This window comes from Neolamprologus brichardi, chromosome 7, assembly GCF_056152115.1.
Source record: "Neolamprologus brichardi isolate AB-2024 chromosome 7, ASM5615211v1, whole genome shotgun sequence".
NCBI lineage: Eukaryota > Metazoa > Chordata > Actinopteri > Cichliformes > Cichlidae > Neolamprologus > Neolamprologus brichardi.
In genome coordinates this window covers 64,135,743-64,278,204 of record NC_142110.1, presented here as the reverse complement: position 1 = coordinate 64,278,204, position 142,462 = coordinate 64,135,743, and the positions used below count along the sequence as shown (strand labels likewise).

The 142,462-nt window shown below is 41.2% G+C and overlaps 7 protein-coding genes across 12 annotated transcripts in view; 4 read left to right on the top strand and 3 right to left on the bottom strand.

Moving 5' to 3' along the window:
* The window catches only part of LOC148102296 (C-C motif chemokine 13-like), a 2,460-nt gene extending 295 nt beyond the window's left edge, over nucleotides 1-2,165 (top strand). Inside the window, exons 2-4 of one of the 2 annotated variants that reach the window (XM_087844537.1) lie at nucleotides 217-318; nucleotides 1,478-1,601; nucleotides 1,710-2,165. In XM_087844537.1, the coding sequence (XP_087700663.1) occupies nucleotides 258-318; nucleotides 1,478-1,601; nucleotides 1,710-1,812 (288 nt within the window). In that variant the 5' untranslated portion in view covers nucleotides 217-257 and the 3' untranslated portion in view covers nucleotides 1,813-2,165. Of the gene's footprint in view, nucleotides 1-128; nucleotides 319-1,477; nucleotides 1,602-1,709 lie in introns of both variants that reach the window. The other variant, XM_087844536.1, reaches the window with a different exon arrangement.
* Nucleotides 2,166-5,062: 2,897 nt separating this feature from the next.
* Nucleotides 5,063-13,418, bottom strand: LOC118455306 (uncharacterized). 2 transcript variants are annotated; one of them, XM_087844534.1, is made up of 4 exons: nucleotides 13,379-13,418; nucleotides 13,162-13,208; nucleotides 7,812-9,183; nucleotides 5,063-5,562 (listed from the first exon to the last, which is right to left on the bottom strand). In XM_087844534.1, the coding sequence occupies exons 3-4, from the start codon at nucleotides 9,177-9,179 to the stop codon at nucleotides 5,428-5,430; spliced, it is 1,503 nt and encodes a 500-aa protein (XP_087700660.1). In that variant the 5' UTR covers nucleotides 9,180-9,183; nucleotides 13,162-13,208; nucleotides 13,379-13,418; the 3' UTR covers nucleotides 5,063-5,427. The 2 variants fall into 2 exon arrangements, with proteins under 2 accessions (XP_087700660.1, XP_087700661.1); XM_087844535.1 differs by lacking the exon at nucleotides 13,162-13,208 and having other exon boundaries at nucleotides 13,379-13,386.
* A 9,896-nt stretch (nucleotides 13,419-23,314) lies between these two features.
* LOC148102295 (parathyroid hormone-like) lies at nucleotides 23,315-24,065 on the top strand. The gene is made up of 3 exons (XM_087844533.1): nucleotides 23,315-23,344; nucleotides 23,624-23,715; nucleotides 23,807-24,065. Exons 2-3 carry the CDS (start codon nucleotides 23,633-23,635, stop codon nucleotides 24,063-24,065), a joined length of 342 nt encoding a protein of 113 aa, XP_087700659.1. The 5' UTR covers nucleotides 23,315-23,344; nucleotides 23,624-23,632.
* A 625-nt stretch (nucleotides 24,066-24,690) lies between these two features.
* Nucleotides 24,691-51,184, top strand: LOC102776573 (BTB/POZ domain-containing protein 10-like). 2 transcript variants are annotated; one of them, XM_087844118.1, is made up of 8 exons: nucleotides 24,691-24,855; nucleotides 36,320-36,561; nucleotides 36,648-36,951; nucleotides 38,365-38,467; nucleotides 42,427-42,547; nucleotides 45,676-45,873; nucleotides 46,201-46,311; nucleotides 49,387-51,184. In XM_087844118.1, the coding sequence occupies exons 2-8, from the start codon at nucleotides 36,381-36,383 to the stop codon at nucleotides 49,839-49,841; spliced, it is 1,473 nt and encodes a 490-aa protein (XP_087700244.1). In that variant the 5' UTR covers nucleotides 24,691-24,855; nucleotides 36,320-36,380; the 3' UTR covers nucleotides 49,842-51,184. The 2 variants fall into 2 exon arrangements, with proteins under 2 accessions (XP_087700244.1, XP_087700243.1); XM_087844117.1 differs by lacking the exon at nucleotides 24,691-24,855 and adding an exon at nucleotides 28,898-29,215.
* A 5,357-nt stretch (nucleotides 51,185-56,541) lies between these two features.
* On the bottom strand, nucleotides 56,542-88,520 carry bmal1a (basic helix-loop-helix ARNT like 1a). 2 transcript variants are annotated; one of them, XM_087844115.1, is made up of 20 exons: nucleotides 88,381-88,520; nucleotides 80,008-80,186; nucleotides 76,353-76,416; nucleotides 72,780-72,927; nucleotides 72,403-72,423; nucleotides 72,148-72,180; nucleotides 70,911-70,940; nucleotides 70,184-70,341; nucleotides 69,662-69,741; nucleotides 69,449-69,541; nucleotides 69,059-69,176; nucleotides 68,530-68,679; nucleotides 62,894-63,140; nucleotides 60,940-61,046; nucleotides 60,680-60,830; nucleotides 60,479-60,558; nucleotides 60,251-60,359; nucleotides 58,898-58,991; nucleotides 57,660-57,753; nucleotides 56,542-57,578 (listed from the first exon to the last, which is right to left on the bottom strand). In XM_087844115.1, the coding sequence occupies exons 3-20, from the start codon at nucleotides 76,396-76,398 to the stop codon at nucleotides 57,421-57,423; spliced, it is 1,917 nt and encodes a 638-aa protein (XP_087700241.1). In that variant the 5' UTR covers nucleotides 76,399-76,416; nucleotides 80,008-80,186; nucleotides 88,381-88,520; the 3' UTR covers nucleotides 56,542-57,420. The 2 variants fall into 2 exon arrangements, with proteins under 2 accessions (XP_087700241.1, XP_087700242.1); XM_087844116.1 differs by lacking the exon at nucleotides 88,381-88,520 and adding an exon at nucleotides 88,059-88,314.
* Nucleotides 88,521-94,716: 6,196 nt separating this feature from the next.
* On the bottom strand, nucleotides 94,717-103,406 carry dkk3b (dickkopf WNT signaling pathway inhibitor 3b). The gene is made up of 7 exons (XM_087844532.1): nucleotides 103,130-103,406; nucleotides 102,402-102,527; nucleotides 102,166-102,246; nucleotides 97,970-98,062; nucleotides 95,464-95,608; nucleotides 95,026-95,176; nucleotides 94,717-94,931 (listed from the first exon to the last, which is right to left on the bottom strand). The coding sequence occupies exons 1-7, from the start codon at nucleotides 103,313-103,315 to the stop codon at nucleotides 94,910-94,912; spliced, it is 804 nt and encodes a 267-aa protein (XP_087700658.1). The 5' UTR covers nucleotides 103,316-103,406; the 3' UTR covers nucleotides 94,717-94,909.
* A 7,388-nt stretch (nucleotides 103,407-110,794) lies between these two features.
* Nucleotides 110,795-142,154, top strand: far1 (fatty acyl CoA reductase 1). Of its 2 annotated transcripts, none has more exons than XM_087844114.1 (13): nucleotides 110,795-110,902; nucleotides 123,050-123,151; nucleotides 125,269-125,385; nucleotides 126,044-126,219; nucleotides 127,881-128,060; nucleotides 129,653-129,830; nucleotides 130,133-130,177; nucleotides 130,457-130,584; nucleotides 130,675-130,742; nucleotides 133,832-134,003; nucleotides 136,216-136,345; nucleotides 137,534-137,661; nucleotides 138,365-142,154. In XM_087844114.1, the coding sequence occupies exons 2-13, from the start codon at nucleotides 123,080-123,082 to the stop codon at nucleotides 138,522-138,524; spliced, it is 1,554 nt and encodes a 517-aa protein (XP_087700240.1). In that variant the 5' UTR covers nucleotides 110,795-110,902; nucleotides 123,050-123,079; the 3' UTR covers nucleotides 138,525-142,154. The 2 variants fall into 2 exon arrangements, with proteins under 2 accessions (XP_087700240.1, XP_087700239.1); XM_087844113.1 differs by lacking the exon at nucleotides 133,832-134,003 and adding an exon at nucleotides 133,159-133,330.
* The last annotated feature ends 308 nt before the right edge of the window (nucleotides 142,155-142,462 follow it).

Sequence of the window (142,462 nt, the reverse complement as noted above, 5' to 3'; positions counted from 1 at the left end):
TATTTTAAATGTGACTACTTAGTTGAATCGAATACATTTATATCTCTTGATGTTATCTGTCTCTGTATGCAGTGTGGAGTAGCTGCAGAGATGTCGCTTGGTTGGTGATTTCTAATCTTTGTGTTTAGGTGACAGGAAAAACTCACCGTGACAAACAAATTATAATGGCCCTTTATGTGAGCGTGAGACTGCATTAAACATTCAGATCACTTACAGCAACAGCCGAAGGACATCATCACATCCAGAGAGGAGTAAACATGAAGGCCACAGTGGGACTGCTGCTTCTGCTGCTCACGGTTTATTACTGCGCTGCTGTGCGTAAGTCTGTCAGTCTGCTTTACAGTCTGAAGATAAATGTAATCTGAGGCCCTTTAATGTTTTTATTTGATTGGTCGTAACCTTTACAAGTTACACTGAGAAAACGAGTGAACATTATACTTCAGATAAATTAACTGGGACCACATCCGCATAAAGGTTTGACAGCATTTCTAGTAGATAATGGCAGATGGTTTGAGCATGAATTGAGGCTGGGGTTTGAGGAAGGCCTCAGAGGGGACTGGTGGCGGCTCCTGGGCCAGTCAGATAGTAGTGCAGGGGAGTGTATGGAGAAATGCTCCTGCTCCTGAAATTTAGACCAATTATACCTGTTTTTATCTGGTTTTAAATAAAATTATTGTCGTTAATCAGTTCTATCTGCTGCATTTTAATCTGTTATGAAACTTTTTGGAGGGATTTATTATGATTTTTTCTATTTTGTGCAACTGCATTTTAGAAATGTCATTTTCAAGATTCTGAATCACCTTTTTCTCTTAGTTTACAAAACATGTTGAAAATAATATCATCCTCACAGCTGCATTACCAGCTGGTTAAATGAGCCCCAAATGGATATTTGCATCACTAAAGAACAATTCTGCAGTATTAGCTAGTTATCTTGCCACGAGTCGTTTAGGACCATTATAATGAGTATGATCACAACTAAGGTTGTGTTTATTCTAATCGATACAGATTACTGTCACTTGAGTTCTGGTTGAAGGGTTTAATGGGAGCTGATAGTTCATGTTCAGTGAGTGTTAGTAGAGTCAGAAGGGAACAAAAGTTCTGCTGGCTTTAAGAAATCCCTAAATAACTGTGGTGTTTAAAAATCTTTTTTATTGTCTTTCAGTTCAATCAATGTTCAGATCAGTTGAACCTCAGATTATATTTGGTTAACTTTAACTTATTATTGTTAATGCATTTTACATTTTACAAAACTTCGAAAGCAACTCCACTCTGTTTAAAATGTAATCTTGGGCTGATAAGTTATTTTAAAACATCATCAGTGTATATTATAAAGGACCTGAGCTCTCTGACAGTGTTAATGTCACTGCCTTTCTATTTAAAGACTGTCAGTTTCAGCAACAATGCTCAACACCTTTCACACATGCTGCTATGAAACTGAATTTTTTACTGTCTTTTTATTATTATTTTTTCCTTTTAGCTCAACATTTGCTTCAAATGTCTCCTGGACAATGCTGTCTCAAATTCTTTACTGGAAGGATACCACAGAAGAAAATAGTCTCTGTCATCAAGACTCACAGCGCCTGTCTGGAAAAAGCATTTGTGTATGTCACCACAATGACTAATTACAGTAAAACACAAAACAGAATGCATGAAAACACAAGGCACAGCGTGGTATCTTCTGTCCTAACTCTCTTGTAATCTTCCTGCAGGATCGGTACAGCCACCGGGAAGCGCATCTGTGTGAGCCAGAGCGTCACCTGGGCTCAAAAAGCTTTTGCATCAATGACCAATCTGCAGAACGATGATAAATAAAGCTCTTCAGAGTTCATGATCAAGCATAATAAAGCTTTGTGTTATGTTAACCCATGCTAGCAATTTTATAAGACAGCTGCAGCCTGGGTTTTGTACCGGGCATTTTGTTTTGGACCCAGTTTCCCGTTTGATATTCTCCTTTTTATATTTTTGGAGTTTTCAGTTTGGATGTTACCTTTGCCTAGGTTATGTTTTTATTCTGATATTGTTAGGTGTTAAGTTTTTCCTGTCCTCCTATGTTCCCCTAGTTCTGTTTTGCTGTAGTACTTCCTTGATTTAGTTCATCTCTGTCTTCATTTGTACTATGGGTTTGCAGCTGCCAACTAAATAAAGGTCAGTCTTTGGTTATTCAAGGTTGCCTCTAAGTCTGCATCTTTGGGTCCATTTCCTGCCTCATCATTAAAGAACGACACGGCCGCAGAATGGAACCAGCAGACCACGCCATGCTTTTGGATGGGAGCTTACTGGAGAGTTTTCATGGCTTCTCAGGATTTAGGCCCAGATATCTGATTCCAAAGATATCAAGGTACTAACAATTGCACTATCAGATATGAAAAGCATAATCAACTAGCATGCTCAGCTGCTTCCATTCCCAACTATTTTGAACATGCACTCCACAAACACCCACAACCGAGAACAAAAATTAAAATCATTCACACCCAGTGTTGGGAAGGTTACTTTTAAAATGTATTCCATTACAGAATACAGAATACATGCCCCAAAATGTATTCTGTAACGTATTCCGTTACGTTACTCAATGAGAGTAACGTATTCTGAATACTTTGGATTACTTAATATATTATCATGCTGTTTACAACTACATGAATGTACTATTGCTGTGATTTATTACTGTTACTGAAGGTTAAGTAAAGGGACCTCTGGCTAATACGGTGGGTTCTGTGTCGGGCTCGTAGCTGAAAACTAGCTTTACTTTGTTGTCTGGGTCAACTTTGCTTGTGAGAGACAGAGAGAGGCGTTGAAAGGCTGCTCCAACGGAACTTATTGTTTTTGGAGGAAAACACGAACACAGCGTACAGTCGAGTCTTAATAGCTTACTTACAACTGGGCTCGTCAGGCACTCTTCTTGGCTGCAGTGGTTATTATTATATTTACATGCTTCCAGCTCCCGTTTTTGCTCGATGACAGCTCATACTTTTCCTTTACCTCCCTCCTCACGCCCACAGACACATAACGTGTATGGCAGTCCATTCTCCCTGCAGCACGGACTACACTGCCCATGATGCTACATTCTTTAGAGCTATGCCTGTAGCATTCTGCCTATTAGCTTAGCACAACAACAACAAAAGGCGCTCTCTCACCCAGGAAACACGCAGAGAGAGCGTCACCCTGTAACCATGGCAACCGTAACACTGCCGCCTGGAACAACAGAACGTAGCTGTCAAACAAAACCCAAACAGGCCTGACCCGCCACAATATGAAACAGGGAAGTACCGCCGTGTAATCCATTTATTTCAACAAAGTAACTGTATTCTAAATACCACCTTTTTAAACGGTAACTGTAACGGAATACAGTTACTCATATTTTGTATTTTAAATACGTAACGGCGGTACATGTATTCCGTTACTCCCCAACACTGTTCACACCTCACTCCTCCATATTCCCCGGTTCCTAGTTGCAGCAACGGCAGCAAACCTGCGCCAAAGCCCTGTCGCATCAGCTGCAGTTAGGGAAGCGAGCGGGAAGCTGGCTATCACAAAAAAAGGGAGCAATGTTTTGCAGCAATAAGGTTGTGAAGGTCTTGAGACAACTTATTGGTTTTACACATCGTGAAATGTTTCTTGTGTGACACCTTGGTAAAACACCTTTTTATAGGCCATCAGTTGGGACGGGACCATTTAAAGTGACAATAGTTGTGTTGTTTTCATGCTGTTAAGCCCATCTTGTATTGCAACAGCTGACCCCTGGTGGCCACTTTATGACTTGGACTGAATTACACTGATTTTGGAGGATTTTAGGGAAACGTGAAAACACAAGCGGAGAAGAAAGAGGTGTGTTTCAACAAAGTAACTTTTTATCTGTTTTATCTTGTTTCCAGAATGATTAAAAGTAAGAATTGAAATAAAATTGGTTTCAGAAGAATAATTAGGAAAAAGAGAGCTCTGAATTCAATCTTCCATATCTGATTGCTGTGAGATGTGAGGCTGAGACCAGTGAGGAGTGAAGCTTTCCCAGGATCAGACTCTGGGATGCTTTAGAGACATTTAAGCAATAACAGCAACCGACTGGACTCTGACAAAAAGCTTTTTGTCCAATGAGACGGAGGTGCTGGATTACCTCTGCACCACTGCTGTTCAAAGAGTATGTTTCATTTGTGCAAGCAAAACACATGTAATACATCACCTGACATTTATTCAGTAGTTTGTGCATCAGAACGTATCTGCAAGCATGTTCTCCTTGTCTGCGATGGTGGGTCTGGCCCACCTCTGGATCTGTACTCTCACTAATCCATCTGAAAACACTGAGATCATTTTAAAACATCTGTTGCTCATGTAGCTTGCCTTTTGTAGCACTTGGTTGAATATAAGGTCTTAATTCATCTTCACATATTCTCCATGTTTCATAGCAGAACACACAAACTCTGCTGGCAGACAGGCTTAAATAATAAAGATCTTTATTTAACACCATTTAAGAACTTGGTAAATACTGCATCAACACTCAACGGAAAGTGAACTTCTACTACGTCACAATAAATAAACTTTAACAACAGATTATTTGTTATGATGTTATGAACTACGACATGCTGTCATAGCGACATGACAAAAAACTGCCACTGCCGGACAAACTTACAGAGCAATTAAAAAAAACATGACAGAATACTAAAAACTTTAGAACAACAGGTCAAAAGACAGTAATCAGTAATTTCTAACCCAGAAGTTTATTTTAATTTTAATGGAAGCATGTTTCTTCTGTTCATGTTCCTAACATATAGTATTTGGATAAACGTACAGCTACACGTTACACGTACAGGAGCTGCTCAGCCATGAAGCTCCCAGCACACAGTGTTTGTGCTGATGTTACAAGACCATGTTCATATTTGTAAAGGCAGACTGCACATCTGGGTGTATGATGTTTTAACCTTATGATAATGGGACTGAAAACACCTGAACTGAATACTGTTGTCCATATAATGTATATCAGAACTTTACAGCATATAGAATAAAATACCTGAGCTCACTGATAGTGTTAATGTCACTGTCCTTCTACTTAAAGACCCTCAGGCACAGGCTCGACACTTGACACACGCCGCTTCTCAGCTGAAGCTCATAAAATTGAACAGTTTTCCAGACGTTAGATGGTGTCTGCTAGGAAAGTTTAAGCGTGCTCCAATTGTGAAGTTCTAGGTCCATATTAATGTGTCTTCTTTGTTTGTTCGTGTTGCAGTAACGATTTCATTTAATTGTTCCAGGGAAGCAAAAAATCTTATATAAAAGTTTTTAAAGGCTTTCAGATGAAATTCTGAACATTTAGTCAGCACGAAATTGATACGACTGAACAGATAAATATTGGCCACTAACGTCAACACAAACGTCACATCTTATTTGTTGACGTCAGCCAACAGGGCTAATAGCAGCCTATATTAAAACCTTGTGACCTCAGCGACTCTTCCTCCTTTTAGTGTCTCTGCCCTGAGAGAGTTTCATCAGCGGTGACTCAGGCCTGGGTGACCGTCCCTCTCCTTTGGGTTTGAAAAAGAAGGATTCGTTGAGTTTCATCTGGACCGCTCTGACCTGAGGACCAAAAAAAGTCACAGTGTTACTGAACAGTGGAAGAAACTTCAGTTACTCCTTTTCAGATCATTCTACAAAGTTCTCCTGATAAATATTTCTTACTGCTCAGCAAAAACAGAAATTTCTAAGTGTTTATAATGTCAAAATAGGCTGAGGGGTAGCACTGCTGGTCACCAGTATTTTTAAGGGTGATAAGAGAAATGTGACAGATTGAGAGATGTTTAAAAAAGTGAATGAATCTTCATGCATTGTCCGGGATTGTAACATCTAGTCCTTACTGAATTAATAACCTCTGTCAGTGCGCCCCAGGGTGGCTGTGGTTACATTGTAGCTTACCATCACCAGTGTGTGAACGTGTGCGTGAATGGGTGGATGACTGGATATGTAAAGCGCTTTGGGGTCCTTAGGGACTAGTAAGGCGCTATATAAATACAGGCCATTTACCATTTAATACTTTTTATCGGCCCTGCCAACAACTCGGACATCTACGTGACACAAATTTTTGCAACTTGTCAAAAGAGTCATACTCAGGGTAGCCGTTCAGTGGACTCGAACCCCCGACCTTCCGATCATGGGGCCACCACGCTACCTACTGAGCTATCCCTGCTCCTAAAGCTTTGAACAACACAACGGTCGCTACTAGGGCTGGGTATCGTCACTGATTTCTAGAATCGATTCGATTCTGATCCACAAGGTCCCGAATCGATTCGATCCACGATTCGATTCAATTTTAATCGGGGAAATTTTGCCTCAGTCAGAAATACTATAATTCTGATCACGTATCAGTACATTTCCATATTTTTATATCTATAAAAAGAAAGCTGACACTTGCGAGACTTTATCAAAGGTGTGAGCATCACAGCAGATGCCTTTGTGTCAAAGTAACACAGAAAAACATGAAGGAGATTTTCCTGGCCTGGGATTTTATAGCAGATGACCTTAAAAATATTCTGCAGTAGATCAAAACGAAAGAAAACCATTAATCAACACATGAACATTACCTGATGCTGCTGAAGTGAAGCAGAGCAAGGTTACAGAATTGCAACACAGCTAAGCGTTTTGCAATTTTGCATAATTTTAAAAAGTTTAAATTTGTTCATAATTGAACAGCAGAAATTAGGCTTTCTTTTCAGAAGTGAGTAAAAGGGGGGGAAAAACAGCGTCCGACAGCCTGTAAACAACGGTAGACTTGTGTGTAATAAGCAAGCGAGAGAGAGAGAGAGAGAGAGAGAGAGACAGCGAGCTCTGCATGAAGTGTGATTTTATTGTGGTGGAAGCAAAACAGCAAAACTGGGAGGGAATTCATGACGATGTTTAGTGTGAAGTACAGTTTGGATCTTCTTTTGCTGCTGGTTCAGTCAATATTGTTTGGAGAGAGATAAAAACCTACAGCTTCTGAATCTAGCACAAAAAGGGCGTGAACACAAAGCGCGGACTCGCCGAAACATCAGAATCAGCGAGCTGTCGGCTTCCATGTCCGTGCCGTCGGGTGAGAAAGCCACATCTCCGCGCTTTGTGTTTACGTCTTTGTGCAGAATCCGTGTACCTGCTCTCATTTACTGTTTTAGCTGTTTGGTGGTTGCTGAAATTTTGTAAGGTTCAACCTGAGATTCAAAATAAATTTAGATTTAAAAATCGATTCAGGATTTTAATGAATCGATATCACGTTATCCAAGCTAGAATCGATTTTAATCGATAAATCGATAATCAAAACCCACCTGTAGTCGCTACTAGCGTGAGAGTGTCCTTAGAGCTGGTTAACTGATCCTGCCGCCACTCTGCTGGTGAGTGTGTGTTTATATTGAATGCTTTTAGTAAAAAATAGGATACAGGATAGGCTTTGAGTGGCATAGAATGGGAAAATAAATATCAATAATTTGTAACTGTTAAATCTGTTTTTCATATTTTATCATGGTTCTTACACTTAAACCTTCCACAAACTAATCTTTACAGTCATACTTTTATTTTTTAAAATCTCCCAGTAATCTCCTAAAAGAGCTGTACATTACATTTTTTTCACAAACAGGATAAAACAGCAGAATTCCCATCAGTGGGACACCTTACGTCAGTATTTTCAGTATTTTTGTGAAAAAAAAGAGAGAACTGCAATTTCAAGAGGCTTGAAGCTGAAAAACACATAAAAAGATATCTGGTGTTAGCTCTGAATTTTGTAATATAAAGTTCAATATGTAAGATGAATTTATCATCTGTTGCTCTGTAACTACACAAATAGGATCACGTGGTATCACCTGAATCGGGTCCAGCTTGCCAGCGCGGCACGGCTGCTCGCTGTCCTCGCTGGATGTCGTTGTATCAGCAGACTTTTGATCAGATTCGGACAACTGTGGACTGGGAGTTGTTTCTCCTCGACCCAAAAGCACCTGATTTTCTTTCACAAGTGAAGACCCAGATGGACCCATGCCTCCTTCTCCTTCACGGTTGACCTCCATTACTGACAAACAGCTCCCGCGGTCTTTTCTCACCCTGTGTGGAAGGCTCAGGTCTAAAGGTTTCACGTCATCGAAACAAACAGCTGGTCTACTTTTCTGGCAGAAGCTGAGGTAGGAGGAGAGCTCAGTGGTGAAGAAGTTTTCTGTCTGTGTGGAAGAGCTCACTGTGGACCTGGCAGGAAGTAATGACTTATTAATATGTGGCAGGCATGAAGGGGAACGCTCTCCAAGATCCAGGGAGGAGTCGACAATGATTGGCTCCTCCAGGAAAGGATGCCCCTCACTGAGCTTTAAACGCACTGAACGTGAGACTCTTTGCTCTCCAGATAAGTTTGTGTTTTCTTGTTTCAGAAGGGACTTTTTTCTCTGCTCATGTATCTTATGATGTCCTTTACCTTCTTCAGGTTCTTCTGGGTTTGTCTGCACAAAGAGCTGATGAGGCTGTGAGTCATGTGGCCATTTTTCTGATTCTTCATGAAATTGTTTAAGCTGTTGACACTCGCCTTGCTGTGTTCGCAACTGAGGAGATAGCATAAGGGCTCCGTCATTGACTTCCCCGCTGGAGGGTTCGGAGAGCGATGTTCTGAAAGTCTTCTGGGTAATAAACAAGTCCTGGCTGTTGATGTTATCACTGGTGCTCTGAGACTCCTGATCGCAACTCTGGCTGTTCCCCGTCGCTGCGTCCTGTGAACAGCTCTCAGCGTCTTTCACAGCTGCCTCCTCTTTGGTGGACGATGACGCAAATTTAGGCCGTTTGACACGGATGTAACGGGGTGACACATCAAACGCCACTTTTTTTTTTCTTTTGCGTTTCTTTTTGGAGTCTTGAGTCAGACGATCAGGCTTCAGCTTTTCATTTTGTTGCGGCTTTGATGCTTCGGGCTTCTCAAAAGGTTTTTCCTGGGCACTACCGCACTGTTTAAACACAACACTGCTGTCTAGCTCTAAGGCCAATCTCCTTCTTTGCCTTTCTTTCTTCTTTTCCTTTTTCTTTTGTTTCCTTTCCTTCTTTTCTTCTTTGAGCTGCGAGTTTTTCTTTTTCTTCTGGATGCTCTCTTGTGGTTTCGCAGTCATGTTGGTTTTGTGTTTTTTGTCTTTTTTGAGATCTTTTTTTCTTTTTCTTTTCTGATTTTCCAAAATGAAGTCTGCCTCCTCAAAGTCAATCATGATTCTGTTTAACAGGAAAAGGAAAGTAGATTACTCTCAAATACATCAAGTTTACGGTTCATTTTTGTATAACTAATTAATTTTATTACAGCAAAGACAAACATACCATTCAATAATATTGATGTCATATCACTAAGTGTGCTATGTTTTTGTTTAGAGCCTTACCAAGAGCCTAAAGCATTACACAAACTCTCCCACACTTTACATTATATCAGAAAGAGACACAACACTCAAAGAATCCTGAATACTTTGCATTACATAATTTGATGAGAAGATTAATAGGTAACAACAGTCATTGGAAACCAAAATCAGCAATGCTTTCGGGACTGTTTTCAAAATCATACCAACAACATTAAAAATTGAAATCCTGATCAAACTTGTGGATAATGTGGATGAGTCATGTTTATGGACCCCATGTCCATAAGACCCTCTGGGACACTGTCGAAAGATCAGGCTCATCTCAGAGCTAAATCAGGTCACCGATGAGCTCCTGAAACTCTGTGGTGCTTTTTGGCAGCTTTGGATGCTCGTAACATCCCAGATTCTTAATTTGATTCAAATCTGGGGAACATGAGGGCCATCAGTGAAATGAATACCTTCATTATACAAGAACTGCCTTTACCCTTTCGCCACATGAGGCTGGGAATTGTCCTGTTTTGGTCCTTTTCTAGGCCTCCAGCAGTGCTCCTTGGGCAGATACTGGTCCTGCTGCTAGTTTGATGTCATTTTATAGCCCTGACCAGCTCCTCTCACGTAACACCACTTCTCCTGGTATCTCTTGAGATTGTAGTGGGAGACACAGCAAACCTTCTTGCAACAACATGTGTGGATGTGGTATCAGGGAGGAGCGGGACTACTTGTGCAACGTGAATGGCTGCAGGCGCAGTCTCATTGTGCCAGCAGTGATAAAAACACACAAAAAACTAAACTAAACTAAAAAAATATCTCAGAAGGGATAAGAAGCCACCATCTCATGTTCTACTAGTGACTAGGAATGGGTATCGTTTAGGTTTTATCCGATACCAGTACCAAACCGGTACTTTTGAAATGGTGCCGGTGCTTAAACGGTGCTCGAACCGGTGCTTAAAGAATGGAGAACACAAAATTTGTCCAAAAACCTCTCATGTTCAGCTGTTTTTTGTGAAAAGATAACAATGTTAGCCTTTTCTGCAGCTATGGGGCATTTATGGTATCACTCTTGGCTGGAAGCAGTGCTTAAACAATGGAAAAAACACAAACTCTGTCCAAAAACCTCTCATGTTTAGCTGTTTTCCACTTTTTCTTTGGTCATTTTAGCCTTTTTGGCCAGGGTGAAGGGAGCATCTGCCATCAAACAAGAAGACAGCCGCATGTAACTACGACGGTGTTTGCTAGTTCACCTTACTGCATTAATGTAATAACGTGGTTAGCCTACTCAATGTAAATTACACATGAACAAGATTAAGCGACTCACTCAGAGAAGAACGGCTGCTGCTGCCATCATCATCCTCATCATTTCTGCTACACTGGCAGGGCTAGGGGCCAGGACTCTCCTCTTCGGGTTTTTGGGGGATGTTGCTAACTCCGGGTCTGATAACAGGCAACCCACCCGCAGTAGATGTGCACGGTGTGAGGTCTCGCACCAAGATATCAAATACATTTCTTGGCTTTTAACAAAATGCTATACGTCGCCAGGTGTTTCATCAGATTCGAGGAGTTACCTCCTTTGCACAGTATCACCTTAAAGCACTTGTTGCAGGCTTCTGAGTTTGCAGCCAGACTTTTGACCGCTTTGCCTTGGGCGTTTTTAATCTGTAGCTCTGCTCTAAAAGAACGTACGTACCTGGACCCGCCTACTATCCTTGGAAAGGTAAAATGATTGGCTAGAATCCAAAGTGTATGACATCTCAGGAAAAAAAAGCACAGAAATAAAGCACCGAAATGTGCGCTGCTTTTCGGTCTGGTTACTACCGTTTATGTCAGAACCGATACCGGTACCCATCCCTACTAGTGACTCATGCAGAAGACATTTATGAGATTAAAAATTTAGACTGAAATGAAGTTTTTCTTTTACTTTTACAACACCGGTGAACATCCAAGGGAAAGACATTGAGATAGTGGACTCTTATAAGTACCTGGGTGTTCACCTCAACAATAAACTGGACTGGACTACAAATACAGACGTCCTGTATTAGAAGGGCCAGAGTCGACTCCACCTGCTGAGGAGACTGAGGTCCTTCGGAGTCTGCAGGACTCTGTTAAGGACATTCTATGACACTGTGGTAGCATCTGCCCTTTTCTACGCAGTGGCCTGCTGGGGGAGTGGATGCACGGACAGGGACAGGAGCAGGATTGACAAACTGGTGCGGAGGTCTAGCTCCGTGCTGGGATGTCCCCTGGAGACTGTGGAGGTGGTTGGCGAGAGGAGGATGTTAGTAAAGCTGACATCCATCGTGAACAACCCACATCACCCACTGCATGAGTATGTGAGTGGGCTGAGCAGCTCCTTTAGTCAGAGACTGAAACACCCTCGCTGCAGGAAGGAGCGCTTTCGCAGATCATTCATCCCAACAGCAGTTAGACTCTATAACTCCTCAATCACGATGTCATAAGTCACTGGACACTGTGACCATCCACGGTCACCACTTCATGCATAATGGACCTTCCATGTGTACGGACATGTGCAGGTATGTGTATGTATATGTACACATATGTATATTTAGTGTGTACATGTCTATACATAGGAATAGTAATGGTACAATAGTTATGTCAAGCTATATAGTTTATGTCTTGCATATTTTCAACCATATCCATAATCACATACTGTGTATGCTACCATTGTATATAGTGTATTATCTTACTTTTTTTCATTGATTGTACTTATTTGTATTTTTGTATTTCCTTCTGATATCTGTACGTGAGCGGAGGTGACAATTGTGGGATCAATAAAGTCTCATCTTATCTTATCTCTTTCTTACTTTGAGTACATTTCAGAACCTGTACTTTTTCACTTTTACTTGAGTAAAGAATTTGAATCTGTACCTTTTTCAGCGCTTTTATTTAAGTACATAATGTGTACACTTTTGCCACCTCTTCCTATGTGAGTGAAGTTGCCCCCCCCCCCCCCCCCCCACCACCACCACCACCACCACCTTCTTCAAATCCAACAAAAGTGGTATCAAATGTTTGTGCTGCAAAAAGTTTCGTTTGTGCTGCTATCATTTTAAAGATATTATTAAAAATTTCTAGAGGTCATCAGAGGTCAACCAGCCCCCCCACATTAATTAAATCAAACAAAATTCATGTCAAACGTTTGTGCTGGTTTGTGCTTCAAAAATTTTCGTGTGTGCCGCTATCATTTTAAAAATAATAAAATAACGTCTTGATGCGTGCTTAATCATCCAGGTAAATAAATCCCAAAAGGTTGATTCTGTTCATCTGGACATTTTCAGTGGGAGAAACGTTTCGTCTCTCATCCAAGTGACTTCTTCTCTGAAAATGTCTAGATGAACATTACATTTGGGCTGGTTGACCTCTGATGACCTCTAGAATTTTTTATTAATATCTTTAAAATGATAGCAGCACAAACGAAAAATTTTGCAGCACAAACGTTTGATACCACTTTTGTTGGATTTGAAGAAGGTGGGGGGGCCAACTTCACTCACATCCTCTAGCCTGCCTTTAACACTTCACTCCATCCTAACAGGTGAGGGGAATGCTACGAATCAGCGACTGAAACCGTACTGAATGGAAGCATTTCGTGTGCTTCTCCACACGTTTCTTCCCCTTTCTGTACCTTATTATAAATTATGGTGCCTAAATCAGTATGCTCCTATATAAGGATGGTTGTAAGACCAAGCAAGGATATGCTATCTTTACTTTTATTTGAAGATTCTAAGTACAAGTGGAGTGTGTAACATTGTAGCGATCAGTGTAACTGAATCTGGGGATTAGCAACACGAGTTAAAATGACTATATTACAGGGTAATGGATGTTCACTCACCTTTTTTCCAGTTCAAGGTGGCGGCGGGTGGGGGTGGGAGCTTTAGCCTATCCCAGGTTAAGAAGTGGAAAAAACCCGTGGTGAATTATCAGAAGAACAGACTGAAAGTCGAGGTTTTAAAAGTCAATTTCGTAGGTAAACTATTAGGGAGGGCGCTACAGCCTGAAAATTATAATATCATTATACAGAAACATTTTTATCATAGGCTAATAGTTACCTCCGAGGGCAGCTTCAGCTCCAGCCACAAACTGCACTTCAAAGGGACCGCCGAGAGTTCATGCGGCGTTCACGGACTTCTGTTAAATCCCGACTCTTAAGAGTTAGTGGAACGCGTATTAAAAATTTAGACATAATGCAGTAGAAAAGCTAAGTGTATAAAATTGGGTTTGTTTGCTTTTAAATAGTTTACATTTCCCTGCTGTCACAGGTTACCAGTCCATCACAAAGAAAGACAGAGAGGTGTTTAGACTCATACCGAAGGCTGATTTATTTCCATCAGACTTTATGAACATGTTTCTGGACTGTGAGAGAACAACACAAACTCCGCAACAGGACCCAACAAGTAAGCAGTTTTCTTGTTTCCCACTAAGGGCAAGCACACTAACACTTTCACCTAGTGAAACACTGTCACCTAGTGGTAGACCAAATACTTTTACCAATAGTATTTTAAACTACACTTTAAGACATATACTCACAACAACGTATTAAAAAAATTAAGGGGCATGGCGTTGGTGGGTATAAAAAGTCCATGAAAAAATAACGGGTTTTTTTACATTAAAGTGGCAAATTTTGGAGAAAAAAAGCGTGAAAAATTGGTGAGAAAATGGCTAAATATATCTAAATTATATATTTAGATATATAATATATAAATCTCCCTCTACCATTGCTTTTTCCAAAGAAATTACTGAACTGTGGTTCTATTATAACTTATGGGCAGATTTGGGGCTCAACATAGCAATATACAACGCAGAAGTCTTGAGCCGCCAAACAACACAGCTTGAACTGTCTTAGCAAAGCGCTCCTGTAATTTCTTTCAATAGTCTTCAGGAATAGTTCTCCTGAAGACTATTACAGGTTTGCTTTTACTGCAGCTACTTATTTTTGACACTTCAGATACTGTTCATCTGCTGTAGCACCTCACAATAAGAGGCCCTTAACAACTTGTTACTGTGATCAGCTGAAACCTTTCACCCACATTTATAGGTAAGCATCAGCGTGAATCTTCTAGTAGCAGAAGTTAATTTGAATTTTTCCAGAGAGTTCGGAGCAAAGTCTTGGGAATTTTATATATATATATATATATATATATATATATATATATATATATATGTATAAAACCCTTTCCCTGGGAACTTTGCACATATACCAGAAGTATGTTTTGTGTTGCCATGCAGACTCCCAAAATTGTCAGCTATTTTTGGTCTGCCTGGGAGTTTGAAGGATGCTATGAGTAAGACTTTTGCTGCCCTTCAGCTCTAAATGACCGCAGTCTGTGGGGGCTGATGGGGGTGATTAACACGTATGACTCAGACGATACTTTGCCTCAGGGTGAGATTTCTACTCTTTTCACTCTGTTGTGGGTTTACAAAAGAATTTAGATACTAAAATAGCAACAATAAGCTCTGACACATGTGGAATAATCATTGTTTTTTGGTGGGGTCTAACATGTGGACTGATTTAAATCTCCTCATGTGAAGACTGACAATGAAGACCTATCAAAGGCATTAGCATGTTGGATGTTATTCCTATAATTCCTCATCTTAATGTTCCCATTGTGCTCCCACGTGAATCGTATTGGGGGCATCTCATTTTCATCTGGGGGGAGTTTTTCTGTTTCCATGCCAACCACATGGAGCTAGGCATCGAAGCTCAGAGAGAAGGGGTATGTGTGTATGTGCGAGTATGTGTGTGTCTACGTGTGTGTGTGGAGGTATATTTCCCTTCAGGTGTTTTGGTCTTAAATTGCTTCCCTCCCAATCTACCACTGTTGCACTCCAGATGACAGTTCACAGCATTACTGTGTGTGCGTGTCTCTGTGTCCTGAAAGAAGCTTTTAGATGTGAGGTCTATATTTAATGCCATGCTGCACAGTCCTTATATAAAAAAGTCTCCAACATCCACATTTACACATCACATATTTCTTCATTATTATTCATTCATTCCTTCAAACTGACTGAAAATCTGACTTTGAAGCCAGATATATTTTTTTCTTGTTTCCTTAAAGCTCAAGATGGACTACTTAAAAACTTTCACTCTTAAGTTAAATTTCTTTTTATCTTTCGCACTCATGGTGATGTGTTTGGTTTCACTGCTTTTTGAGAGCCTTAAGATTTTTATTATTGTTAGGTTGAGGTTTTGCATAAATTCAATTATAATTTGAGTAATTTTAAGCATTTATTCTTGTTGTAGTTAAGCTATAGTTATAGGTCTGTGAAGGTTCTCAGTCATCCAGGTCATCGTAGTCAAAGAAGCTTGCAAAGAAAAGCCGTCTGGACTTCTTTAAGTTACTTGAAGACGTTTCACCTCTCATCCGAGAAGCTTCTTCAGTTCTAAGGTCAAATGGTGGAGAGTCCCAGATATAAACCTAGTGGGAGTTTCCCCCCAAAGAGGGACAAAAGGACCCCCTGATGATCCTCTAATCGCCTGAGCCAAGGTGTGAAATCGGGTGTGGGTCCCAATCAGCCAGGGTTTCGGGTGAGCTCGTTGTGAAACCCAGCCCCACCTTATCATGCGAATTCCTGAGGTCAGATGGCCCAGGATGTGAGTGGGCGTTAAGGCGTCTGGGGAGGGAACTCAAAACTGGATTATAGATGGCAGACAGTTGGTGTCGTCCACATGTTGGTCGAAGTTATGTCTAGTTATAGGTTTGTTTGTTTGTTTTTTAGAGTTTTGGATGCGGATTTAGATGGTTTACAGTTCTGGTGCTGTCTTTGAATTAAGTCCCTGTGTTTTCCCTTCACTGTCTCGTCTTTCTGTATTTTTTCCCTTGTCCTCCCCCCAGAGTCTCTTTGTCTCGATCTTTTGTTCGACTTTGTATTCAGTAATATGTCTTTTGGATTGTTTCCTGTTTGCCTTGATAGTGTATTATGGGATTTACTTCCTATTTACTCTGTTCTCTTGATTACTTTCACATGTTTCTTGTCCCCTTCCTTATTGATATTTGTAGTTTTTTGTAATATCCCTGTATACTGTTGTGTACTCCGACTCCTACATGCAGCTACTAGGGTCAGGTTAACTGGCTATTTCAAATTGCCCATAGGTGTGAATGTGAGTATGAATCGTGCTCTCCATTAGTCTTATAACAGATTGCCAACCTGCCCAGTGTGTGTGCCCCACTTCTCACTCTATAGCAGCTGGGACAGGCTCCAGTTCCTCTGTGACCCTAAAGTGGATAAGCAGAAGACGATAGATGGACTTTATGTCTTTCATATGCATTCAAACTACCGTCACAGTGGTTTGAGTGTGTATGAAATATTTGCCAGATTTACTACTACTCATGTTTATAACATATTTTGCTGTCAGATTGGGCTCTTTTGCCATTAGTCAAGTTAATTTATTCATAAGCAAATTGAAAAACAACAGAGGAAGACCAAAGTATGGAACAAACTGAAAAAAAAAATAGATGACAAGACACAAAAACAAAGCAAAGAGGGGGGGAAAAGGATCAGAGTGTTAAAGTAACCAAAGAATTATTCCAGAGTGTTTCAGCGTAAAAGACAGGTCTTCCTGTCGTGTCCGATTTGGACTCAATGGAGAACTAATATATAGTTCACTGTGTTTATTTACAGTGAGGAAAAAAGAAGACAATTAAAGATCTCTAATGGGGACAAATCCACAACTCCTCTCCACGAGAATACCCTCTCTCAGAGCAACTCGCTTACATGGTCCAGGTTTCATGTACAGGAAGGAACAGGAGAACAAAAGCCAAATCAGACAAACATGAGAATTCATAAGAGACAATTCCACTAACTGTTTGCAATTCAACAATCAACAATCAAATCCTCCACCTTAGGTAGAGAGCAGCTGAGTCATCCCAGGTGTGGGAGCTGAAGAGCGGGAAAACGATGGACCCGCCCCTGAAACACAAGGCGTGGTTAACTTGCACACACTCAAACACCATAAACACACCGACAGGGAGAGGGGGATAGAAAGATAGTTTAATAATAAAATAAAATAACTGCCTTCTCATCCCAATCAGTACTCTAAGTGTTGACTTATTGGCATCACTACAGCACCAAAGTCAATATAATTTATTTACTCAGAGCATCCACATAAATCAATTTAACTCATTTCTGACAGATACCAACACTTTGTTTTGATTCAGTTAGCTACCTGTTCTAGTTTGAAAGCTCTCTACAGATGTCAGGTTCACATTGTGTGGTAGTCACTGCTGACCTTAACCGCCCAGTCCATGTTGGATTGATAACATTCAAAACTGGTGCCTTGACTTAGCTTTTAAAAATTGGTTTCAGGATTCCTTAGCAAGAGTAACAGCTTTCCCAAGATATTTTTTATCCATCAATTTGGCTGTTTTCACAATCCGAGAGCTGAGAGCAGCAGAATAAAGTGAATTTATTAAAAGCAAACTGTATGAAGCTGAAAGCCAGAATCTGATGAATCGTAATAACCTACTTTTCAGCAGTTAGACTGCTTCAAATTGCCAGACAAACACTTTCTCTTTCGGCATAAAATGATGTACTCTGGCAAAATCGCAGAGATTGGTGGAATGTGAAAATGCCTTATCAAAGCAATCAGTCCGGCTACGTGTAGGGAATTCTGACTGTAGTAACAGTGCCTCAGGTGGCAGTGTGCATCTCTGGGAGAAGAAGCGAGAGGCATGAACAGCTCGTAACCCCTACATCATAAATCCCACCTCCTCGCCATTCTGTGTGCATACATGGAAAGGAGAAGAGCAACAGCAAGACCCTCAGCCCCAAATAGAGCAGGCATCAGTGGCAGCAGGCAAAGTGGCCCACAGATGCACAGCAGTTTCAGCTTCAGATTAGACATTAGTCAGTGTGGGATAACATTTCACGTAACTAATGCAATCCTCTGTATTTTGTGAAAGCCTTACATTAGTGAAAACCTGTAACTGTCACAATCTTTTATACTAAACTGCATATTTCTAGCAGACTTGCTCACAGGACATCTAACCTTTTTGTTACTATTTTCATCTGCAGCAAAAGCCCTTATATATGTTTGCATCATTACAGTAAACTATTATAGATAGCATCATTTCATATTTCATGAGTTTTGCTCAAATCCCATCATATTTTTATTCTTGCACTCTTCTAATGTTGCATGATTTACAGTTGGAAGTAATTTTGATATTGGGCTTTGGTGCTGCCCTTCAGTTTACTGATGATCTGAAACAAGTGTTTACAGCTTCCTACGGGAAATATGTTGGTTGTCCCACGTCCCCGTAGACAGAAATATGATTGTAACCCACGTGTAGTCAGGAAAGTGTTTACTGAGATTACAGAGAAAGAAAACCATTTCTTCATAGACTTCTAAATAACTGCCCACGGCAACTGTTTTCAGTGTAAAACATCTGATGATATGAATTGACTGGACTGAGCCAGCTGGTGATGGTGTTTGCTAAGGTGATTATGTCAGACGCTGTGTTTTCACTGTATTCCATTTTCCACAAATGGTCAAAATGATCCATAACTCAAGATTTCAGTATTTAAATCACATGTGTGACAATCCACAGCCTTTAATCACACCCTACGTCTCAGTTGGAAAGAGCCACTCTTGCACTCTATCGTTTGTCAATGTCAGCCGTCATCTTGGGACCTTCTAAAAGCCAAAACATCAACTGAAATAGGAATCCCCTTATTTACACCCCTTTACCTAGTTTAATGCTTATATTATTTAGCATTAATGCCGTTCACTTCTTTGTTTACAGCCTCACTTGCCCTTCTGGTGATATAAATAAACCATCTTCTTACTTGGAGACAGAAATAAGGATTAAAAGAATACATCCGTCTCAGACAGTTTCTCCTGTCCAGTTTGAGAATATCAGGAGAAACACAGAAAAGCAGAAGGTAAAATACAACACTGTCAGTCTCCTTGTCTTTTTTGCTTTGCGTGCCATAAGAAAGTCTCTACACATTGAATGAGCATGAGGTAATAAGAATGACAAGGTCCTAAGCTAAGGTCAGAGGTCGCTGTAGTAGTGTCAAGGCGAGTGGAGGTCAGCCCGTCTGAGAAGACCCCATAAATCTTACAGGGCTGGTATGCAAACAGCTTTAATCACTGAACACGAGACCAGTTTGTTGGATGAACGGGTTCAACAGCAGACTTCAGAGTAAAGCTAATATTTCTGAATTAACATGTTTGCTTTGCATGATGGTTGAACACAAAAGGCTCTGCAGGTAAATCTAAAACCAATGATTTGTCTCTGTGTGGATTTATAAATAAGACACATTTACTTCTTCTCTCACGTTTTAGTTATGAATGCTTGAGCTGCTTGGCATAACTAGTGATGCCGTCATTCCCGTTTTTACTCGTTCAAAAAGAAGAGGTCAGTATATCACATTTCACGAGAGATAATTTTTTCTGCATTTTGTGAAGCGTTGCGATAAGACACTCGTTGTTTTTTGTTTAATTTACAGTAAGGAACAGCTCTCGGATTACAGTAGGTGTAGTGTGAAATATCAGTTTAATGCTGGCAAATTTAGCAGCCAGTGCTTTACTGTAATTCGACAGCGGGTCATGACATAGACATCCCCGGCTTCTCCACATTTAGAAAACTCATACCTTTGTGCTTACCTAATATGCAGCGTATGTGCCCGTAATAAGGCCTAGACTTCTTCTTTCAAGTATAAGCTATTTGGTCCCGTGGCTCAATTACCCTTGGGACACCTGTGACTGAAAACTAACCCAGACGTCTAAATGACAGAGCTGCACTGAGTGAGACAGGGAAGGGATGAATTAGGATTATTCAGATTTTGTAAAGATAAAAAAAACGATATTGCTTTTTGTCTAATATAGTTTAAAACATTTACCTTCTAAATGCTGCAAAACTGTTATCAAAGCTTATGGGAGGTATGCCTGAGAGCCAAGAGAAGCAATAAATAAGGTTAAGGAAATACATAGTACAGTTACATGTTCCAGTCAGAGTCTGATGCTTTACAAAGAGAGAAATGATCATTTTGATTGTGATAAGAGTATTTATTTATTTAAATGTCTTCGTACAGTACAAAGGGAACAACAAGCATCCAGCAAGTAATGCAACATTTAGACATCATTAAACAATGCAACAATAAATGAAACTGGGCTATTTGGTTTAAACTAACAGGACAACTCGAAAAAATATATATTATACATATTTATATATTATAATATAGTTTCAAAGATAAACTAATGTAAGAGAAGAGAAATGTGTAGTGTGTTCATTCTTGTATTAATAGACCTCTCTGCATTGAATCATATCTGTTATTAATCTCTGTCTCTCTTCCACAGCATGTCTTTATCCTGTCTTCCTTCTCTCACCCCAACCGGTCGCAGCAGATGGCCCCGCCCCTCCCTGAGCCTGGTTCTGCGGGAGGTTTCTTCCTGTTAAAAGGGAGTTTTTCATTCCCACTGTCGCCAAAGTGCTTGCTCATAGAGGGTCATATGATTGTTGGGCTTTTCTCTGTATCTATGAAGCGCCTTGAGGCGACTTTTGTTGTGATTTGGCGCTATATAAATAAAATTGAATTGAATTGAATTGTGTTACAGCAGTTGAAAAGCTCAAGAGAAATTTTTTTTAACTCAAAACAAAAGTGCATATTTAAGAAGTAAAAATACAATAAAGGAGCTCTTTAAAAGCCAAATATTCCAAGTAAAACAACTGTAAACAATACTAAAAAATTTTTTTAAATGTATTAAACAAAACAAGCACAGCAAATATCAGACAACATTATAGTGGTTCAGTATTAACACTGTAAAGTGGAAACAATGAAAAACTAATCAAGCTACAAATTGACCCGTTTACTTATAAGTGTCAAAAAGTATACCAGGGAATAAAAGATAAGATAAGATAAGATAAGATAAGATAACTCTTTATTGTCATACATAGTACAGTAGTACAATGAAATTGGAAAACTGTCCTACGTCGGCACTACATATAACACAACACGACACGATATGACACATCACAACGCAACACAAACAACACAACAGTATAATAACTTAGTAATAAAAAAGAAGAATAAGTGTATTTGTATTGCACACTGTTATTATTGCACCTTGTTATAAATATAAATATTATTATTGTTATTGTTTTAAACATTGTTACCTCCCCCCTAAAAAAACGTGCGTCTTTGAGGTGTTTGTCTTTTTCTTGCCACACTTCTGTTCAGTTTGTGAAAACAGCTCTATCGTGTGTTTCTTCATATTTCTTCATGTAAACCCTGAGTGTCTGGATGATACTGAGACCGTGAACTCTGTGAGGGACGAGGTGTCCGTTTCCTTTAATGGGGAATAAATAAATAAAATGATTTTTTATTCATGTTGGTATGCTGGATGATACAATAGTTCAACAACAGTGCAAAAATTCCGTTTTCATTCAGTGTTATTAATATTGCACCAACCTACTATGGCAGTCACCTCGAGGCACAGCTGACATCCCATCTTTTTCTGTGACACTTGATCTTGATTAAATGGTAAACGGTAAATGGCCTGTATTTATATAGCGCCTTACTAGTCCCTAAGGACCCCAAAGCGCTTTACATATCCAGTCATCCACCCATTCACACACTGGTGATGGTAAGCTACAATGTAACCACAGCCACCCTGGGGCGCACTGACAGAGGCGAGGCTGCCGGACACTGGCGCCGCCAGGCCCTCTGACCACCACCAGTAGGCAACAGGTGAAGCGTCTTGCCCAAGGACACAACGACTGAGACTGTCCAAGCCGGGGCTCGAACCGGCAACCTTCCGATTACAAGGCGAACTCCCAACTCTTGAGCCACGATCGCCTGCTGATATTAAGTCAACGAAAGGTAACAGGCTCATCTTTTAAGCACTGTAACTAAAGTAACATCTGCATTTAGATCAATGGGAAATACATCAGTTTTGGCTGATAGAGAAATTTAATGAGTGTGAAGCTCGTAGGATACAAGCAACTCCTTTGATACTGGGAAATCAAGCTCCTGAGATTTGCCATTGCAGAGCCACTTTTTAGTTGTTTTGTTTGTTTGTTTGTTTTTGTTTTTTTAAGAATGGTTAGGATTTGCTATGCTGTTGGGGGGGGGGGGGGGGGGGGGGGGGATTTTGCTGGCATGGTTCAGATGCACATGTCCCCTTAGAGGGAACACACACTGCAAACGGTGACGGCAGTGGCATCACCCAGCCACGCACCTCCTGAACTACTGCTTACTCTTTGATTCAGGATGTTTCCTCTGACGTCAACTTGGTGGAAAAGCTCTTTTTTTGGGAGACAAACTCATTAAGATAATGTTAATTCTTGGGTAAGAAGTCGGCGTAACCAGGGCGACTCACTATAAGTCAATGAGGGTCATAAACCCATCCAAATGTTGCTGCTATTGTTGTGAGGCGCACGGGAGTCAGACAAAAAAGGTCACTTCAGATGTGAACTAATAGATTTGGATGGCTCACAGAAATAGAGAAAAAACAAAAGAGAAGCATGCTAAATTGAGAATGTGGAGAGAAGTTTGAACTGAAAATGAAAAAGCTTGGGAATGTGTAATTTTGGACCCTGAAACAAGACCCTCTGTGTAGTCCCACTACCATCATCTTATTACAATGAGTAACTTTATAACACGATTCTGTGCCAGTTAGAAAAATTGCACTGTCACAGTCACATAGATAAAATGTGTCAGGCGCAAAATCCCTGTGCATAAAAGTAGTTAATGGATTTGCAATATACCAACAATGCAGGCATTCTGACAAATGTTTGTGCGTGTAAAATAAGTGTGTGTGGTCACACGCAAGTGTGGTCAAAAGCATTTATTTGCTCTCGTATGACAAAAGTGAAAGCCTGGAGTTCAGAGGAGGTGTTGTCATTCCTCTTCTGCCCCCTCCACGAGCTAGAGGTGTGACATCAACAGCAATAATGAAGGCAGCTCATCAATGGCAGGAGCCCAGGGATATAAAAAGGAACTTGGGGAGTCCTGTGCTAATCATAACTGATAGGAGCGACCACCAAAGCAGGCTGACTCACTTTACAACACAGGTAAGTTCATCTTGGGCTAAAACCAAGGCCCACTAAGGCTTGAACCTAGTTAAGGTTATTAGTTGTGTAAGCTTTATTGTAATATATTAGCATTTATACATTAATACATTAAGAAAATTAATATATGTTAAGTAGTGGTTGTGCAGTGGTTTCAAGGTAGATTAAATTTAAAAATAAATTGACACTTTTAAGACTAAAGGTCAGATATTTTTTTCATTTCAGGCGGTTTTAAAAAAAATATTGAAGTTTTGTTCTTTTTGTATTTTTTGTTTTTAACAGGTAATCAAAATGGGAAAAAGTGACTATAAGATTCTACTTATTTCACTCTGCCTTTTACACTTCTCTGTTCACTGTCAAGGACGACCACTAAGGTAATCCTCACAGATCATTTAAGATGATTTTTTTTCACCATAACAAGTTCATTACTATTAGATCCTAGCAATATCACATATCTGTGCACAGTAAAAGGACAGTGAGTGAGGTCCAGTTCATGCACAACCTCGGAGAGCACAAGCAGGTGCAGGAGCGCCGGGAGTGGCTGCAGATGAGACTCCGGGGTATCCACACGGCAGGGGCCCGGAACAGCAGTCGGGAGACGGCGGGCCGGAGGAGGAGAAGGTGGCCGCTGCGTCTGAAGGAGATGGACGAGCTGAGCGATCTGACTTCTGATGAGATCCAGCACGCTTTGAACGTTTTGGACGAGCTCCTCAAGTCAGAATGAGTTTAGATTTTTTTTTTTTTTTAATTGTTATTATTATATGACCGCAGCAACATTTCCAGAACCCTGTTCACGGTGCAAAACTTGAGGCTACTTTGTAGATTCTTGTTTCTTTTATAAGTGTGAGCCTGCCTTTACTGTCAGTGTGCATTTTTACTCTATTTATTTAGACTGATTTTATTTATTAAACTGATATTTGTGAATTTTTTTGGATTAGGCAGAGCTTCCGTGTTGTGCGTGCACTTTTATATGACAGGTGGTGTTGTAGGCCACTCATAAAAACGACTTCTACATCTTGAAGGAGATAAAACTTTGGACCAAATGTGTCGTGTTTTTAATTTCATATATTTTTACATGTATAAATTAATTTATATGATTGCATTGCAGGTTTGCGCGCTGTTTACTTTTGACAGCAAAGCCAACAGAAATAACTAGGCTGCAATGCACTTCAAAAATATAAAAAAATATAGTTTAAATGACTTTAGTCAGAAGTATGACACTAATGAAGTGGAATAAACGGAATAAAATATTTAAATGTCGTGTCATTGTTGTAATTCTTATTATGTGCACTGTGCGCCTGTGCCAGCAAGCTGAACTGTTTTCTCGCGATATTCCACGCGAACTCCGCTCACCCAAACCAAAACAAAGAGTCCTCAAGCTAACAGTAGTTTGTCTACAGGGGGTTTTCTTACAGAAACACTCGTCTTTTTCAGCCTCTCCAATCTTCGGTTAAGGGTGCAGCGGGCTGTTTAAGCAACTGTCACGACTACAAATCGGAATGTAACGCAAAAAGGTAACGGGGAGCTTTTTTAACTCTTTTTTTCTGCTAGCAGTTAGCTCCTAGCAGTCAGGAGATGCTGTAAGCGCTAACCTAATAGGCTAACCTGGTTTCTTATAATTTTATCAGGTTACGCAGCTCAACTAAAGTTAACCATCTTAATTTGATATTAACTCAACTCTTTGCTGAGCTGGAGCTACACTTTGTGTTTAGTGTAGTTCTGTTAAGTGTCAAAACTCTGTAGTGGGTGGTTGTTTGTAGTTGCTGTAAAATAAGAAGCTGATGTGATAATTCACCATTATGTGATATGAAAGCAGGGTACATTGCAATCCATATGGACAGACAGGTGATGTGATGGTTAATCCCAGCTTGAGTGAGTGAATATTTATGAAATAGTTTGATGGCTCCACTACTTCTGGATCCATAAATTTATTACTGAGCTGGGAGTTGACCTTTGCAAAAACAGCTAATTTTCCCGTAGATGAGGAGGCGGCAGTGCTGTTGTTAATGCAAGGAAGGCTGTCTGTATTGATTTTTGCTGTTGTCCAGATCTTTGTGGAATGGTCTTATCAGTGCATGATGGTGAGAGTTATTATAAGTGCGCTTTGAAGCTTATCCTGGAGGTTAATGAACTGTGTCTTGTTGCCATGACAGCAGAATAGGATGCTAAGGATAGGGGTGAGATCTTGTTGCAGGCTAAAACCTTTATGGATTAGCTGGATTAGCACTGCTCCAAAAAATTAAGGGAACACTGGATCATCACAGTATAACACAAAGTCAGCTCATGGATCACATAAATCATTGTGAAACTATTTAACCTGCTTTAGTGCAGATGAAAGTGACAACAGGTCAAACAGGAGAGGCAACAACAAGACAACCCCTGTAAAAGGGAATAGCCACAGACCTTTGCTCCCTTCTTATCTTTCCTGACTGTTTTTTTTTTTTTCTCGAGTTTTGATTTTTGCTAGTTTCCTTGTCAGTGCTAAGACCGTGAGAGTATACCTAGGTATACTGATGAAACGGTCGACATAAAAAATTAACACGGTGTCAAACACAAACATGCGTCATCATCCGTTCAGTCTCATGTGTACCGATTTGTGTGCATGTAGACTGAATTTAGTATTTACGCCCACATTTGGAGGATGCAGGAATTAATTATTTTGTTGCTCGTATCAGAGAACACAGTTCATCTAAGACCGGTGATTTTTAAATAAAATGTAGTTAATTTTATTAATTGACATTACAGACAACTTGGTTTGGGGTTTGTCGGTAAGTGTTCAGGACTAGGTTTCAAAAAGATTTCTCCTGACCACTACTCATGCGAGGGCTTTCAGCTGGGTCCGAATTTTCTCCTGGACACATGTCAGATCGACTACTTTCTTCTTTTCAAATATTTATCTATTGCTATTACACACTGTGTCGTCTCACAGCATCACTATTATGTAATTAGTGTTGATGTTTCTGTGATCTTGCACTTTTCCAGCTTGAAAGCTGCTGAGAGACAACAAGGTTTTGTCCCCCTTTGCTACTCATGTCAATGCAGCGGTAACTCTTAGAGAGACCAGGGTCTTGTCTTTGTTTGAATGGTGTCCGTAGGTGAGTATGTGGAAGTAGTTAAAGTTGAAAGATGTGTAAGTTGAATGAAGATTTGAAGATTCTCCCACTGAAATACATTATAAATTTCTTTTGAATAAAGTTTAATAATTTAAAACATATAAAACACAGGCTAGAGTCAAATGTCAATCATATATATTCCACCCCTGTAACATTCTCAGCTTTGTAATTCTTTGTCAATATTCTTGATATTTATAATTGAGCGATTTTTATATATTTGTACTATTTCTTAAATTTGTAAACTCTTGTATTATTTAAATAGTTTAGTCTGTTACTGTTACTGTCTCGGAGCAACTGTAACCCACATAATTTCCGTAGGGATTAATAAAGTATTGTGATTCGGATTTATTTAGAGCAGGTAGTTGTACTGCCCTCTAGTGGAAGAGAATGTAATTGTTCTGCCCCTTACTCACGCCGATCGCTTAGAGCAGCGGTCCCCAACCCCAGTCCGCCAGAGTTGAGGCTCGGGTGTGAAATGAATGGTTTCCGGGTTTTATCGGTTTTTATCATTTTTTTAAAAATAGTTTTTATCGTTAACTCGCTTTCCCTGGGTCTTTTCCCGTGTGTTATGAATAAATCTTTTTTGGGGGGCACCGGTACTAGTTTTATTTTGTTGTATTTATCCGCGACACCTTAAAGGCCGGTCCATGAAAATATTGTCGGACATAAACCGGTCCATGGCGCAAAAAAGGTTGGAGACCGCTGTTATAGAGTACTAATCAGGTGGAACCAGATAACCTTCCACTGCACGCCTGATCATTTCTCACTGCACACCTATGTGCCGCTGCATAGTGGTTGAGAAACACTGCTTTAAAACTCAGCTTTCTTGGTTGCGATGGTGACGTGTTGAACTTTCTGCACAAAATATCTGCTGACTCACAGAACAAACGTGGCAAGTTGTGTTCACAAACACGAGCAAATAATTTTAAGTAGTGCAGCTGGCAAGTCCATGTACAAGGACTGGAAACATTCCTCAGACTTTGATAAATGTTGTCATATCATACACTCTAGGAAGCTTGGAAAGAAAAGCGAATGGACTAATTTATGTTTTTTAAACACTTAGATTACCATGACCTGGGTGACTCTTTACAGATATGTCATATTTAAACCACCCAACCATCTCCGTTAAACCTGGAGATGGTTGGGTGAAAAAATCCCAGTAGATCAACAGCTTTTGAAAAACTCAGCCCATACCGTCTGGCACTTATAACCTCTAAGTCAACACCAACAAAGTCGTAATCACCTTTCTTACCATTCTCATTCAAGTTTACCTGTTTTTTTTACCATGTCTACACGTGATTGGATGATTAGATGTTTGTGTTAACGAGCAGCTAAACAGGTGTACCAAATGAAATGCCCAGTGAGTGTATGTTTTCTTGACATTTCCTCAACTCAAATATTATCTGACCACCGTGTTAAGAATATTTAAAAAGGCTATGCAAGACTCAAAAAAAAATTGTTGCCAGGTTGCTGAGAGTTCAAGAGGTACGAATTGGGTATAAAGAATTTAGCATTTGTAGTATGCAGCACTTAAGTAGGTGTAATGCCTTAGACATCTAGCTGAAGATAGAAGTAGGCTGTGTTGAACAGTCAGTGCCCATGAAATGCAAGATTAAAAAATGTATGTGTAAAATGTAGTAATAATTACAGAAGTAGCTCCATGTCTTAGTGATCCTATCTAAAGAGATTTTTAACCCATTTACAACGCACAATAAACAAGTTTCCCCCCACAGGAAATATATTAGGCAAAAAGAAATGGAGGAATAAGAGATAAAAAGACAACAATAAATAAGCAAAATACAAGAATATCCAGTTATAAAACGCCTGGGGACTAAACTTACCAAATTAAGAAACAAAGCGAGGAGATAAAATATATTGCTTTCAGATGCAAGTCCAGGGTTTCTGCTGTTTCAGCATTCAGCACAGTGAGGGAGATTCTGCTAATGATATTGTTATCCAGGAATTCATCCTGTTTGTTCTTCAGTCACTTCAAACTGGAAGTTGTTGAAGGCAAAGAAAAAGAAAAAGGGAAAAATGCGTATTAATGCATTTTTATTTCATGCAAAGGGTTAAGTATAAAAGAGGTTGTGTTATCTCTGCATTTTATCTTCATCAAACTAGGATCCAGAGCCTATGAAATTTGAAGAATTAATCTCATTTGCGGTTTTTCAAATATATTTATGAGGAATGGGAAACTGGAGGATTTCCGTTTTATTAGATAATATCACAGTTTTGAAAATAATTTTTAAAGTTCAGTAACCTTCTGGATAAGCCAGGGTAAATTTTCTTTACGATATAATGTCAAACAAATAAATCGTTATAATTGTTGTGCGCAAAGAAAGAACGACTTATAAGCAAACAAAAAAAATACACGGAGCCCTGAGAAGTGGCAACTTACGAGGATCACGTGAAGGCAGCACCGCTCTGATTCAGCGAAGCACGCGGCCATTCACAGTTTAAGGTCCCTCCGGTGACTCCGAATGACTAGCCCGAGCGAGTCTTCCCCCTCTCGTTATCCAGACACGTTAAACGCTTTTGGTGGATTTTTATTTGTGTTTTTATTTTTTAAACCAGCGAGTTAAGTCTGGCCTGAGTGTGTGCGTGTGAAACGATGCTGATGAAGTTGGAAAGTAATGAGCGAGGATGCTGAAGCTGCCGGCAAGCCCGCTTTGTTCGGAGGAGCGCAAGGCTTTTGTGCCGCTGTCATCCCGCAGCTCGTTCCCTGCTGCTTTGTCTTCACTTGGCCCTCTGATAACGAGCGGTAGGTGCACGTCGGCTTTCAAAGCACCGAGGCTTTTCAGCTCTGTCATTGTGTTACATGTGTTAGTGCTCTGCTCTCGGTATGCCTCCCTGTCATGAAAAGAATTATAATAGTGGTCCAAAAAGGAAGAGCAGTGACAAGAGGTTTATCCTTGATGGGACTCTGTGGTACTCAGGGAGTGTGTGATGATATAAGGATATTTATGGTAGTCTCACATCCACTCATCCTGGGCAAGGGGTGGCATTTATATCCTTGTTATGAATGGTAATTCCCATTTTTATGCCTTTTTAATTAATTGTCCTTTTGTTGGATTTATTTTGTACAGGGCAGCTTCTTTGCCTTCGCCCATCAGTAGTGTCAGCTGCCCCTAAATAATAGATTGGACCCTCACCACTTGGGGCTCTCACCTCATGCTTTTAATAGACTGCCAGGACGCCATGCATCGTTGCCCGTCTTACTGTGTCTTAGATGGGTTGCTGACTTGCATTAAAACTGCACACACAGAACCAATGTACCTCTTGAGATGAATAAGAAAGTAGAAATGGTGGTATAGGAGGGGGGAGGGAGGGGTGTCCAGTAGCAGGAAATTAGACAAGTGAAATGTTAGCCCCGTCTGTGTGAAATCGTGGCTTCTGTAGACTTGCATTGCCATGTGAAAGATGAGAGGATCTGCCTGCCCTGAGTGAAGTATTGCCTTCTCAGTTCCTTTGTTCCCTCCACTCTGCTGGTGTGGCTGCTGGCTGGCAGCCTGTTTGGCTGCAAGACCCGCTTTTATTCTTAATTTCCCATTTCGGCCAAGCATTAGAATCCCATTGGACATTCATGCTGTGTCAGGCACTGGTGTAAATACATATATTACGTAATCAGCCACATCTTGCCAGAACTCTTAACTGTGGTGTTTTTGAAAAGGAGACTTCATTATTAATGAGCGTGTCATGAGTCGAGGTATGCTGTGTCGGACGACGGGCCGGGCTGCTGCTCTCTGTATGAATAATGGTGTTTTTCACATTTCAGGAACGGTCAGTGCCTGCTCTGTGTGCGCGCCTGTCGTACAGTTCACCTGAAGACACTGAACCTGAAGCAGACATTGGTGTTTTTGTGTGTGTGTCTGCACCCGTTTCTCCTTTTGCTCAGCTACTGGTGACCCTTCCCTTCAAGGACACTGGCGGAGTCTGCAGCTCTGTATTAATACGGAAATTATTATTCATTTTTGTTTCCACTTTGATGTCTGAGAGGTTATTCTGCTTGAGAAGTTAACTATCTCCATGTGCATGGCTTTAAAAAAATGTTTTTATTTTAGACACGCTAAATTTGTAGAAATTTGTGTGCAAACAGTTGAGCTTTTTGCTTCACAAGACTGATGGGTTGCCGTCAGGTAAAATGAATAAATGACCTTGAATCGCCATAGAGGCAATTCATTGCTGCATTGCTTTTGCGGAGAATTCTTTTTTTTTTAAAATTTATCAGTTTGCTTGTCTTCTGACATTATCTACCCTCCCGCTGACCCAGCCAGACAGTTAACCAATTAACCACTAAATCAGTCTGTCAGCCAGCCGGTCAAACCGTCTGACCAGCAGCAGCAAGCCGGCTGTCCGGCACGCTGAGATCTCAGCCGGCATCCAGGGAGCCTTTTCTAATTACCAGCCTTTGAGGCTCTGCCAAAACATGCAAAACCTGTTTAGTGGGCATGGTGCAGGGAAATAAAGTTCAGTTCTGCTGTGTTATTGAACAGCTTACTTAACCCTTGGTTCTAGAATAAACCCCAGCGATTTTCCTCACTTAGCGTCTTGTTAAAAACACAAAGTGCTGTCATTATTTGAATTATCCTAGATGTATATAAAACCATCCAAAGGGCGACAGTACTTGGAGTGTGCAGTCCTCCACTCTGGGTTGATGACAAATCCCTGGTGGCACTCCCGAGTTATAGTTGTAGAGTTGCTATATCTAACAGTCTGGGGTATACAAAGTATCCAGAAATGCCACAGTGCACTTTTTAAAGGTTGTAATTTCAGGTGGAAAGCAAACGAGGCAAGAGACGTTACTATTCACAGCTTTCCTGTGGAGAAAACTTCCAAAAGATGGATTTCTCTCCTGGTGCATTCACTCGACTAAAAGAGCTCACACCACAAATGCTGTTGTTTGTTTTGTTTTACGCAAAGACTAAAACCAAATAAAGCACAGATATTGAAGTACTGCTGCCTGTGACCATAAATCAAAACTATTGTAATGTAAAGTTTGGATGGGTTTTAATAGCAACAATACTGATATTTGGTGACTACTGTAGACATTTATTCCAAAATTGGCTTTCTTTTTCCTTTTTTTGTGCTTTACTGCCACCTTTTCATGGTTGTAGTGTGTTATGTCATATCAAGAGTGAAAAAATGTCCCTACAAACAATTTCATTTAAGAATATTGATTATTTGAATGATCAAACACATTTACATCCTAAATAAAAGTATCCCATATTGTGGCAGTGGATGCTAGTTACTATAAGTAGACACTCTCACCTCTTCTCTGTTATCATCTTTATTTTGATGTACAGTTTGAGTGATGCCCTAAATGTTGTCCTCCTCGATGTTCATGTTCAAGTTCAAATTGAAAAGACTGAACAGAAGACATGTTAGAAATCCAGACCAGACGCTTTTTAGTGTATGTTAATGTAACAACTTGCGTTGTCATTGTCAGAGTTGAAGCCACTTTTACAGGACCTTGTCTTTTTTATGAAAGAAGTCAGCCTGTTTCTTCCATTTTATGTGTCTCTGATGATATCGCCTCCAGTAGACGGTCATCATCATATTTCATAGCGACTCCTCTCGGGAGACCCAGCTCTCTTCATTACTGAGACCTGGATTTGTTTCTGCCTTATAAGCTCAGCGCTATTGATCAAAGAGCCGGCTGTACTGTCGCAGTGGATCTATAATGGGTGCATTCATCAACACATCTAACAGAGTTATCAATCAGTAATAACTAAATAATGATTTAATTATCAGAACCTTTGGTAGTGCAGCACTGTGTTAGTAACCGTTTGGTTGGTTTTGTACACTTAAGTGTTTTGTCAACCTTTAGGTTCTGGACTGTTATTAGGCTAAAGACATTCATGTATTTTATTGTCCTTTTTCAAGTTTTCTTTCAAACAAATAAATAATTGAGTCAGATTAATCAATACTGTCATTAACCGTTTGGTACAGACCTGTGTTGATAGTAAATGCAGTGATATAATTATCACACAGCTATCCAAGCAGGTTTTATGTTCCCTGTTCATCATGTCCCGAACTTTATCTGTTCACTGTTGATATTGTGCATTTAAACTCGTCTGCTTGTAACTACATTATATGACTTCAGTGTACTGCACCTTTATTCTGTTTAGGCTCCATCTTTTTATTTTGGGAATCTCCTAAGGCAGCTTTGTATGATTCACAGTTCAAACTAATCCATATTTGTTGATCCTGGGTTAAAATTAACAGAATGTACTGACGGCATCTGAATTTTAGTATTTTTTGGGGAAGAATGTGGAGAAAATTGATGTTCACATCTCTAAGATCTGGTTGAAGGGGACATGTTAAGCTAGTGTCCAGCTCATATAGTAGCTTTGCATGATTAACAGTTCAAAATAATGATAGAGTGAGAAATCTCTGCTCTGTGACATCGCAAAGATTCACGAACAGATAAAACGTCTGAAACGGTGTTTAGAACAATCTGAACCTGAGCTTTGGGCTCCTGGGGATTGTTTTGTACCTACGGTGATCTTTTTGAAACTTTGTCAGTGTTTAATATGAGCACCTATATATGTAAAAGTATAGATAATGCTTTACATTTGGTATTTGTCATGTAGTTTAACATGACTGAAGATCTGTTTTTGCAAGTATTTCTCTTTCAGTCTTAAAACAAAGAAAGCCTGAAGCCAATAATGGAAGCGAGTTGCTTTTCGCTTGAGTGTGCGTGCCTGCCTCTGCATTTCTCGAGTGCATTAATGCACGCAGGAGCTTGTGTGTTTAACTCCTTTCTGAAATGGAGGGCAGATATTGTAAGAGCTCTCTCAGGGCTGCTTGTCTGTCTCTGGAAAAAAAACACTCAAGGAAGCATCGCTCACTCCGAAGCAAGGTGGAGCGGTCGTTACCTATCTGTCAAAAATCTGTGAAAAACCAGCTCGTGGAGCAAACAAACAATCGAGACGATTTCTCTTTGTTGTCCTGTAGCCGAGTGAGTTCGGCTCACTCAGATTGTTTCACATGGATACACCCTCTAATTGATGCTGATGTAGTGCGTGCCTGTAGCTGGAGGCTGAGGTCGGTGGTGCTCACGGTTTGGTGCAGTTGTGTTTCTGCAGCACTTAGGGCCTGTTGGGGTTCACGCGAGTTGACTGCAGACTTTTCTCGTCCCACGGCTCGGCATGTAAAAAACTACTCTGTTGCTCCTCGAGCGATTTCTGCACGACAGTGTGAACGAGTCTAGAGAGGATGCAGTCGACGCACAGAGCAATGTGCCTCGCCGCTCCATGAAGTCACGCATCAGTACTTTGGGTTTCTGTGCGATCATTAGTGCCGTCCCACTTGGACTCGAAGCTTTGAGCACATCAAACCTGAATGGCTGCTTTGAACGAGTTTCTAAAGTGATGCTTTAAATATAAAAACCTTTATGGAGTTGCTCGATTATCTGCTCACTGTTCAGCTCCATGAAGTATAAGACGATGAGAAGCTGTCAGATATGAGGTGTTTTTCTAGAGCTACGGACACAGTTAACGAAACGCTTAATATATATGTATATATATGGGATAAACGTTTTAGAGATTGGTATGCTTTAAAGTTTTGCGACCTAATAATTAATACCAAATCTTCTTATATTTTCCGTTTTGCTCTAATAAAATGATGCTAGTTGCTCTAAATATTAAGGGATAAATGAGAAGGGCAGATGAAGGTCATGATTGCAGCAGACAAACAAACTAATGCAATTTCTGACTTGTATTGATTCCACTCTTAATTTATGAGAACCTACGGAGCCCCGCAGGGGACATGGGAGAAAAAAAAATTAAGACGGACTTTTTGCGAGATCTCGCAAAACTAACTCGGGATCTCGCAAAACTAACTCGGGATCTCGCAAAACTAACTCGGGATCTCGCAAAACTAACTCGGGATCTCGCAAAACTAACTCGGGATCTCGCAAAACTAACTCGGGATCTCGCAAAACTAACTCGGGATCTCGCAAAACTAACTCGGGATCTCGCAAAACTTTTGCGAGATCTCGCAAAACAAACTCGGTATCTCGCAAAACTTTTGCGAGATCTCGCAAAACAAACTCGGTGTCACTACCCGATCCGTACCGGAAACCCGATCGGTACCCCGCATGCGCAAATCTTACGTCACTTCCTCTCTTTGCCAACATTGCGACATTCAATATATTTGAATGATACGGTTAGCGCCCAGTTAGCTCCTAGCATTTCTCAACAGCTCTGCCTCCTTTTCGACTGCCCGGGACATTTAAACAATGGATAATCCGTATACAAACAAATTCATGCTTTTCTCCTCAACAGAGAGCGTTCCCCGATTGAACAACAGCGCCGTAAAATAAGAAGAATTGCGCCTAATTACAGACTTAATAATATTGATTTAGCAATGTGTCACGTGAAGATTCATCAGCCAGATTAAGTGTTTACTGACAATTGACAGTGATAGCAGACATCATCATCACTATTTCAGTCAATCCTCTCCTCACAGACAAGCATAAACACACTCGACTATCACTAAATCAAATTTAACACACGTTTGTAATGACGCCAATTCATTTTACAACGGGGTTCATTCGCTCGGTCAGCAGGTGGCAGTATCCTCGTACACTGGGGAGTACACTGCCATTAAACAAACAGAAGAAGAAGAAAACATCTGCACATGCGCGGTACGGATCGGGTAGACCCGATTTGTACGGTCCGACTTTGCACATGCGCAGTAAGGATCGGGGAGTCCCGATCCGTAACTATCTTTTTATTTTTCGTTTTTGTCTACATTGTACTGAAATGCTTCATTATTGCAAACATTTTAAGATATACTTATTATTCTTAACATCTTAACCGATACTCTGACCCATAACTATCGTAAAACGCTACGACCGGAAGTAGACACCTTTCGCGCATGCGGGGTACCGATCGGGTTTCCGGTACGGATCGGGTAGTGACACTCGGGATCTCGCAAAACTTTTGCGAGATCTCGCAAAACAAACTCGGGATCTCGCAAAACTTTTGCGAGATCTCGCAAAACAAACTCGGGATCTCGCAAAACTTTTGCGGGATCTCGCAAATGTTTTAGCCGCATTCTTCGGACGCTGGCCCGAAGCCGACCGGGAGGTCGAGGCACGATGTGCCGGGAAAGCGGTGTTCCTCCCGGCTGTAGTAGGTCTCGACCTCCCGTTAGCTTCAAGCTAATGGGAAGAATGCGGCTAAAACTTTTGCGAGATCCCGAGTTTGTTTTGCGAGATCTCGCAAAAGTCCGTCTTAATTTTTTTTTCTCCCATGTCCCCAGCGGGGCTCCGTAAGAACCAGTATTTGGCAGTTGCTCTCATTAAATTAAAAAACCTGTTTAATCTTTGCAATCATGGATTTCCATAAGACAGTAAAGAAATGCATGATTATGCTGTTTTTATGTATATAAAAGCCACAGAAGTGATAGAGATAAATATACGGAGCCAAACAATAATAGCCTTAATTAGTCTAAAAGTATGCGGGCATTTATTGGCTTCACCTGGAGAAGGTCGTAGGTCTTAATCTGAAACTGGCTTATATTAGAGTCAGGACTCGAGGTCTGGTTAATTAGTGAAAGAGTCAGTCTTTGTGTTGATGCACTTTCTCTGTCATTTACATGTTACTGCATTACACTATTAGCGCATAACTCGACATGTTCTGCATCTGTTTCATATTAAAAGCACTGCAGGGTTTTATGTACCTTACACAGCTGTAGCTAGTTGACCTGACCTAACTGTAGGAGGCATCAAGTGTTCTTAAAAAAACTCTGTTAATCTTCTCTAGTTTTATTCTACTGCATCCTATTACGATTTATTTTTAATCATCTAACTTTACGAGATGTGCGTCATTGTGATTTCCTCCCATCTCTTCACAAGTGAGCAGTGTGGTGTGTCAGCGTTGGACTGCAACCACCAGCAGCGGCCGGAGGTCAGGACCATGAGTCTGTATGGGGGCGGTGCCAGCGGCGGCGCGAGAGAAAGAGGAGGAGGAGCAGAACATTACCGGGAACAGCAGCGGCGGCGCTCCAGCGATCGTTCACGCGACTCCTCCCATGAGCGGGGAGAGAGCCAGTTGACGCCTTGCATCAGGAATGTTACTTCTCCCACTCGGCAGCACGGTGAGGAGGGTAAAGGTGCTTGTTGTAGATGGTAAAAGCAGGCCAAATATTCTCTGCATTAATCGTCCACATTTCTCCCTCCGTAGACCGTGAACGTGGCGAAGGAGGCTCATCATCCAGGTCCTCCAGCCCACGTCCACCCAGGGTTTCTCTTCCCCATTCCCACGTAGGACACGTACCTCGTTCCCTGGCTTCTCCTGGAGGTGACCACCACTCCAAAACTTTGAGCCAAGGATCCTCTGATATGATCTACATCTATGACCTGAGCAGTAAAGAAGGACATCGCAGTGGGCTGAGACTGGGAGAAAGAGTAACACTCATTGTGGACAACACACGATTTGTGGTGGATCCTGCTATTTTCACAGCTCAGCCGAACACCATGCTGGGCAGGTAATTGTCCAGACCACATCAGAGCACATTAACTTTTTTTTTACCAACAAAAATAAGTATTGAGGTAGTCACTCTGAAAATCAGACCAAAGTTCTCTGTTAAATTATGACTGCATAGAGATAACACAGGCCAGGTATATCATCAGCAGCTTATTTGCAAAGAAAAGCGTCTGGACTTCTTTAAGTTACTTGAAGACGTTTCACCTCTCATCCGAGAAGCTTCTTCAGTTCTAAGGTCAAATGGTGGAGAGTCCCCGATATAAACCTAGTGGGAGTATCCCCCCACAGAGCAGTGTTGCCAACTCCTCAGTAAGGAAAATCGCTATTGGTTGTCCTAAAAGTCGCTAGAAGTCGCTAAATGACGTCATCACCTAATTTGCATAATTGGTCATGCTAATGTCATTGTAACCTACGCTGCTGGAGAGAGAAATAACATCGTGGACGAGACATAAAGTGAGCAAAAAACGTCCTAAATGCATTTAGAGTTTATTTAGAACTACAAATTAAATTTCTTTTAGCAATTATTGTTTTTTGTAATGTAATGTCACAATTCCAACCCTGCTCCTTTACCCGGGCTTGGACCGGCAAAAGTGACCCGAAATAGGCACTCTGGTGGAGTTACTTTGTGTGTGTGTGTTTATAAGTAGTTTTAAACCTGATCCACAAAACAGCATAAGAGTAAAAGAAGAACTGACTGCGTTACAGCACCCGCTGCTTGTTGAGAGTAAAAGCGATATGCGCTTTCACGTCTTTTTTTAGCAACTTTTTTTAGAAAAAAAGTCGCTAGGGCGTCTGAAAACTCGCTAAATATAGCGACAAAGTCGCTAAGTTGGCAACACTGCCACAGAGGGACAAAAGGACCCTCTGATGATCCTCTAATCGCCTGAGCCAAGGTGTGAAACCGGGTGTGGGTCCCAATCAGCCAGGGTTTCGGGTGAGCTCATTGTGAAACCTGGCCCCACCTTATCATGCGAATTCCTGAGGTCAGATGGCCCAGGATGTGAGTGGGCGTTAAGGCATCTGGGGAGGGAACTCAAAACTGGATTATAGATGTCAGACAGTTGGTGTCGTAAACCACCGCCTCTGTTCAAAGATGGTCGCTCACAGTGGACGTAGATGGCTTCTTTCACTCCTCTTTCAAACCATAAATCTGGGACTCTCCACCATTTGACCCTTAGAACTGAAGAAGCTTCTCGGATGAGAGGTGAAACGTCTTCAAGCAACTTAAAGAAGTCCAGACGCTTTTCTTTGCAAGCTCCTTAGACTACGATGACCTGGATGACTGAGAACCTTCACAGACATCAGCAGCTTATGCATTTTAACGAACACAAAGCATGGCAGTACAGATAGATGGTCATTTATCTGTTCAGCCGTTGTTTGCAGTCATTAAAAAAAACCTGCCGTGTATTTTCAGGATGTTCGGTTCTGGGCGGGACAACAATTTCACTCGGCCCAATGAAAAAGGAGAGTTCGAGGTGGCAGATGGTATCAGCTCCACTGTCTTCAGAGCCATCCTGGTGAGAAAGGATGTACACGGTGTCTGTGTGTCGGTCACTTTCTGTGTAATCCTCTCATTAGTGTTCGCTTCACTGTCATTTCTTTCCCTGACTTTGTCTCAGACTTTTCCATTTCCCCTCTATTAACCACAGACCCAATGAGTTTCTTCTCTTGTATTCTCTGTGTGATTATTTCGGCATATTCCTTCTTTTTTGTAACCTTTCTCTCTCTTTTTCCATCCTGTGTTTGGGAACCTCTCTGAAAACATTGGATTATTTGCATGATCTAAAAAGTTGTTAAACTCTCATTTATTATGGTTATCACAGGTCCTAAAATAAATATTGTGTTACCCACACAGGGATTGCAATTACAGAAGCAGCAAAGTACCTCAAACAAGCTGATGTTGTATCCTAAAGACACAGCATCAGCTCTTTTTATTCTAAGAAGCACGGCTCATTGAGGAAAGTTGGGGTCGTATATCTGCTGAGAATATTTGCAGTCTCAGTAAAGTGTCTGTTTCTGGTGGGATCTTATAGTTACAGTCAGACTTTGCTTCTTTCGCATCCAGCCACATGCTGGCATATTCTAGTGGGTTGCAGAGGATAACAAGCTGATGGGAGTTTATTTAAAATCGAAGCTCTTCTTCCATCTGTTCATATGACGTGGGCTAAATAGAAGCACCCGTACATTGCAGTGCAGTTCAGTCATATCCACCTATCCTGGTATAGTCTTGCTAAGATTTTGGGGGCTTTTGCTGCAATTCAGCAACTCTTGCGAATGATTTATGGTCCTACATTTGTGTCCCTTTTAGAGAGGGATTGTGTGACGGAGACATTCAATCCTCCAAAATGCTAGAAGCGGGTGGCCTGACAGCAGACTTTATCCACAGGTAGAATGCTGGTTGGCTTAAAATTGACTTGAACAGTAAAGAGTAGAGTAGAAGAAGCAGATGAGAAGCATTAAAAATCGCCACAGTGGACATTTTCATCTGTTTTAACACTCCGCTTCACTACAAAGAATTTCTTTGTATATTATTTTTATAGTCACCACATACATGAACAAGAATATTACCATATTACTGCTTGTTCCACGTATTTTTCACACTCTACACCTATAAACTGCCAGCACAATACCACACCATGCACTTTAGTCCCCACACTTGCTGTCTGCTTCTTCATTCTGTAGCCCATCACCATGTAACAGGGATAACAGTTTAACACACTCAGAGGTAGATTCATGTGAAAGTCCTATGTGCAGTTGTACTAGGTGAGTTGTAGTATCACTAAAATGTCAATTTGTGACATCTAATACAAATTAAAGTCGAGGCATTGCAGTTAAATGTAGAGAGAGGAACTAAATGCTTCCTGCTCTTTCCTCTAACATAGATTATTACTCATTTGTCATTTGTTATGCCCGAAGAAAGGAAGAATCACTTTAATTAAATACTGCAGAATTTAAATTGTGCCAGGTGCAGCAGAGTACTTAGAGTGAGGATGCAAAAATACATCAGCCAAGTGTCTTGTCGCGTATCGGCTGCTAACCAACTAGTAAATAAGGTGACATTTACCGGTGTCACTGTCCCTCATTTATCTGCTTTTGTCATAAAGTGTTCAAAAATATCGATCGATCCCTATACAACCGTTGCAAGAGCTTGGTTCGCATTGCCGGCAATAAGTCGGACTCGTTCCCGGTGGGTGATGGGCTCCGCCAGGGCTGCCCTTTGTCACCGGTTCTGTTCATAATTTTTATGGACAGGATTTCTAGGCGCAGCCAAGTGGCGGAGGGCTTTCGCTTTGGTGGCCTCAGGATCTCATCTCTGATCTTTGCGGATGATGTGGTTCTGTTGGCTTCATCGGGTGAGGGCCTCCAGCTCGCACTGGAGCGGTTCGCAGCCGAGTGTGAAGCAGCGGGAATGAGGATCAGCACCTCCAAATCTGAGGCCATGGTTCTCAGCCGGAAAAGGGTGGAGTGCCCACTCCGGGTCGGGGATGAGGTCCTGCCCCAAGCGGAGGAGTTCAAGTATCTCGGGGTCTTGTTCGCGAGTGATGGGAGAAGGGAGCCGGAGATTGACAGACGGATTGGGGCTGCAGCTGCAGTAATGCAGACGCTGCACCAGTCCGTCGTGGTGAAGAGGGAGCTGAGTGTAAAAGCGAAGCTCTCAATTTACCGGTCGATCTACGTCCCTACCCTCACCTATGGCCACGAGCTGTGGGTAGTGACCGAAAGGACGAGATCGCGGATACAAGCGGCGGAAATGAGCTTCCTCCGAAGGGTGGCTGGCATCTCCCTTAGAGATAGGGTGAGAAGTTCGGCCATCCGGGAGGGGCTCAGAGTAGAGCCACTGCTGCTCCACATCGAAAGGAGCCAGCTGAGGTGGTTTGGGCATCTGACAAGGATGCCCCCTGGGCGCCTCCTGGGTGAGGTGTTCCGGGCATGTCCCACCGGGAGGAGGCCCCGGGGCAGACCCAGGACACGCTGGAGAGATTATATCTCTCGGCTGGCCTGGGAACGCCTTGGTGTTCCCCCGGATGAGCTGGAGGAGGTGGCTGGGGAGAGGGAGGTCTGGGCCTCTTTGCTTAGGCTGCTGCCCCCGCGACCCGGCCCCGGATAAAGCGGATGAAGATGGATGGATGGATGGATGTTCAAAAATAACACGATGACGAGCTGATAGGCAGGTTTTTTTCTAATTGATGGCACAAAAGTGGTTTTTAGGTATTTATCAAGTCAGATTTTATACCCTTAAATTCTTTTCTGCTAAAAGAAAACTGAAGGGGAGAATTATTACAGCAGACACGTCGACGGCCGTAATTAAAATCAAAACTGATAAAGAAGGAGCGGTATGCACCAATTGACAACTAACCCCCAACATGAAAAAAAAAACCTGTCAGTATAAACTATTGCAAAAGCACTCAACACGTCGAGAACCCACAGCCCCTCGGGGCATGCTTTGATGGGAGAAGCTGGCTTATAATGCTAATACTGTGCGAACAAGCTGAAAACAAAGATCTCTTCTGAAAGAAACTTGGCCAGCTTTAAAAGGTGAATCTGACCCAGAGGCTGCAGGACTGTCTGGTTTGCTGGATCGTGTAAAAGTGTCTTGTAAGGCCGCGAAGGAAACTTTTATGTTAGTGGAGCTTTATGCATGCTGCATGTTTTTATCTGAGAGTACAACGGAAAGAGGAACTGATGTGAGATAATGTAAAGGCTGTTATGCACAGATATGAAGACAGTTGAAATGTTTGGTATGTGTTACAGCATACTGCTGCTTCTTTTTCCTGGACTATTTACTGCCCAGCTGAAAGAGCACCCAGTGCACAGACCGCAGTGAGCGTGCTTGTTCGTTAATGCTGATTTCATCTGTTCATAGCAAAATAATCATTAGCACAACAGCAGCCTGAGGAGAGGAAATATTCTGAAAATGTTCTGTGTTGTTCTCTTTGGGAGAGCATTAGTAACAACGGGCGGAAAGCTGCTCGATTGTGGTCGTGGTATAATGGATTTTTGGCAAAAGCCTGCATGTCTGTGGGAATTACACAAGGAGACATGAGGCAGAGCAGGAAATGAGATGTGCCAGAACTTTCTGTCCCGTGTGCCCCGAGTGTCTCCTCTCTTTCTTTTTCTCCCCATCAGTAGAAAGTCTCCTGGGTAACAGCCACGGTGAGGGTGCACAGGGACAGACAGAGGATGGAAAGTGGGGCAGGGAGGGAGGCTGACGTCGGAAGCTTTTACTTTCATCACCCTTCACCCTTTCTCCTCTAAGCCTCTCTCTCTCCTCTGTGACGTTGCTTTTTACTTTCATCTCCGCTCGCTCGCTCTCCATCCCTCCCTCCCCCCACTCCTCATCCTCTCTTTCGCTCTCTCTCTCAGCAGCAGCAGCATTAATAATGGCGCCTTGTTTTTTCTCCCTTGCTCATGTGCGTGCATGAACATCCACCGCTCCGTCCGTTTATGCGTGCGATCGCGCCGCTGAAAATGGCAGGATTACTACAAGTCGGGGATAATCCGCTGCCCTGACGGCGTTTCCATTCCCGAGCTGAGGGAGGCATGTGACTACCTCTGTATCTCCTTCAACTACAGCACCATCAAGTGCAGAGACCTCAGTGAGTATCTAAATGGCTAGCTGTTGATTTACTGCATGCACGCTGATGTAGTTCCTCCTTCTGTCAGTGCACAGTTTGGTGAGTGTGTTGGTTTTTTTTACTTCTTTTGTTTTTTAATGGGGAAAAAGTACACGTCTCTGCATGTTGCATGGGTACAGGCAGTTACTTCAGGAAGAGGAAAGCAATAATTTCACGCTAACAGGCTGGATATTGTTCACTGTCCTTTACTGAAGCCATCAGTTGAATGTGGAGCAGATTATGCGATTGATTTATTGAGAAAAATGAGCTGAAATAACATTGTTTGCTTAAATTTATTGCACAGCTACATTGTAGTGGTTTGTGACAATGCTACGTGTGATGGACGTTTGTTGTTGTTGTCGTTGTGCGTGGCTGTGCCTCTTGTTTGTGTGTCTGAGTGTGTGGGAGGAGTGGCTTCAGCGCGCAGCCTGCTGCTTGCTTGCCGCTCTATGCTGAGCTCTAAGTAGGTCATGATTAGCTGTGAGATTCAGTGCTTGTTATGCAGGCACATAACAAGCCAAAGCTGGTAAAGTTAATTAATCCACAACAGGATGGGATTTTTTTAAATTCTACTTTTTAGAGTAGAAGAGAGAGAGATTTCAATTGATTGCTGTTCCAGGTAGAAACACCAGGGATGTACTGATATATCAGCTCAGTATCAGAATAAGATTAAGATTGCATTTACCGATGTCACTGGCTGATATTTATCTTTTGTGTCACAGTACAGCTTACAATTATTAATTAATAAACCTTAAATCTTAATAAATATTAAGTAAATACAACCACAGGTGAGCAGCAACGCATGACAAGATGATTGGTTGGCGTGAGGGGGAGGAAGAGTCAGTTATTATTAGTAACTAATGATTAAATGCAGAGCGGTGCATGAACACATGGTGAGTGAAAGGGGACACCCGATCCAGCCCTGACGGTATACTTTATCAAAAAGGAAAATTTGGATTAAAAGTAAAGAGCCCGCAGTCTGAGAGAGACTTAATTAGTTAATTAAGAAGGTAAGCAGCAGCCAGGTGCTGCTAATCAAATGCACTTGATTAGCTGACCATCAGCAAGTGTGAGCACTTTTGAAAAGTTAGAAGTTTAAAATCATCATCAAAGATCTTAGAGCAGAAACTGTTGCTGCCACGATGTCAGTGTGGGAAAGGTTATGAGGCCATTTCTAATGATTTCAAAGTCCACCGTTATACACTGAGAAAGATTATCCTCATGTGGAAAACATTCAGGACAGTTGCAGTTCTTCTCAGGAGTTGATGCCACAGGAAATTCATCCTAAGGTCAGATGGCGCAATGCTTAGAGAAACTGCAAAAATCCCAAGAGCTCAGGCTCTACAAGCCTCAGTTAGCTTGTTAAATGTTAAATGTTAAAGTTCATGACAGTATAATAAAAAAGACTGAACAAGGAAAGGTTGTTAGGAGAAAGCCTCTCCCCTCTGAAAAGAAAAGGGCTGCACAGTTTAGATAAAGTTGCATCTGAGCAAACCTCTTCTGGAACAATCTCCTTCGAAGCGACGACACCAAAGTTGAGACGTTCAGCATTAATGCACCGTGCCACACGTGGTGAAAATCAAACACGGCATATCAACACAAACATCTCGTATCAACTCGCAGCACAGCGTTGGAGGTCTATGCTTTGGGCCTGTTTTGCAGCCACACTGAGGCGTATTTTAGAGTCAAATGTGAGGGCATCTGTCTGAGAGCTGCGGTGGAACCTTAAGAAAGCCGTGCATAAGCAAATGCCCGCAAACTCAATGAACTGAAGCAACATTGTAACAAAGAGTGAGCCACAATTCCTCCACAACACTCTGAGAGACTGATAAAGACATTCAATGAATGATTAAATCAAATTAGAGCAGGGCGATATGACCAAAAATATTTATCACGATATACATTTGAAAATTTGCGATAACGATATAATTGACACTAGATAAAATACTTTGCAACTCCACAACTTTATTAGTGCAAAAAAAACATCAATGTATTTTCACTTAAACAAGCAGCTGTTTTTTATGTGCATTAAAGTTGTATAAAAATATAAAAGTGCAAATGCAAATTCCTTGCTGGCAGTTTAACCAAAAGGCATTTCCAGTGGAAATTGGCCGACATATCCTCAGCATAACCATGTATAATATCCACAACACTTAAAAAGAGGTTATACACACACAATATGGTAATATTATGTTGAAGCACAGTACGTATCACTCCGCGAGGCTCCGCCTACGATAGCCATAATGCTCCAACAATCCATCAAGCGGTGCGGGTTCGTAGCTTAGCAAAGTCGTACTGAAACATTTGACAGATTTTCGAGCGCCGTGTACATAAAATCGTTTCGAGGTCAGTAAACACAACCAGAATTCATAAATAAGGCACACGGGATTATAAGGGGCTCTGTTGATTTTCGGAAAATCAAAGGATTGATTTTAAGTGTGCCGTATTTTCTAAAAAAAACACTTTAAAAACGACGGCCCGCTAGCATGCTCTACCAAAAATAGTGCTTTGTTGTGTATCTGACGGACGAAAGCCAAACCAGTTCCACACCACTGAAGTTGCAGCATTTTTACAAACCAGTTCTGGTTCATTGTTTCATTTAACGATCCGCTTTCGCTCTTCTCATTCTGCGTCGCCGGCATGTGCGTATGAAAACAAAGGCACTGCGCATGCGCGTTTTACCCACATTCTATCGCCGTATTTCATTTTCTTATCGTCGCCGAACATAATAACGGTATTACCGTGAACGGTATGATATGGTCCAGCCCTATTTCCAATTATTCCTGCTAAAGGTTGAATCATGTGGTGCCTCCACCACCACCTTCTTTAGAAATAACTTCTGTGGACACAAACTGCATTTTCAGAACTGTTAGTCAAATTTGATTAAAAAAACAACCCACAGTTAAAAGGCTCTTCCATATGCTTCTATTCAGGATTATCTGTGTCTCGACTGTTTCTATTATTAATCCAATACAGTAACAAGTTTGATACAGATAGTCGTTCATGTGGAGTAATTAAAGTCTTCTACTTGCTTTGATTAGAGCACAGCTCAGTATCGTTTCTGGCTTCTGCTTTCTGTCCACAATGACGTCTGGTCTGTTCGTCCTCAGGCGCCCTCATGCACGAGCTGTCCAACGACGGAGCCCGGCGTCAGTTTGAGTGTTACCTGGAGGAGATGGTGCTGCCGCTGATGGTGGCCAGCGCCCAGAGCGGAGAGAGGGAGTGTCACGTGGTGGTGCTGACTGACGACGATGTGGTGGACTGGGACGAAGAGTACCCACCGCAGATGGGAGAGGAGTACTCGCAGAGTAAGATTTCATAGTGAACCCTGCTGCTCCACTGATCTGGTTTGTTAGCCTCATAACTGGGTGACAGTAATCTGATTGGAGGCCGTGCTCCACTTTACAGAAACCAGGCTAAGGTGCCTCGGTGTGTGAAAGCAGGCCACAGTGGCACGAACACTTCCTGCAGCTCCCGCTTACTTTCTGTTTGTGTGGCTTTTTCTTGTTTACCTTTTAAATGTCTCAGATAGGGCAGGAAAGTCGTGCATTCGGAGAGTTGTCGGTTTTGCTTCGTATTTTAATGCGCTGACTTCACATTAGTTCGATTTTGAATGTATCTCTTGTCTTCCGCAGTCATCTACAGCACCAAACTTTACCGCTTCTTCAAGTACATCGAGAACAGAGACGTGGCCAAGTCGGTGCTGAAGGACAGAGGACTGAAAAAGATCCGACTGGGAATTGAAGGTACACCACAAAAGGGTTTTTTTGTTACTCATGGCTTTCAGAATAGTTTTTGTCTTCAAATGCAGTCTGGTCCTTGAATGTCTAAAGCCGATGTAATATTTTGTAAAAGTAATTGCTTTCAAAGATGATGTCACAAAGAGTCCTTATCAGCTTCCTACAGACTGCTTTTTTTCATAGCCAGGCTGGCACAGGCACAGCTCTGCTCAGCCTTTAGCTCCCAGTGGCAACCAGGACTAAAACCATCACAGATGTATCATCAAGTGCAGCAGCTTAGAATCATTTAGGTAATTTAACTCAATCAATGATGCGGTTCTGTTGGCTTTATCGGTTAATGACCTCCGGCTTGCACTGGAGCGGTCGTGGCCGAGTTTGAAGCAACGGGAATGAGAATCAGCACGTCCAAGTCCGAGGCTGTGGTTCACAGCTGGAAAAGGGTGGAGTGCCCACTCCGAGTCAGGGACGAGTTACTACTGGAGTTGGAAGGAGCTGGAAGAGTTGAGGGAAGTCTAGGCTTGTCTTCTCAGGCTGCTGCTCCCACGGCCCAGACCTGGATAACTGATCGACGATGGATGAAAATGAATTAAGTCTGAAAAAGTTCCACCCTGACCCCCCAGTTTTGTTCTGCATGATCACTTTTTTCTAATAATAATAATAATACATTTTATTTGAAACCGCCTTTCAAAACACTCAAGGTCGCTGTACACAGTAGAATAAAAGCAACATAAAAGCAAGAAGTTTACAGAATCATAAAAGCATAAGACATAAACAAATAAAATAGGAGAGTGGAAAGGTTATGTGGGATAAGCTATAACTCTGAGCTATAGATATCTCAGGATATTCAACGTTTCAATAGTAAAACTGTACCAGTATGTCTGAGACATAAAGTCACAAACTAGGTTTGGCACGTTGGATGTTCAGTCTGCTTTGTGACAGATCGCTAAGAACAACGTAGCCCCACACGGTGCTGCGACCCTTGGAAATGTTCCCCAAATGCACTTACAGGATTCCCGGCTCATCTTCTAGTCCATAATCACATGATGGGTTCTATAAACAAACAAGTTAGCAGTGGAGTTCCTCAGGGGCCTATGATGGGCCCAGTATTTTTCGCCCTATACCTGTTTCCCTTGAGTTTCAAAATAAAATAAAATTGGTGAGCTCTTGTCCTAGTTCTTCTTTATGTTTAGACCACATTGGTGTCTACCGTCTCCTAATACAAGTGACTTGGTGAGGTCATGTCTGTGTGAGGAGAGGATGGAATAAATTCATTTAGGAGACATCAGTCACCTTCTTGATGATGCTTTATGATGGACTGCTATCTAATCGTCATAAGCAGCATAAAAGTCTGCAGAGTACTTCAGCTCACATTACAGTACTTGTCATGATGGCTTGTTATGCCTGCTCTACCTCCTGTAGTTCAGGAGGAAGTTGCTCTCCGATGCATCCTTTGGAGTATAAATGTTAGCTAGTACTCCAGGAGAGTAGAAACGCGCTATGTAAGAATCACCAAGCTAAAAAAAACACAACAGCAAACCTGGAAGGAAAAACAGTTGTAGGTCATGGAAACAGTTTCACAGGAACAAACGGGAGCTTTCCTGCAGGCCTGCACAGGGATGTTTTTACTCACACTACACACAGTAAATGATGTTGTTTAACAGGTTGTTAAAATCTAAAAGGCTGAATCCGAGGCAAGAATTTCCACAACAACAGTAAAATGCCTGTAAATGTGGCTTTCATTACATGACCTTTAGGAAAATGTTAAATACAAGCTCTAGCTTCATGCTAAAACTCTCAGTAACACTCGCTTCCACTTTTTTCTGGCATGTCTCAAAGCTGAAGCTCGAAAAGAATCAGGGCCACACATCCCACATTTTTTCAATTATCAGTAATTAACAACAGAGGTCCCCAACCCCCGGGCCTCGGACCGGTACCGCTCCGTGAGTTGTTTGGTACCGGGCCGCGAGAGTTGAGGCTCAGGTGTGAAATGTATAGTTTTCAGGGTTTTTATCGGTTTTCAGCGTTACTTTGTTATCGTTTTTATCGTTTACTCTGTTTTCCTGGGTCTTTTCACGTGTGTTATGAATAAATCTTCTTTTTTTCGGTACCGGTACTAGTTTTATTTTGTTGTATTTATCCGCGACACCTTAAAGGCCGGTCCGTGAAAATATTGTCGGGCATAAACCGGTCCGTGGCACAAAAAAGGTTGGGGACCGCTGATTAACAATATCCAAATTGAATTTTTTTTTGTAAAATATAGGTTAGTTTGATGCCATCAGCAGAGTCTTGTTGGTTTATTTTCCCATCATATTATATCAACTCAAAGAGTGTTTGAGTCAAATGGTGAATTTCACAGAGTCATTAGTTATAGTTCAGCTGCTTAGTTTGGATTCGGGAGGCAGACAGCCTCTACTTTTAAGATTTGGCTTAAAACTTTTTGATAAAACATAGTTGGGGTTGTATCGGGTGACTCTGAATCCTCGCTTAGTTCTTCTTGTCCTTAGTGGGCGACCAGCGGCGGTGGTCTGCCGCGCAACCGGTACGCTGCCGTAGGTGCCGCAGGTTCTCTTGCTTGACCAACGATTATTTTCCACGCTTTTCGATCTAAGGCGATGGTTCTTGCCTGCTCGAGGTCAAGTCGAAGGGCCTTCAAATCATCCTGGATTTGTTTCATCCATGTCTTTGGTGCATTTCGATGCACCCTCCAATCGGTGGGGCGGGTCAACCAGAGTAGGCCATGGGGTAGCGGCTCGGGTCCATTCGACAAATGTGGCCAAACCAACGGAGTCGGCGGCGCTGGATTAGGTCGCCGATCGTCGGTTGGCTGCCGCAGCTGGTGAGGATGGTGTCATTCGAATGACGGTCGCGAAGGGCTTAGTTACACTGCTCTAAGATCAGACTGCTGGAGGAGGCTACCCATGATGGTTTTATACCAATAACAGTATGTCATTAACTTGTGTGCACTCATCCTCCAACCAATAGATGCTGTTAATGCGTATCTGTCTGCGAGCTATTTTGCAACCCAGCTCCACTCGAGCTTGTTTTGTCCTGACAACATATCCTTCCTTCCTTCCTTCCCAGGATACCCGACCTACAAAGAGAAGGTGAAGCGACGACCTGGAGGCCGTCCGGAAGTCATCTACAACTACGTGCAGCGCCCCTTCATCAGGATGTCCTGGGAGAAGGAGGAAGGCAAAAGTCGGCACGTGGACTTTCAGTGCGTCAAGTCCAAGTCGACCACCAACCTGGCAGCGGCGGCCGCAGACATTCCGCAGGACCAACTGGTGGTCATGCACCCTCCCGGGCCGCAGGTGGACGAGCTGGACACTCTCCCCCAGCAGGTGGTGCTGGGGCCGGCGTCTGAGAGCAGTGCAGCCCCCCAGCCAGCACAGGCCTCCGAGGGCCTGAACCAGCAGGCTCAGGACGGCTCGGGCCCGGCCGCACACAGCAACCAGCAGCAGCACAGCAGCGGCAGCCAGACTCAGGCCACTTACCGCTACGAGCCGGACCCCGACATGCCGTCACCCTCTGCATGAGACGGTTTGCTACACTCCCCCCCCCCTCCACCTCTGTGTTCACACCTCCAGCAACAAGTGCTTTCACCTTCACCAACAAGGCTTCTTGCGTTCTCATCACAGCTGCACACATGTCGCCACCTAATGAAGCACACACACGTGTGATTGGCCAGCAAGCACACAAAGTTGTAGAGTTTAAGTGGCGTGTTGCTTTCAGTGTGAGCACAGACTTTTCCAGTGTCTCCACCACCACCACCACCTCTTCCTCCTGAGTGGCAAAACACCAGTTTGCCTTGTGTTGCACCTCTGCTGCAGCTGCTTTCAGTCCACACGGTGTCCGAATGAATGAGAACTAGAAGCACATCAGCAAACCTCCCCTCCCACCTCTGTTTACTCTTTTATTTGTCAACCAAAGGAGAGTTTAGTGGACCTTTGTGTACACGTGAGGAAAGATCTGTTTTACATGTGTGAATGCTGAGTGCTGTGTGTGTTGTAGAATACTGTACCTCACTGGGAAAGTGGATTTCAGTGCCTCTGCATATTTCTGTGGGAGGGGGGCAATAATTTGATGTGAAGATGGACTCTTTTTCTTGTGTCACAACGTTTCACACAACATATGTGTTTACTTCAGAGGGGTGCACTACAGAGCGGCTTCAGCATTGAGTTGAGTTAGCTGATTCGACAGTAATTAAAACCTCAGTATCCCAGAGTAGACGGTAATAATGGCGGTTATAAGTTTTCTCTGTCGACACAGATTTTCTGCACGCTTCCATAAAACCAGGTGTTTGATGTGGCTTTTTACTCTTCTTCATCACAAATCTGATCGAGTGCCAAATATGTCACTTTGAGATATTATAAAGAGGGGATAAACAGTGTGTGTGTGTATAAGTAATATAAATAAAACAGCAGAAGGCAACACTGCTGTGGATTAATAAATTAGAACTCAGCATGCTCGATGTGCTGCTGTTTATTTGGACAGCTGGATATCAGCGCTATGAAACTAACTGTGTCATGCACAGTTTGCAGAGCTGTGGCTTTACGGTGGGACGTGATGGTGTGCTCTGCAAATAGAAATGTGCCACTTGCAACAGATTTTAAACCAAAACTCTGAATATAATTTGCTCCGATCAGATTATATGATCATCACCTGTTAACTGAAGACTGATCGTTTTGCAGTGCACCCCTCTGATAAGTTAGGTCTTAGTTTAAGTCTTGTTTATTTTCTGCTCCACTCCTGAGTCTTGACTGAGGTGCTCTGAAACTCTGCACAGATCCATCATCACTGCTGCGAGCACACAGGATGTCAGAAAAGATGCTGAACACGTTTTTTGGTTTGTTTTTTTAAATAAATGCTATTTACAACACCTTCAAGAATCACAGTCGCTTTGTTATTTAAGCTGTTTTCTTTGTGTCTCAGAATTAATGAGGTCTTGGAAACATTCCTCAGATTTTGGTCCATGTTGACATGAAAGCATCATGCAGCTGCTGCAGATTTATACTGTCAGTCTCCTGCTCCACCACAGCCCAAAGGTGCTCTATTGGTCCGAGATCTCATCACTGATGGACTTTGGAGTAAAGAACTCTCTTTCATATTCAACAAACCAGTTTGAGACGATTTGAGCTTTGTGTGGTGACACGGTGTGTCATCCTGCTGAAAGCTACGCTGTGGTCATAAAGCAGGGGTGGGCAACTCTAGGCCTCAAGGGCCGGTGTCCCTGCAGGTTTTATGTGTCCTTGAACCAACACAGCTGATTTAAATGGCTAAATTAACTCCTCAACGGCTGTATCCCAATTCAGGGTCTGCAGCCTTAAAGGCCGCATTTTAAGGCCGATTACGTCACCGCGACGCGACGAAGGCTGTCCCAATTCGAAGGCTGCTCGAAATGCGGCCCTCAAATGCGTCCTTCATTTCCCTGAAGTTTAAGGACGTGGCGGTGTAGACTTCGTGGCCCAACATATCCCAGAATGCATAGCACGGCGGTGGGTGTGGATAATTTTGCCGAAAAAAAACGGTGGATGAGAGGCACCCGAAGAGTAAACTTTAAGTAAGTACTGAATATTATGTCACTTATTTATGTGCAAATGTTTAATAACAAAGAACATTAAAACATTACTGTTGGCCACATGTCGGCAAAGTTATGTGACATTAGTGACGTTTGTACTAACTTGGTTTTAAAGCCTTTACTTTAAAATATACGCCGTTCAATAGCTGAGCTTAATCTGAGAATGATCAAAGCTCATGTAGAAACAAACAAATGAACAAAAGATTTTCTCCTTCATTTCTGTCAAACAAAGCTGTATGAAACGTTTCCAGCTGTTAGTATCATGGTTGCTAGGCAACCTGGGCAGCGCAACGGAGGCTAGACCGTCCCATTTCACAAGCCTCGCACTTCCGGCCTTAGCGGTCTTTAAGTACGCGGCCCTTGAGGATCTTTAAGGCTGCAGACCCTGAATTGGGATACAGTCAACATGTCCTGCAGTTCTCCAGAGGCCTGCTAACGAACTAATCATGTGATTCAGGTGTGTTGACCCAAGCTGAGATCTAAAACCTGCAGGACACCGGCCCTCGAGGCCTGGAATTGCCCACCCCTGTCATAAAGGGATAGACATGGTCAGCAGCAATACTTGAGACCATCTGAACCTCTAAACCTGAAAGATGGTTCTGTGGGAAAATCCCAGCAGATCAGCTGTTTCTGAAATACTCAAATTAGCCCATCTGGCAGCAACAACATTAAAAGTCACCTTTCTTTTTATTCTGATGCTTGGTTTGAGCTTCAGCAGGTCACCTTGAATGCATCGAGTTGCTGCCATGTGATTGGCTGATTATAGATTTACTTAGATTAGGTATATATTAACAATTAGCTGAAAAGGTGTACCTAATAAAGTGGCTATAAGTATATACATGGCAGATAATGAGTCTTCTCGAACCCTAAGGTGCTTATGGTGATTAAAATCTCCACCTCAGATGTTTCCAACACTGGCTGTTTACATGTTAATCACTCATTAATAAGTCAAACATTGTGTCATTTGAATGCAAGCCTGCCTGCTGAAGCCTTCTGCTGCTATAACAGCTTTACATCCAGGTCTTGGCGCTGCACACTGCTTCCAAGCTGCGTGATTAGTGATGTTTGAAGCCTGCAGATGTGATCGACGTGCAGTGACTCAGCTTTAGAAGACATCCAGATACAGCAGCACTGAAAGTTTTGAAATATTCAAATTCAGATGCCTTCTCATAACACGCAGAGTCTCAAGAAGAAACTTTACTTTCAATTTTTAAAGCGGCATCTGAGGTTTTGTGAAGCTTTGGCAGAGGATGAAAGAAATGCTCAGTAGCAGGAAAACGACCCAACCTCGGCCGGACAGATGAAATATAGATACGCTGCTTCCACTGTAACCATGATTATTTAATGTGCGTCCACAGTGTCTGCTCATGCTTTGAGCAACTTTACAGGGCCGCGGGAAGCAAACCGCGACGAACCTCTCGGGTTAACCTACAAGCTCTTTGTCCTGCTGAAGTGTGCTTTAACCGCTCAGCTCTATTCAGCTGCCTGTGGCGGTGGAGAAGCAGCAGCTGCGTTTCTCTGTTGCAGATTCTGCCCGAGCTGGATGGCAACACCATATAAAAATACCAGCGGGCTTCACCGATTGGCTGAGAGTTGTGAATGAAGCCAGCAAGCGACAGTAAACATCGAATCCTCGATGACAGAAACAAATAATTTTATTTGAAAAATATTTCACTGCTGATACATACAATACACTCATCATACTCATATATATTTGCATAAAGTATACTCTTAACATGATAATATTTAAAGATTTGATACATTATCGTCAGGTGGGGCAGGGAGATATCAACAAGGAGAACACTTTATTGTAGTGTGTAGAGTAGAAACACTTAAAACAGAAATAAACCCACTAGAACAGATACAGAGGGGACCTTGCTAGCTGCTGCCTGATTGGAGGAGGACGGCGGAGGCGGAGTCTGAGCGCGGCTTAAACTTAAGCGGCTGAGGTCCAAACAGCAGCTGGTGCTGCAGCTGCCACTCTCGCAGCGTTCAGCCTCCTCAAATAAGGATTTCTTTTAAAAGCTGTTGCCACAGTTGGTCGATGTTAACATTGTCCGCCCACGTGGAAAGAAAACAGGTGACTTGTATTAGCCCAGCTTGTGTCTCACATGTATTTTCTTTGAAAGTTAAAAACAGAAAACCCATCATGAAAAAGTATTTTCCTCAAGTGTTAGCCCCGCCCACATCAAAAGTGTTCCAAGTTTGACAGGAAGCCTCGTGTTTGTATAAGAACGTGCTGGTCACGGTGAGAAGCTGAGAAGCTATACATCAGCCCTTTAAAGACCTTTTTCATGTCATACACAAGAACACAGTTTACTTTTGTTTATGCTTTGCAAATAGAGCGATGAAGAAAACTTCTTTTGTTTCTGTGTTTTTTATTTATTTACTTTTTTTAAACACATCTCTGGGATTTCATCTTTCAGACTCAAATCCAGGCGTTATCTCTGCGACTCCAAACCGGAGCCTTCATAATGAATTTATAATGCAGCGCCATTAAAAAAATATTTCCAAACATCTAATTAGATTTTTTTTTGTTTCCAAAATAGATTCAGAAAGTTAAAAGACAAATCTGATTGTGTCTTTGCTTCTTTTGGTTTTTGTCATGTCTGCCTCTAATTTATCGGACAACACAAAGGCCCGGGGCTGTGACAGCAGAGAGGTGAAGAGGTCAAATTAGGGATCATCTTCATCATCGAGGGGAAAAAAAAGGCTACTAAAAATCTCTCGTGACCCCCAGAAACTGTTGCAGGAAGCGATTAGAGATGTTGGTGAGCTCCATCTTCGTTACAAAGTCCTCTTTGTTCACCAGCAGTTAGTTTGAATTAACAGTTGGGTGAAACAGGCAAAAAAAGACCAAATTTAAGAGTAACTGCAGTCGGGCAAGTCTGCAAATAAATCAGCTGAGAGGTTTTTTTGGGGGGTTTTCAGCTTCTTTTAGCCCCACCCAGGCTGGTTAAAAAAAAAGGGGTGGATCCTTCTGTGGGTGGTGTAAAGTAAAGCCCAAAGAGCCCATCCAGTCCCCTCTGCTGAGAACAGTTCAACACAAGACTGAGAGGCTGAAGGATCAGTGAGGGGGTGAGCAGGTGGAGACCCTGTAACCCAAGCTTATTGGTTTTCATGTTAGCAGGCTGACGCCGCGTCGCCTCCTGCATTGTCAATAAAATGGCAGTGAAGAACATTTCCTCATGGAGGAGCACTTGAACAGTCCTGGTTTGCTGTCGAGCACATTGAGTGTGCCGCCCATACAGCTGCTGCTCCCACCGGACTCAATTAACCACCTTTTCCCCCCCATTAAAGCCTCGTTCTTTGTTCTGACAGCTGTCAGAGCTTCACTCCAGCTGTTCGCTCCTCTCCTGCGGAGCGCTCGCTGCAAACGCTCAGAAGCCCACCAGAGATAAACGAGCAGGAGGCCGTCCACGAGGACGAACAGATCTTCGCTGATGGTCTTTTTAAATTATTATTCCTTTGAAAGATTCCAGCATTGTAGGTCAATCTATGCACCAAGACTGTCTTATATTCAGAGCTGGTTTATGGGTCTCCCTGTGGGACTGTGCTGCTCGATACTCAGCGGGGATTTAGGTTCAGTGCAGTTGCACCTGTGTTTATAGGCCTTGTTTTTGAAATAATGAATGATGGGAGTAGATTTACACTTTTTAGCCTTTTTGGTCCAAAAGAAATCAAAACGTTTACGACAGATTGGAGATTTTCAGTTGGCTAAGCTGATTAAGGACTGAGCTTGACTCTCATGCAGCGCGTCGAGCTGCAGACGCTGCCGACATTCTCTCAAGGTTTGAGTCTTGGATCGGTTGGGTTTTTCCCTTCTCTTTCTTCTTTGGGGAGAAACTTAATGCAAATAAAAGATTTGGCACTTTTTTCTTTTCTTTTTTAAATAGATGGCTTCAGTAGTTTGGACTTAAGATCACTACTGAGCACCAGTCATTTAAAAAGCTTCAGTGGTGAAAGGAAAAAGCTTAACGTTGGTTAATAAAGCATCACTTGCCAATAATGCAAAGATTTAAAACTGCAAGTGCAGCAGGCGAGCTGGGAACTCGGTAAAGAATAAGATTCTGGAGTCTGCTCGAGTCTGCGTGATGCAAATTTGTCACAAATTACGAACCAAACGGACCTTCAAGGCTTTGTCATCAGTGAGTGAGGATCTGTGTGGACGTCTGCTCGCCTGCCTGTTCTCTGTGACCACATGGACTCATCCGTGGAGATCCTACGCTACACTGCGTCCACGCCGTCTACCTGCAGAGAGCATTTGGATCGGTATGAGGAAGAACCGCTCTGTGGGCTGAAGAGAAAGATTAAGTTCTAGAATAAGAACCAGAGTATTAAAACCACCGCAGCCACTGTCTGCATTTTTTGATCTTTCATGTTCATGCGCAAGCAGACAGTGGCAGTACCATCGACTAGGTCGTGTTATTACTGCAGCCGTGTGGCATTTATCCTTGGTAGGTGTGTGTGAGTTTAGACCCGTGGCTGTGTTTAGTCCCTCTTAAATCTATGCACGCCTGCTTTATTTCACCAGCGCCTTTTAAACAGACGGGAACATGTGACGCAGGGAACCCCGACCTAACGGAGCTCCTGCACACCCGTCTCGCTTACTGCTGGGATCTTTATTATATTTGCAATCTTATTCCTCCTTCTGTCTGCATTCACTAGAAAATAACAGTAAAATAGTAAAAAGATCAGTTTGATTTATAAGCAAGGCCACACAGGCCAACCTGTTAAACCTTACTGGTCTTACTGGTTTCTCAACACACACACAGGCACACGCACAGGGATCCTCAACCCAACAACCCCCCCTCAATTCCAGCACTTTTGCCTTTTTTTCTAGCTTCCTTATGCCTCTCAGAAGCACTGCAGGCTGTTTGAGTGAACACAGAAGGAAACTGAGAAGTTCGGTATTTCTGAGGAAACAGACGAGGATGAGCAGCTTGGAGTAAAAGTTTGCGTAAACTCTGGAAACAGCAGCTGGGCGGTGCCTTCCAAAACAATTCAGTCTTTACAAAAGAGAAGGAAGAATTTAAATATGTGAGATACACCTGGTAGTGGAATTTTGGGGATAAAGGTCCTCTGAGTATCTTCTGTTGTGTGTTCACGTCCCCGTGCTTGTACAGTATCCTACAGGGAAACCTCAGAGAGGGTGGGGGGGGCTTCTGTTAATTTGGGTTGATGGGGTAGAGAGTGAAGGAGCATCGACATGTCAGCACCGCCGTTGTTAGAGAAATGGCTTCTCACCGTGGCAACGTTAGAAAACCAGCACTGGAAAAATTAGCATCTTAACAGGACCTCAGCTCCACCTGCAGGGAATGACGAACCAAAAACTTGGGGGTGAAACCTAACGGCCATCCAGTCTGATGGACACCTAAAGAGAGAGGATCTCCTCTGTATCTACAGAGCGGTTTTTTTCTTCCTTTTTTTTGTTAAGATGGACATTTTTGCGGCGCCGTCATGCACACAGGTTGGAAAACGTGGCAACCAGACGTCGACCCCGCGTCAGCAGCTCCGGCTCGTCCCTCCCAGCTTCCTCACAACGGCCAGGGTAGGTCGCTGAAGTCGACGGGCCCCCCGAGGCCAGCGTCCGCCTCCAGCAAGGACATAATGACAGCCATGGCCGCCTCGTCGTTGCTGGGGCTGCTGGAACCGGGCTCGTCCATGATGTCTATGCTCAGGTGGGAGTTGTCACCTTTAGAGAGAGCAACTTGTTAAGAAGATGACTGATGAAGAGGAGATAATCATAAAACGACAGATTTACTCAGTGACTTACTCATGATGGACTGGTTGGAGTAGGGGTAGCCAACAGAGTCGGGTCCAGGAAGCATCCCCGTGCTGGGCAGCTCGGGCGTCCCTCCATTCTGAATCTGCAGAGGCGACACGAGTAAACATCAGTTCGATGTAAAAACATTGAACTTGTTACACATGTTAAACTGGTACAAGCAGCATTTTTATCATTATTAAAACAGGATAAAATAATTTTGTACATTTTGCTCTTCTGGGTTTGCTTTAGGGGCATTTTTTTCAGGTTTTAGACAGACCCATGAAGTTCCTGCACTATAAATACTAAGATTAGACCAGACGAGTTTGGTGTTTCAACAATGCAATTATGTCTAAAGTAGAGACGAGGACAGTTATTCTGTTAGGGTAGTGCAGGAGCTGGAGCAGTGGTGTCAAACATGAAGCCTGGGGCCCAGAGTTGGCCTCTGAAAGACTCCAGCCCACTGGGTGGCTCTGAAAAATGTGAAGGAGTGCATAGATTTGAAGTTTTAACTGTTTTTCATAAGTTTTACAACTTCTCCTAATGATAGAGAACCCCGATTAATTGCCATTCACACAGCAAAGTAATTAGGTAATAGATAAACACTTAAATGACATAAAGTTCCTGGTTTTTCCGTATTTACTATATAAAATGATGATTAATTGTATATTAAGAACACAGGACATTTTCTCTGAATTAATAAAAATGTTATACCGTCTGAGCAAAGAACTACCAGAACCTTTTCTGTAATTATACACATTTATCGTGTAGTCTAAGGAGCTTCTTGAAGATGTTTCACCTCTCATCCGAGAAGTGAATCATCTTCAAGAAGCTCAGACTACGATGACCTGAATGACTAAGAACCATCACAGACATTTAGCGTGTAGTTTCACTGATTCAGCTCACTCAGAGTCTGGATTTGTCCCACATTGTAAAAGGAGTTTGACATCCCTGCCCTGGAGGGACAAACTGTTTAATTTTATCCTAAAATAAATAAATGTGCACGACAACAGAGAGATGACAATACCGAGCAAGTGATTTACAGAATTATTTTATTAGTAGGGACTTTTAAAGACACCATCTCAAAATAAAGGACATCTAAAGACTTTATTTTTCATGTTTTATTTACAGATATATGAAGTTTTTTTTAATGTCCTGCAGGAACCCCGATAACGTGGCCCTCACCACAGAGAAGCACACAAATTAAACTGCTTTCAGGTCAATTAGCTCTGTGTGTGTGTGTTAGTTACCTTCTTGCCCCCTGGGGAGCAGGTGTCGGGTGGAGGTGTGCTGGTAATATTCAGAGGGCTGGAGCCACAGCTGGAGGGGGAGGAGCCTCGAATCCTGATAGGGAGAAACAGATAACAGCAGTGTTTCTGAATCAGATCTAGACTGTCTCCAATCGTCTATTCCTGTATTCACACTCGCCATTTTGAACGAACTGAAAAGTACAAGTACATGAAACACAACAACTACATCATCCAGGTATTCGTAGAGTCGATATCAAGTACCAACACGATGCTAGTGCTACAATAAGCCTGTTTATTTTGTGACTACGTTAAATGCTCTCAAACACTTAAAGAAAGGTTTTTCCATTGCATGTATGCTGATCCTTTGTGGTTTCTTCTCCTAGCAACCAGAGCAGCGCTGAGGTATCACACACTAAATAGAAGGGAACTGAACAGATTATACCTGAAACAGCTTTGTGAGTCCAGATCAAACACACTTCAGATTTAAATATCAGGTCGGTAAATCCCTCGTCATGCTTGGAGAGACTCTACGAGGTTTGCAGCTGGCAACAAGAATTTGTTTTCCTGCCTCAGAACCAGGTGGAGAACGTCTTCATGCTGCTCTCTTATGTGACATGCCAGAGCAGAACAAGGACGACTAATCCTCTGTGTATTTGCTAAAGAGCCAGCCAATTATTGCTTTGTTATTTTTTTGTCCTAAAGGATAAAAGAAAATGTGCATGTTCACACATACTGCACGAATAATTACACACGTGTGTATGTATCGTATGTATCGCTGCATCAGGCATGAATCCATGTGGTCTGCAAATTTGACCAGTCTCAGAAGGTCAAACAGCATCTTTCCCTAAAATCCAAAAAATCTTCCAGCTCATAAAAACCCCAAATAAAAAAAGTCCCTCTTCTATCAGCCTCACTGAACACAATCATGTTTCAGAACTGCCATAACAATCAGGCGATCGTTTATCAGTAGAGACAGTCTGTGGTATTTTGGCTGGGTTTCATCATTAGCCTTGAAGTTTCACAAAGCGAGGAGAAGAGCCTGCAGCGCGAACACACTGTCCTACTTTAGACGGCACAGAACATGTGCCTATTCTCCATTTTATTGTAACCTGACATTTGAAATGATTCAGTGCAGAAAAATGAGGGAAAATCCTGCATATGGTTTGTCATACACTCACCTGCCAGCGTGTACAGCTGGCTTGTAATACCTGATAATTCATTCTCTGTGTCACCTCTATCAGCACGATCCGAGTAAGAAACTAGGCCACGGTGATTTTCCATTAGAGCACCGACGCTGGTTTTCTGCTCGACTGGTTTGAGATGTAAAAACCACAGATATTCTCCTATTCTCACCTCTGGATCTCCATCACTTCCTCAGCAATCATGCGTCCAATCTTCCCAGCTCCCGCTCTTGTGCCGCCGGGGATACCAGGCACCGTCTGCAGCGCCCGCCTCCCCCCACCTACCAATCAGCAGCAATCAAGAGAAGAAGAATGTATGCACTGTGGAGAATAACTGTGGACATGGGCTGATGTTTTTGATAAATAAGCAGGGAGTGAAAGAACGAAGGAAGTCATTTACCCTCTGAGGTCAGGACGCTGTCCATACTCTGTGGAGAGGCAGCAGACTGAGGGTAATCTGATCCCTCCATCATAGGACACCTGAAGAAGGGGGGGGAAGCGCACAGGTGATGTACCCGAGTCTTCAGAGAGCCAAAATATTTTTGTTTATAGCTTAAAAACTTCCAGGTAAAGCAAATAAAATGCGTTTTCAGATACTTACGACACCACAGTGTTGGTAGACACGATGTACTCCACCTCCTTGGTCCAGGGGTTCATAAAGCTGAACCATCTGCTTCTTAACGTGATGAAGGAGCCATCTTTGATCTTGAACTTGTAACAGTTGGTGTTGATCTTCTCCCTCATCTGTAGCACTGTGGACATTTGCGATACATTCGCAGTGAGCACACTAGCATTCATTCATTCATTCACATCTTCTCTATTAAACTCTAACAGGGATTTTAGAGGTTTCTCAGAAGGCACCTTGTCTATGACATTCTGCCAGGTGGCTGATGTCGTCCTGGTGGAAATACTCGTAGAAGGAAGTTCCCAGCAGCTCCTGGGGTAGGTAGGCTAGGATGGCTGTGGCTCTGGAAGAACACAGACACAAAGAGGATTGTTTGCTTGCAGCTGCTGGTGAGAGTCTTAATTATGGGCAACAAAGGTTTTCTAAGATAGTGAATCACCCAAAAACATCACTCTGTCCTGAAACCTCAAGCAAGAATAAAACTCATTTAACTGAAAAGCTTTTCATCTGTACTAAAGGCTGGTTGTAACACAGCTCTAAGAGAAATCAGTGTGTACCAAGGTTATTATCGTTAACGAAAACTAACGAAATAACGAAAACTAGAAGTGAAAAAACATTTTCGTTAACGGAAATAAAAATAAAAACAAAAAAAGGAAAACTAATTAAAACTGGAATGAGTGTTCACAAAACTAACTAAAATTAACTGAATTTATAGCAAAAATGTGTTTAGTTTTCATTGATGTGTGCGTGTCATACAATAGTCAAGGGTGAAAATGAAGTTTAGTTTACAGATTTTTTTCTTGCTGTGTCTCATTATGCCAGCAGGTGGCAGCACGTTAGTCGAGTCGTCTGTGTTGCTGCTCCGTCCACGCGCAGAATCATGTCAGGAAAAGTCGGGAGCCAGAGTCCAATTTGGGATTACTTTGAATATGACTGTGTTTTGGATAAAGCAAGTGTCTTGTAGTGGAAACAGACACATTATGAGGGACATTTCTAAAGGGAAAAAAATCCCACAAACCTTAAAGTGCACTTGAAAAGCTCACACAAGAAGGCTAACCTAGCTTACCTTGAGAAGGTAAGGGAGCACACTCAACCCTCATCCCCAGAAAACAGAAGCTAACCCCAGGCAAGGCAGCGTGATGCATCCCGAGACAACAGGACGGGGATATCAACACAACTGTGTGAGTCAATTACCTTCAAAAAGTTTATCAATTCACTTGAACCAAAATTACGAACACCCGGTGCTGCGAGAGTTAATAGTCTCATTGGGGCCAAGATATACATTTTATAGTTGCCTGGTATCAATGGTTGTTCATCTGCCTTTATTTATTTATTTATTTAAAGAACCCATAGGTGGGAATGTGAGTTGTCTGTTAGCCCTGTGACAGACAGGCAACCTGTGCAGGGTGCAGTATGGTAGCTGGAATAGCAACATACCCAAGGATGAGCAGAATGACTGATATGATGAAACTGGGATTTTGTTACACTTAATTATTGCAAACACAACTAAAACTATAACTGAAACTAATCAAAACTAAACTGAAACTAAGGATTTTCAAAAAAATAAAAACTAAACTAAACTAGCAAACAATTGGTAAAAACGAATTAAAACTGATATAAAATTGAAAATCTGAAGTCAAAACTAAATAAAAATAAAAACTAATGAAAATTGCAAAACTATTAAAACCCTGGTGTGTACTGAAACATAATGTGTTCATCTAAACAGCTAAAATTAAAAACTCAAAAATCACCGCATCCTAAACAGGGCTGTATTTGACTCCATCGTGTTTGTTGCTAACAAAGGCTGTGCTAAACGACACAGCGCTGCAGGTAAAAGTCGACTATTTGTGGCTCTGCTCTGACATTTTATGCACTACAAGTTATTTCGATTTCTCTGAATCCATATTTCCTCACAGCTCTCACCCCTCCACCCTTCAGGAGGCAATTTCATATCAAACTCTCATATCAAAATTACAGTCGGTTCAATTTTTGGCCACTTCATCCTTTTACTATCTAATCTTTTGCTCTCTAAATCTATCAATAAGCAGGCGGACTCTGAGGATAAGCTGAGGGAAATGCGACCTTGAAAATCACGCGAGTATGCAAGCAGCTGAACTTTACTGTCCTGTCACATAAATCAAGACGAGGTGACCTATTCGGCTCTCCCCTTTACGCTCTTTTGCCTCTCACCTCTGGTCGACGAAGACGAACTTGCCGTCGATGGCGTGCCGGGAGACGTACTCTGTCGGCTTCACCCTGATGTCTGCCAGGCTGGGCTGGGGGACGATGTGGGGGTGCAGGCGGCCGATGGCCACCAGGCAGCTCAGGTTGCAGCCCTCGTTGTCGGGTTCATTGTCTTCGTCGAGACCCATCTTGGTAGGTGGCCAGCTCTTCAAGTAGCCCGTGCTGTGGATAGTGCAGAAGCTCTTACGGTCCGCTGTAATGAGAGCGAAGAGACGCCAGAGAGAGGCGTTAAAATTAGAAATAAGCAGGGCCATCTTAGTGGGATACCGTCACCATGCTGTGGGGTATGATGGAGCGTTTTTACAGTTCACTGAACTGAATGTGATGGGATTTCTTTTTGATTATGAACCCACATCGGAACAGTTTGGCTGATTGATTCAAAAACTCTTACAAAACGCTGAGGAAGCCACAGCAGTGATGCAGTTACGGCTAATTATCAAATACAAATCAAAACACGAGGCTGAACCCTTGAAGACAAATCATACGGTCGTCCCTGCAGGACTGAAGGATCACAGTTAATCAGCGAGTGCTGTGTGGACTTTGGCTCGTACCCTCTTTAAACTATTTTTGACAAATGAGCCCATCTGTGATTTTCAGGGCTGTTTATTTCTTGCTCTTTGCCATAAAACTACAAGATTAGAAACTACAAGAACCTCCTGCCTGGCAACTTCATCTTCAACAGCCTTTGTCCAGTATATCTGCCATCCCTCCTCTGCAAACGCACAAACCATCTGGAACACCTTTCCACTCTCTATGAAGATGGGAGTACTTCTACTTCTTGGCATGTTCCTCTGATTATAAAAGACGTTTTACACTCCAGTTCCTCAATAAGCTACTAAGTAGCTCCAAACGCAGCCAGCCATGTTTTCATTTGCTCTTTGATCAGTCAATATAAGAAGATTTTCCTGGAATACATGGCAGCATGTGTGCTCCACTGGTCTAAGTGCAAATGTCCCGTGCGTCACTTTCCACTTTCCACTTTCCGACGAGGAAAATTGAGCGACCGAGACTCCGTTCGTGTCATGTTCTAAACCTTTGATTTTTAATCTTAAAAACTCGAGTCCAGGCGTGATGTTACACTGCACTCCAATGTGTTCCAGCTAATTCTCCACGGCTGAAACCACCATCTGCCGAGCTGACTCAGACTGCTTTCAGCCCTGACCTGCTTGGCACACAGCTAATGAAGTGTGATATAGAGGTTGCCAGAACAGCCCAGGTGCAATTTCTAAATAAGAGTCACACAAATCAGAATTTGGTCAGTTAAATGTGATTCAGCAGGTCACAATAACCTCAAAAGTGTTGTTGTTGTTCATATATTTTTACTTGATTAACGTGTTTGTTCAAATTAAACTACCTCAGTGCTTTTTAATTGCAACATAACATTTTCTAGTAGTTTGTGATGTTGTTAAATGATAGTCTGGTTCTTGCTCAGAGTTAAAATTCATTTTTGCTTTAGCTGTTTTTGTGTTAACTTGTACTGTTTGGACCAACTCTGCAGAAATGAGCCGGAGGCAGAGCGTGACACCAGCAGAACTAAACTGTTTTCTGTATGATTTAATCAGCCTTACACACTGTTGCGGATCAATTTTGGCCCAACCACTCTACTTTACAGTGTTACTTCAGTTCATTGAGATTTTTAGGCATTTGCTCAGCACAGCTGAATCTTAAGGTCCATCCACATCATTACATTCAGGGTGAGGTCTGGACTTTTACTGGCCCATTGCAACTGTTCATCAATGTGATGGCTGCACTTACAGCCACACAGTGGTAACACCCACCATGTTAGTGTAGAGGCTTATAAGTAACATCGCATTCACATTTGTCTTTCTTTAAATATAGGAATTAATTTACAGGACAATAAATAACTGGTTTTGGTTTAGAATTCATTCACATATCCACATAACACTGCATTCTAAAATAAGTGCGCACATTTTAGTTTACACTGTTATGTGTGATTAATCTTTTGTTTTCTGAGTTACCTTGGTTGCAGCTGTTCCAGTCCCTTGATTAAGGAGCCAAGAGGTGGAAAAGGGGCGGAGCGAGCTTTAAAGGAAGACTACAAATTGGTTCATGCCATAACTCGGGACCATGGGGGGAATTGGAGTTCATTATGTTTGGTTTAGTTAGGTTTTGTGTGTTTTACCCCTTCTCCTGTTTTGAGGGCTGATCAGCCACTATTTAAGTTTCCCCTTTGTCTCGTTAAGTTAGGTCAGTTTATTTGAGTTATCAGTAGTGTTGTCAACTTTGAGTAGAGTTCTGTTATTTTGACCTCTTTTATGGGCCCAAGACTTTGATTCTTTTTGCATGATTTAACCAATTATGTTTTTTGGGTTAAATAAAAAAATCATTTTTTTGGACTTTAACCTGTGCCTAAGTTTCCTTCACTGCTCGGTCCATCACAATCAACACCAAAGCAAACTGTTAAGGTAGTTAGGCCAAAATTCACTTTTTGGCGAACGTTGTCATCTTGTGAGAATAAAAATTCATCTTCACATTTTCACTCTGTGGATCTCTTCACAATAAAAGTCCAACTGAAGTAATCGCAAGTCAGAAGAAACAGCTTGATACTTTCTTTCCAGCCATCCAGCTGTAGATTTGCTGCTGTGCAGGGGATCGCTGTCATGTCACACGACCCAACTTCGTCATTTCCAAGCTTTATTAAGGGGCAGACGGCCTCAGATATGACTCTAGAATACCTGTGTATACAGCTGAGTTCATGATCAACTCAATGACTTAAACACAAGCCCAAACCATCACCCCTCCTTTGTTGTCCATTGAAGCCAAGCTTCACTTTGGATCAGAAGCCGTGTGGAAACTTCCTGCTAACAACAATCCCAAACAAGCCACACTTGTTCTGTTCAGTCTTTTTCTAAATATAACGTTATGAACTTTAACAGTTAACATGTTAACTGAGGCCTGTAGAGCTGGAGATGTAGCTCCTGGCTTATTTGTAGTGCCTTCGAGCATTGCACAGTCTGACCTTGGGGTGAATTCTGGGAAGATTATAGCGTTATGTTATCACCTTCCTGAATGCTCCATAGAAGCAAACTGCACAACTTCTGCTTTTACAGAGGTAGTCATTCTTGCTCATCAGTTTATCAAGTGCATTTGATTATCAGCACCTGGCTTCTTCTTCCCCTTTAAATTATAGAAGCAGTTAATAAAGATTGCGGTAAAAATCTTCTTCTGTGCAACCGCCTATCAGGAAAAAAAGGCCCTGCGCCTCAGGTTTCCGCTCCTCTCATCTACAAGTGCAGCGCATGTTGTTTGCAGATAAGCGCTCGCAGTCTCACTCAACTGAAAGCATCTTTGATTGATGCTTCATAGCTCTGACTTTCAGAGGCAGCCCTATTTTCAAAGATGATCACTCTGGTGAGATTCTTTTATGGCGTGTAAGCTTTGCTGATTAATTAAAAGGTTTTCAAATGAATAAATAAACTCAGTCCTCTCGTCGGGTAATAGGACGCATTCATACACAGAAAACACATCATTCAAATAACTACTTAAACACAAAAGAAATACTGGAAACATGAATAAATTATCACTGCTCCATCATTACTGTTATAGGTTCTCCACCTGAGCCCTCATGCATTACCGAAATAGGATGCATCTATTTTAACCGGTTCTAGTATAAAAGACAAGAAAAAAGTTGATAAATGTCAAATGTATCGTTTTAATTAATAATATGAAGAAAAGTTTGAATAGTTAAACTAATAAAAGCCGACCAAAAATGTAACCTTTTCAAGCACTAAAATCTAAGCAGACATTTAAGAATGTCAAACTAAATTTTCTCAAAATGAAATAATAAAAGTTGGAGAACAGAAAACTATTAAATCTTTTTATGATAAAATGTATAAAACACATTAACTGGGGAAATTCTTCATGCTGGAGGAGCTGTGGGGAAACTGTTGCAAACCATACCCACATATTCTGGTCGTGTCGAAAACTTTCTAAATTTTGGGAAGATGTTATATCAAAGATAGAACAGACTATAGGCTTTAAATCAAAACGACGGCCTGTCATAACATTTTATTTAGGAGACCTACCCGAAGAATTAACAAGCAATGACAAATATCTCCTGAAGATTCTTACTGCTGCTGCAAAAAAAGCAATTACTCGTAAGTGGCTCTGTACTGACCCCCTGTTCTGGACGACTGGTTGAGCGTTGTTGAGGAGATTCATAAAATGGAAAAACTTACCTTTTTGTTAAGGCTGCAAGCTAATATTTATACCACAAGATGGGACAAGTGGTTGAAATATATCCGAAATTAGAATGTTGTTTTGTTTTTTGTTTTTTAAATTTAATTTATTTTTTCTTTCTCCTGTTTGTGCCTACTCACATCTATATAAACTTCTGCATGCCTCTCCTAAGCTGCTCTTACATCTGTAGATGTGCTGTCAATTCATGAATATAAAGTCACGTTCTCACTGCCAGAATTGCTTTGTGGGAAAAAGCTGTGCTTTCCAGTCGACTGCTTGTTTTGTTATTGTTGTTTTTGGTTGTTTGTTGTTTTCCTTTTCTGTTGTAAAAATATGTAAAACCTTTATTAAAAACTAAGTAATAAAAAAAAAACACATTAACAAAAAAAATGTCTGTCTTTTTTTTTTCTCTAGAATTTGTTTTTGACAATATAGAGCGGGTAAATAACGGTTAAATAAACACCATGCTCTCATGCCAACTGAGGTGCAATTCCTTGTTATGAAAAGGATGTGAACCTAAAAATAGAAGAACAGGAACGCCAGGAAACGAGTTTCATAAGGAGGTGATGGAGATATTTACAAAGCACTGTGTGAGATGTAAATAGAGACGAGAGAGAAGCCGCTCCAAAGGTCTTTTAAGATACGCAAAACACTGCTGGCTTCATCGAGCTGATATAGTGGAAGCTCTCCGCAATTCAGACGTGGCTTATTTTTATGTTAATGCTCCTCACCCGTTCTGTCAGACGATGTGGGAGAAACGAGCCACAGCAGCAACACCATTTACCCTTTAGGCCTGACAGTGATGTAAAATGCTTGAAATTAGAGTTTGTTTAATACGACTGATACTTATAATTACAGATGCTACATCCTACATGTAGTCATGATGGTGCATCTACACCCTTAGATAATTGTTAAGGGAAAAACACACCATAGATCCTGACCAGTCCTATCTCTGTGTCAGGGGTAATTAAGTTCTTGCTGTAGTGCTGCGTGCATAAATCAGTGCATCCTTCTTTATTTAGAGATGCTTGCACACGGACCCTGCAGGTATGTCATTAACTTAGAATAAAGAGTTTTAGAAGCAACTGGGAACAACAAACTAACTTCAGCGGTTCCTTTTTGTCAGATCTAGACACCAATCTCCAAAAGAATAAGCGGTAACTTGACTGCACGCGCTTCATAAGATTGCTGTCACAGCTTTCCACAAGGCTGTGATCAGTCCACCCATACAGAAACAGCACTGACAAGCAGAGACATCAGATTTACAGAAATGAGTGGATGTCAGAAAGCGACCAGAGAGCTGATAAGCACAGAGCTTTTTCAGGTGGTGCTCTGACAGAGAGGAAGGTTGTCAGGTTGTAATGAAGACGATGGCGCGCTACCTTTTTTCTTAGAGCAGGTGGAGGGAAAGTCTTTATCTTCTACTTTGACAGACGGCCTGTTGCACTTCATCCTGCAGAAAAATGACCGCCTGGCTCCAGAACAGAGTCTAGAAGGACCGGGGGTGATGTCCGTCTTCACAGGAAGACCAGCTGCGAAAATAAAGGAAAAGAAATAATCAGTCAACAGAAAACGACTATTCTTTCAAGCCTCAGCAATTTTAGAAAGAAGGACTCGCACACAAATAACAAAGGAAACACACATGAGGAAAATAAATCCATTTGGAGCTCTTGGTTGCATTTTCTATTCTTAGTGCCTCGAATGATGCACACTTCCCCTGTTTTACCTCCAGCTGTGTTTGCCATCGTTAAATCAACAGGCTTTTCCTTTGAGAAAATGCACTGACTGTTTCTAGCCTTCAGTTCCCTACATGGGGTTCCTTTTCACACCATTTGGTGTGACAGATTTTAACGGCATTGACCAAACTCTTGGCTCTACAAAACAGATTACACACGTCCCATTTTTGCTTACTTTTAGCATCGATGAGTCTCTCTCGTGGGGCTGTATCAGAGGACGACAGCTGCTCTTTGACCTTGGCGATGTCCTTGGGGTGAAGGTAGTCAAACAGGCTCTGACCTATCAGGTCATTCTTGAGAGGAGAGAGAAAGATGACTAAATTTGAATCGTTTAATTTGTGTTTAATTCAAATTTGGATGGATAGGCATAGATGTTTGCTGGCTATGAATTGTCCACTTGTTTGTGTCGTAATAGTGAGTGAGCAGATTCACAGCATCCTTCTTTTGCTTTGTAAAGGAACTAACGCATGCCTGTCGCAGATCCACAGTAAAGCCTTTTAAGGTGGCTTAAAAATCCTCCACCATTAACAAAAAGATCCCTTCACTCCTCAGGCTGCCAGCGTACCTGGCTGTAGTTGAGAATCTTGTACACGGATTCAGAAACGAACAGGATCTTGCCACGATCGCATCCGACCACAAACAGGAAGCCGTCAGCAGCCTGCATTATTAAACAGGACGTTAAAAACTGGATTAAAAAGTTCATTTCTGGAGTTTTTTTCCCCCTTTGTATAGTTATAAAAATTAAAAACCATTAATTATTTTTGATTTTTCCACTCACCCTTAGTATCAAGTGCTTCAGTTCATCATCTGAGAGGAAGGAAGGCTTGTAGTTTGCCTCTGTGTACGGGTTGGCTGCACCTGCACACAACATTCAAACACACGCAGGTCACACCTGTGACTATTCAGACTGCACCTGCACACGTAAGAGCCTTTTTAGAAAGCTGTATGCTCCCACTTAATCTTATTTGCCTTGAGTGACATGAATTTATCTTCCTTTAAGAATTTGGAACTTCACTGCATTAACATCATCCATATTAACTATCCTGACCTGCCCGTTCCCCGATTACGGCTCAATCATCAATTATCTTCTTTATTTGTCACCTGATCAGTAAAAACCTCTCACATTTCCCATGTTTATGAATATGTTTCGTTGTTTAATCTTAATTTAACTGGGATTAAAACCCTCAGGTCCTCAACAGCGCATATTTCACATGTTAGCACAAAAACTGATGCGAGCAAGTGTTTGAATGAGAAGACCTTTCACTTCGTTGCCTCCCCAACCCTCCCAGTTGATTCTAACCTCTGAGCGTCTTCATGTGTTGGACAGCCATCCGGAGGACTGTCAGTTTATCCAGCTTGCGGGACATGGCATTGCAGGTGGGCACCAGTGACGCCAGCTCATCGATGAAGCTGTTCATCTTGTCTCTGCGACGTTTCTCGATCTGGCTATGAGCCTCTCTGTGCGGGAGAAGACATCAGACATCAAAAAAGCCATCTTGCTAGCAGAAATCCACAGTAAATAATAATAAATCAGCTTGGCTGAACTTTACCTGCTCTACAAAATACAAACTCCTAAACCTGATCTCAACAGGAGAGCATGATCAGGCACCTTATCCAACAGACTCCACTGTCTACGCATTCATAGTCCTGTCTAACATGATCAGCTAGCAAGACGCAAAGAAAACATAGCCTCAAGAGATATGAAGAAATCCAGTTTTTGTTGTTCTGCCGATTCTCCGCGACTATAAAGTTATATCCTTCCTGCTTGTCTGCTCTCGCTTTGCACAGAAGCAGCTAAAGAGAATTCTTTCCATGTAAGAGAAAGACAGCTTGGCTTTAGCAATTAGGTTTGCTTTTACAGTCCCCTTCCACATAATGCTTGGATCTATACACTTCAATGTATAAAGTTTCTTATTATCAGTGTGCACAAAGATCTCTCTGTCCCCATCCACAGAGTGACATTTAATTCATGCAAGGGAGCTTAGCAGGTAAGGGGGGATGGGAGAAAGAGAAAGGAGTGTTTATACCTGGCATTCTTAATCCTGCCCTGTTGGTCACTGAAAAGACAAACAGAGAAAGAATTAGAGAGAGAAATTAGAGAGGACTGAAGGGTTTGATTGTTAAATTAATGCGATAGCACATACTTTAAAAGGTGCAGAAAGAGGGCAAATCTGATGACTAATGCAGTACAAACATGACACATCTTTTTATCTCATATTTACAGTTAGGAAAAAAGAGCAACAACAAGGAAAATGTCCACTCCACTCAACAGACACACCCAGACGATGACTTCATAGTACATACAAATGATTCCTTGACTTTCCAAAACAATTAGGACGAGTTAAACTCAGGAGACTGACTTTATTTTGAGATAAAGCATCTCTCCAAACTCGGCATTGTCTTTGTCTTTTTTGGGTTATTTCTGCTAGTGGACGATTTGTCTAATCCAGTGGGTGGCGAGCACTTAGTTCAGTAAAACCAAAGGGTTAAAGTAATCATCCAAAGCCCCTTAAGTTGCTATGTAACGTGACTACGTCATTCACTCTCCTTCAGGCAGCACTCCCTACTGCACCCCCAGCTGAACTGCAGACATGTCTGTACAGTAGTGAACTGGTTCTCCTCGATTGGCTTTGGTGTCACAGTGCAGTGTGCAAGAGATTTTCCCCTGGAGGGAAACTTTGCTTTAATTTTATGACTTGTTAATGAATTTTTATGAATTTTCTTTCCCTGTTAAGTGAAATTAAATTGCACTGATGACGTCCGATGCAATAAAATGATCGAACATGCAGTGCTAACATGGTGAAAAACTCTGACGTGTCAGATTTGGTCATATAGATCATGGTAAAAGTCCTCGTGCTGGAAAAATTAAACATCTTTACTGGGTGTTTATTACCCGATCGTTCTCTACTGTGCTCTAAAGGACAAACCTTGGAATCTGTGTAATATTCAGAGCAACATGGATTTATTCTAGTAAGAGCTGCTGTTGTTAAAAATAACATCTCTCAATACTCTGAGCAGCATCCAGTGTAAAACCTCCATTCACCTCCTCTGTATTTATGTGGGCACTGAAACATCCAAATACAGATCTCTGAGATTCACAAATGTGAGTGTGAAAACACGAACGTTATGATTTGGCTCAACGGACCCTTTAAGTTGAAATCAACAGGGAACCCAATCGTGTTAGGAGCAAGTTATTTCAAGAGCAATAAACAGACACATTCAGCAGATTAAAGCTCTATCGCCATGGCGATAACGGCACCTTACCTGCCCAGTTTATCTTTATCTGGGTCCATGTCACTGAGAAGGAGAAAACAGGAGATATAAGTTTCAGCAAGACCACAGGAACACATTCAAATAACCAGAGCACTTCACAAAGGGTTCACTGGGTTGAGTAGGTTTGCTTTTCAGTCTGTTCAATATTTCATGGTGCAAAAGATTATGTGTGAGGGTTCAGTGGCATTTCAGGCTGATTGATTGAGTTTGCTAGATCTACTAACATCGAGTCATGTTTGAACTTACTCAAATGAGAAGCCATCAATTCTGCAAAGAAACACAAATTTATTAATCAATCTTTTGTCACTGAATGATTCAGATCATTATGCTTTGTTTTAAACAACGTGTAAAGTGTTAGCAACATTGGCTAACAGTGTTTAAGGACACAAATGTTATGAATATTGTAGCACACCTGCAGCAATGAATGCAAAAGACTTTGTGTCTCCATAATCAGACATGGTTAATAAGACTGAGTGTATCTAGTCATTTCACTTTATCACTTCCCATAATTCTCAGTCTGTATATTTTTCCCCTCTGCTGGTAAGTCAAGCAGTAGTAGCAAATATGTTTATATTACCAATAAAGTGAGCATTTGAGCTTCTCTTCCTTCCTTGTCTACTTACTGGTAGTCGGTGGTGCTGCCTTTCCTTTTGCGGGTGTAGTCCATGCCAGGCGTGCTGATGGAACTGGAGATGAGGTCAGTGGAGCTGGGGGACATGAAGTCGGTCATTGTAGACGAGATGTCCATCCTTTGGTCTGCCATCAGGTCATCTGCACGGCACAATGAGACACTGAGCTTAAAAACAGACATATCTCTGTGTGCGTGGATTTAAGGCCTTTATACACAAAGTGTCACGAAAAAAATTAATAAATAAAAATAAAATTAAAAAAAAACAAGATTCCACTCTTTTGTTAGTTTGTTTTTTTAGGTACGAACTGGTCGTGTAAAGCGTATACACACTGAAAGCAGTCTGTTTTTGTGAAAAATGCACTGCAAAAGTTGCTTCACATGTTTCTGAACAAGAAAAGGAAGAAACTGAGATTCTGGGTTCGTCCAATTCTCAGGTGAAGGCAGCAGCAGGGAGAATTTCATGGTTTGATCCAGGAGTTGAGGCTGTATCGATACCACCTTTCGATGTCAGCGGGGCAGTTCAAGCTCTTCTTAGCAAAGGTGGAATCACATCAAAGAGGCAGAGAAATCCTTTCAGAGAACAGACTGACGCGCAGCAGTGTCTAGCTGCCTGTCTGAGCTAAAAATAGGGTCATTGTACTATTTCCATATCATTGAGCATAGGACTGTGCGATATGACAAAATGAAAACGTCTATCGTTTCATATTATAAACTATCGTTTGTTTCGTGGTGTTGCAGGCACAGAGAATACCAGCAGAAAGAGTATGGAGAGAGTTTACCTCCTTTTTTTTGCTTCTCACCCATAAGGTGCTCAAAATAAACCTTAGACTCAAACATTAGAACAGGCTTTTCCCCGCAGCACAGCATGTAATACATACAAAGAAAAATGCAGCCGTTACAACTTTTATTTAAAAATATAGTGTCATGCATCGGTGAAAACACTCGACTCCAGGTACACAACGGCCAGCTGAAAACACTTCACACAAGTCGAGTTGCCCGAGATTCACAGAACTGACAGAAAATGCACTATTTTAATAATAATAATAATGGATTGGATTTATATAGCGCTTTTCAAGGCACCCAAAGCGCTTTACAATGCCACTATTCATTCACTCTCACATCCACACACTGGTGGAGGCAAGCTACAGTTGTAGCAGCTGCCCTGGGGCAGACTGACAGAAGCGAGGCTGCCATATCGCGCCTCTGGCCATCACCAGTAGGCGGTAGGGTAAAGTGTCTTGCCCAAGGACACAACGACCAGGACAGAGAGGCCAGGGATCGAACCAGCAACCTTCCGGTTACATGCGCTTCCCAACCCCCTGAGCCACGGTCGCCCCCATGCATTTTGTGATGCATATCGTTATCGGGATGAGAAATGTCTGATATCGGGATATGAGATTTTGGTCATACCGCACAGCCCTAACTGAGTACTCTGTACCGGTGTGTGCTTTGAGCTAGGAACACTTGTTGCTAAATGGAGTGGTTTGATTGGTCAGAATTGTTTATTCAGACATGAAAAACTGGACAAAAAAAACAACAACAAAAAAACAAAAATGCTACAAATTTGACCTGCAACGTTACGCGGTCTGCACATGAACGGCTGCGTTAAGAAAAGGCAAGTAGGAAAACTATTTACAGATGTAATATTCACATCTGTAGACTGGACAATGCTGCCCATACAACCAGTGAACAGACTAAATGCCCACTGTGGCCTGACACAGGATGTGAATGTATTATTTATTTTATTTTTACTTAATTTAAAAAAAAAAAACAATTGTATCGAGCACTAGAGCATTTTAAGATGAGAAAAGTATTAATCATGCACTGTATTACTCACTCAAAGCTAACGGGTGTTTTTCCTTCATTTATTTGTCACCTTATTTGTGGCTTTACCAGTGCACAAGTGTTTCACCAAATTAAAAAAAAATACTACATACACATTTTTAGTAACCATTTTTATTTCACCGGCTGCTGAAGCTACATAATCTTAAGACAAACTGGCAACCTAGTAAACCACACTGCCAAACCAGAACAACAACAGTTGACGACTTTCTTTGTTGTGACTCTTTCTAGGTGACTCTGCAGTGGTTATCAAGCCGCCTGCCTGCACAGGGCTCCAGATGAGAGGAGGAGTGACTGCTGTGCCACTGCTGACTGAGATCACAACACTCTGCGTGGTTGGAATAATTACATTTGCCCCAAACGAGTTGGTGGCTGTGTGACTCTATAACTCATATTCATAGCAAAGAGTAAAACAAAAGCTCCCACTCCTGTATGAGACATCATTGCGGCTATATAAAGCTCTTGCACCAAGTAAGGTTTGACCAAGTAAATGTTATTTTATTCACTTATTTATTTTTTAAATTGAAGGACAAATGCACATGTTTAAAGGGGACCTATATATCGTTTTATTGGTGTAAAGATTCTTAAACCACAGTCTGTTGTTGTAGACAGCAAACCAGATGGATGATGCCTCTGGCTCACATTTCAAAAATCCAAAAGGACTATCCAGCAGTTTCAAATACAGCACAATAAACCAGCAACTGCCATGACTGCCAGATTAGTTCAACAGCTAAACAAACGTATCGGCTGCTGTTTTGACAATGTAGCACAATTACACGAATAACCGAGCTGACGCTAATCTGACACGTAAATGTATTAACCAGGGGGCGTTAAACAAGCTGCTCAGAGGACAGAAAAGGCCAGCAGAAACATCCAATGTGGTTCCCTGGATGGCACTGCAAAGTGTGAAAATTTCACCTCATTAATATCCAGAATTGTTCATTAAATGTAAATCATGGCGAGGTAACGTCAGCGTAACAGCACTGACAAACGCTGAGAAATTGCTTCAATCGTAGGAGGAAAAAAAATGTTTATTCATAGACAAAGGCAGGTAATTATTGCTGCCTTAAAGATGTTTTTATGTGGTTCGTGAACTAAATTTTTTAATATTTTTAAGACAGGTCTACTTTTCTAATAGAAAATGAAGGGATCCTACGGTTCATACACAAACACATTCTCGCTAAATGACAGCTGCAACATAAGGACAAATATTTCCCCAGAAATATAAAAATCCATTTGCAAATCTAAAAAGGCTCTTGTGCCAGATGTCAACAGACCCATGTGCAACCTTGTTATTCAGTCTTTTGGTGATTAAACTCTCTCTGTTAAGAAATAGCTGCAATGCAGGTGTTTGTGTGTATTAGAAGCTAAAATAAAAGAAACAATTCACTGTTTCTTTGCAGAAGAAAATATAAGCAACACAGAGCAGACAGTCACACGAATGTCGCATGCATATGCATGCATAGACCGAAACTACTGGGTCTAAGTATGTAAATGAACTGACAAATAATATGCGCGGCATGTGCGAGATTACTCATATTATCCGTGCTGACAAGAAATCACTATAAAGGTCTGAGGTAAAGATCAAAGCGGAAATACTGTAGTTGTGAGAAATGGAGGTGACTATCTGCACAGACCTTTTTTTCCAATAAAGCGTGCACACTTAACTGAGAGATGCACAGAGGGAAATACTAATTTATTTTTTAGGAAGGGCCAAACTCACCACAGATGTTCATCACAGCCTGTGTGTTAAAATCATCTCCTTCCATCCACTCTGGAGCCCTCAACTGTGAAAACACAAAAGCAACACTTTTAGATGGAATCATTCTGAGAATCTGCAGAGACAAAAACAAAGAAATCCCAAAACAAAGGAAATACAGACAGAGTAACTGTTGCCTGGACACATGCAGCAAACATCGTGTCATCTGGGTCAAGTGTTCAGGCGCAACAAACAGGAAGCCACTATTACAACTGCATGTATTGAAATACTGTAAGCTATTTAGGTCGCACCGTATCAGTTACATGACACGTAAATCAGACTGGTTGAGATGTGCCATGTGCATTCCAATTCTCTGAAGTTTAGTGTTTAAACTTCCGAGATGATGAAACCTTCCCAAGTGACTCTGAGCTGACTGAAGAAGGCCTGTCGTTAACAAGAGTTCTTGCTTAATTATTCAGTCATTTTCTGTAAAGGTTTCGATTAGAGTTTCTCATCAAGAGCCACACTAATGTTTCAGAGGAATGGGTGAAAAAAAACCCAAAAAAACAATGTAAGTAAATGTATTTACTGTGACAACTGTAAGGCACAAAGACTTCACATGAAGGATGCATCGAAGCCTCTAAACCAGGGGTGTCAAACTCAAGGCACACTTTAGGTCGCGGGCCAAACAAGATAAACATTCATTGAACACACTAAAACAATGTTTTTTAAACATAAATATGAATAAAAACAGACAGGAATATTATTCCAGATTAAATAAACTTAAAAAAAAGAAACTTTAACTTTAAATATTTTGCTCTTCATAAAAATATATCCTGTCAAAATTATGCAAGTTAGAAATATGAACATGCTGCCCCCAGAAAAAATAAATGAAAGCAAACACAAGGTTGGAGCCGCATGTAGACGGAGCTGGGCGTTGCTTCAGGAATGGAACTAATAAACTGTAAGGGCCAATCAGTGTTGTACTTTGCCTTGAGTATATCATTACACTGCAGCTCTATCTGAATCTGCACAGGTGGAGTTCAGCATTACTTGGCACAGGGAAAGTGAGGCAAGTTGCACTGGTGCATTTGTGACAGCTTCACTTGAAATGCCTTCACCGCATCATACATCATGTCCATAAACTGACAGATTTCCTTACTGAGCTCAAAAACTCTATTGAGAACTTTTATCCCAACTCAGCCAGCAGACCTCTGTATGATGAGGAATGTCGGCAAACTCTGAATCTATTTCCCACATAAAAGACTGAAATTGACGGTGATTTAAACTTTTAGCTCAGATACAATTTACGGTTTGCGTTACGGTGATCATTGCATGCTCCATTTTTAGGACTTTACCACAGAGCCTTTCCTGGTGTGTGATGCAGTGATATGCTGTTAACTCACTGGTACAGTTCTCCTCCTACATCTTTACTCACATCCTGCTGACTAGTCCGCTTTTTTCACCGCACAACACCGGCGCTCCATCTAACAAGTTTGTCCCAGGGCAGTTTCATGTCGGTTACACTTTTACATACGTTTTAAAAAAAATGTATTTTCCTGTCGTTGTCCCGTGCATCGATTTAATGTTCAATATTTCCTCTACATGGATGAAGATGGCCAGCCGTGCAATGTCCATCATGTCTGTACTTTCATCCACAGCAAGAGAGTATGCGATAAAGTTTTTGCTTCTTTCACACAACTGTGTTCTTAAATCAGTGGCCATCTCACAAACCCGATCAGCAATCGTATTTCTCCTCAGGCTCACATTTGCCAAAATCTGCGTTTTGTCTGGACACAAGCCGTCGCACAGCTTCATCATGCAGCTCTTCAGAGTGGTACCGGGCTGATTGGCTTTCTCCTCTGCTACAATAAAACTTGCTTTCACAACAGCTTCACTTTGTGATTTTGCTCTGGTGAGAAAAGTCTGCTGAAATGTCAGATTCTTCTTTAGTTCTTATACTTTCTGTAGTTTCTGCATTTAGGTTTTTCAGCTTATCCTGACGTTTTGTCTCGTAGTGCCGTCTTAAATTAATTTCCTTAATTCCAGCCACATTAGCTCCACTAATAAGACACACGGGTTTACCAGCAATGTCTGTAAACATATATTCAGTCACCCACTGGCGCTGAAAGGCTCTGCTTTTAGAATCAACTTTTCTCTCCACCATTGTGAGCGGCTAGCTTTGCAATAACAGAAGTTTGACTTGTTTGAGGCGGGAATGTTCCCAGTTAGCCTAGCGTTCAGGCTCTCGGGCCGGATATAAATGTACGCCGGGCCGGATGTGGCCCGCGGGCCTTGACTTTGATACGTGCTCTAAACGAACAAACCTTTGCTATTGAATGAGTTTGCCAAGTAAAAGCACTATTCTACGGAGCCCCGCAGGGGACATGGGAGGAAAAAAAAATTAAGACGGACTTTTGCGAGATCTCGCAAAACTAACTCGGGATCTCGCAAAACAAATTCGGGATCTCGCAAAACAAACTCGGGATCTCGCAAAACAAACTCGGGATCTCGCAAAACAAACTCGGGATCTCGCAAAACTTTTGCGAGATCCCGAGCTAACTCCCGTTAGCTCGAAGCTAATATAATTTATATCCGGCCCGACCTCCCGTTAGCTCGAAGCTAACGGGAGGTCGAGACCTACTACAGCCGGGAGGAACACCGCTTTCCCGGTCGGCTTCGAGCCAGCGTCCGAAGAATGCGGCTAAAACGTTTGCGAGATCTCGCAAAAGTTTTGCGAGATCACTGCGGGGCTCCGTACTATTCATACAGCTCCAGGTCAAAACAATATTTGCCTCGAAGAGCTTTATAATGTAATCTAAAGACTAGAGAAAAGCAAAGAGAAAGATCAGATCATCCCTTACGGTTAAAGAACGCCTGTCAAAGAACTCCTTTGACAGGAAGAGACCTCCAGCACAACCAGGCTCAGGGAGTGGAGAGGTCAGGTGAAACAGAGGACAGAAAAGAGAAGTAAAGAGGAATCTCTATCTCTCCTGCTGATAAGAATTTCCACTTGTTTGTGCACAACTCTCCACTGCAACTCAACACCACAAAAAAAGGAAGTAGGCATCACCTCGTTATTCAGGGGTTCAGGATACAAAACAAGAACAAAACAAAGACAAAAAAACAAGATATTCGATGCCATTATCTATTCACTCAACCGCAAGCGGGTGTGTGCACTAAACCACTTGTTCAAGGCCAAGCATACCATTTAAATTTTTTGCAATAGGAGTGCTGTGTTTTTATAAGATGCTAAAAATGTCAGCAGCATGTGGAGGCGGTGAGCCTTTTTTCTGGGGTGAAGGCTGATAAAGTTAAACAGCAGTCAGCCAGAATCAGATGCATGCAACACGTTACTGCTCTGACAACATGACTCCTTTCAAACCAGATTTAGTCCTTAAATTGTGTAAGCAAATATAACAGAGGTGTATTAATACATAAGTTCACTGATAACTTAAATTGAACCAAACACTACAAATATTACAAGGAAATAAAAATAAATAAATATCACATTTTTAATGTCACACTTATTCCAAAGCAAATGCTGGCCTAGTTTTCAAATATGTTAATCATTTCTCCCACTAGAGCACTGTGAAGGACGACTCCTTGGTTCAAATTCACATCTCTGAAATATGAGTAGGCACCTCCTACAGATGGCGTGCAGAGCGGCTTCAGTTACCTGGACAGGAAACTGGAACAGGCTTCCTGGACGAGCCTGGTATCGTCTGAATCAGTCTGGTCTGCTCTGTTGTGATCTGGTCTGAGTCTGGTTTGATTCAGCCTGACCTAGTTTCATCCACTTTGAAGTGGTCTCCCCTCGTATGATCAGATCCTTAAGCAGCTGGGGCCTGTCTACATCTGCAGGGGGATGAAGAGAAATCTGTGAGTCAGGTGCAAAATCGTCTGGTACGAGATAAAAGCCAAGTACAAGTCACATTCTGCAAAATATTTCCTCATTAGTCCCAGCAAATTAATCAATCGCTTTTTGGAGTATCTCCTGCACAGATTCAAGCTTGGTTTTATTGTCAGTAGCTTTATATTAACTGGATACATTGCTTCAGAAAATGCCTGAGTGATGGAGAGATGGGAGAAGCGCAGCACATCAAGGTGGCAACACGGCTGCCAACATAGACCTGTATGAGATTTAAGAAAAAGTATTTTCCAACACGGTGAGCTACCCAGCTGTTCCCACTGTGCTATAGAAATTTGAGGAGTAACTGGGTAAAGATTCTACTTTACATTTATGAAAATGTCATAAACGTTGTCTGTGTGCAGAGACAAGTTACGGAGAAAGGTGTATCCATCAATTCCAATCTTAAGAGTGTAATATTAATGAACCTTTATTAGAAAAAGTAGATGAAGATAAATGTAGAATGAGTGCCGATCGGGTTCATAAAACAACTAATTTTCAATAACAACACAATGTGAAACTCAAGATGCAGGCAGGAGAGTACTAGGTCAGGACGAGCTTGGTGAGCTCTTTTATTGGGACAAAGCCCTGGGCTAGAAGGGGAAAACCACTATGTCATGATTGAGCACTGAAAGGAACTGGTGCTGGAGTAAAAAGTGGGTCAGCCAATCTCTATGGTCTCTAACCAGCCAGCCTCGATTTCCATCCACCACCTACTTCTACTTCATCAGTGAGTCAGCAAGGCATTCTGCTTTGATTCCCTGTTGAACAGGGAAACACCCACTCAGACAGTCAGGAAGCAGGCAGAAAGCCCGTTCATACGCTAAAGTATCCAGCCGGCAAGTCAGCTGCCAAATCTCCCAAATACTTCCACCATGGCCAGTGATGGAACGTTTTTGTAAAGATGTGAAAAGATTTTACAAATATCAAATACACTACAAATTAATACTCGATGCTTCAAACAGGGATGAACCGAAACCCTTGCACTCTCGTCTTCTCTTACCCAGAAATATCAAAACTGCATACTGACTTGTGCAAAGTGAAATAAAATGGAATATTTTAACGACTGTTATTATATCTGGCTTCCAGTGATATTTAATCGTTTCAACCCCAACATGAGTCATTAAAAAAAAAAACTGCTACTTTAGTACACAAAGAAAATCGACACAGCTTGATGTTTGGGTCATGGTTTCAGCTTTATATCAGAGGGGATAAATTAAAATTAAAGCTTTCAGAGCTCCACAGATGGAATCTGCAAGCATGACATAATTCTGTGGGTGCTTGTAATGTGATTTCACTCAGCATTAACTCTTAACTGGTGACTTTTAAACTCGTAAAGCTTTAAATGTGTCCCTTTAGAATGACCAATTTAATTTAAAAAAATAAGTAAATAAAAAATCTAACTCACAGTACAATGCAATCCTTAGGACAAGCATCACAATACAGGCAATTCTGAAATATGCAAGAGACTACAATAAGTTGACCTGTAAAACAACCTGATATACAGGTACAACTACGTCAGACTTTAAGTCCCTGCACACTCACATAGGTGTTTTCTTTTAATTCTATTCGTGGGTGAAGCTATTCTGGGAATTTCTCTACGTGAGGTCACCAAATCTTACGTGCATAGTTGGGGTTTGTTTTGTTGCAGCAGTCAGGGTGTAACAGCTTGTCTGCAAGGATGTGAAAGGGTTTACTGCACAGATTGAGTGCAGTGTGCTCACATCCAGCTTTTTACAGCCAAGAACTAACCATGTGCCGAGTTTGAGTTTTTCATCATCACTGGGCAGGTCTTGCCAAACGATAACAATCCCCGCTACATTTTTAAACAAATGATAAACAACCAATTTAAATTTAAGCACTGACAAGGAAGTAAAGTCTGGTTGTCAAGTCTCAGGGCTCAACAGTGCTGACCCAAGAAGACCCTAGCAGCGCTGTATGTGGAAATTATAATCTCAGATTCAGGGCAACAGGTCCAAGTAAATGTCTGGATATGCTTGTTATCTAGAAAGACCTGTGCTTCTCTGGCAGCATGAGATTGCGCCCTGTCCAGCTAAAAAAAAGCACAGGTCAAGGTGCTGCCACAAAAATGGCCTGAGTACAGGTTGGAGCCTTTCCATTGCGAACATTCAGATCACAGATGGTGCTCTCACGGATATGCATGGCTGCTGATACAGCTGGGACACTCATGCAGGCATCCGGCATGCCAACAAGTCCAACCTCGGTTGATGGCGGCACTCATGACAATGCTGTGCACACACTGCTTTTTGTGTTCTGAGACGAGTGGCTGGAAAATGCAGAAATGTATATATTCTGTTCTTGTGCTGAGTAACATAGCAGTCTTTACTGCTGTTATTCAAATACAAAGGCATAAGCGTATGATGGAAAAAGTTATGAATTAATACTCTACAGCTGGAGAGTGTTCAACAGGGAAAACGTCACATAGTGCCCAGTCTGTTGTTACATAGAGCGAGTGTCAATGACTGCACCTTAACTGAAAGACCTCTCAAATGGCAAAGAGATTATGCAATCACCCAAGCCAGTGCTGGTGGCGACAAACAACATGTGCAACGACAAGAGCGAAACCACCTTTCACTTTTGAGTGACACAATAAGCACCAATCTTCTTTCCTCATAGTAATAATAGACCCCATCCATCAAGACCCATCACAATGATATGACAGCACCAGCAGCCCTAGACACCAGTTTTAAATCTTTGCTTTTCCTGTTGCCATGATATCTGAAATCTACTTTGACAGAAGGCAGGTAATTATTATAGATGGCCATGACATTGTATTGTAATAAATAAATATAAAGTAATAAATAGAAAGGCCATTACTAAACAATAGGGCTGCCACGATTAGTCGACTAGTCACGATTACGTCGACTATTAAAATCGTTGACGCGTCATTTGAAGCTATCTAAGATTCTGAAAGATGCAGGAATAAGTAGCAGGATTTAAGAGTGTAATAACAGACTGAAACAGCAGATGGCAGCACTGCATGTCCAGGGATGCCAGCTGCCGTTAAACCCCAAAGAAGCAGCAGCAGTGTCTGGTTTCATAGCTGTGTCCAAATTTAGCGGCCGCATCCTTCAGAGGCCGCATTTGTAGGCCACTTACGTTACAGCGACGCGGCGAAGCCTGTCCAAATATGAAGATTTCCCCAAACGTGGCTGAAAAATGCATCCTTCATTTCCCCAGATTTGAAGGATGGGTCGGGTGTATCGTGGCCCAAACTATTCCAGAATTCATAGCGTGGCCCAGCCAATTCCAGTTTTCAACAATGGCGGCAGCTAGTTAGTTTTAATATTACTCTTATTACTATTTCTGGGTCACAAAATAAACTTTTAACATATTTTCAGGCGAGAATGTAGCTCTGTAGCTTCAAATATCTGCTCGGTTTATCAAGACATCACACATTTGCAAAAGTGCTCCGACATTTTCGGAGATGTCTGTTACCCACCAGCTCGATAACTAGAGGGCTCAAGGCTCACTAGAGCCGGTGAGAACGGCAAACTCCCGGCACATCATTTTCAAACCCGCCGCAGTCTTTCGCTACTCAGGTTAAACATGATATAAAAGTCACTCAGATAATTTAAAAATGTTATTGTTTGGCTTTTTTCAGTGTTTTATTTGTTCCTCAGTAAATTGGTTTGGCTGAGATTAAAGTTATAGTTTTTACACAGCTGAATAAACGTCAAACAGAACTGATTAAACAGAAGTGTGAAATGGCAGAGAATTTACTCCAGTGTCCTGTTATATTTCACATAGAAAGAACAGATGGCCGAGTTTATTAAACTCCACCGAGACAATCTGAAAAATTCATTAAAAATTTAATAAACTGTCATCTTGCCTTTATTTTTAGTTATCACATACCTTAAACACTTCAAGCTGTAAGCTAATGATAGTTATATAAGAGCAGACGCATGCCGGTGCAATAATCTATATGTTTTACGTCCAATGGATGCGTGATCTGATTAGTCGACTAATCGGTGACTAGTCGACTATCAAAATAATCGTTTGTGGCAGCCCTACTAAACAATATAGTGTCAATCATTTTACAATGACAAAGTTATTCGCAAGAGGAAGACATTCATAAAATCTTCACAAAAGTGGTCGTCCAAGCAAATTCACCCCAAGGTCAGAGAAACTACTCAGTTAACAGTTAAATGTTAAAATTCATAACAGTAAAATTAGAAAGACTGAACAAATACAGCTTATTTTAAAGGGTTTTCAAACACCTAATCTCTCTAAAAAGAACATGGAGAATGGCTTAGATTAGCAAAATTACATCTGAGCAAACCACATGACTTCTGGAACAATGTTCATTGGACATTGAAAATGTCTGGGCAAAATCCACAGCACCACGTTTGTCAAAACCAAACCACAGCATATCGGCACAAACACCTCATACCTGAAGGGGTGATGATGTGGGCACCTTGCAGTAATTGAGGCAACCACGAGCTCCTTTATAAGCAAAGTATTCTTGAGCCCAATGTGAGGCCATCTGTCCCAACAAGCTACTGAACCATGGGGTATAGTTTAGTTTTTGTTAAATAAATGACAGTGCAATATGTTGCAAGTTGTTCCTCAACACAAACTGTATTTAAAAAATTTTAGAAGTTGATGAGGACCAGATGATTGTTTATTATCTCCCTAACGTGAGAATTGAAAAGAGGATGTACTTTATTTTTTCACGTGTGACTGTAAGTCAATTTTGAGTACAAAAGCAGTAACTAACAAGTTTCCTGTTTCCACATGTAGTGGAAACTGTTTTCTTGCATATTTTTTTGCATATTTATAAGCTGGCATTTTTGTTGGAGCTTGTTGAATTAGCTCCCTTTATAAACACTAAATACATGTCCCACTTTGTGTTGTGTATGCCAGCAGAATAAATGTATGGTGTATAGAAGAGGACAGCTGGGTTAGACTTCCAACATCCTTTTGACCCTGATCTGGACAAGCATAAGAAGATCGATGCATGGATGCATGGATGGATGCTTCGAATCCCTTATGCAATCTATATGCAATGGGGAATAATTAGCAATATGTGCAGAAAGATTTCAGGAAAATTGACCAATGAGGCCTTAAAAACCTGCATATTTGGAGCCCATGGTTAAGTTAAGGTTAAGTTTCCTTTTAAACATACTTAAACATACACCTGAGAACATTTTTTTTTTAGAGAAATTAGATTTTAATTTATTTAATATCAAGAAAAAAAATTACATTAAATTGCATTATTTGAAGTACAATGGAAAAGAATTGTTGTTTTTTTATTTATTGTATTTACACGAGTTAAAATCATTTGGCTTGTTATCTCTACTTGTGTCTCTTTATTTAGATAAACACATTTATTGATCAATTTTCCTTTCAACCCCAACAATTCTTTACCTTTTCCCTTTTTTAAACCACAGAAGCTTACAGGGGAGAAATAAGTAAGTGTCAAGCATCGTATCTTCTTAGTTACATGCAAGGGTTTCCTGATGGATGTGGAACCTCTCTGTTTAGTCAATGGCATGGCTCGTTAGGTTTGTCCGGCCAAAGCATATGGCCAGTTACTGTGGCCAACATCTCCTATTGGGAATTAGACAGGAGGCATCTTTATTAAACTTGGCAGGGTGCCTTGGTTACATCCATCCATTTTCTTAACTGCTTATCCTACTTAGGGAAATGGGGTGGAGCTATTATAAGATGAGAGGCGGGGTACACGCGCTGGACAGGTTGCCAGACCATCACAGGGCCGACACAGAGATAGACAACCACACAATCTCTCACCTGCAGTCACAAGTAAACTCAACATGCATATCTTTGGACTTTGGGAAGAAGTGGGAGTACCCGGAAGAAGCCCATGTAGGCACATAAAGAATGTGTAAACTCCACAAAGAAAGACCTCAGCAGATCAGAAGATCCAAAATCTTTGTTGTGAGGCATCAGCGCTAAAAACTACACCTCCATGCCATGTCCTTTATTTATTATTATTCATTACTGACAATGCTATTCACCCCTTAAGAAGGGCATTTTCAGTAGCTCTCATACATTTACCTCTAAATAAACTGTGTCCCATAATCTCATTTAAGCAAGCCTCACCAATTGGAACTTTCCTTGAGCACTTGTGGGCTCTTATGTTGAAGAATTATCCAAATGAATATTCATTACAATGGTAAACAGGAAATAACAGCTACATGTGTAGGATCACAACTTAAATCTCATTAAAAAAAAAAAGTTTAATAAGTTTACTGAGGTTGCCCTAAAATAAGGTTTTAAAAAGCTTTTTTCCCCCATTAACGTTATACTTCTACCACAATATTAGGCATTGAAGAATTTTCCACATACATTTTAATACAAGACACTTTTAGCGTGACAGTCTCTCTCACATTATTACTTAGAATGATCTCTAGTTAATCTAAATTAGTATCCACATAGTCATGACAAGAATCTTTTTCTCTATAACGTTTTATATCATACAGCTTCCTCAGAAACCAGAAGTTTGTCATCTGGCCTTCACGATCAACAGGATGGTTAACTGCAACCCTTCTGAGTCATCACAACAAATGTCTGCTGTATGTCTTTGTGGCTACATATATCCGTACTGATAAGATCCGATTAAGATCTGATATAGGTTGCTACCTGGCTAGAAACAAAAACAAAGACACAGTCTGAAGTTCACAGCAAGTGCCTTTCATGTGGTGAAACAGTTAATGGATAATCTACTCAAGGCAGGCATGAGAAACTACAAAAACACAAGGTGCACCTGTCAAACTAACACACAAGACAGTAATCCAACAAAAAAATAAAATAAAATTAACAGCAAACTGCCTTTACACAACATCCAAAGGTTTAATATGAAGTATCCCCAAATAGATCCATAAACCCTGTGTACTAAAAAAGGCTTCAGTGTGGTGAGAGTGACTCAGATGATGAATCAACAGTGACAACCAACTGTTTCCTATCCTGCTCAAGACCATTTCATATCCTCCCAGTCAAAACCAGCTGGTCCTCAGCAGGACCCGCCTTGGTATTCTGAAACCAGGTATGACAGGCAAGGAGACCTGCATGCTCATTGGCTAACACCTAATCCTCCTGTCTGTCTCTAATAATGACAGTACATTAGAAAATGGATTTGACGTCTTACTCAATGTGACCTGAAATTAGCTGCTGTGCCCATAAACACATGAGGAAAGTGTTTATTGATGCCATGCCAGAGGGCTGTTTTCCCTTAGACTTATACAGGACAGGAAGGCTTTTCTACAACCACAGGTATCGCCCTCTGGTGCTCATTAGCCTTGCCAGCTGACATCCCTGGACATTAGGCCTTCTGCACTTGTTTCACTTTTAAGCCACGTCCAACGTTTATGATGACGAAGATGTGTAAGAACAAACAAATAAAATCGTCACTGACTCAGCTTTCGAGCGGTTTGGTTAGGTTTTGTTTCGGATTTTATATTATCTATCACACCCCATATCCTCCTGCTTAAATTATACACTAATTACATGCACAGTATAACCACAACCCAATCAAATAGTCTTTGATCAACCACAGCAGAGACATCTAGCGGTGGCCACATTTCCACAGCAAGTGCATACACCGTCGCGATACTTAAAACAAGCACAGGTCTCCAAATAAATAGAAGAATGGCACAGTACCGTTGAGGCCTTTTAAAGAGACACGCAATGGAGGCTTTGAAGTTGCCGGAGCAGGATAGATGCTGCTGAGTATACCCACCAAGGCCCGTTTTACACAGCTAGTGTGCTAGCACTGGAGCTTTACTCACTTGGGTCACGTTCAGTTAATAAACTGAAAGCCACTGACCGGCACTTACCTACGCCCGAGCTTCCTCTAAGTCCCGGCGATTCCTGGCACCACTTAAACCAACCCCGCCAAACTAAAGGCGTTTTCCGCACTTTTTGACCATAACGGCATTTCTCCCCCGTCTGCTAACATTAGCATACAGCTCACTGCTAGCTACTGACTGTCAAGACTTGGCCAGCAAAGCTAAAGTCCCTCCTCCTGCTCTAGAAAACCACACTGACATGACCACAGCGCTGGGAAAACATCGACGATATCCATCACAGACTGAAGCCCAGCAAAGTCACACAGACGCGGCGTCAACAAACATATCCTCGTTCTTGTGTTATACTTACAAAAGATCCAGAGGGACTAATCCATCCATTGAACGCCGCTGGTAATATGTAATAGCAACACACATAAGTGTGACATAAACGATTTTCAATCGGTGACCCAGTTTCTCTTCACCGTCATGCCTGTCGGACCACTAACCTAGTTTTTCAACCAATAGCGTTTACCCTACCGTCGTAGGTGTCCTGTCAGCCAATCAGACGCGAGTTCAGGCTGGGAAACAATGACCGACGTGCTCGTTAGCCAATGACGGTCGGAGATGAAGGGAATGCAGACGCTAGCCGTGTGTGAGCCGTAGGCCCGAGTCCAATCCGTCCACTCCGCCCTCCCACTTCGTGACGAAACTAACCTCTCTTCTCATTTCACAGGTTGTCCTGGAGGTTATTCTGCTCCGTAACTAGCGTTCAGAAAAAATCCCATTTAATTTAATAATTTTTCATCATTTTAGAAAAAACATTAATGTACTTTTTATTCAATTTTTTTATCTGAAATTTTCATTTACTACAGAAATATTTGCTTAAGACGGTGGCTTAACTTGGACATATCAAGTCCTTCTCAAGTTCCACAACCACAAATGCAAATTTATGACTCAGTTTTTCTTGTTTGTTTATCACGACGCTTCATTTCAATTATTTGATTCTGTTTTGTTACTTTTGGTCTTTCTTAACAGCCTGAAATAAATTTTATTGAAATAAAGATTGTAGATCACCAGACACCACACCAAAATGCAGATGGAAAAAGGTGAGCAAAAGACACCAAAAGAGGGGAACAGAACAAAAGGAATTACTTAACCTAAGGGATTTTCCTATTTCTCTCATTTCTGCCTCCTCTCTCCTCCGTTCTTCTCACCGTAATCCGAAAACACATTTCATTACACATTTTGAAGGACATTTCAATTCCTAAAGTGCATTTGGTCCAGTAACGAATTGAGGAATGACATGGGACTCAGTATACCACTGATTGTTCCTCTTACTCTAAATCACAGACATTAAGTTGGTGCAGCATTGTTACTTGTGTGAGTACAAGAAAATAATTATTATAATATGATGTGTTAAATTTGTTTAGATCACAGGAATAAGGAAGGATTGGTCTGTGTTTTAGTTTGGCTTAGCTGTAGGCCTGAGAGTGTGTGTAATTGTTTAGAGAGAAAGGAATTTATGGACACCGGGGGTCTGGTGTCATAAAAGGAGACAGGAAGCTACAGTTGGGGGTTGCTGATGCTGATGCTTGTACCTTTAATAAAAACGCATAATTGTTATAACTTAGAAGTAGGTTTGCAGGAGACTCTCCACATGCTTATCTGTAATTGTAAAACAACAAGAGGCCAATGGCCCAGTGGATGCAGAGTGGGGGTCTCAGTGTTTGTAATACATTAACTCTGTTTTGTATGTTGTCTAAAGGAATCTGGTGTAGCTTGGGTGAGGAGATTACTTTTGACTGGCAGGAAGTCACAGACACACACACACAGTGCTTTAACTGTTACGCACCCACACCCACATGCACACTCACTCACGCGCACACACAGGCACTCATGTGCTTGTGCATACACACAGACACACAGAGTTTGCAGCACACCATGGGGGTTTTATGATGGCTTTTAAAGATGGCTGTAACTAACAAAGAGGTGGAAGATTTGCAGAGGGACACCGGCCTTGCACGTCTTCCCTTCTAGAAGATGCATGCTTAAATGAAGTTGAATAAAGATGAATAAAGGTTTTGTGAAATAACTAAGGTTTTGTGAAATAACTAAGGTTTTGTGAAATAACTAAGGTTTTGTGAAATAATTGTAATAAGTTCCGGTGCCGTCTCTGGATGCCTGAGTAATAAAAAGAACCGATGTAAAACTGATTTCGTAACACTTGAAACTATGATTATGAAACAAATTGTGCAAAAGAAGATTGTGGCTTTTTTCAGGTGGGTGTCTCCTGTACTTCAAAAGTTATGAAGGTAAAAAAAAAAGAGCTGGACCCATTTATATAATATACTATATACACTATACAATCCACCTTTCAGAAGTAGTTAATTTAATATGGAGCAACTATTTTCTGGAATTGAGACATTCTTGAAGATGACGTTCAAGCAGTACAGAGGGTGCAGGAAACACAGGCTGTATCCCAATTCAGGGTCTGCAGCCTTAAAGGCCGCATTTTAAGGCCGATTACGTCACAGCGACGTGACGAAGGCGGTCCCAATTCGAAGGTGCTCGAAATGCGGCCGTCAAATGTGTCCTTCATTTTCCTGAATTTTAAGGATGCGGCGGTGTAGACTTCGTGGCCCAACATATCCCAGACTTCATAGCGCGGCGGTGGGTGTGGATAATTTTGCCGAAAAAAACGGCTGAATCAGAGCGGCCAAAGAGTAAACTTTTAAAAGTAAGTGCTGAATATTATGTAACTTATTTATTTGCTAGTGATGGTAAATTCGATTCTTTTTACTGAATCGAATTTTAATGAGTCACTCACCGAAGTGAATCGGATTTCTTGAGTCAGTTGAGTCACTGAGTCAGTTGACCAGAGAGTGCAAAAATGTATATTTTCACTCAAACTTAATTTGTTTCTCTTTTAATGTAAATCCTACTGCTAAGATGAATGATTGTAAAAGAAAACAACTATTTTATAGAGCAAAAAAAAATTCTAAAGGGAACATTTTTATTTTATTTTATTAGTATTTTCCTTAAATGTGTCAAATATATATTTTCTCATCTAAATGTGCACTGAGCTGTGAGCCAGGGGGCGGTAATGCGCCTTAACATTGGTTGCCAACCAAGAAGAAGAAGAAGAAGCTGCGAGCCAGGAGGGAGGGGATGAAAGGACACCGAGGCTCCGAGAAAAGAATGCAGTCTATTATACTTGCTTTCTTTTTATGGCCAGCAGAGGGCGACTTGTGGAGTTACAAAAAGAAAGCTGTATAGAAGCTGAAACACTTTCCTGATGACATCATGAACTCAATCACTAGTGTTAAACTAAATTTAAGTTAAATTTAAGATGTTCATTTTTTAAATGAAGAGGGCTTTAATGTATAATTCTCATGCTGGTAACCTGTGAGTGTGCAGTATACCTCTAATTGAGTTTCTCAGTCAGATCTGCCTCTTGCTTGTCACCTCAGTTTTAAAACATTACCTTTTGACTTCATAACAAAACTGTACTTAAAGAATCATAGCATAATTAACAAATACATCAAAAATACTTGGAAAAGTGAGAATCCGAAAGCCTGGAGAAACAGCCTGCAGAGGTAAACTACAGCAGAGACACAGACATATAGACTGATGGAGACAGCCAGTCTAACAACAGGTTGTCTTGACTGTGAAGAAGGAGTCAGTAATTACACTCTTACACTGCTGTGTGTTGATGGCATGGATGATTTATTTATTGTCTACTTATTTTTCCTGTATAGAATGAACTGTATGCTCTGGGGTATTAGTGACAGCAGACACATGCACCAATTTAGACAACAATGCATGTTAGTAATAAATTACTGTTGCAAAACTATGTTTATATTTTCTACCAAAAACAGTTTGAACGTAATGAGAAACATTAACTTTCATGAATTCTTCCACTCCCAGAGACCCTCAGACATGATCTCAAATGCCTGTTTATGCCATCCGATCCGTCAAACTCCTTCATACAGTTCATCATGACAGAGGCTTTCACACTACAAACATTAGAAACAGGATCTAAACTTAAAGGGGAAATTAAAGTGATATATAGTACTGACAGTGGTATGAAATCAATTTAAGGTGAAAAGCTGTGACACATTCTAACTTTTTTTTTTTTTAAAGGAATAAACAAGGCTATTTTCAGATATTACGGGATATCTTCATTTTATTTTTTTAACGGCCAAAACAGGGAACAAACCAGGGGCCAGCTATGCAGCTACTGCTTCTGCTGCAATGCAGTTTGTGCTATCTCCTCTGCTTGGTTCAGTGACTGCCAAATTCAAAAAAGATTCAACCAAAAACAGGGAGACCAAAACATCAAAACTGGTCTGACACCACTAACTATATTTAAAAATTCTGGTGGATGATTTCAATATTCGTCTGGATTTAAAAAAGCAATACTCAAGTACAAGTGAAATTCTTGTGTTGCAGATGTAAATGTAACTGTTGTACATATGAGTTAGAGTTTAGACTAAAATCAATATGAGCTAAAGATAAATAGCTGCAAACAGAGGTGGGCTCAGGTTTGAGTCAAAATGACTATTTTATTAATCAGTTTCAACGCTTCTCTTCTTCACGATTGTATTTTTGATCATGTAGCACTGTTTGGCTTTATTTTTTAGCACGTTTGTAATCTTGGTGATCCTTAAATAACAAGCAGTGTTATTTTTTCCCTTTTTGTTATATTATGATTTGGCATCGGCAATCAAAGAAGTTTTCACCAGTAAGTCTTTTGGGATTCAAGTCATTGGATTTTAAAACAGTTTAATAATATAATGTAAGGAAATGATGACTGACATAAATGCTCTTTTTTCCTAATTAAAATATTGCCTTATTTAGCGATTTTACTTCATTTTGAATTTATTAAATACAGGACGAAGATTAAAAAAACCAAAAAACGGTCCGTGAGTCGTTTGGTACCGGTGTTATTTGGCGTTGGTGTTGTGCGCATGCGCCGCGTCTGCGCAGAAACATTGGGTAGGATGTTTTTCCAGGTAGGATCGATTCCCAGAACACCGGTGATAACTTAATCTCGGGTGTGAAATTTATGATTTTCCCGTGTGATATGTATAAACATTCTTTCTTTTTATTTTGTTATATTTATCCGCCACACCTTAAACACCGGTCAGTGAAAATACTGTCGGACATAAACAGGTCCGTGGTTGGGGATCGCTGTTCTAGTGTTTCTGTAATGAGGTCAGAGGAAAAGTGTGTGTCTGACTGTGAGCACCAGCAGGTGGTGATATTGCTCTACTTACAGATGAAGTGCTCACAAATGGAAAGCGTGACATCTTTCTTTGTAATTGTTTTTTTTTTGTTTTTTTGTCTTTAGTCGAGTTTTATATAACAGATGTTTAAGTTGAATATTTTATTAATTGATAAATACACTTTTTCCCTTGAAGAAGTTGAATTAGTACTCCCAGTTTTGCCAGAGTATTTTTTTAGCACATCTTTTCTGCTACGTACGTCACAAATGTCTGCACTTTTGCCCCCTCTGCTGTATTATATGTTGTCACATTGACAATTTATTACACTATTATATCTTGTTCATACAAATTCATTACAACAGTTGGAATTTTCTAAATCCATAATTTATAGCAACACACCATCGGCCCTTTAATGAAAACAAACTATCAAAAGGACTGACAAATCATGTAAATGTTAATTAAAATTACATTTTATATTTTATGTCATAACCTGATCAACGGCCTGTTGATTATGCGGCTGTAATAACATCTGCTTCATATCCAGGTATTGTGTTGCATGAAGAACATTATGAGCTATATAACTGTTTAAAGTTAACTATAGTTTAATTTGCATTTTTATGCACATTTGTTTGTTTTGCCAGCATTTAGGATAGTCATCATTTTAAATTTTTTACTTTGGGTAATATAAGACAGCCTCCAGCCTGAACTCGATAAGAGATGAGTGGAAGAAATTTTTCTTCAGTCACAGAAAGGAGTTATACTGGATCCCCTTCCCAGCAAAACCCCCCAAAAACAAACGAAAAAAAACCCCAAACAGGATCTATTTTATTTGTTTGCCTGGCTCTCCCCCGGCTTCCTCCCACAGTCCAAAGACATGCAGTTAGTGGGGACAGGTTAACTGGAAAACATAAAATTGCCCATAGGATTGAATGCAGCAGTGAATGTGAGTACGATTGGTCGCCTGCGACAGACTGGTGACCTGACCAGGGTGTACCCTGCCTCTCGCCCCCCTGGGATAGGCTGCAGCGCCCCCCAGGACCCCAAAAAGGATAAGCGGATAGATGGATCCAACTTTTTGAATTTGTAAGTGATATTTTTCCACATCTAGTTCTTTTTTATATGACCTGCATGAAATAATATGAGTAAGAAAGTCAGGGTGAAGTACGATGTGCATTTTGTAGTCCATCTTCTGGACTTTGTAGTTTCAACACAGCAGATATCACAAGGTTAAGGAGCCTAGTGTACATGCAGTCAGATTCACTGATTCTCCTCCTTATCAATTCTCCTTCACACATTTTCTTGACATTTAATAGTTTCCACTAAGGTCAATGGAAGGTCATTACAAAAAGAGATACCCACCAAGTTTTTAAATGTGTAAAAGTTCGCCCTCTAGTGTTCACTGCTGACAAACCAAAAATAAGATCACCAGTAAATAACAGAACGTGCTTTCCTTGGTTCTCAAAGCTGAAAACAAGTCATTTATTGTTGTTGTTGTTTTTAATATATATATAATATACACTGGCAATAAGGCATAAATAATACAGTGAGTGCAAGTTCAGTCCTGAAGCAACAGCCTGTACTTCCAGCAGCTGTTGATCAGCAGAGGCGTCCGTCTTTGGATCGTTAAGGTCATTTCATCTAACTCTGCTGCACTGTAAATCTCCAGTACTGTTATCCACACACAGATCCACGGCTGCAAGAAAAGAGAAAAATGTGAATTTCAAGCAAAAACAAATTACACTTGCTATTTTTTCACTGTTAACGTGTGCTGCTGTGTTTGGTCTCACCCATGAGGCTGGCACTGAAGGTCATCAGCACAGGGGCAGTGGTCACGGGGACCCTCCTGGTCCCAGGCTAGCATGTCCATCAGCAGGTTGGGGTGGCTTAGACAGGACTCCCCCTTGCCCGGTTTGGGGTTACATACTGGAAATAAAAGCTCTGATGGAAGCAGCAGAGAGAAAAATACATGAAGTTTAAAACTGCCTTTATTGAACCTTCTAAGTCATTGACTGCTCAGTCCAAATCACAATGTCTCACTTAGACTATCCCCGTTCTGACTTTGTTAGTCTTGGACTATGTTTGATTCCTAAATTCCTAAACCAAGCATTTAGAACTGGTTACAGGTTGAGATAATAACATATTACAGATTGCTTTAAAATAGCAGACAGATCCAATTAGACACTTTAAGGTAGTCTCTCTGGTGTTCCAACCCAGATGAAACTTACCTGGTTGGAAAGCACAGCAGAGGTGTGGCCTGCAGTCACTCTGACTCTGACAGATGGTTCCCTCTGTTCCACTGGTGGCGTTCACTGTGCACTGGCCCCAAACACACATCTGATCAGAGCAGCACTCCTCATCCTTGATGCAGGGCTATGTGAGGACACACAATCAGATATGTTAAAAAAGTATGTCAAGTGCATCCTTTTGGATTCATGTAGATAGCAAAGGGCACTTTTTTTTTTGCTTAATGCATTTTTATGTCACTTATGTTACTTTTGAACATTTTCAAGTCCAGGGGTGTGCGCAGAGGGGGGCATGGGGTGGTATTTCTATGTTATGCTACATTCGCTTCTAATCTACTATATTTTCAGAGCAAATATTGCACATTGTAGTATACATCATTTATTTCAGAAACGTTGGTACCATTAATTAACCAAGATTATGGATTGTATTATGTAAACGATCTAAATACTTGTTTCTGCCACTTTACAATAGAAAATGTTTTATTCAAAACAAACATTCAACACAAATTATGTTTAAACTCAAGTTCAGCGCTAGTTTTTGTCTACTGCACATAACATTAAAACTATGTCCAATATTTTCTATGCTGTATATTTCTAATAAAAAAAAACTGCAGAAATTGCAGTTCCTCTATTGGCCACGTGAGGCTTCAAATATATAAGTCCCCATATTGTCACGGTTTGCATTGGCAGACTGTGTGGAGATGAGAGGTGCGGACCCAAGTGCAGACAAGTAGAGGAACAGGTGGAGGTTTGAACTGAAAGTGAGCCTTTCATTGGTGGCTGTAAAAAACACTGTAAATTATTAACGGAAGGGGAACTGAAAACACTAACAAAACCTAAACTGGGAGAAGCTAAACAAAAGAACATGAAGAACAAGCAGATGATCCAACGAGGAACAGCGGGAAACACACACTATATATACACACAGAAGGAAATGGCAAACAGGTGAGGAACACAGCTGTGACTAATCAGACAAGACCAGACAGGGAGGAAGGAAAACAGGGCTGTATCCCAATTCAGGGTCTGCAACCTTAAAGGCCGCATTTTAAGGCCGATTACGTCACCGCGACGCGACGAAGGCTGTCCCAATTCGAAGGCTGCTCGAAATGCGGCCCTCAAATGCGTCCTTAATTTCCCTGAATTTTAAGGACGTGGCGGTGTAGACTTCGTGGCCCAACATATCCCAGAATGCATAGCGCGGCGGTGGGTGTGGATAATTTTGCCAAAAAAACGGCGGATGAGGGGCGCCCGAAGAGTAAACTTTAAGTAAGTACTGAATATTATGTCACTTATTTATGTGCGAATGTTTAATAATGAAGAACATTAAAACATTACTGTTGGCCACATGTCGGCAAAGTTATGTGACATCAGTGACGTTTGTACTAACTTGGTTTTAAAGCCTTTACTTTAAAATATACGCCGTCCAATAGCTGAGCTTAATCTTACAGAGAATGATCAAAGCTCATGTAGAAACAAACAAACAAATGAACAAAAGATTTTCTCCTTCATTTCTGTCAAACAAAGCTGTATGAAACGTTTCCAGCTGTTAGTATCATGGTTGCTAGGTAACCTGGGCAGCGCAACGCAGGCTAGACCGTCCCATTTCACAAGCCTCGCACTTCCGGCCTTAGCGGTCTTTAAGTACGCGGCCCTTGAGGATTGTTGAGGCTGCGTACTTTAAGGCTGCAGACCCTGAATTGGGATACAGCCCAGAATACACTGACACAGGACACAGACTGTCAAAGTAAAACAGGAAATACACAAACATAGTGTTAAGTATTATCAAGACGTAGCACAATGGACACAAGGGAGGCACAGTAACAATGCTGTCCAACTTAACAGCGTTATAAAGGATGTTTACAGCTTAGAACAGAACTAGCTTCTGTGGACGTTTCTCTTAGATAACAACTGTTTGTTTGTGATTTTTCCATTTAAATTTTTTTCCCTGTATGTATTTTGTTGAGACATAAAGTTAGCCATGTTGTCTCTGTGACTGACAGGTTTTAGCCAAGCACTGCTAATCTGAGTGACTGAACTGAACCTCTCAACAGCAGAGCTCCTATCAGTGAGTGAAATTCCAGTATTTTATTAGTCTGTTAGCACTTATCATCCAAACCATTTATGGATGCATCCACTACTTAAACTTTCAAGCATAACTAATAAACTTGTACTCCACTCTTTTTGCCCAAATTCCTTTGTAGCTCAACAAAAACAACATGGAGGCTAAAGCTGAGCTTTCAGACCGATGGGACTGACAGTCCAGAAACCACCAGGTTAAGTTATGGTGATTACTTTTACATGCAGCCAGTAACGCTGTACTGTAGCTGGAAGGTTGTTACCTCGAAAGCTGAAAGGCAATACAACGATTAGAGGGGACGTGTGAATCGTCTGTGGGTTCATCGTGACTAGTGATGCTGTACTTGAAGCAAAGACACTGATTATAGAAGCTCATCGCAACCACAAAAGACAACACTAACTGTCTCCCCACCATGTCTGTTGGGATACAGGGGAGGCATTTGGAGTTCTCAATCTCATACAGGCAGTATTTCAGGTTGCCACAGTCCTCGTCCACCATGCATTCCTGTGGGATGAGAAAAATGAATTACAAATATATGAAGTGATGAAGAACCTAACAGGAGTATTTACATAGTTTTAGATAAGAAAAACATGCATCTTGAAAATAATCTCATCTCACAATGGACATCATTATCAAGAAGCACTCAGCCAAACAGAATTTAGTGTAGCTGAGTGCTATTTGCCTGTATCACAATAACAGTCGTACGTTATTCCACTGCACCCCCACATAATGACTTCCCGGTATCTGCTGGGTCCATCTCCATGGAAACTGCATTAAGGACAACATCAGTGGCATCTGAATGCAACAGAAGGGCTGGGTCTCTAGAGTATCCCCTCCTTCTGTCCTCTACACTTGATTTGCACAACAGTATGTTGAAGGTAAAGACATTATCTTCAAATATGTGCCCTTTCCAGGATGACTCACAGAAAGAAATTAAAATAAAACAATTTTTTTAATGCCTGAAACAATCTGGGCTTTTAAGACCAAGCTGGAAATATTATAAACTTGTTGTTAAATGATGCTAACTGTGAGTTTGTTGCAGGAACACTGTGTACAAATGCAACAAAGTGACAAATATTGTGCATGCTGAAAAATGCGCTTTTAAGGGTGGATTTTCCAGCAGAGGAAGTCAGCAAGTCTTTATGCTAATGAGATATTTGAGATTTAGTTTGACTTGTTTCCAGCGGTGACAGGAAACAGTGCATGCCAAAAACAATCCCAACCACATGGGTGGATTTCTCTGATTTATCTTTGAAAGTGTGGCCTGTGAAAGTTTAACACAGGAACCAAACAAAGAACATCTTTAAACCAGACCTCCTTTCCCACTGTAAATTTAGATTTCAGTTTTCTGAAGCGTTATAACTGTCTGCGTTTCTACCTCATCAATACAGGAAAACAGGTCAAATGAAGCTAAAAGGCTGGATATTAGTCACACATTACAGAGTCCTGGTTTTATTTGTGAGAAATGGATGACTTTTAAAGTTCCCCTATCATCCTTTTTTGGGGGTTTCTTCTTTATATTTTTCTGAGGAAATGTAACATGACAAAGTTGCAAAGCTTGGAAATCACCTGTTATTTTTTGCAGGTCGGGGAGTCAAGTTCAGCAGATTTCAGATGCCAGCTCTCATCCTATTAGCAAGTCTTATAGGAGCGTACTATTTTGCTGCAAGCTGCTTTGTCACCCACCACCACCCCATATTGTTCAGCCTGTTTGCGCTATTTTTCACTCGAACCATGTCGGTTGTCTGCTTTGTTCTGTGGGCAATCCTTGCTTGCCTGCAGTGTTGACCTTTCTCTCCCTGCATTTGTGTACATTTGTGTGTTTCCCAGAGCCATGGCTACACAACTGTTATCACTGGTTCCCTGGATTGTGCACTTGTCCCATCCGCCATAGCGCCAGCTCTTCCGCCTACACTCTGCAGTTTGTTTATAATATAATTCAGACTCTTTAGTGTTAATTTTTCCAAGTGTTTTCCAGTTAACACCTTAGAATTGTGCTGTGCTCCAGATTTCCTCCTTGCGTGCCAGGAATTCCACACAGTATTTTACTGTTTTGCTCTCTAGTCTGCTTGTTTGTTTTCACCACTCTCCTACAATGTCTCGCCTCTGAAAATTCCACTGCACATTATGAATTGGTGAATAAACCTTGTCAACTGCTTTTCTTGTGTCCCGTCCTGCTTTGGTTACATCATAACAGTAGGAGGATCTTGCTGCTGTCCCCCCTCCTCTTAGGCTTTCTACGTATGATTTTCAAATGGCGGGGAGGTCCCAGAAATGCCACCAACTATAAATGTCTAAAAATGGAGAAACAATCCTAGGTTTGTCTGAAGTGCTCCTGGCAGAAGCTCAGTTATTCTCTCACACAGCTTAATACAATTTGTCTTCTCATTACTTATCTATCTTACAAGTTGACACAAAGGCACGGTTTCTGCCTAGTAGCTCTTTCAGCACACTCACAAGCAAAGAGTGAACAAAGAGTGAGCGCATGCCTTGCAGTTTTATTGCCAACTGACATTTTCTAAGAATGCTGCACTGCTACTTAACGAGTTAGGTAGAGAACTCATGCCAACGCAGTGTCTTAGCTGGGCTAGGTAACCCATCAGAAAATTCAGCAGCTAAAAGGGAGGTATGCAGAATCCGGGTAAAAAGAGCACAGACCACTATAATAAAGTTATGAAACCACAAAGGAGCAAAATACGGGACATTTAACGCAACAGCTTAAATGTAGTAGCCACAGTCGTCTGCAACACTTTGTAGCAACAAGAGTGCTGTAGGAAATTATCCAGACCCTCTATTCACTTAAATCACATTACTCACAGACTGCCTCCGCTCATCCAAAAAGCATCCACATTTTAACCAAATGTTTCCACATTTTAGCTTACATGTGCTTTTTTTCAACTCCCCATGCGCTGACTACATTTTTTTTTCTGAAGCCGCAACAGTGCCATGCGATTAACTGACTCTACTCTACTGTGACTTAACAAATAAGGTTAAAGACACATGGCGTTAGTTGTTTAATTTGTTTGTTTGTTTTAGTATTTTCTTTACAAAAGTACAGCTTTTTGGCTTACAATCTTTCTTGCTTCCTTGGCATTTTTTCCTCTATTAACATAACCACCATCTGTACAGCTGCCAGGAAAGAAAAAGATCAAAACCGCCACCGTAAAGTAAAGAGCAGGCAGCAAGCAGCAGCAGCAACCTCAATCCAATCCTCCTCTTGGTGAAAACTATGAAAAGTATATGGTAGGTTTCTTTGCTGGATGAGATCATTCTTTTTTTTTGAAAAAACGTATTAGCGGTAATACAATGGTCCCATGGTTTCAAAAACCTCTCCTTCTCTCTGTCTCATCTTACAAATGTGGAATATTTCCCAAACTGAAGGAAAATGCATCTGAAATTAAGCATCTCTGTACTGAGTAAAGTTAAACATTTTTTGCCTTCCAAATCACTCCGGGTACTTTACTGTTCACTTATATTGCCATATTTAGAATACTGTGTGGAAATCTGGGGAAATACATACAAAACTTCACTTCAACCACTATGTAAAACTCAGAAAAAAGCAATCAGGATGATTACTAAAGCAGGATTTAGAGACCATAAAAATTCTGAAGTTTATGGATCTTATAAAATATAAAACTGCAAAAATTATGTACAAAGCCAGATACAATATGTTACCAGGAAATGTACAGAGGATGTTTTTTGACAGAGAAGGGGACTATGAATTGAGGGGAAAATTAAATCTGAAGACTCTTAAAGCACAGACAAAGGTTAAAACCTTTTGTGTTACTATTTATGGGGTAAAACTGTGGACCTACAGCAATGTTCAAGCATTAGTCAGTTTATAAAGATATTTCGAAAACTGATTTTGGAAGAATATGAAACTGATAAAGTTGATCACCCATTGTATATATAACTATGCTAAATTGTATCTAAATGATATCTATCACTGTAGCTATGTTTATACACGTTCTCCTTGTTTATTGTGTGGGGTAAGTGATGATGGGAATTAGGTGAATAGTGGGATTCAATAGAATGTTGAGCATGGGGTATGGATTAATAAGTATGTTATACTTCTTCCTACTCCATTTCAGACCTAATAATTGTCATTTCATGTCATTTAGACTCTGTTTTATTTTATTTATTTTATTTTTTTGTTTTATCTGAGCACATACGTGTGTGTATTTACATATATATTCATATTTGTAAATGCAAGTACGCGTACTTGTGTATATATTGTTTTTTTTCTGTATATGTCTGAAATAAATAAAGATACAATACAATACTCTAAAAGCTGATAAATATTTAAAATAATACTGACAGATTCTCATTGGAATGTAATAAAAAAGAGGCTTGAGCTTTTATCTGTTTCCAAAAGGCAGCCTGTAAAGAGGTCTGAAACTAAGTGAGTTGAATTTTGTGCTTCTCCAAAATATTTCCAGAATCCCAACTTGATACAAGCCAAAATGTTAAACTATTAATCTCAGTACAAAATACTGACTCACATAAAAATAGCAGCTTCATGGCAGCATCGGGAAAATGTGGACACAGGAGAAAAAGACAAAACCTTGTTTAAGGTCTGGATCAAGGACAAGAGGTAAAAGACTCACATGATTCATGTTGTTCCACTGGCTGGAGATCTCCATATGAACATGGGACAAATGAGTCTCTCCAGTGTTGTTGTTAGTGTCCTATAAAAACAGTAAGGGGGTGAAATACTGTATCAGACCTGGGGAAGAAAAACAACTTTTCTTTTCTTACCAATTAATCCTAAACCCACTCAGACACTGTAGACTAAGTGAATGGCTTGTGTGTGAAAGTTACACGGTAATGAGTGAATCCCTACCTTGTCAGTTCTGTCTAGCACCTTAACTGCTTTGTCTCCGTTCTTTATTACCATCGTAGTCTCATTGTGGTAGTTAGGACCCAGCTCCAGTGAGCCTGAAGAGGATTTTGCACTCTCTGTAGTGATCTGTTGGAAGGAAAATTAGGTTAAATCTTAAATAAAGAGCAGCATATGTTATACTGTACATCTGTTGTTCATATTTGGGAAAATATGGATTCTTAAGGGGGCTGTAAGAATGGATAGTTTGCATTCTCTGCTTGATGCAAAAGGGAAACCTCGCAGTAGCCCAGAAATGATGAAAACCAGACGCTCACTGACAGGAAATGTATCGGACCTGCTGAAATTCAATTCTTGGGAAGGAAAATAACAAACACGAGGTACTGAAGGCTGTCTAGAAAAAGCTGTTTGTATGAAGTTCTTGCAGGAGCTCTTCCGTATTGCCTTTTCTTTTATTGAACTGAGTGTCTGGCCGGGAAATCTCTATTTTAAGCAAATAGCTACTATAATGATGAGTGACGGTGGTACTCAGCACGGCGTGGGTCAGATTTAAAGCAGACACGGAAACTATGTGTCTGCTAAAAGTAACTGTGCATTAAAATAATTTGAAGCACTTTTTTATCCCCCTGCTTTCTAATAAAACTGTCGCGTATTTACTTTAATATGGACACATTGGATTTCTCTGCCAGTCAGCACTGGCTTTATATGAATGGATAAAATATGACGCCAACCTGGTCCACTGCCTCCTCCAGTATGTGCTGAGTGTCCTCCATCAACTCCTCTACCTCTCGGAACATGTCGGTCAAGCTGACCGGCCCCCGCTCCAGGCTCTCCCGCAGGAACAAGGTCCCGCTCCTCGCCGTGCCGACGGCTGCCCACAGAAAGCACAAACCCCGGAACACCGACAGCACCGACATCTTTCCTTCTCTTCCACCTAGTCTGTCTAAAGAGCAGCACACGGGTGTGACGCACGCAGGGCACACAGCTGGACACAGCTGGATCCGTTTTATTTGGAAAGTATGAGGAGCGCAGCAGCAGCGGTGGTGAGGGGGAGGCGGAGGAGGGGGGGGTGGGGTGGGGGGTATTAGCAGGATCAGGTTTAATGGGGTGGAAAAAGTTCACGCTGCATTTCATGATTTAAACGTCAAACACATGCGAGTGGCCTTTATAAAGACATAAATGTGAACCGGACTGTAAAACAAACAGACGAAAAGGCTGACAGACGAATGCCAGATGTGATCTGCAGAGGCAAGTTCCCACGTAGGCCTGCGCTTAATCACCGGTCACTTCAGTGGAGCTGACAGCAAGAAATACACATCATGTCAGACAGCTTTAGTGAAGGTCTGCCCGATCTTTTGAAAATCTAGACAAAGTTTGGACTCTTTTGCACAACCCTACAGAAAAAAGATTTTATTTTAGTTATATTTATGTGATGAAGAGCAACTCGATGTTTCATTACTGATACTGTGTAGCATGGATACTTAGTCTCCTGAGTTTATGAGGTTTAATTTGAGGTTTTTCATTCATTTCTGAATGTTGGTTCTGGTTTTATCTTATTACCCTGATGATGAGTTGATGACATTAACCCAGAATTATAATTCTGGGTTAATGTCTTTATTATTATTATTATTATTATTATTATTATTATTATTAGTAGTAGTAGTAGTAGTAGTAGTAGTAGTAATAGTATTAATAATATAAGAGTAGTAGTAGTAGAGGTCGGCTCTCCAGTGCCCTCCCTCCGTCTGGTTTTAGTCCCTTTGTGTTCTTTTGTCTGTAACTTTTTATGTCTTTTATTATGTTTTGGTTATTTCCTGTTTTATGTTGAAGGTTAGTTTTACTTCCGGTCTCTTTCTTCCAATGGCTGTATCCCAATTCAGGGTCTGCAGCCTTAAAGTACGCAGCCTCAATGATCCTCAAGGGCCGCATACTTAAAGACCGCTAAGGCCGGAAGTGCGAGGCTTGTGAAATGGGACGGTCTAGCCTCCGTTGCGCTGCCCAGGTTGCCTAGCAACCATGATACTAACAGCTGGAAACGGTTCATACAGCTTTGTTTGACAGAAATGAAGGAGAAAATACACCGCCATGTCCTTAAAATTCAGGGAAATGAAGGACGCATTTGAGGGCCGCATTTCGAGCAACCTTCGAATTGGGACAGCCTTCGTCGCGTCGCGGTGACGTAATCGGCCTTAAAATGCGGCCTTTAAGGCTGCAGACCCTGAATTGGGATACAGTCTATGTTTCCTTGACTGTTATCGTCTGCTGTCAGGTGATTCCTCCCGTGTCCTGTTATCTAATCAGTCCTGTTTGTGTATATAGTCTTGTGTTACTCCTGCATGTCTAAGTCTCTTGTTTGTGGGTTTTAGATTTTACCTGTTGGACTGTGTATTTTAAGAAACGCTTACCTTTTCTTAAAATATCCCTCGCCATTCTCCTATACATTTCACATATTCAGATGGTTATGGCATCTTTTAGTTACATTCGTTTCAGTCTTGCCTTGCATTTTTGACTGTGTTTCCTCCTGCTGGAGTCTTTGTTCTTACTGCTTTTAGATCAGTCTGTATTCCGGGTTACCTACCTTAGCCACCTGAGCTGATTGCACCCACTCAAAATGATGCTTGGGGTTCCACCAGAGAAGCAAGTTTCACAACTTGGCAACCATCTTGGATCGACTCCAGGTGTCTGAGAGCTTTATTTTTTGTCCGGAGGTTAAATATTTGGTGATTCTGCCCCCAAAATGAGATTTAAAAGAACAACTTCCTGGTCAGATTATTCTTTTGCACATTACACATGAGGTTTCTCAACTTTACACGTCCTGAAACAACTGTGAACCTCAGTACATTGTGCACATATGTCAGTACAATAATGTGACTGTCTGATTGTACAGGGTGTATTAAAAAAGCATCACCCGATTTCAAAGTGCTTTGATTCCCAATAAAGACCAAACACGTTCTGTTGGAAGGAGTACTGTTTGTGAGTTTCACATGGTAGGTAGCATAACAACAGCTGCGGCTACAGTGACTCCAATTTTACTTGCAGAAATATGAAACAAGTTTGAATATAGTACAGACATATGCTGTGTGGTCTGTTTCTATGTGTTAGCCCTGCGACAGACTGGCAACCTATCCAGGGTGCATCCTGCCTCTTGCTCTCCGACAGCCAGTATAGGCTCCAGCCCCCCAACTACCCTGAATTGGAGAAGTGGAAGAGAATGGATGGACATACTGTGTATCCAGAGGGGTACAGCATACATCACTTGTGAACACTGTACGTTTTTTGTATGTAAAAATGTAGTCAAGTATTTTAAAGTTTACTGCAAGCTTCACTCTTTCGTAAAAGTTCTTTGTATGCTACGACTTCTGTTTTCTCTGGGGTAGGAGCTAAGCTAGAGCCAATAAGAACAGAAACAGGTGGCTGGAAATATTGTCTGATACTGTCCCCTGGTGACAGTTCATAGCTACAACATGAAGTCATAATAATAATGTGTATGTGTTTGTCCCCATAGGGAAATTGCTCCTCTGCATTTAACCCATTCACCCAGTGAAGCAGTGGGCAGCCACCAATGCAGCGCCCGGGGAGCAGTGTGTAGGGACGTTACCTTGCTCAGGGGTACCTCAGGGTAGCCGTTCAGGGGAGTCGAACCCCCGACCTTCCGATCACGGGGCCACCACTCTACCTACTGAGCTATCCCTGCCTGTCATGGCTCAGTAACACTGCGTAGAAATAGAAAGCTTCATCTTAACTCTATACACTACAGCATAGCCTAAGCAATAATGAGCAGAACTAAGTTCAGCGTATTGGTGCAGCCCTCCACAACAGTCCTAGTTTCTCATGTGGCCCCTTTGGAGAATGAATTGCCCACCCATGGAAGCCTCAGCCTAGCATACACTTTCTCAGAAATGTAGCTTCATGCTACAGGGACACGTACCTCAGCAGATCTGATAGGTCTGTTTGGCAGCAATATACTGTGTTGGCACAGTTAACAACAGTTAACAATAAGATAATATCTCTATGAAACTAAAGCAATTGAGCTAAGAGTCGGCGCCACAGAAAGCCTGTGTATAGCTCAACTCTGAAGTCATCACTTCATCCTAGTAAAAGTAACTGTTGTTTAAGATTTATTAGCTACAGTTCCAAGGGGGAATCACCATTTGATCCAAAAGTAATTAAGTGTATGAAGTCAGTAATTTAAAAAGATCTGAACATGATTTTCAAGCACATCTTGAACCCTGTCCCCTCATACATGAAACTGGCTCTGTGGTTACAGATTTTTGTCATAACAGAGAGAGAGTAAAAACTGCTACATATGATGCTAAAGATATACCTGCTTTGATCCAGTTGTTGTCCCGCCCTCTAACTTTAGCTCATCTACATGGGTTGCAAATTCAAATATAAAGCGCTGTGTAATTGTATTCAAAAGAGAGATACCAGTGTAACACAAAAGAACAGAGAAACACCTGTTTTGTGCAATGACAGTGGCATAAAAATGGATTAGCAGCAATACAACAACAGTGTGTGTTTGATATACACGTTCAGATATGTAAATAAGTGTGACGTATACATATTGTTTAGTGATATCAAACAAGTAAATGGTTATATGTTTGTTAAAATAATCAGGGGTTTTGCACATGCATGCATTTATGCAATACGTTTTGTATATTTTTACACTATAACACTATGTAATACAAAGAGAATCCAAATATTTAAGTAAAAAAAATCACAAGTACCTTAATACTTTGTGACCTTTTCTCACATATCTATATACTTTTCATTGAGCAGCACTCAGTTATTAGCGCGTCAGAATCAAGTCCAAATACAGCCGTGGACACTAGAGGGCGAAATGTTGCCTGCTTTGTGTTTGGCAGCACATAACACTCTTTCACACACATGCACCCACCAAACCACCCACACTGGGAAAATGCTAATCCCCACATGATCATACCGTGGACTGATGCTGATTTCTTTTCTTTCTTTTATTTCCACATTAAGAGCCTGTGTTTTTCCACAAATAAATGTGATATCTCCAAACCTCTCCACACACACACACCAGACTCCCATATGTTCTACTTAGATTTTGATTCTTTCATGAATATGGATATTGCAGATGTAAGCCTTTCTGTAAACTCTTGGCTTATATTGTGTAAAGTATGGAAACAATTTTCAGATCCTTCTCTTTCGTTAGGACTGCTCATGCCCTGCTCTTGCATGTGCAGCCTGTTGTCTTTAGCTTCTAATTTTTGTACTATAAGTATACGAGGTATATCTTTAATAATGTAGTCTATGAGTAATATTGGAGCTGGAACACTACTCTTTCAGTATTCATCCAGAATGAATCAAGTCTCTGTTAAACTAGTTTGTCCACCCAGCTAAGCAAAAGCACGGTCTCTTGCTTCTGATGATCTAGTATTAAGTCCTTGTTAACTTAACATGGGGCCATTTTGTATTATTTCAGCGTAAGAGTGTTAGTTTAGCTCTGGGTTTCAGTAGATACAACTAAGCTAACCTGTTTTCTCCGCAGCGTGCATGCAGAATAGGGAAGCATGAGCGTAGCTTTTGGACGTCCCCCAGGAAACTTTGACCTTCAAACACTTCATTTCCTGAATTCTGATGATTTTTGTTTTCCTTGTGCACTGATTTGAGCCTTCCCTGCAATCATTTACAGTGCACATTTATTTCTGTAAAAGAAAAACACAAAAATCAGGTATCACAGTGGCATATTTTACTGTTTCGTCCTCCTTTCTTGTTTCCTTGGTCGAAGTATCAAAGTCAAAGTGGCTGATATCAGCCCATTTTTTGTACATTTTGTTTAGGGAAAAGTTGCAAAACTCGTTTGCATTTCTCTTTTACTTAAAATCTGTTTGATCAGATGCACCGAATTTTTATATTTAGAAATATAAAGCTGTCTGATGATTGGTGTATTATTTAACAATGACCACATATGACAGAGGTTAGTGTCCAAATGTCTCAAGACATCCCTCTTTTCTTCATATTGTGCTTCCAAGGAGTAATACGTTCTTCTATTTTTTTTAAGTGGTGCTGCGCAGCAGTTCTCAAGTCTTTCTGCAGAGCTTTAAAAGTTTCAGAACACTGTCTGCTTTAAGAGGAGAGAAGAGAGATGAGAGCCCACAGTGTCACCAGCTCCAGCACACTGCACTCTAGATACATGACTAATAGAAAATCTCCATTTTACTGCACACACACAAGACTCTCAGCTTCATAGGAAACACACAGTATCTGTGTTGGTGTTGCAGTTCAGTCAGTTGTTAATGTGGAGGCTTGTACTCAAACATTACATCAGCATCCTGTCTCAGGATAGACACGGGTCATAGAGCCGTCCTCTTCCTGTTGAAGTCAGTCATCGTTTCTGTTCTTATTCACACACATAACCAGATGATTCCTTTCAGGCCACTCCACAAATTACCTACTAATGCTCTGTACTCTTTCTTATGCTCATCACTAATACTTCCAAGCACTCCCACACTTTGTCATATTATCTCGTTAGTTGGCATGACCAGGCGCTGTACTGAAAGTCTGAGGTTTACAGGGTGAACAGGAATGGAGACAGTGCAGGAGTCTGTACTGTCTCCATTCAAGAGACTTGCACAGTCAACACTGCAGCCTTACTTCTCTGAGTCTTGATGCACACATCCTACAGTCATATGCTATATTTATATGGGTTATTTATTGGTGTTTCTTTACTCTTCCCCATTCTCTTTTTCTTTTCTTTGATTTTTTTTTTTGTGGTGTGTGTGGCAAGAGTATACACACAAGTCCTGGAAGATGAAGGAATTACTACCACTGAGTGGCCCTCAGATGGCTGTCCTAAATCCAACAGAGCACTCTGCAACATTATGTTTCGTAGTATCCAACCTCACCAGGTCGCACCTCAGACTGTCCAAGAGTTCAGTGATGCTGGTCCAGATCTGGGAGAGGATCCCCAGGACATCAGCTATCGTCTCATTAGAAGCATGCCCTGACATTGTCACACATGCATACAAACACCTACAATCTACTGAGTACCATTTTTAGCTGCTACTATAAAATTTTGGCAAAATGGATTAGCCTGCCACATCATTTTTTCTCTTTGATTTCAGCCCTTTATAGGTTGATCATTTTCTTTTCCATCAAACGATGTGGTATCCTTTCATTCATATCACATTACCCAGTACATATCAGTATAGATATGCAGAATTTTTTTTTTTTCTTTATCCAGTTGCGATCTGATGTGTTTTCAGAGCATTCTTTTAATTTTCTGAGCAGTGTACTTATACATTGGTGTAAGTTTTGCGTTTACATTAGAATAAGAGGCTCGATGAAATCGTCAGCCTACGACAGCATAATGTTACTTTTCCTCACTTTTAGAACAACTACCATGGCTTTTTAATGGCTCTGCTTCCTTCCTCACTGGGCAGGGAGGCCTTTCAAAGTACCTGCCTTTGTTAGGTGTGTCATGTGACCCAGAGTGGAGACATGTAACTACATGTAGCTAGTATGTATGTATGCAGTCTGGGAACCACCCATCTACATACCACTTTTTTTTTAAAATTATCTAATCCTTTTAAAAGCATCCTATCCACCTCATCACTGGTTCAGTGAATGGGACCAATTAAAACCCATTTCCAAAAATAGAAATACGATTGCACACTTTTGCCGTTTTTGTCGCAGCAGTACATCATATTTCAGTTTCTATCAAGGAACTAATTTTCCCAAGGGGCCAGATGAGAAACTAGGACTGCTGTGGAGGGCCTCAGCAATGAGCTCATATATTAAGGAGGATAACATTAATATGAGCAGAACTGGGCTCTGTGTTTTGATGCAGCCCTCCACAACAGTCCCAGTTTCTCACGAGGCCCCTTGGGGAAATTAACTGCCCACGCCTGAGAAATGCGCTATTTACAAAAATGTTATGACCTGATTGCGTCTCCTTTTCTTCAGCCCATGCTTTTCAGGGTGAACTGTTTGATGCTTACTTCGCCCACTTTTGCTATGTTACAGATGCAAATTTGATAAAGTGGTTTCACACATACGGCGCCAAAACAACAAAAGGTTTTGCACAGAAACCTTAGCTACTGCCATTTTTCTTCATCTAAACGTACCACGAGGATACTTCCAGTTTCTACGAAAGATTTACTGTGAACGTGATGTCCTAATAAATTGATGATTTAAGGCTTAAAAAGTCTTGCAGGTTTCGCCTCAGGTAATAATGACCTCTGTCTCATAATTAAACGATAGTAAGTCATAATTAGGAGAAAAGTCTCAGTCGAAAGTCTTTTCGTGTCTCCGTAGGTCGAGTAGGTGAAAAAGGTAGGAGTGAGACCTCATCTTCTTCCTATCTGTGCGCGAGACCGCTGTCCCTGACGTCACGGGGTTCATTTATTCCGCTGGCTTCCTGCTGGGGCTCCACTCAGTCTTTCGTAGCGGTACTCGCTACTTTACGCTTCCCGCCTCACTTCACCACTCTCTCCTAAGTTTTCACGCCGGGAGGAAAAGCGCCGACATTTCTGGTACGTACACGCTTCAAATCGCCTTGTGCAGACACGCGCGCGCCCCTGTGTGCGTCTCTGCCCGTGTATGCATGTGTGTGCTCGTGCTCCTGTAACTGTAAGCGGGGTTTCAGAGCTTCAAGTGCCCGTGCGACAGGCTGTCAACGTGTAGGCAGAGATGCGACACGGAGAAGGGAGGGGTGGCTCGAGGCTTCTGTAGCGCGACTCCCAACAAATTACGCAGATATGAGGACCAGCTGCGACTCTGCTGGCATTTCTCGCACATCGCGCACAAACGTGTCAGCCAGCCACCGCGAAACTCTTGCAGCATTTCTTGTGGGGTGGCCACTCTTCCTCGTTTTTACTACTTAAACGAGGAAGGGGGAACTACTTCAGCAGCACAGGAGACTCTTAATTTGTGGCGAGGCTCTAGCTGAGGCGCACACCTTCTAACTTCCTCGCAGATTCTGCTACTAATCACATTAAAGGCAGTCACAGCCAAACATTAGTCTGCGTGGTCGGTTTAATCGTCGCCTACTGTGCAAATGGAGAGTGAGTGGTGACCGTGATAATGATTTGAGGCAGCTGTGTGTAATGAGAATCACGGGCTTCACTGCTCACTCTACCTAATGGAGTCTGGCTTTTTTTATTCCCTCCTCTTTCACGCTTTTTCTAATTACACACACTGGCTTAGGTAAAATCTCAAAGAATTACTTCATCACGATGATTATGGTGACATGCTGACTGAAAGAAAATGGAATTGTTGCAATCATCAGAGGGTTTATTGAATTTTTTTCCCCCCTCAGATGTTTCTGAGGTCTCCTACAAATATAAACTTTCAGAAGAGGTTTGTCTCTCAATAATTAACACACACACATGTGTAAAATGTTTATTAAGTGCTCTAGGATTTGGCTCTGTTCGCACTCAGTTGGCATACTTTGTTTCAAACTAAGTTAACCTGCAATTCAAGTACATAGATGGCCGTGCTTCGTCAACAATTACAGACAGGAAGTTGATTCAGACTGGAATAAGCATGTTGTTGGCATTTGCACCTGCAGGACTTGAAGTCAACGCATGCTTGTTGGCCTCCCCAGACAGCGAGCGAGTGATTCATGATTTTTTTTTTTTTTTTTTTCTTCCCCCTGGTAGTTGCACTACCTCTACGAACATTCTTAAAAAACCTGCCTAGCAGCAACAAAATGGCAAGGCAAACCTCTTTATCGCAACATCTGTGTTCAGTTTAAATCACTGAAAGTTGCAAATAAGCACATTTAGTAAAATCTTCATTTAAAAACTGGACCATGATGGTGTCAGTTGGAGATGTTGATGCTACTACACAATCAAAAAGCTTCATTCAGCATCTCTGCAGTCTCACCCTCTTGCAAGATAACTTGTGCAACATCATAAAATCAAGTATGTTTGTTAGCAAACGAACTTCTGCCAAATCTTTACTTGCCTTTGTTTTACTTCTCTTTTTCAAAAGGGACAGTCAGCTATCCTCCTCTTTTTGTTTGTTTGTGGTTGCTCATTTGTTGGCTAGCTAAGGAAAAATGCACTGCCAAGGAGCACCAGAAATGTTGTCCATGTAATAAAACGATGTTAACCCCAGTTGTCCATCTTCAAGTGTAAAAACATGCAGTCAGAAAGGCAAACGCATAAACCAGTTAACTAATCGGAAGACTGGACCTGCGGCCGTTAAACTTGTGCTTTCAAGATGTTGTAAAGGGCTTTAAAAATGTACGCACAGGATTACAGTTGTCGTCACGCTGGCCTGAGATATTGGTTTTGAGATTTCACAAGTTGTCTTCTGCAAACACCAGGCTATGAATTGCATGTGTCCAGGTTTCGCTTAAGCCTGAAGACTCCGGGGAATGGGGGGGTCCTCACCGAAGATGTTTTGCGCATGAGATGCGTGTTTGTTTTGGTGCTTTTTGCATCAGTTTATGATTCTGTCTTTAGTGTGGGGAAGCATCCTACTTAAGTCTTCACTCATTACTACTTTAAAGAAGAGGGAGCATCAGCTTTCAGGCCATTCAGAAACCCTCTGTTTTAAAGACTAGCCTTATAACTTTCCTTTTTTTGATAGGGCTGGATCAGATGACCGTCCCTTAGATAAGCTGCAGAAGGCTTAGGCCTCTGGGGGCTTCCCATGATGCACTTTCTTTTCTTTAATTTGCATCTTTTTGCTCAGTGTTTATACACTGCATTTAATCATTAGTTATTATTCTCTGGCTCTCTTCTACAGTGTGACTTTTGTTCTGTCTTCCTCCCCTCACCACTAACCAGTCACAATAGATGCCCCACCCCCTGAGCCTGGTTCTGCTGGAGGTTTCTTCCTGTTAAAGGGGAATTCTTCCTTCCCCCTGTTGCCAAGTGCTTGCTCATAGGTGATCCTGTGATGGTTGGAGTTTTCTCTGTATTATTGTTGGAACTACCTTACAATATAAAGTGCCTTGAGGCAACTCTTGCTGTTATATAAATGAATTCAATTGACTTAATTTAAATGTATTACTCTAAATTTTATTTAGCACATTCAAAAATGAGAGCTTGAAACAAATACATTTGCCCGTTTGAAACAATTGTATTAACGTTTAAGCGTGTGAAACAAAATTGAACCGCAAAATCTACATAAAATGTGGTAAATAGAACAGTTACAGGGAAATCAAGTGCAACTGAAATGGAAAAAGAGAATTTCTAATTAGAATTAAATGAATAAATTACAAAGAAAATGTTAATATTGCAAAAGGAGAACAAATATATGAAAAATTCCACAAATGGAGAATAAGAGAGAAAAGACACACAAAGGACTCTTTGGGTGATTACCTCAGTGATCTTTAGTCATAATATAAAGTTAACAGACTTGTAATATAAGTGCTATACAGTCTGATGCACAGAGAGCTGTGAAAACACAATTTTTAACTTTACCAGTGCAGCTGAGCTTAAACGAGAGCGAAGTGTTGTCTTCTCTTTGTACCAGTTAAGTTTTGTAGCTGCCACAGACTTGCATTACAGCATCCTAAAGCAAAACTTAATAACTTAAGTCCAGTGTAATGTAGGTAGATCTGTCCTCGTCTGGATATTTGATTGCATCACATCAAGATAAGACCGAAAGCACACAATATACAAATACTTTGACTCTCATTGCATCGCATGGATAATTGTAACCAGACCCAATTGGACAAATTACGTGTTTCATTTGTTAAGAAATTTGATGGCCTGCGGATTAAGCCTCCCATCACTCACAATATTATTTGCCTTGCTGCTTTATAAATGCTTTTTAAGCTTGGTAATCCAATTCCCAACAACCTACCAGCTATTGTTACCATATTTTTAATTGCCTTTTTCTGTGCCTCAGAGGCTGTTACAAACCCAAAGATAATACAGTCAACACACTTTCAATAAAAGCGCAATCGAACGTGTGGAACGTATTAAACTATAGCGTTTATTTGTTAGCTACCCATCGCAACACTAAAGGATTTTCTCATTAAATTTAAAGTAAGGATCTTTAAGGATTCTTTTTTATAATTCAAGCATGAACAAAGTGAATTACCATTTCATATCCTGACATTTAATATTATCATCTCTAATGTCTTTGAATTTGGTTAGATCAGTGTTGTGAATATATACATTTCAGTGTCTGTAACGCTTTATCATTTAATTCAAAGATCTATCACTCTCCCACTTGTTTGGTATTAGGTGGGGTTTCACATCAGTCAGGTGTGGATTGTTCCTCTGAGAGCATTTGTCAAAAGCTTAGACCTCCTCTGTCTGTAAACAATTAAACCTCAGCCACAGGTGCCCAGTTGGGGCATTATAATGCATTTGATCAATTATTTAGAGTGAAGCATCAGGGATCAACTTGCTGTCTGCCTGCCTGCCTGTAGGCTTCAGTAGCTCTTTCACAAACACTTGATCAAACGCCTTAGCAGGCCCTGCAAGGCTACATCCAGGCACAGAGCTTTCTGTTCATTCACATGGAGACACAAGATTTGAGGGAGTATTTCAGTGTAGGCTGATGAGTTTTCAAGGGCAGCTGTATGTGGGGATGCTAGATATGTTCGGGGAGAGAAAGCTTTTACAGTCTTTTGTTCCAGGGTCTTTTTTTTTTCTCTTTTTTTTCCTGTGATGTGCACACTTTCTCTGCAGCTTTAAAGGGGTTAATGCATGCATGATCCTTTTTCGTTTGTTTGTTTGTTTTTTGGTCAGGCTAAGAGACATGCCTCCCCTCTCTCCCCTGCACGCCCGTTTTTCTTCACAATCACATCTTGTTTGTTTTTCTCAATTATGTCATCTCTATAATCATAGACCAGGCACCACAAGGAAACATGAGCAGTACTAGATTCCTGCCCGTGAAGCAGCTTCACAGCAATTCTTGCTATTAGCCAAAAGAGTTTGTCCTCCTCCAACCCTGGATATATTGGCCAAAAGAGCCATGCAGTGTTTCCAGGTAGGCTCTGGTGGGGTTTTTATTCTTATAAATACCATTTATAAGTGGGCACATGCTGGTATATTTTGGTCTATCAATCTATACTGCCACTTTGATAATGTTTTTTCAATAGAGCTGGGTGAACTAAAAATAAATAAATAAATAAATGACAGTTTTAGTATAGTGGATGGGGATTTGCGTCTTTATTTTTGAGAAACCAACAGGTTGGATGCCAAAAAGTGACTGTAAAATTGCACCTCAACTACTCCTCAACCGCTTGGGGAGTGGTTGCTGGAGGTATGTGTCTAATGCTAGGTGGAATCGCTCACAAAGAGCACCATAAACCTTGTGATTGTTGATTCTGACTCTTCTGAAAACACTTACGAAAGTGCAAAGCAAACCAGAAACTGAGACAACCACTGGCAGGTGGTCACTGAGCAGTCCCTCGGCCCGTGTGGTTTGCCCTTTACTTGCAGTGGACGGTAGCAGGCATGCCCCCAAGCAGACAGGACCTATTAGTAGCAGCAAGGACTTAAGCCACTTACAAGAATCATTGTTTTATATTTATGTGGCATATAGAACATGTTCTATGTAGTTTTATTTGTATAGCACCAAAACAACAGTCACCTTACTTTGTAATATGAAACTCTTCAAAGTGTTGGCGTCACCAGTATTGGTGAGAAAACCCCACACAACAATGACCTGTTTTACCGGCTGTCAGGTTATGTTTCACGAGGAAGTGAAGCTACACTCCACCAAACTCAACAATCGACTTGTTTGCCAACTGCTGCTTTGAGTGGTTAGTCTGTGCTGGTTGACTTTAGAGTTTGAAAGTGCTTTGAAGGTCAGACTTCGACATAAACATTTTTAATAACACCCTTTTCCCCCCTCCCTCCCTACAAACTGTCGGCTACCATGCAAGATGTATACAAAAACTAGCTGCTGGATATACTGCTAAATTCGAATGATAATTAAGGCATGTAGTGAATCGGTGAGTGCAATAACTAGCTGCAGATTGCACTACATGAGTGATTGATTCGATGATCAGCATGGTCATTTGTGTTCATCTTTCAGGAGGTGCTTTGCCTTGACCCTTTACAGTTAAATGTGGGCTATTCCACATTTACTGGTTTGTAAAACCACTTTGTTTTACAAGCCCGATTTTTGGTGCATTACTTTTTTTTATTTATTTTTTCTCCGACTTGTGTGCATGTATCCTTTTTGGTATGACTCCTAAGCGGTGGTTTTTAAAGGAGGCCACACGCTTCCTGTCTTGTGGCCAAACTCAACTGGCTTCAGGCACTTAAACACTCTTTAGTTTTTATGTTGCAGATCCTTCAAGGGCCCTAAACACAAAGCAAGCAAAACTAGAAGGATGGTTATTCGCACACAGACACAAACAGGGGGCAAATCTACAGCTACAGCAGAATTAATAAATGCTTGCAGAAGGCACCTCGGGGTTTAATGCAGCTGGCTTGTTGTTCTGGCTGGGGTAGTCTTGGTTATTAAAGCACCATAACACAGTAGCGTGATGTGAATGATTGTCTTGCATGTTTGCAGTTTAAATGCCAGGATGAGTAGGCTGACACACCTCCTGACTTTCTAAACTCTGTGGCCTGTATAACCTTTGCATGATTGAACACTGATCCTGTTGGCTTCTGTTCTTTAGCTGGTACTTTGTTTTTCTGGCCACTGGTTTGACCCATCTTAGTGTTATGTAATAAATTTTCCACACCCTTTAATTATATGATAATCCAGTTTAAGCATATGTACGTCCTCCTTAGTTTAGCTGTGACACTGCTGTTGTCGAAGTTGCTCTGCAGTGTGAGTTTGAAGAGTTTGCTCTGCTGGACACCTGCAGTTATGTTGTCCCCATTACCTCTGCTCTTTTGATCCAAAATAATCCTCTCACAGATATGTGTTCTTTACTTGATACTTTGATCCTCTCCAAAACGGAAAAAAGAAATCTGATGTGGGAAGCCAGCAGTTGGCTATTCTGTGGCCAACTTGACGTTCTGGTGCTCGTTTTCTTCAAAAGGCAGACTTAGCTTTGTGGGGTAAGCCAACTACTGTCAGCAACAAGTGAAAGATGACAACAGTAGCTGGCCGGTCAAATAGCTTCACATTTGTGTCATCCACTTTTACTGCCAGTGGATTTAGGTGTGTCACGGACATTGTGAGCCTCGGGTCGTGCACACGCTCCGGCCTCTCGAGCCCAACTTCCTCCCCAAATGACCTCATGCATTGACAGCTTTTGTGGGTGTTTTTTGTTTTGGTTTTCTTCCTTGAAACTTTAGCATGTTCAATCTAATTTATTTCTTAATATTGACGTGTAAACTGAAGTTTGTGCAAATTGTTAAACTGCTCAGCAAGTGTGGGAACCCTTTGTGAAACAAACACACTTGCATATTTGGAACCTTGCAGATCAACTCGGAAAGAAAACGGATCCTAAAAGTAGATAAATGACAGAAATGCACACAAAGCGACGGGGCCTCTTCTGCTTGTGGTTTAAGCATCGTAAGATTCATCATGGGAATGATCGGATAACCTTATCAATAAATTCTTACGTAGAGTTTGAGACTAGTCTAGAGTGCAGACTAAAGGTTTAATAAACTACACCTGATGTTTGGGTTTGCTGAATAGAAGATAAGATACAAGCAGCTTCAATTTTCCATATTGAAACCGAAAATTTAATTTAGCCATGGTTCTGAAAGTTCATGGAGTTCACGCAGTCCTGAAAAGCTGATTCTAACGTCAGCCTCCGTCAGCTGATGGCTCAGCTGAGACCCTTTTGTGTATCCCGTTGGCAAATTTCCCCAGCTTCTCCATTTCATGCTATTTCTGACTTAATGTGCTCCCACTTGCCTCACCCTGACAGTTGGTCACTACAATAGATAATCAAGCTCAGTTCATGTCAGATAGTGTTATCATTTACTCCCATTAGTGGGCCTTTCAATGTGGCATTTTTAATATTCTGTACAGTTTTCCTTACTAATAACGTGTACGGATAAATTTCTTATTCTTGCATGTCTATATCCTAGTTTGTTTGTTTGTTTGTATTATTTTACTGTTATTAAAACTTATTTTCCCTGTTATCGCTTCAAGCTGCTGAATTTCATGGACATTACATGGTGTGAATGCCCCTTTCAGCTTTCCACTTATCACTTGGGGTCAGAGCAATACCATGCTATAGAAATGATTGCAGATGCAGTAACAATACTTTTTTTTTTTTTACCATCAAGGCCTTATGAGCCTATACTGGTGTTTTTAAAAGTTATCTTTGACTTTATGACTTTCTGTGTCGTTTCTGGGATGCTTAGGACTCATATTGCACTGCTGGAAATAGTTTATTTTGATTCATATGCTGCTTTTTTTCAAATTTGCATTATAATATTTATTTTCGTTTTTCCTGCAGTGTATAGAAATTTGGTGTATTTCAAAAATAAAACTATGAAGACACTTAAAATAAATTTCCTGTGGTGGGAAACTATTTTGTGCAACTTTTTTGTATTTACAGTTTTGAGGGATAAGCCTCTTAAATTTCTCTAACTAGAAATATATGTTAAAAAAACAAAAACGATTTTCAATTTTTTTTGTAGTTTATTGCACTTTTTTGCAATTTATGTAATTACTATGCACTTAATGCAGACATATTATTAAAATTTAGGCTGTAATGGTTGTATTGATGTATAGCAACTTGAAATGCTCCCAAAAATGGCACTACAGCATGTAAAAATATAATATAAGCTCTGGTGGACTTGGTTCTATGGTAGGTCTTAAAGGGTTAACAGCTCATAAACATCACTTATAACCCGCTTGGCATTTGGTTTAAATTCAAAAAGATCATCCAAAAGGGATGGAGGTGGACAGGACGGAAAGCAGTCAGTATTAGAAGCAACAAAATTCCTGAGTTGTAGATGCCTGAAAAAGTGTGATTGAGGGATCTTGAACTTGTTCATCAGCTGTTCAAATGAGGAAAAGATATTGTCCGTGAAAAGAGCAGTCATTGATGTTATTCCAAGCTTTGTCCATATGTTAAATGCCTTGTCCGTTAAGGATGGGGAGAACATGCAATGTCTGCAGTAACTAGCAGGAGTCTTTCCCTCCCCTTTCAGTTGAGTTTGGAGCCTAGTCACATTATGGGCATTGTGTGATGTTTTTAATAAGGTCAGTCTCAGGCCCACTATAACCCACAAGCTATATCAGACTAAAATATGTCTTTATAATATAGATATTTATAATAAAGATCTTTTATAATCTCTCTGGTGTGAGTGCTGTTCTGCGCTCACACAGTGAAACTTGGTCCTAGTTGCAGCAGGGATCAGACAGATGTACAGCTGGAGCTTGGCACTTGGCACAAGATGTGATGCAGCAAACTGTGCATCTGCAGCACTGGCCAGGGATCCACAGAGCGTCTACAGCAGTGGGACCTGGGGAGTTGTTCCTCACATCAGTCCATATGAGCTCCAGAGCCCAAACAGCTGCAGTACCGTGTTAGCAAAAGTTATGCAATCAGTGTCCAGAGTTACTGTTTGTTTGATATTTTTAATCATCTGCTGTGTATGAGCTATTGCTCTGCATTGCAGCAGAATTCACTGACAGTTTAAGTCTTCAGGCTGGTGGCAGTGGCTCTTTGCATTCAGTGAGCGTTGTGCCCACCAGGATTTTTCCACCAGCTGACAGTGAAAACAAGGTGTCAATGTAGCCCTTGACTTGGTGTCTAGTTTTCAAGTAGTAAATCCGTTTATGCTGCATGTCGTGATGTGCTGTTTTCTCAAGCAACCAGCCATCTGGTTTAGAAATGAGCCTCATGTAAAGCGATCTGTAATGTTTACCAGATGCTTGGAGTTTAGTATAATTTAACCCTTTTATATAACAACTGAAAGGAAACTAAGATAGGAGAGTGTACAGCTACACTTTCTCCTCGGGCAACACCGAGATAGAGGAGGATGTTGCCCACGCCCGTCCTAGTCTGACAGTGCAAACCTGAATAACCAGTTCAACTGTAACTACGTGTGTGGCGATTAGGGATTGGTACCGGTATCATAAACTGTAGTAACCAGACCGAAAAGCAGCGCACATTTTGGTGCTTTTTTTTTTTTTTTTTTTTTTTTTTTCTCCTCCCTGAGATGTCATACACTTTGGATTCCAGCCAATCATTTTACCTTTGAGAGCGTAGTAGGCGGGCCCAGGTACGTACGTTCTTTTAGAGCCGAGCTACAGATTAAAAATGCCCAAGGCAAAGCTGTCAAAGACTGGCTGTACTTCACAGCAAAATATGCAAACTCGGCAGCTGCAACAAGTGCTTTAAGCTGATACTGTGATACTGTCAAAGGAGGTAACACTTCAAATCTGATGAAACACCTGGCGACGTATAGCATTTTGTTAAAAGCCGAGAAATGCGCTGTATTAGCTTGCTGCGAGACCTCACACCGTGCACATCTACTGTGGGTGTGGTCCCTGTAATCAGACACTGACTTAGCAACATCCCCCAAAAACCCAAAGAGGAGAGTCCTGGCCCCTAGCCCTGCCAGTGTAGCAGAAATGATGATGGCAGCAGCAGCTGTTCTTCTCTGAGTGAAGACGTTGAGTAAGCTAACCACGTTATTACATTAATGCATGTAAGGTGAACTAGCAAACATCATCATAGCTACATGCGGCTGTCTTCTTGTTTGATGGCAGATACTCCCTTCACCCTGGCCAAAAAGGCTAAAATGACCAAAGAAAAAGTGGAAAACAGTTAAACAATGGAAAAACTTCGTCCAAAAACCTCATGTTTAAGCACTGCTTCCAGCCAAGAGTGATACCATAGCTGCAGAAAAGGCTAACATTGTTATCTTTTTACAAAAAAATAGCTGAACATGAGAGGTTTTTGGACCAATTGTGTGTTCTCCTTTCTTTAAGCACCAGTTTGAGCACCGTTTAAGCACCGGTACCGGTTTGGCACCGATATCAGATAAAACCTAAACGATACCCATCCCTAGTAGCGATAGCGCCAAAATGCAAACATGAATGACCACGGAATCGCCCTGTAGCACTGTCAATGTGAACAAAAGAGCTGGATAGCTAACATGGAATCTTAGTTTACCCCCTTTTTAAAACTTTACACACTTTAATCTACAGTAGTTAAACTACCTGAGATGGCTGCAAATATAAACTGCAGGTTTCAGATTAAGATTCAGATTATGTGGATTTTTGTAATAATTTTAGAAAGTCATTTATTGAAAAGAAATAACTCTGGATCTGCTCAGAGGAAAGAAAGTCCGTACGAGCAGACCATGATAACGATTTGCATGGTTGTTCTTCCTGTATAAAGGATGGATGAATGGCTTAGAGTATACATAAATCTAATAGAAAATCGTAACAGCTTTCCAAACATTAGTTTCTTATATTTTTGTGTTTATTGGTTGAATGGACCTATCATCACTCTCAATATATCATTTTCCCAGTGGAAATTAGGGAAGCTTGCGGTGTTGACCTTCTGATCTCATTTAAAGCCAGCTACTGTGTGTTATCAGGCAGACTGATGCACACAAATAAAAATGCTTCATAATAAATAAAATCATATGAATTATATTCACAATAATGCAGTTTGTTCTGAAAGCCACTTTCAGACATGCTGCACAGTATAAAGTTCTAGCAGTACAACACTCTAATAGTAAAACTGGAGAAGGATTGGGATTTCTGTAACGGTGCCGTACAATAATCGGCTCCAGTCAGCCGACGGGAGAAAACCACCTGCGTTAATGATTATGTGAAATATCTATCCTAGTGGCCAGTTATCAGCTGGATGGTGTCATTCTTCATAAAAGCCAATAAAGCGACTGATAAAGTTGACACACATCAAAGTGCTTTGTCTACTGCAGTGTTTGCAGACTTGGGTTTAGAGCTGCAATCAACAGCTGATTTGATTTTGTGTGCGTTTGTGTTTTATAAGCCAGGCCACAGAGCACTTGTTTCATATTTGGATTATCATTTAATAATTTGGTGCATTTAAAAATGAGTAAATACATAAAATAACATGCAGTTATCAATTCATTATTTTGTCAGAAACTCACTGTGAACCATCATGTTCTTGGGGAAATCCTCGTTAGTGGTATTACAGCACTATTCTAAAAATAAACAATACTGTTCCTATACTTCATGGAAATTATTCAGCTTGTCAAAGTTATATTTGCATATTTGGAGCTCTTTCAAGGACGGCAAAGTTGTGCGCTTTGGACTTTTGTTTTCCTAATATATAAAATTGTCCAGGTCCAACTACTTCCTTTTGATTTATAGTAAGCAAACCATTTAATTGGTCTCTACTTTAAAGAGTTGCATAATTGATGAAGCCACCATGTTCTTATTTTTAGCATTAAATAATCAAAACATACTAAAATAACTGGGAAACCCTCCCAGTCAAGCTGTGGATACAGACTGGTTCAGTTACAGCTGCCGTTCTCCAGCTAAACCTACTTCAAACCAGTTTAGAAAAGCACAGGCATGTTTAAGAACGTTAAACATTGCTATGTTGGAGACTTTAAAATAAAGTTAGATTTTAAAGTGCAGAATGACTTGCATGTTTGCAGCATTTCCTGGTGTGGTGTGTTTTCAGGATGTTACAGGCTGATTAAAATTTTGCACAAAGCAGGTTTGGCAACCTTGAAGTTCCTCAAATGTGAGTCTGTGTAGGACTTCACTGTCCTTGTAACAAAGCTTTATTTTATTTTACTCATCTTTTTCTTATCATGTCTGTGCAGGTCGTGTGGTATTGAGAGACTGCAGACATCATGGTGAACATCCCAGAATACTATGCAGGAAAAAACGTGCTGATCTCCGGAGCGACCGGCTTCATGGGCAAGGTACAGTTGTGGTTTTCATCACAGGACTGAGCCCAGCAATATGAACTTTGGTAATCTGTAAAGTGGCTATCTGGAGAGTTTCCAGTCTGAAGCATGTTACACACACTTGACTTGAGTTGTATGTTAAAGTGAAGTGGCACACACGATGACTCTCCATCAGCTGGAACGTCTCTGCACAACTGCAGCCATCCAGTGAACTGCAGTGTTGCAGTTTTGTGATGATGCAAACACATCGAATTCTATTGTCAGCTATTATTTTGCAATATAGCGCTCAGCAGTGACTACTCATTTTAAAAAGCTCTGGTTCCAGAAGTGAGTTTCTCATTCATTTCCTCCAGTGACGCATCGCATCTTTTATATAAAAGACTTAAGCATCAAACCGAGCAGCTGTGAGTCAAAGATATTTGATTTGGTTCCTCAAAATAAAGAGAACCGGAAGAAGGCAAAAGTGCAAGAATGTGTACAGAACAAATTTTTGGCAAGAGGAAAATGATTACTCAACCCATAATGCATTGCAAATCTCAAGTTCCAACTTTAAACATCTTTCAGCGTTTTCAAATGTGTGTTTTTCATTATCACTGTGTTTTATATAGTTAATAAAAATGTTGTGTATATATGTTTGGAATGATATACAGTGTTTGAGTTTTTTGGTTTGTTCCCACCCCACCTCAAGGTCTTGTGAGTGTCAGGTTTAAATATTTTTATGGCAACAGCTTAACCAGCCAAATATCACCATTTCATTTTGAGATTTTGGGTAGAGGAGAGTTTGGGGTAAAGGGCGTCATAGCTTACCTTTGCTTATCCTAGCTACCATGAGATTTCCTATTAAAATGCAATTTTTTTTTTTTTTTCTTTCCTTTCTAGACGGTCATCTTTCCTGTTTAGCCAGCTAATAGCATCTAAAGCCACATGGGCTACGTTCACACTGCAAGCGAAAGCGCATCAAATCAGATTTTTTGACCCTATGCGACCCATATCCGATCATGGTGTGACAGTGTGAACGGCACAAATCCGATATTTTCAAATCCGATCTGGGTCACTTTCGTATGTGGTACTGAATCCGATACATATCCGATGTTTCAGAAAGCGACTGCTGTGTGAACGGTCAAGTCGCATTAAATCCGTCTTTTACGTCACTGACACAAGACAGACGCCAGCTCCCGATAAGACATCGCGAACGCTTCCTGGCCATCCGGTGAAACTGCTGGGAAGACAACGTTGGAGAAACGTGAACATTTTATTTGTACTGTATAATCTGCAGATTCTGACAGAAATCTGCAACTATCCTTTGAAGCACCGCTCCTCTAAAACAGCAATAAGGATCATTATTAGGTTATCTACATTATTATGTAAATAACAAAATAACTTAAAGCAAAAATTGGGAAACGTGAAGTCTGAAGTCTTTATATTAAGGGCCATCAGTCAAACAATATTGTTGCTCTGGGTCTAAACAGAGCACGCTGTGTGTGACGTCTTCTTTTGTGCATGCGGCCGCTTTGAGCGTTCACACTAGAGCGCGTTTGCTGTCGCATTTTATTTGTAGTGTGAACGAGCAGACAGAAAAAAAATCGGATTTGATCAAAAAATCGGAATTGAGCATTAAGACCTGCAGTGTGAACGTAGCCATGAAGGTTTTGATTGGTTGTTGATGTTAGGGGTTATTGGATTCAATTTCTAAGCTGCTTTTGGTTTGTGACTGTAGCATTCATGGTGATGATAAGAGTCATGTCCTGAATTTCTTACTTCCACTTTACTTAAGCTGTTAAGGAGAGTCAGAAAGCCTCTTAGTCAACCACCATGTAGTGGTTAACACATTCAACTTGCATGTGACAGACCCCAGTTTGAGATGGGGATGGGACAGGAAGTCAGCCTCACTGTGTTCACAAGCTAGTGTACTCCTTGTGCCAGTACCAAGCGCACATAAGTGGGAGTTGAATAAGGAGGACTCTTGTGCAAAGTCTTTGCCTAATAAAATATGCAACCTCTTTGAAACAAGAGAAGCCAAAAAACTTTTTTTCTTCTGTATCAGAGTTTGTCTTTTGTGAAGATTTAGCAGGACTGACCAGTTGTAACAATCTCAGTCCAAACTGAGTCATTTTGCTTGCTTGTTATTGAAGGTGCTGCTGGAGAAGCTGCTGAGGTCCTGTCCAGAAGTCAGATCAGTCTATGTGCTGGTCAGATCGAAAGCTGGCCAAAGCCCTAAAGCCCGCATCTCTGAAATCATCAACAGCAAGGTGAGTAATGGGCAAAGAGAGGATGGTGTGATGTGATGAATGGTTTTGAGGCTCTTCTGTAGCTGGCGGATGGAACAAAAATGGCGCACAGAAATGTTATGCTGCATATTTTTGCCACATCGACAAAGAACACCCTCTGGATGGACTGCCTTTGCACTTTTGCAAAGTCCAGCAGTTTCTCATTTTGCTCTAGTTTGGTCTTTTTCTCCCCTCTTACTTCATCACTTCCACAGTTTGGAGACTGTAGTGGTTTGCGTGTGCCTAAATTTGTCCTCGATCATCTTCAGACTCTCAGTGGGGTTCAGATCAGGCTCTGGGATTGCAGTTTCATTATTTCAGTTTCAGCCAATTTTGCAGAGTGACAAGCAGCAACATGTTGGTGAAGCAGCATCTGATAAAGATTGTGCAGAAACCCCTCACACTGTGATGCTACCACATTCTTTGGGAACAGTTTTCCAGTTTGATGCCAAATGCAATGTTTAAAAACAAAAAAAACAAGGAAAAACAGGCTGTTCTGAGAAGTGACGACTCTTCATCCTAAATTGTGACTAGGTCAAAAAAAGAAAGGGGTCTTCTACAGCGTGACAGTCATCTGTATTCTGTTATGGTCTTCTGTAACTTCCATGTCGTACTGACTTTACTTTTTTCACTATTTTAGCTGTTTGAAAAATTGCAACAAGATCAGCCGGACTTTGCAGAGAAGGTCATCGCAGTGAACTCTGACCTCACACAACCGGAGCTGAATCTGAGTAAAGCGGACCAGAACATCCTTGCTGAAAACATTGACATCGTCTTCCACTGTGCTGCCACCGTCCGCTTTAGTGAGCCACTCAAGTGAGTTTTTCTTCCCCCTCTTTTTAACCCTTTAAAACCGGTCGGAGCAGCACGCTCTGTTTTGCGTAACTATTTTTAAATCCCGGTAGCTCTGCAACCACGTGAGCTAGCGCAATAATTTTTTTTGCATATGAAACCTGAGGAGTTGTACTTACATCTTATGCCATCAGCTTGTCCTAGGTCACAGTTTCCTTCCACATATAGCTTTGCAAAAACGGCTCACAGCTGCATTAAAAAGCACTTGCAGCAACAAAAACATAATATTCCAGAAACACGCTTTGCTGATCCGATCAGCTGTTTGTAACACTTCCTACTGGAATAGACGTCAGCGTGAACTATCGCATGTCCGCCATGACCTGCCCGAAACCGGAAGTGACGTCATTTTCGCGGAAATGTAGTTTTTCACCATCAGGACCTCATGAGCCTATACTGGTGTTTTTAAAAGTTATCTTTGACTTTATGACTTTCTGTGTCGTTTCTGCGATGCTTAGGACTCAAATTGCACTGCTGGAAATAGTTTATTTTGATGCACATGCTGCTATTTTGCAAACAATAATATTTATTTTCGTTTTTCCTGCAGTATATAAAAATTGGTGTATTTCAAAAATAAAACTATGAAGACACTCAAAATAAATTTCCTGTGGTGGGAAACTATTTTGTGCAACTTTTTTGTATTTACAGTTTTGAGGGATAAGCCTCTTAAATTTCTCTAACTAGAAATATATGTTAAAAAAACAAACGATTTTCAATTTTTTGGTAGTTTATTGCACTTTTTTTGCAATTTATATAATTACTATGCACTTAATGCAGACATATTATTAAAATTTGGGCTATAATGGTTGTGTTAATGTATAGCAACTTGAAATGCTCCCAACAATGGCACTATAGCATGTAAAAATATAATATAAGCTCTGGCGGACTTGATTCTATGGTAGGTCTTAAAGGGTTAAATTTCTATATTAGTTTTAAGCTGTTGGTCTTATGTTTGGGGCTCCTGATTGTAGCTTTGCTCATTTATATTCTGACCTTGCACCTTCCTTCGTTCTTTGCCTAAAACTTGCTGCTTTTAGCTTCTCCTAAAAACTTAGTTTCTTCTTATTAAATTCTGTGAGCCTGGTAAAGGGCAGCACCTTACTGCGTGCGATCTACTGCCTTTTTTTAAAATAGCTGTTATTTATTCAAATGAATGGTGATGGAGTCAGTGTTTGCTCGGTGCGGCACGAGAAAAAAACAGCAATGTTGACGGTCTGCCTACTGTTGTTTTGAACCACACAGACTGATGACACCTGACCCGGCATGCAAAGAGCACGCCTGGAGCTGCTTTGAGATTTAACTCTTGCAGCCTTTTGGAGATGGTACATTATGCTTACAGGAAATTATTTGTGCTAAATCGGTGGAATTGGATGCTGTTTATGGGCAGTGTGCAAGCAGGAAATGTGCACATCAGTGTAGTGTAGATTTTAAGTCGGACTAGGAGTCCAGGTAAACATTTGATAAGGGACTTTTGTTTGTGGAAGCTTAAATGATACTTCTGTGTTTTGCGATGACGGATATGTGAACCTTATGTAATCAAAACAGAAGTAAGCATTTTTAGGTGGAGCTGCAATCACGTCTTGCTTTCCTGACATGTGCTATCTTGTCTTTTACCCTCTTTCACTCAGGGATGCAGTGCAGCTGAATGTCCTGGCCACTCAGATGATGCTGGCCCTGGCTCACAGGATGAAGCACCTGGAGGTTTTTATTCACATCTCCACAGCCTATGCCAACTGTAACCGAGAGCTCATCGAGGAAGTTGTCTACTCTCCCTCAGTAGACTACCGAAAACTCATCGACACTCTGGAGTAAGCTGATCTGGAATGTGATCAAACAGCACTGACGCCAAACGTCTGCTTCACCTGTGCAGATATGAGGACGTAGCAGTCATTGCTAAACAGCAGCATTAAGTTTAATAGTTTTTTTCCAGACTTTGATGGATTAAAAGCAAGTAGGATGTGCATTTCAAGATTAATGCCAGTGAAATAAAGCGAAGCACTTCAGCTTAACTCTGGCTTTACAGTAAATGGCTCAAGATAGATTAGTAAAGTCTGTGGAGTAGAGATTAGTGCTATGATTCTGGGGGATTTTATGTACAGAGCTGTTCAGTGAACATTTGAGTGCGTGTGCAAAGAGACAGCATGCAGAGTTTGTTGTGTACAGTACACATTGTACTTCTGGATGGGCAGAGTTGCTCGAGGCTGTTGTGTAGCGGTTGAATAGTGATGAGTGAAACGACCTAAATGAGCTGGAATATCATTTTTCCTTTTGCCTCAACTCTGGCTTTTATATGGAAGGTGGAGCAGATGGGTGTTGTTGGCAATCTTCAGGTTTCTCTTTTTACCTTGTTCCAGTTATGTAATCATGACAACTGTGTTGTTCGTGTTTGCATTTCTTTGTTCTGAGCACATTTTTAGGAGTGTAATCACATGGGTTTGCATGGAAGAGAGGGTTGAACTCTTTTCCCACCTGGTCTGTTGGACTTTTTTCCTTTTCTTTTTCTCTCACGCTTGAGAACAGTCCAAAAGAGCAAATCGTACTGCTTAGCAGACTTGCTGCAGACTGAATAAATTAATAAAACTGTGGGCATTGGTAATGAAATGAGGTGTTTTGGTCCATTTAATGAACTTGTGCATTTCCTCAGACATCAAACAGCAGTTATTCTCTTTACACACATTATCTATAGACTGTATATAAAAAATGGATGTGTATACATGTCCATTTATTTATTATAAAAAAGCAAAAACATGGAAGTTGCCATTTTGAGATGCTCTCAACTTTCTGAATTCCACATTGTAGAGATTTTGGATGTTTTTGGTGTTGACAGCCGTCCCAAAATCCCTTCATTGTAGTTTTAGAGTAATCTTTGATGAGTGAACACTGTTGGTTTGGCTCTAATTTGAGCTTAATGTAGCTCATTACTACTTGTTTGCCCTTTCCCCTGGTGTGTTTGTTAGTGAAATGTTGTGTGTAATGAGAGCGTGGTGCAGCGTGGGAGAGACGATGACATTTTACACAAACGGGTTTAAGCAGTTGGTGAATTCTAAGTCTAAAGGAAAATAAAGTGAAAAGAAGTAAATGTTGTTTTGGCTGTTATACTTTTGTCCTGTAATTACAGCTGGTTTGATTTTTGTGCTTGAAGCGAGTTCTTCTGAACAGCAGCAGTAGTGACAGATGTGACAACCTACAATACGTAGGTATTGCAAAGCGTTGAGGGGAATGTGTCATTGCCTTCTGGATATTCTCTGGGTTTAAATGTTGTTGGGGCAGTCACCCACACAGTGATTAGTACTGGAGAATGAGCAATATTTCTGTTTACTTCACAGACTGGAAAGCGCTGCAGGTCATAAAATTAAATGAAGCAAATACAGGGCTAATCTCTCTGTCTCTCTCGGTCCAGCTGGATGGATGACGATCTGGTATCTACACTGACTCCCAAGCTAATTGGAGAACATCCCAACACTTACACCTTCACCAAATCTCTGGCCGAATATATGGTGCAGCAGGAGGCTGGAGACCTCAACGTAGGCATTGTCAGACCCTCCATAGTTGGAGCCAGCTGGAAAGAGCCCTTCCCAGTGAGTAATTCCAGATGCTGGTGTTACGCTGTGTTTTCATTATTACAAAGAACAATGCATGCTCTTGTCTTTTATATACTATTTGGTCTTCTTCACCTCTCCTTTTTGCCAAGCACAATTGTGGGAATTCTCCTAAAGTTTAAGCAGCAGTGTGATTTATTTATTTATTTATTTTTATTAAGTCAGTTGAACATCTGCCTGAAAGTTATATTTCAGCTTTAATATTTTCATTGCTTCTGTTAAACTTTGTCATTCAGCTTTGAGTAAGCGCATTGCTTCAACATTAATATTCTATCTTTCAGGGCTGGATTGATAACTTCAATGGACCCAGTGGGATTTTCATTGCAGTGAGTACACAGGAAACATAACTGTAGGTGGGGTCTAGAAGTCTAAACTGTTTTATGATTGCTCGTATTTACAGCACAATCAGAGAGCTTTGAGTGGTATTGAAGTATTTAGGATTCAGGTGGTAATTTACTGTTATTCATGATGATTGGTTACATAAACAACTGTGCCGTATGTTTGCTTTGAAGAGCCAGTTGTGGTTTATTAATTGCTATAAAGTCTGTGGTGTGTTTTCCACAAATCTGTTGCATTAATACTTCCTCTACGCCGCCCCCTCTTAGGCTGGTAAAGGGATCCTCCGAACAATGAGAGCATCTAATAATGCTGTGGCTGACCTGGTTCCTGTAGATGTGGTCATCAACACTACGCTGGCTGCAGGCTGGTACTCAGGATCGCAGGTGCTTAACAGGTGAGAGACCCACATATTAACACAACTTTAGCCAATATCGGTTTTTGAATTCATCTTAGTTCCTCTGACATCTTTCCCTTTTTACGGCAGGCCTAAAAGCATACCCGTGTACAATTGTACAACTGGTGGGATTAACCCGTTTCGCTGGGGAGAAGTCGGTAAGACAATTTCTTGCCTAAACGCAGCCTATGAGTGTGGGAAGCCCCTGACAGTGGAAGCTTATGCGCTTTAACGTGGCGTCTAATGATATACCCTCACTGTAACCCGATTCCTGGCCTGCCACACCCAAAGCAGAAGCTTTTGTTTACCTGTCCCTTATGGATATAGATTTAGGGCAGGAAAGTATCCCAAGCGCATCTTTCCCCAGTATAGAAGTTGCACATTTTGGAAAACATTCATAATCTGATCATGTCCTGTATTTGTGCTGAATTCTCTTAATGCTTTGCATTTAAATTTCATGGTTTAAACTGTAGCTCCTGCTCTAAGTGCAGTGTTTTAAGCTTTTAAATGTATAACCACTATGTCCTAAAACTTGAATTCTGGTGTGCCGGCAGTTAAATTACTGAGCCAGGTGCAGGGCTTGCATATATAAAATTAGGGTGTCAGCGACCGTGACAGAACGAGCTTGAGAGTCACTCCCCTTTATTTAAAGTTGCACTGTGCATTAAAAAGGTGACAGATAACAGCATGACACAGTTTCAAATAGGAACTGAGAACAAAATGACTTTATCCAGATCATGTAGAGGCTCGCCTCAGGGTTTAAATGATATTACAATTTCTCTGTTTGCAGATCTTGACAACTTCTGCTGCATACAGTGCTGTGCAAAAGTCTTGAGCCACCCCTCATTTAATTAGTTTGCTTTAGTATTATTATTGGTGGTCGTGAGTAACAGTTCTCCAGGCTTTCTAAAGGTCCTTTAAAGTTTTTTTTGTTTTTTTTGTTTGTTTTTTTTGTTAGCTGCTTTTTTTCTCTTATAAAAGAAGTGAGACGGGGACACTGTGCAAGAACTGGAGCAAAAACCAGCGGCAACAGGTCTGATGGAGTGATTCATCCAAATGTGAAATTATTGTACAAATCATCAGTATGTACAGAGCTGGTCAAAGGTTCACAGTGAGGCTACGTCCACACGTACCCGGGTATTTATGAAAACGCAGATTATTTTGATTTTTTTTTTTCTATGCATTTGCACCTTTCGTCCACACGTAAACGGCGTTTTCGGTCACTGAAAACGGAGATTTTTAAAAACTCCGGCCAGGGTGGATATTTTTGAAAACTCCATTTTTGCATTTACGTGTGGACGAGGAAAACGGAGAAAACGCAGCGTCAAAGGTGTGCGCATTTTTTGACGTCACACTGTGCGCCACGTTATTGTTTCGGTGAAATGAATTTCTACAATACTGTTACTGTTAATTGTCTCTGCAGTGTTTAAATGCTTACATATACACACACAGTTACTGTCTCTCCACACATACGACTCGGTTCTGCTTCTATGCCCCAGCTTTGTTTACTTTTTCCCACCGAGGCTTCTAGACTTCTGATTGGCCAACATTTCTGCACGGTTAGGAATATAGCGCCACCTGCTGCTTTGGCATGTTCCTAGCAGCGTTTTCCTTCATTTCTGCCTTTACGTGTGGACGGGATTATTTTTTAAAATGAAAACGGAAAATCTCTGTTTTCAAAAATACCCGTGTACGTGTGGACGTAGCCTGAGTGTCTACATCCATCTATAGAGCAGGGTGGAGGCTCTCTCATGGTTTGTGGCTATATTTCACCCAGTGTTGTTGGGTGTTATCTTGTCAAAATTGGAAGTGTGAACACAAACGTGCCTCTGTAGACTGATCCACTATGCAGTACCATCTGCTTGGCAACAGTTTCATTTTTCAGCATGACGATGATCCTGAACACACAGTAAACCTGGATGGGAAAGTGTAGGTTCATCTCGACAGAGAATGGAACAAAGGGCATGCAAAATTCAAAGAAGAGCTTTAAATGCCTTTAAAGAACCCTGGAGAGCAGTTCCTGAGGACTACTTAAAGAAATTACAAAAAAAAATGTCTCCACATGGAGCATACATTCACATCCATTTCGATAGTTTGGACAGGTTGCTGTCTGAGTTCTCATATTGCAGTGAAGTGTGATTATTCTCACACTGAGCCAATCAACAGCAGTAACGAGTAGCTCAAATGTATAGGAGGAGTCAACAGGACTGAACAGGCCAATCGCAGCAGTTGCAGGCTGATAGGTGCACATTTGGTTGCATCAGTTGCTGTTATGACACCTCATCCCCTGTAATGCTGCCATTTTTAGATGCTTGATGTTATTCACCATTATTTGTTATTGTATTAGCACCTTTTTGTCTAGCTAGTTTCCTAACAGCTAAGGCACTTGTAAACTAGGAATCTAACTTTTTCTAGTTCCGGTACAAACCTTGTGGCTTTGTATATCTGCAGAACATATACTATAGTTTTCCCACATGGCTCGCCCTTCTAGCCAGTCATAAAGGCAAAACAATGTAACGGCAATCTTAAAGCTGCTCATTGATGACTTGTGTTGAACAACCTTCTGTTTCTTAGAGTACCATGTAATATCCACATTCAAGAGGAACCCCCTTGAGCAGGCCTTCCGTCGGCCCAATGTTAATCTCACATCCAATCACCTAATCAATCAGTACTGGATCGCCGTGAGCCACAAAGCTCCGGCCTTCCTCTATGATCTGTACCTCAGGCTGATTGGACGAGAACCCAGGTAACCTCGTCATTGCCGTTTCGGATGTGCCGTGCCGCTGCTGTTCTAACAGAACCCCTACCCCAAACACACACTCGCATTTCCGCCGGCTTACACTGTCACCCTTTATCGAAGTAGCCTAACGTCATAGCTGCAGTGCTGCTGTGTTAAAGATGCTTGTGTGCAGTTTTGCAGGTGAAGAATGTATAACCCAGCTGCTCTCCCGAACATGCTGGATTCTGCACTCTTTGCGTCTTTCTAATGTTTGCATTTTCAGTTAGATTTCCAAAACCTCGGCACCAAGTTCACTTCAGTCCAGCTCATAAATGGACTGAAGTGGACTCACACTGTCTTTTGTTTCCAAAGACTAGATCCAGTGTTCTGTTGTGCTGTTAATGAGACGATTGCAGTGGGCCTGCGTCTTTCCTTGTATCAAAAGGAGGAGAAAATGAACGTGCATTCCTTTTCTTCTCGTCCTCTGTGTCCTTCCTGTTCCGTCATATGTGATTCTCTCTCCTACAGAGTACTGTATAAACATGTCCTTCAAGACCAATCCCTTAGAGCAGGCTTTCAGAAGGCCCAATGTCAATCTACGCTCCAACCCCTTTACTAATCAGTACTGGACCACTGTCAGCCACACGCTGCCAGCCCTGCTCTATGATGGCTATCTCACGCTGATGGGCCGGAAGCCCCGGTAAGGTTGCAACTGCCCCTCAACCCTCTCCTGTCTGCCAGTCTGCCCCCTGCCTCTCCCAATTTCCCCCACACTCCACTCCTCCCTGAATGTGTCTTTTTTTTTTTTCCTGGGAAGGTGGAAACAAGGGCAGAAGGAACAATGTTTGCAGTGTCTTTTCTTGAAGTCAGATGTTAATGTAGGCAGTATCCGAGCATGTGTTTTCAATTCAAAGAAGATGCCACGTGCCTTTTTTTTTTTTTTTTTCTTCGTGAACAAGCCATGCTGTGAACATGACATCCATTATCCGCCGGTCTTCACCCAATCATGGAAAATGCTGAGGCACCACGAGACTTCTTGACCAATCGAGAAAGTTGTGCTCAGTTGGACATCTTGTGTCTCACTGAAAACAACACTACTGCATGCAAACTGATTGGTAATTCATTCTTAGTCTAAATTCTAAAGCCACAAATATTTCAGACGGTAAAAGTGACACTTTTATAGTTTTAAAATCAGCAGTGCTGCTTCTGATTAAAAATAAATGAATTGGACAAAACTCGCTGTGCTTAACTGTCTGAAATACTCATGGATGGCTGAATGGGTAATTTGTATTGACCCTAACTGGTTTTGTCACCAGCTACAAGAAATGATTATCCCTGCTTCTGTATGCTGATCAACCATGCATGTTTGTCACATCTTTGCTGTTCGCAGAAGGAATCTGAGTCATATCAATCTGCCTTCATTAGTGTAGCAGTTTAAAAGGACAGCGTTACAGGCCTCACGTTGCAGCCTGCCATTTCTGTTCATGACAAATTGAAACGTCTGAAGTAATTTGATCCAAAAGTGGTTAACATTTACACTTTACTGGATGACAAAAAAGGTGGCATTTGAAGACTCGGATCCCTTTTATCTTGCTAACATTGGCTGCTTCTTTGCACACTGATCACAACATCACCTTGAATCATTCCTACTAAAAATTTGATTACCTCCATCTGAACTAACGCAAAAATTAAGTATCCTAACTGGATTCATCTGTGTTACCAGGAGGACAATATCACCTCCACTGTAAGTTTATTTTCTGAGGAACTTAAGCTGATTTAGTTCATTTTTGTGTTGAGCTTTTAATTATTACCTAGACTGGGTCATGGGTTCATTTGAGAGTGAACTGTCTGTCCTCCTGGTCTATAAACAGATTAAATCCAGTTGATTTGTTTGCTGATTTGTGTCACTCACTTTGCCGCAGGGGAGAAATTGCCACCTTGACTTGCAGTGCTATGCAAAAGTTTGGAAAATACTCCTATCTTTCAGGCAAGCTATAACCTTACCAAAAACTGAAAAAAGTATGACCTCCAAATGTCCTAATCTGGGATTTAATCAAATTAATTACATGATTGAATTTAAATTGTCTGGAAAAACTACAACATGCTTCCTTTGTTCTCTCCAGGAGTAAGAAAGTTTTAAAAAGTGCTGGCAAAAGAAAATGACGTGGAGCAGCTGACAAATCAGTTTTCCACAAAGCTTAAAACTTTTTCTTGGCACTTTTTAAGATTTTGACAGGATGGGAACAATAAAAGTTCAGAGTTTAGATCAATAAATCAGCCACAGCATTAACTCCACCTACCTAATAGTTTCAGATTGCTTCATTTGAGTTTTCTAACCAATCTGGTCATGGACAAACATCAGCTGAGATGTACCTTTTGGTTTCTGGCTCAGGACTTTGGTATTACTAGTTTGAGAATGTGGTTTGTAACACTGAGTGTTCACTTCTTCTGTCATTTGCGTTAACGCTGTGGCTGATGGCTACCATATGCAATCTCATAGCACTGCACAGCTCAAATGATCACTTTTTTAAATCAAAATCAGCTTAATCAAATGTGCAAATCAGTGAAGTCATGCCCATAGCGTAATCGGAGAGGTCAAATCGATCTGAGATATACAGGAATAACAAATTTGACTGCAAATGGTTAATTTATACACATGCATATATACATTGCTCTCTCTGGTCTTTTATAGCCTAATATTTCTCTAGACTGTCTAACCTCTGCCCCTGCTCCCAAACACTTTTGCACACTCTTCTCCTTTCCTTCTCATCCTGCCTCTTTATCCCACCACTCTTTATCTGTCCTGTCCTCTTCCTCATCTTCCTTCTGGTCCTACTCTGCAAACACTATTTATCCACAACACTGCTGTCTTTTCCTTACACTGCCCCTCCGCTACATGCCGTTTGCCATAGGATGATGAAGACGATCACTCGCCTCCACAAAGCCATGATGGTACTGGAGTATTTCACCAGTCACTCCTGGGTGTGGAACACTGACAACATGGCCATGCTGTTAGCCCAGATGAGCCCTGAGGATAAAAAGGTAGGGAGGGTCGCTATGAATAAACAATGTTTAATCATCGCTCCGCACGCTGCTTCGTTCACACTCCGTGCCTCAGTTACCCGTGCCGGCCCCGCCCACGCTGCAGTCGTTTACACGCTGTGGCAGAGTGGAGTGCCAGAGTGATAATGTCTGGTAGTAGGCTGGTAAGGCAGAGCGTGATTCATTCACTGCTGACGTCAGTTTGTTGTGAACGGGATCATTGTTCTGCATTGCAACTGTCTGGAGGAATCGGGACTCAACATTACGACACTGACGTCTTGTGGAGTCTTTTCGAGTCAATCCGGGGCGTCAAATTCATGTTACTGGCCACATACAGCATACTTTCATGTCAGATGAGCCTGTGTAAAGAACTTTAGCTACACATTTAATCCCTGATGTCTTAGTAATTTAAGAAAGAAGGGCAAATTCAACAGTTTTTCTAATGTTGCTGTAGCAAAGAAGGAAATCTCCTGGGACGCCTCTTTGGGCTTAAAGTAAGGAGAAATAAATGTGCAAGTTTACAGAAAGTTCTGGTAGCTCACTGCCCAGACTAATTATGAAAATTATTAAATGAATTCACTTATTTCTACGGCGGTTCTGTTGCAAAGAACGGAAATTTCTATAGTGGATGGGTTACTCCGTATTTAGGTGTAGCATGAACGGCCATCCGAGATGTTTTTATGTAGGAGAAGCTGTAACGGTTATGAAAATACAGTTAACTTAAAAATACTTGGCTTGCTCCAAGCTGTCCAACGGTTCGATTCTGGCCCCCAGGCCTTATGTTTGACACCTCTGCTTTACATTATATTAGCAAAGTTAAACTTTTAATTTCACAGAATTTTTCTTAGTGCATTTGTCTCACCTAACGAGGATACAGGCTCCTTAGATGGAGGATTCAAGGGCTTGAATTTCCTTACTGAAGCAGAGACTCTGTTCCCACGTCCCCCAACAGTTGACCACACAGTGCCTCGCTTGTATTATTTCCTAGAAGGCACCACTGGGGGGGGAACTGCCACAGTAAGCTGGAACACTGTCAGATCCAAAATGCAGCCTTCTTACTATGAAAGCGTCCCCTGTTGAGAGTTGATTTAAATGTTTGTTAATTCAGAATCGATAAAGGTTTGTCTCGCATAAACAAATGTTGCTGCTGAGGCATGCTGAGGGTGTTTCTTGTTTCTCTTGCTGCAGATATTTAACTTTGACGTGCGTCAGCTGCACTGGGCAGAGTACATGGAAAATTACTGTATGGGCACCAAAAAATACGTCCTCAACGAAGAGCTGTCGGGGCTGCCTGCTGCACGCAAACACCTCAACAAGTAAGAAGTCTATGAAATTAAACCTGTCATTCTTTCCTCCAACACAGAGACACAGGAAGTAGTAGCATTCAAAGTGATGGGCTCTGGCAGGTTCTTTAAAGTTTACCACATAAAAGATGCTTTTCTGCATCACCAGTTAAATGTGCTGTATGCAACTTTTCGTTAATGGATTTGAAAACTTTTTATTGACAATATTTAAACATAACAACAGAAAGGAGACCTCAAACAAGCCTGACTTTTGTATTTAGGATTCAGGATGACTTTATCACAGGATTGGTCTCTTTTTGGCTGTGGTTAAAGTAAAAAAGCAGTTTTTGGGGGTTTGCAAGACCCACACTGGGGTAGATATCCAACTAGTTATAACTTGGCTACACAATATTTGTCTAGTATTACTTTGGCACATCCAACTCACTCTTAATATACTGATACAAGAGTACACAGGGTATGTACACCAGTGTCCTAGTTCTTGTACAGTGTACAGGGCTTTGGTACATGCTGCACTCGACCATTGCAGGACAGTGTGATGTATATGGTATTACTGTTTTGGTTGGTTGCTTATACACAGTTTACAAGCATGTCTTAACGCCTGTGAATCTTATTAATTAGGTTATTATTAGAGAGCATTCATTGGAAATGACACATTATCAATATGAAACAGTCTAATGTGGTGTATCGCATGTCTCACAATCTGTTTTATTTGCAGGCTGAGGAACATTCGTTACACCTTCAACACCATCCTGGTGGTGTTTATTTGGCGCATATTCATTGCCCGATCCCAGATGGCCAGAAACATCTGGTACTTTGTGGTGAGCCTCTGCTTCAAATTCCTGTCCTACTTCCGAGCTTCTTCGACCATGAGATAATGACCGAGGGACGCGGTAGCGGGTTGCGAGGCGGAGCGACAAAAGAAATTAAGAAAAGACTGGCTGCTTGTGTTCAAAGTGCTTGGAAAAGGAGGAAAAAAAACAATAAAAACATCCGTCTCTGGTCTCTTTTCATTGACACCACCAAACCATTTAACAACTCAAATACAGATGGAGCTACCTGACAAGCCTGGAGTTCACAGGGGTCTGTTGGCTATCTGGATCTCTGGCATTTCATAGAAACTCAGTGCATGGATTTATTGCACCATACAGCTCCGATTCATAGCACTTGGACTAGTTGGAACAAGCCTCGTTCTGTTCATTCCCAGCATGTCCGGTCCTCCTCCTCGGCGCCAGCTTTGCCCAAGAGCAACCTTCTCTAAACCTGCTCATCTCGCATCTTTGTGCTCGCCTGGCTGTCTTCCTGCAAAACGAAGCTATGCATTGGATGATGCTGCTGCAGAAATCCCCAGCTGGTTTTGAATCAGTCCAGGCTTCAGTCGTGTCAGATATGTTTTAAGTTGCAAGTGTAAGTTGTATATCTGTCATCTGAAAAGATAACTGGTTTTGCTGTTTTTGTTCCGGCTTGTCTGTGGTTCGTGTCATTTTTATGGGATGGAAAGTTTTTTAAAAGCAGTCTGTAAGAATCAGGGTTGTTTTGTTTTTTCACCTGACAGCAGCGTTCGCTAGATGCTTAAACAGTTGGTTGATTTGACATTTTAAGAGGCTTATTCAGGGACCGGCCGACCTAGGGATCACTGTTTAACTCTGTCGTGACCTCCTAACCCCAAGCGCGAAGCCATTTTAGCTAACACGTGACATTTGCAGCGATGGCTTGTGGAAACTGAAGTATAAACACGGGAGGGGCTTGCTTATGCTGATTTTTATGTCCCACAAAAAGAATGGCCTTTAGCCCCTCTCGCTGCTTGTGAGAAAGAAACTGCCAGCAATGATGCACCACTGCATGTTCCCCCAGTGGACTACGGTGGCAGACTCCCTAATTACAGCAAAGCACAATGTAGATTGTACTGTAGTGGCTTTCCCCAGTGCCTACAAACCAACGGTTCTTGCATCAGCAGATATCCGGCTTCTTCTTCAGTTTCCTTTTTTGTTTTAAATGACGTCTGAAAGTTATTAAGCTACACTTTTGCCAAAATGCATCTTGGCTAACATGCTCATACCTCTGTAAAACGGTGGGGGTGAGATGGTTATTTCTTCTCCAATGCTTGGAAATTAAACGCTCTTGTACCGGTACAAATCTTGAGTTCCACACTGTTCTTTTAGTACACTACTTTTCAGGTAGCACTAATTGTAGCTTGCCATCATTGTGAAGGGTTTAAGTCGTTTTTCTTTGCAAGTGCATGTGTTAGAGTAACTTCGCGGGACATACTGTATTCTATTGCTGCTGTTTATAACCTCTTGGACCATTCGTTGCCATGTTAAGTCTTACATTGTTGGAACTGAGCTAATCTGCGCACTGTTATGTTTGTCTTTTCCCCGAGCTTTAATGAAGCAGGGTGTGACTGCGTGCTGTTTGCTTGCATCTTAGGCCATAGAGATTTCAAGCACCTACATGTTTGTCGTGCCAGAGTCACTGAGGAGTGTGATTTATATTTATTTTTTTCCCCCCCTCTTCTCCCAAATCTCACAGCAGGAGTCATTTTGCATAGATCGTATGAAAGTCCAAGACTCAAACCTGAATTGTGCCTGAACTTTTGTCAAGATAATGTGAAATGAAAGCAATCAAATCTGTTTTCTAGTTATTTTCTGTATAACTCTATTTAGGTAGACGACATATAACACAACAGATGTATTTTTATGCTGATAACATTGTGACTAGTTTACTGATAAAGAGCTAACTGAACCAACTTCAGCTGCTGTATATTTAAAATAAAAAATAAAAAGAAATTTAACCTGTTAATAAAAATGTAAATGCAGTAGATTAAATGCTGAATTTGGCTGTTACAAGTTGCTCGTCATATGACTTTGTATATACATGCACATTTTAACTTTTTCCATCACTGAATGTAGTAGACATTCAACAGCCTGACTTCATTGCTCAGCCAGATTCTCTCTGACTGAAATGACAGCTCTGGAAAAATTCTGTAATTGCCTGTGATTTTAATATGGGAAAAGCTGAGGGACCATGTGACGAATTCTTGCTTAACTCTGTTTCCTTGTGAGGGTGTGAAGTCTCTGGTGTGATTATGACTGTTCTTGTTTAGTGTGGTGGGGGGAGGGAGGGGAAATAAAGCGACGCCATGTCTAATTCAGGGTTTTCTCACTTCTGATGTCAGGAACTACTGAATCCTACCAGTGGATTGTTAAAACGGGGCATTGCACACAAGCATTGAAATGATTGTAAACCTCTGAAATCACAGCTTTGAACAGTTTAGGAATTGCATTGCGTTATAGCATTATTTTGCAACAACCAAAGTTTTTCTTTGGCACATTTACATTTTTGTGATATAAGCTTGCTTGCAAAAAAATTTTTTGTGCATGTTAGAGGAATTTAATGTCATACAAGCAGCTTAGGGAAAAATGTTTAGTGTGCCTCTGTCCAAAACGAAATCCAGCCACCAGAGTAGTTTCTGCAGGGCCAACCCTGATTGCAGCAGAAATTTGGCAAAGAAATAATGTAACACAATGCATAACAGACGTTTGTACGTTTTGATAGAGTAGGTGATGCCAGTTTCCTTTAAGCTAAATTACATTTTGGGACTTGAGAGGTATCCATAGACTGTAGATAAAAGATGTACCTACAGTGCCAACATCCACTGACTTCTTTGAAACAGGATGTGACCATATTTGGATGAAAGGTTGAGCGGGAAAAGTGATGCTACTGCTACTAATGACTAGATAACTTGGCAAAGTGCCAAAGGTCAAATGTTATGCTAATGTTTGGCTAGCTTAAAATAACTTGGCAGAAAACTGAACACAAAGGAACGGCCACTTAAGTGCATATCTTTAAACATGATTGCTGTTTTAAAAAATTTTTTTTTTTTTCATAAGATGCCAAGTTTGGATATTGCGTTGAGCCGGCCTCAAGTGGCCATTCGAGGAACTGCAATTATCGCCATTTCTACTGTGCTTTCATTTTCATAGCAATCGATTTCCAACAGACTCGAGATCAAAATCTCTTACGTAAAACAACTTTAGCTCTCCTAACCTGGCAGAAAAAAAATGCAATCAAGCAGAACCCTACTTTTCATAGAGGGGAGGGACAAAAAGATTAAAATGTGTTTTCGGGGGTTTTAAAAAGACCCGATGGCCTGAGTATTTATCCCCTGCATCAAAGGAGGAGCGGTAGTTTTATTTGGCCTTTTTAGATGATCAGTTGATCGCAGGGCACGTTTAAGGTGCAGAATAAAGTTTTCATCAGTGGTTGTGAATGCATTTAAAATGATTTGGTTTCAGTGTTTGATTCTTAAAATGTGAGGTTCTTGAGGGGAGGCCTGTTTAATCGCTCCTACTTTGAGTGCAGTGATGAATATCGGCCCCACTCTTTACTCTCAGAAGTTGGGAAAGGGATTCTTGTCATTCATTTTAATGTGACACTCCTCAAAAAAATATCAATGGGTGCCTTTTGTTTGTAAACCAAAAAAGGAATAAACAATGTTTAATCTTCTAGTTCAGAAGTTATGTTTTTCTTTTGTAGTTGAGTCATTCTGGCACACAGCTGTAAATCACATGACTGAACCATTAGTCTCAATCTGTCCAGCTGACCTGTTTTCCTGTTTCCTGTAGTGCATTACACATCAGCACTCCACCTCACGCGCTGTATTTGGAAGTCAGATTAAAGTGGAAGCTATTAGACGGCTCCATTAAGATTCAGTGTGATCAGGATTATACTTGTCTCCAGGGATGAGAGGATTGGCCCGTCATCATTTTTGATGGCTGTTTTCATTTTCTAGAAACCACGACTGGAAGGGCTGCAT

Excerpts from the sequence above, each read along its gene's own strand:
- LOC118455306 (XM_087844534.1), bottom strand. The coding sequence starts at position 9,179 with ATGATTGACTTTGAGGAGGCAGACTTCATTTTGGAAAATCAGAAAAGA. Across the intron at positions 5,563-7,811 it reads GCAAGCTGGACCCGATTCAG|GTCAGAGCGGTCCAGATGAA; the intron begins GTGATACCACGT and ends TTTGGTCCTCAG.
- LOC148102295 (XM_087844533.1), top strand. The coding sequence starts at position 23,633 with ATGGGAAAAAGTGACTATAAGATTCTACTTATTTCACTCTGCCTTTTA. Across the intron at positions 23,716-23,806 it reads TGTCAAGGACGACCACTAAG|TAAAAGGACAGTGAGTGAGG; the intron begins GTAATCCTCACA and ends ATCTGTGCACAG.
- LOC102776573 (XM_087844117.1), top strand. The coding sequence starts at position 29,088 with ATGAGCGAGGATGCTGAAGCTGCCGGCAAGCCCGCTTTGTTCGGAGGA. Across the intron at positions 36,562-36,647 it reads TTCTCCCACTCGGCAGCACG|ACCGTGAACGTGGCGAAGGA; the intron begins GTGAGGAGGGTA and ends CTCCCTCCGTAG. Across the intron at positions 42,548-45,675 it reads CATCAAGTGCAGAGACCTCA|GCGCCCTCATGCACGAGCTG; the intron begins GTGAGTATCTAA and ends GTTCGTCCTCAG.
- bmal1a (XM_087844115.1), bottom strand. The coding sequence starts at position 76,398 with ATGGAAGGAGATGATTTTAACACACAGGCTGTGATGAACATCTGTG. Across the intron at positions 72,928-76,352 it reads GGCTGTGATGAACATCTGTG|ATGACCTGATGGCAGACCAA; the intron begins GTGAGTTTGGCC and ends TGTGCCGTGCAG. Across the intron at positions 69,742-70,183 it reads ACACATGAAGACGCTCAGAG|GTGCAGCCAACCCGTACACA; the intron begins GTTAGAATCAAC and ends TGTTGTGTGCAG.
- dkk3b (XM_087844532.1), bottom strand. The coding sequence starts at position 103,315 with ATGTCGGTGCTGTCGGTGTTCCGGGGTTTGTGCTTTCTGTGGGCAGCC. Across the intron at positions 102,528-103,129 it reads TGGAGGAGGCAGTGGACCAG|ATCACTACAGAGAGTGCAAA; the intron begins GTTGGCGTCATA and ends TCCTTCCAACAG. Across the intron at positions 95,177-95,463 it reads CTGCTGTGCTTTCCAACCAG|AGCTTTTATTTCCAGTATGT; the intron begins GTAAGTTTCATC and ends TGCTTCCATCAG.
- far1 (XM_087844114.1), top strand. The coding sequence starts at position 123,080 with ATGGTGAACATCCCAGAATACTATGCAGGAAAAAACGTGCTGATCTCC. Across the intron at positions 126,220-127,880 it reads CGCTTTAGTGAGCCACTCAA|GGATGCAGTGCAGCTGAATG; the intron begins GTGAGTTTTTCT and ends TCTTTCACTCAG. Across the intron at positions 130,178-130,456 it reads CCAGTGGGATTTTCATTGCA|GCTGGTAAAGGGATCCTCCG; the intron begins GTGAGTACACAG and ends GCCCCCTCTTAG.